The sequence below is a fragment of the Callospermophilus lateralis genome, chromosome 7 (genome assembly GCF_048772815.1).
Source record: "Callospermophilus lateralis isolate mCalLat2 chromosome 7, mCalLat2.hap1, whole genome shotgun sequence".
Classification (NCBI taxonomy): domain Eukaryota; kingdom Metazoa; phylum Chordata; class Mammalia; order Rodentia; family Sciuridae; genus Callospermophilus; species Callospermophilus lateralis.
In genome coordinates, this window is record NC_135311.1 from 98,236,928 (window position 1) to 98,381,106 (window position 144,179).

A 144,179-nucleotide genomic window follows, 5' to 3' on the forward strand; every position below is an offset into this window, starting at 1 on the left:
TTTTAGTGCCAAAAGCAATACACTTCATATTCTCTGTTGCCCTCACCCCAAATTTATGCTCCTAAAATATTATGCTAGTTCAAAATTTTAACTTTCATTTGTGTTCACATTTTGATACCAATGGGCGGACAATAAGTCTACTGAGATGGCTCAAAAATCCTGAAAACCCTGAGAAAGTAAATTCTCACATTGAGGACATGAATAAATTCTTAGAGTCTACTTATATTTTGTTATATCCCAAGGCCTCCTTCATCCTTTCCAGCCTTTGCTTTCTTTTAATAACACCTCCTACCGACTGAACTGTTGAACTGCAAGGTAGGAAGGACCCCAAAGACCAGCCAGCTAGTCCAGTGTTCATATGATGTTACCTTTTGGAACTCTCCATCAAGGGTGTGCTGAACAATCCTTAATACTCCTCCAATCACTGTCCTCAACATCACAACCCCAGGAAGGCACCACTCTCAGCTGGGCTGAGTTCTTGCTTTGTGAGCATATACTACCACCAAATTATGTGCAGAGAGAAAAACAGAGCAAGCAAGACGTTGTCCTTACTTTTTTCTTATGGAAAATTTGTGCTACACAAAATTGCTTCTCCAATATAGTCAAGACATTTCAGTGTCTAACTTAGATAGAAAATGTCTCCAATACTCAGCCAAAAAAGCACATTGCATCAGACCAGGCTGCTCTGACCATGGGCTTCGTTCTCAATCTGCTCCTGTTGCAGTCTTCCGTATCTCAGCAAACAGCACCTGCATCCTCGAGTTGCCCAAGCCAAAAACCTAAGAGTTATTCTTGTTGCCTCCCTCTTCCTCACCCCCACAGCCAATCTGTCACCAAATCCTGTTGATTATACCTCCAAAATATATTTCTATTTCATCTACTTTGCTCCAATACCCATTAACCATATTCAAACACTATCATATCCCATCTGGACTCCTTCTCTCCCCACTTTCACAACAGTTCCACTAAATCACAGACACACACACACACACACACACACACACACACACACACACTCTCCACAATCTATTAACCATCCAATACTCAGAGTAATCAAAAAGTATACCAGATCATGTCACCGTCTTACTTAAAACCCACAGATGGCTCTCCAGTGCTGGCCGAAGAGCCTAAAAATCCTCTCTAATGTTTGCAAGGGCTCTGTGATTTGGCCTCAGCCTACCTCTTGGCTTTAATCTCTACCTCATTCATTATATCTCAGCCTCAGTGGACAGCTTCCTGTTCTTGCCCACCTTGCGGCTTCCATCATCCACCATTCTAGAATATTCCCCCTGTACTGCCTCTCCTCCTCCTCATCTTATTTCACCAGTTTCTATTAATAATTAAAGAAATATCACTTAAATATACCTAAATATCACTTCCTCAGAGAGGTCTTCTATGACTTCCAAGTCGACCGTAGCTTCCTGAGGAAGCTAGGGTTCTTCTCTTTCATGTGTCAGAAACCCAGATCCACTTGATTTCATTAAGTAGCCTTTTCATTGAATAAGCAAAAGGAAATTTATTGAATCCCCAAACTGAAAAGTCTAGAATTAGCCTTGCTTCTGGCACAGTGGGTCCAGCCCTCAACTGATGTCATCAGAGCTGAGTTTGGCTCCATATCATCATTGAATCTTACATTCAACAAATATTTATTATCTATTACAAACCAAGAAAAGCACAAAGCACTGTTCTGGGTACTGGAGATATTCAGTGAAGAAAAAAAAATACTTGGCTGGGGGGGGGCTGTCATTCTAACAAGAAAAGATACACAGACACGAACTCACACACGAATCAGTAAAGGTAGTCAAGTATGCTATATACAGTTGATTCTCCATATTTACAGGTTCTACATCCACAGATGCAACCAATCATGATTAAAAAAGTATTTGGGATAAAAAGGTTGCATCTTAATATGTGTAGGTGCTGTGTTCTGGACACCATTCCCTACACAATACAGAATGACAACTAATTAAAGAACACAGGAGAATATTTGTAGATACAAATAATGTCTGTAAATACAAATAGTGTACACCATTTTACATAAAGGACTTGATCATCCACAGATTTTAGTACTCCCCATGGTTACTGGGGGATGACTACATTAGAAGATGTACCTGACATGAAAATAAAATAAACTGAGTTAGATTGGGAGAGCTGAAGGTGAGGGGTTAGGCTGGCAATTTTAAATAGGGCAGCTAGGGTAGACCTCTATGAGAAAGTGATATTTAAGCCAAGGAAGTAAGGAAGTAAGGTTAATGAGAACAACAAATATCTGAGATGGAAAAATCTTTCAGGTTGATGAGGTGGCAAGTCAAAAAATGTGTTTGTCATCCTAAGGACCAACAAGGGAGCAAGTGTGACTGACTCCAGTGAGGGAGAGGTGAGGGAAGGAAGGCCAAACCCCAGAGGACCTCATAGGCCATTGGAGGGCTTTGAGCAGAGGAGGAAAAAAATCTGGCTTACATTCCAGAAGAACCATTCTACAAGGTGTGTTAAGCAAAGATTTCAAGAGCAATAGTAGAAGCAGCGAAGCCAGTTAAGTGGCCATTGCAGTCATCCAGAGAAGAGTGACAGTGGTGCTAATGATCAAGAAAGGAGCAAGGGTGGTGAGAAGGGGCTGGTTTCTGGATATGTTTGGGCAGATTGGATGTGGGATGTGGCAGAATGTCCACAATAAAGACTTCCTGGTCTTCCCTGAAGTTCAGTCATCTAATTTTAAATTTGGGCTCATGGAACATAAGCAGAAAGAGGTGGGCAGCTATTCAAAGGGAAGAGGCATGCCCCTCTCTTTCCCTCTCACCTCTGTTTTGCAGGCTGATGCCAGGCTCTAACTCTGGCAGTCATTTGAATCATATAGGAGGGCAACACTTAAGGGAGCCACCAAGTGGTCCATGGAGGAACTGTCACACCAGCCCTGGTTTGCTAATGCATGGCTTGTTAAAATGAGAAAGTCGCATCTACCATATTGAGGACACGTTTCCTTAGGTCTTTGTAAAAGAAGTTGAATGTACATCAGACATAAAATAGTGGTTGCCTGCTGTTCTTCATCTCAGTAGTTTCAACAGGATTTTATCATGCGATTTAACAATTTGAGTCAACCCAACCAGGACATTTTGACAGCAAAAATTAAGCCATTCAGAGGTTACCTGAAGAGTCAAAAGTGTTAATAGCTTACTTTTCATAATATGACATTTTTTTCACAGAATTTTTACCTGCAATATTTTACTCAATTATTGAAACAACGAAACAACATTGTGAGCTAAGTACATACAGTTCTCTACTCTTCTCTAACCATCCTGTGGGGGGGGGGGCCATATTTTAACCATCCTTGTATCCACATCTCTGTATCTCTCATTCAGGGCCTGGCATCCAAAGTCTGATTTGATTAGTAAATGAATTAGTAAATATTTGGATAAGTGAAAAATATGGTTCTTCACAAAAAGTTTCAAAGGAATTAAATATCTTGATCCAGTTAACAAAGTTACCAGATTACACAGTTATCCTCTGGATTGACACTTTGCTTTAGGGTTTTCCAAGAGTGAGCGGAGGAAGGAAAAAGATGAAAGATAAGGAGAGAGAACCAATGGGAATTAAAGTGAAGAACAGCAATAAAATATAGCAATCCTACCACTTTTCCAGTGTATATTTGTCATAGGAGAAGGAAATATGTGTACAGAGTCTCCTCACCTCCTAGTCCTTGGGGTGGAGCATGTTCAACACTATGCAGCAGGTCTTAGAAGCTCCCACCCTACTCCATGGGCCAGCACCCAGCAAAAAGCAGACATCTGAACCACAGGTCAGCAGTTAAAAGATGTTTAAAAACATTAAGTGAACAATTTATAAGTTTTAAATTACATATAGTTCTGAGTAGCATGGTGAGATCTCCAGCCTTTATGCTGTATCCCTCTTGGAGGAAATGTGCCTTTGTTCAGCGTATCCATGCTGTATATGGTACTCACCCAATAGTCACACTTAGTAGCTATCTTGATTATCAGGTCAACTATGGCGGTATTATAGTACTTGTGTTCAATAACCTTTATTTTACCTAGTGACAACCCCCAAAGTCCAAGAACAGTGATGCTGGCAATTCAGATATAGTGAACAAAAGCTGTCAAGTGCTTCCTTTAAAGAAAAGATAGAACATGATCATAGGTATACTATATCATAGATATAGATATAGAAAAAAATACTTTATGTATAGTGTTCAGTGCTATCCACGGTACTAGGCATCCACTGGGGATCTTGTAACATATTCCTTGCTGATAGGGGAGTACTACTATACTTCCAAAGACAACCAATAGTAAAATGGCACAGCCAGATTCCAGACCGTTCACTCCCACGCCACCACCACTCACTATTCACTCCAGCAAACATCACCTTTTCCATTCTGAGAATCTGCCTAAATTCTAAAGTTAGAACAAGCCCTGGGTAGACAAAACTGAAATGAAGATGAAATTCCTATAGCAGAGTATGAGGAGGTGGTGTGTGCCTCACAGCCTCTCCTAGGAGGCATCTGAGATGACTCTGTGCTGTTCCCATGGCTCAGGCAGCCTTGGCCCCAGGCCAGGATGGGAAGACACAGAGACCCAAGGGGAAGGAAGAGGGGGCCCCTACTCTGGGGATAATGAGGTATAACCACTGCACTCCAGGCACTGGAGTCTTGCATGTCTTTGGATTCTTTTATGCTAAGTTCAGACTAAGTCTGAAATTTCCTAGTGGTCATAGTATATTTTCAAAGGCTTAGTCGGATCAGTAAGAAGAATGCCCCGGAATCTTCACAAATGCAGTGTAGGCTGTTTCCAAGACATGGGGCTTAGAAGCCAAGAATCTTACCAAATATCATCTGGCTACTAAGCAGAGGAAAATCACAGCAAGTTCAAGGTGCCGGTGACTCTGATATAAATGGGCTTCAGTGAGCATGAAATTAAATCAATAAAGGCATGCAAAACTTTGAAAACTCTCTTCCCACCCGAAATGAATTCCACAGAAAATGTTTGCAAATAATTCCTCGATGTCCAGTGATTTTCTTCCATAGTAAATCTTTTCAAAGGATTAGAACAATGAGGGACATCTTGTGATCTTCCAAACACACCCTCTCATGTAAATAATTAATATAAAATCTATACTTTCAAAATTATCTTTACTACCACATTTACCTAAACAACGATTTTTTTAAAGGAGTCCTTTTCTTACATATGTGATAAAATACAAACCATGGCATGGAGACAAATATATACAAAATATATTGTGAAAAATCTTCCACACTTTGAGTTTTCAAGGTGGTATAAACAAAAATGGTAATGTGAGATATTTTTATATTATAATTCCATGTATTTAGATCTGCAAACCTTGAGAAAATGTAAAAAAGTGCTACATGGTAATAAACAGAAGTTGTAGCAACAGGAATAGTTAACAAATGAGCTAGTATAAGTGTATATGGTCAGCGTCCGTCTGAGGTAGGCATCATTATCCTCATTTATAACTAAGAAAATTGGGGCTCAAAAGAAGTAATTTCCTACAATCAATCACACATCTAGTTAGTGGTAGAGCGAGTATCCAATCTCTGTTCTATCAGACTGCAAAGTTCATAACCATCTGCTATACCTTCCTCCCTTGTGCTCACTCAGAGGAGTTCTAGATTTTTTAAAACTGTGATGCTAATCAGGAGCAATTTTAAGTATTAGCAGTTCATTCCTCTTCATTCTATTTCCAAACATGAATTCCTCATTTGAAACATCTCTCCCATGGGACTCCAACACATTCTCTGGGGCAGGTGTTACCCATCACACACACCCTGCCATTCAGCTCGCTTCCTCAGTTATGACACCCAGTCAAGGTTGTGGTCTTCTTCCTCAAAGCCCATGTCCTCTTCATCCGGCCTAGGGTCAAGTCTCTCTGGATCCAAAACGACAGAATTGGAACCTCCATCAACACTGTCAGATACTTCTGTTTCGCCAGACAGGGAGCCTTTCAAAAATCGTCTATATATCATGCATGTTTGAAATGCTGAGCTGAGATCAGCAGTGTTAAGGATGTTCAATAGGGTGTCAGGGGTCTCTGAGTCACTGCTTACAGGTACTATTTTCACTATATTATAGAACCACCTCCATCATCCTCTGCAGTTAAACTGGAGGTGAGTATGGGTGCATTTTCCAAAGCTCTTGGAGTTGTACTGGGTACATTTTTCTCCCACTGCTGCCTCTGAGGACTTGGTTGAACTGGCTTTCATGGAAGGACTGACCGATTACCTGACTCTTTTTTCCTCTGGTTACTCTCCTCAATGCACTTTCATGCAGGTTTGTATTAGTACCTTCTAAATTGGGGTGGTTACATCTTTTTTTTTCTCCCTCTTGCATCATGCTTGTTTCGTTTCCCAGAGCAATCGTGATTCTCCCGGGGTTGGTTTTTCTTGGTGTATTATGCTTACACATTTTGGTTTCATCTAATATTTGTTCTCCATATGCTGTGATGACCTCAGGGAGTAAGCAGTTCTGGACTAGCCGAGAGCTAAACTGCCTCTGGAGAGCAGAGTAGTAGCTGAAGGGCACTGTGAAGGATTCCTTTTGAACATCTGCATGACAAGGTAGTAAAACTCATAGGAATAATGAGATGGCAGTGGGTGGATGGACCCTTGACATATTCTGAGAATAAGACTTTTCCAACTGTTTGCCTGAAATGAATGCTTAAGGGTACAGAGTTTATATAGAATGCATCCCAAGGACCAGAGGTCACTTTTTATTTTAAGGCAGGTTTTCCCAAATCTCTGGAGGCACATAATAAGGTGTTCCCACATATGTATAAGCAAATGCCATGGGATTGGAGAGAAAACATGCAGATCCAAAATCTTCCATTTTTACTTTTCCGTTTTGGGTGAGGAAGACATCCTCTAATTGATATTTCTGTGTAGCTCACATTTCTTGTGAATGTGGTTCACTCCAAAGCACATTTGTGTAAACCAATTAAGTATTATAGCTACAGAAAATAATTTTCCTCTTTGCTTTTTAATCTTTTGCAGTAGATCTCCTCCATCACAATATTCTATCACATACAGATGTCCTTCAGCCTCAAAGAATTCTTTAAAGGCAACAATATTGGGTGTTTCATTTTGGCTAACAGAACAGCCTCTTTCCTAGAATTCTGTCTATCAGAGGGAGACTTAGAAGCCTTTTTTTCTAAATGGAAAACATCTGATTGTTGCTTTCTTGCTAAACCGAAAGAGCTCTGCTGAAGAAGCCCTCCCTGATCACTCTCAGGATGGTGTAGTCATCCATGCTGGGCATCCACAGCTGGGCTCCACTCATGTAGTCACAAAGGGCTCTCCTCTATGGCCTCCCAGGTGACCAAGTTGGTTTCTCCAACCAGGTGACTAGTGCGCTTCATAGAGGGCGGTCATGAGAGATTTTTGTTCATGCTATTAATAGGTGTATTTCCTTATACTGCACAGGGTTCTGAGATGGGTGATAAAATATTTTCCTATGAAATGGCCTATCTGAGGTAAGATATTAAGAGTTATGTCAAAGTGGGTAAAGATAGGGACCTTTTCAGTGTAATTCAACAAATATTTGAACACTTGTGAACCATACTTATATCCAAAATTGTACCAAGTATTAGAAAGAGTCAAAGTTGGACAGATTAGATTTCTATCCTACAGAATCCATTCAGGTGGGGAAAATGAAATAGTAGGCATCAGCTTTAAGTCACATATTTTCTCAAATCTCTGAAATCAGGATGCATCTTGCAACTGACACTGTGTGAAAATGTAATCAACATTGCTTTTTTCTTTTTTAGAGGCACATAAATAATAGGGTAGTTTAATATCCATTACCAGGATGAAATATGGTGTTACATAAAATATAATAAAATAAAAAGTTTCCAATTCCCCTCTCAAACCTAAAAGCATCACCCCTCCTGAGAAGAGTATTTGTAGTTGAAGAATTTAAGTCCCAATGGGCAAATTAAGTAGTAAAGTAAGGAATGATTTCACAAAAGCACTTATAATATTTTTTGTTCATAATGATGAAAATGTACTGCTATCTTTCATCATTTTAATGGATAATAATAGGTGTCATAAATTTCATTTCCATTTTCTTATCTTGAAGTTTTTCAGAATCTCCCTCTTTCAGTCATAATAAGATGATCATGCACTCATCATACTCTTCTGAAGATAATATGTACACTAGCAGTAGTTTTGTTCTCCAGTATGTGATCTTTCACCAGAATATTTCATTTTGTCTTGATTTCAGGGTCTCAAATTATGGTTCAGTCCACAGGCCACTGATTTCCCAGAGGAGGAGAACAATACAGAAGCCTGAGATGAAAAACAAGCAAAACTTTGGGTGAACATTTTCTCAACGTTCTCAGGTCAGTGTATTTGGTAGATCTTTCCCAATCAACACACCTTCCAGTAATTCCCTCTTCCTCATGCATTCCACTTGCCCATGCTTCAGCAACAGCTGATTACTGACAAGCCATAAACATGTCTGTGCAGTTCATGCCTCCTGAATTTGCTCATGCTTTCCCCTTTGCCTCAAATGCTTTTCCTCTGTATCTCCTTGTGGAAAACTCATGTTTAATCTCTTAGCTTGGGCTTCCCTAGGGGAGCAGAGCCTGAGACAGAAGTTAAGATAGTAATTTATTTGGGAAATGAACACAAGGATTAGGATGGAGGACTGGAAAGTGTGAAATAGTGAAGGACAAAATGTCGATGCAAGAGGGAATTATTGCAGGACTCTTTTCTGTGGGCAACTGGGCCTCATCCTTCAGAGACCATTTGAGGATCTAATGGAATGAATTTCAGAATTTGTTACCTATAGGATTATGATTTATTCATTACCTCCTGCTCCCTATAGGTCATAAGATGCCTCATGGGATGTTAACACTCTTGCTTTTCCAGGTTGTGCATGAGTCAAGGATGTCCTAGTACAGAAAGTGAAAGATACATAGTGCTGTCAGGTTATGCTTCTGCAAAGTGGTTGTTATGGCAATAGTTACAGTAAGAGGTAAACTGTGAGGATGAGAGGCAGTACCCAAGAGGTTACTTTCCCACCGAGTGTCATGGCTCAGGCCTATAATCCCAGCAATTTAGAAGGCTGAGGCAGGAGGATTGCAAATTAAAAGCCAGCCTCAGCAATGGTGAGATGCTGAGTAACTCAGTGAGACCCTGTCTCTAAATAAAATACAAAATAGGGCTGGGGATGGGGCTCAGTGGTTGAGTGCCCCTGGGTTCAATCCCCAGTACCCACAAAAAAAGGTTAGACTTTCCTATCATGCAGAGTCAACCTTGCCCCATCATACTTCCATGGAGGCAGGCACAGCGCTCTGCACATGGCATTTGTCCTGTTGTTGTGGAATGATTATTGAACTATATGAATATAATATATTATATGAGTATGAACTTCTTAGCAGTGGTGACAAGATCTTGCTCACCTCAGTGACTACTGCATCCAGCACAGTAGTCTTAGGACCTCTGGATGAAATGAAAACACAAATTTTAAACTAATGGATAACTTTATAGCAGTCACTGTATTTCTCAAGGAGTTAATTAACTATTCAAGGGAAACCTTTTGATGGGAAGAAATGCAGAATGAAAACCAAAGTTGAAAACAAAGTTGACCCAAAAATGTGCTCATTCACCATCAAGGGGCAAGTTCTCATTTTAACATTATCAGTTATACTTGGTGGGATTTTTTTTTCCCAAAGAAACCTACAAGAAATAAACATTGTGTGTATTATACCATGACCCACTCAGTATCAAGTGATTAAGTGATTATAAAAGAAGTTTTCTTTTGCAATTCTAAAAAATCCTAGCCACACTTCGTGTGATAAAAGAGAAGTAAGTAGGCCAAAAGTCACCAACTGTGGGGGACATACAACCTACATAAATGTTCATTTGATTTAATTATTTTTTATTTTTTCAATCTTGAATTGGCTTTTACAAATTAATCTTAATTTCTGGCTTCCCTGAAAAGAAAAATCAGAAACTCTAGCAACTTTGAACCAAAGTTCCAGCCTGGCAATAGTAGGTCAGAGCTGAGTCAGAATTTACTGCCCTTTTAGAGGTAGAGCTTCTGAGAATGTGGATATGGTTTGGGATTGGGAGAAAGGTATGGACTTCAGGTAGAAGAAATACTTCAATTATGGTCCATACTTTAATTTATAAATATATACAAACCCACGTAGACTCCAACATTCTCCTAGCCTTTTGTATCCATAGCAATCAATAAGTATATAGGTCTTTTAGCCACCAACATTTAACCCTACAAATGAAGAAACAGGAGTCTATAGGGGTTGAGTAATACTAGTATGGGTCTGTGGTGGTTAACAGACCGGACCAAAGTTTTGGGGCAACAGAGGGAAATTACAGCATAGTGGGCACCTGTTGTTCTGTCAGCCCCAAATTCTTTTTCTGCTCTTTGAAAAATAAATTATATTTTGCTTGGAGAGCCCCCATTCCTCTTTATTCCATATGATCCTGATGACACAAAGTCCTCCTGGCTTCAAGGTTGGCATGGGACCCAGACCTGGCCATGCCCATCCACCTGGAACTGTTAGAAAGAAAGTAAAATTGGGGTTTGCTGATAAGAAAAGATTTAAGTCTGAATGATGATATCTATACCTAATTTGAAGCAGAATGATGTAATAATAAGATGATAAGCTACATTTCTTTGGTAAGTTACTTAGCTATTCTGAGCCTCAGTTGCCACATCTGCAAACAGAAACAGCATTTCCTACTTCAAAGATCTGTTGTCTGGCTGTAAATAAATAATGTATGCAAAATGCCTGACACACAGTAGGAGCTCATTAATGCTGGCACCTTTTCTTTTTCCTTCCAAAAAATGTCAGATGGATGTAGCATTACTGTAATTAAAATGTAAGAAGTGCATTGGCAGACTTTCTTTACAACATATTGAGAACAGCTTTTTCAGTAGCTACCTTATGTGATTTCAGGGAATGGGAGAGGAAAAAGAAAATAAAATGCAGCTTGATTTCCTGGAACAATTCAAGCTATATCCCATGCCTGCCAAGTGTAGCCCATAAGTCTATGTCTGCATTCATCTATTATCTCACCTCTGTATAGATAGAGTGGTTTTCCTTCCCTCTCACTAGCTATTGTATTTTTAAAATGGGAACTCTTTTGAATCCCCGGCAATCATTTAGCTGACGGTTCAGCTAGTAAGGTAATAATAATATCAGGAGCAGCTGCATGACACTTCCTGCTTTTAAAGCATTTACAAATCTGAGCTAATTAACAAGAAGGATAACATGCCAGATTTTTATGGATTAATATCACAATTATACTTTGCTTGTTCAATAAAAATGCAATGAAATGTGGAAAAACAAGAACTAAATAAGCTGTCTCCTCAATGCATTCAAAAGCCATGTAGTTGAAATATAAAATAAAGTGAAAGATATACAGTGCTGTCAGGTGATGCTTCTGCAAAGTGGCTGAATGTTCCTTTAACAACATCCACAAGGATTTAGAAGGAGGTATGATACCTCCTTCTAACTTTGTTTTAGGATTAACAAAGTGTATAGACGGTATTGATGGTTAGATGAAAACAATTTGTAAACCCACAACAAGGTTCTAACCCTTCAAATATACTTTCTATTTATCTCTAGACTTAAATACCTCAAAGAAACAAGAAAATCTTCTACTTCCGATTTATTCTTAAACCAAACATGAAAAAAACCAGCTTACATTGTATAGCAAAATACCCCATTATTTCTATTATAATATTGTGTTGGTCAGCTTTCCATCACTGTGACATAAGAAAATACATAAGAAAAACAACTTAGAGGAAGAAAATTTATTTTGGCTTATGATTTCAGAGATTTCTGTCCAAGGTCGGCTGGCTCCATTGTTTCCGAGCCTGTGGTGTAGCCGGACATTATGACAGAAGGGAATGAAGGAACAAAGCTGTTCAACTCATGGTAGCCAGGAAATTGAGAAAGAGAGGAAGGTACTGGGGATGAGACATAAGCTTCCAGGGCACATTCTCAGGAACCCACCCACTTCGCCTATGTTCACCTCCTACAGTTTCTACCATCTTCCAGTAGTCTGTTAGCTATGAATCCATTAGTGAATTATTCCATTGAAAAGATTAAAACCCTCATGACCTAATCACCTCCAAAAGGCCCCATTTCTGAACATTGCTGCATTGGGGAACATGCGTTCAATACGTGAGCCATTGGGGGACATTTCAAATCCAAACTGTAACTAATATGGAAGTATATTTGAGGGCTGGGATTGTGGCTCAGTGGTAGCGTGCTTGCCTTGCATGTGTGGGGCACTGGATTCCATCCTAAGCACACATGAATAAATAAAATAAAGGTATTGTGTCCTACAACTTAAAAAAAAAAAGAAAGTATACTTGAGTCAGTACAGAGTCAGAAAGACTTCGGTTGGAATTTCAGCTCTGATATTCACTAGCTATGTAGTCATCACTCTCTGAATCTTAAGTTACCTGATCTGGGGATGATAATACTTTCTTGGCAGGAATCCTAGGAGGGTCAAAGAAGACCCTGCCTTACATGATATTTGGGATAGGCAGGTGTTCATATTGGCTTGATACATCCTCTCTATCCATAATTCATCTTTCTCCCCCTACAGTCTAAAATTACCCCAATATTCATTCAGTTTGCAGGAAAACAGAGAATCAGAACGAATAAAAATGTTCTTTTCTATATAAGCATTATGCATTTTTAAATATATAATGACATTTTAAGAGGATTAAGAGTAAAAATAAAAGTTAATTTCAAAAATAAAAATCTAAATATATGATCCCCCTTAAGACTTTAATTTTAACATTGTTTAAAGGAAGTAAATTGTTAATTGCAGAGACAACTAGCTTGAATTTAACCATTTTGCCCTCTGATTTTTTTTGTAAATAAACAAGAAAAAAATAGTAAAAGTGATGTGACAAGGTCAGATAGTGGAGGGATGTGTGGACACACATGCTTGAAGAGCCTGCAGACTGGCTTGTCCTCTCCATGAGCAAAGAGGCCAGACCCCAGTGACTCGTACTACTTGAAAGGCTCACAAGACTGATTGGCCTACCAGCCTGCCAAGTTGTTCTTTGGATCAAGAATTGTAATTGGCACCTGTCTGTAAAGCTCCCATCAGTATGATCTGTCCATTCTCTTGCTTTGTGAAAAGATAAGTCATAATATATGTTGGTTTATTACTTTCTGAATCTGGAGTTAGAACAAGAAGACTCAGCTATGTATCCTATGTAATGGTTTCATACAGGGGCAAAACCCCCCACTCCTGCTTTTCAGAGACTCCAAATGTGTATACATTGGGGGAACTTGAATTTGCCTTACAAATCAGTGATTCTCTATGCATTTTTAATTTTTAAAAAATTCCTCTGTGTGTTCATTTTGGTTGGTCTTTTTTTTTGATCATTTATTCAACAAATATTTATTGAATGCTTGCTATGAAACTAATACTGATGTAGTCCATAGGAATAAAGCAATAAAAAGAAAAAAAATCATCCTCCTACCATAGAAGTTATCAGAGCATACATGATTAGGCCAATGAGACAGAAAATATTAGAATCTTCCTCCATATTAGAACCAGCAATCTATAACACTCCAGCTTCCTTTTTCTTCAACATTGCTTGGAAAGGAACTGGCAGCATCTATCACTGTGAACTTAGATGTGCACATTCATTCAGGCCTAAATGTCCTTCCATTTCTTTACATTTACTTGACCATCTCTACACTGATGGGGTGGTCTTCCTACTTAATTCTGAAGATATACATATGTGTACACACACACACACACACACACACACACACGAAAGACAGTCTGGGGTAGGAAAAATAATATCTTTGTCCCTTTGAATTCCTGCTCCATTACTTCCTAGATCTATGTCCCTTAGCAAGTTAATAATCACCCCCTTTTATTACTTAAAAAGTTGCAAGTAAGTTATTAATGTATTTTTCAATTTTTAACATTCTAACATGGTCTTGTTGTTTTAGGAATTGTTCAAGGGTTTATACTATAATCTCTAATGCATATTCAAGGGCTATTATGCCACTTCTTGTATGGTGTAAGAACCTTACAATATTGTGCTTGCACGTCTTTCTTCCTAGATTTTACATTGTTGTCACACATTTTATTTGCATATATGTTATGAATCTCACAGTATATTGGTATTATTTTTAAATGGCTAATATTCTTTTAAAGAGATTTAAGTGCTAAGAAAAAATCTTGCATATGTACCTATGTAGTTGTTATCCCTGATCTCCATTCTTCCATGTAGATCCATATTTCCATCTTACGTATTTTCCTTCTGCCTGATTAGATGTCCTCTAATATTTCTTGTTCTTTCAGATTTTGTATATCATATAAAAGTCTTTAGGTTGCCTTCATCTCCTGAAAAGTATTTTTACTAGGTATAGAATTTTAAGTTAGGTGATTTGCTACCCTCCCCCCTTCTCTACTTTAAAGATGTTGCTTTTAGGTTTTCTTGCTTTTGTTGTTCTCAACAAGATATCTGATGTTATTCTTTGTCCCTACGTAGGTAACATGCCTTTTTTTTCCTTTGTCAAAATTTCCTCTTTATCATTGGTTTTGAGTAATTTGATCATAATGGATCCTAGTATATTTTTTATTTATTCTGCTTGGAGTTTCTTCAGTTTCTAGGATCTATGAGATTATAGTTTTCTTCTAATTTGGACATTCTTTTCAGGCATTATTTTTTCATATATTTTCTATGATCCCTTACCCCTGCTTTTTGGAGACTCCTATTGCATACATACTGAGATGCTTGAAGTTCCCTTATGGATTCTCTGTTCATTTTTAATTTTTTTATTTCTCTGTGTGTTCCTTTTTTTTTTTTTTTTTGGTCTTTTTTTGTTATGTATCCAAGTTTGCTGAGCCTTTCTTCATCAAAGTATAACATGTCATCAATCTTGATAGTGTATTTTTCATCTCACACATTGTAGTTTTCATCCCCAGAAGTTGAATTTTATCCTTTTTGTATTTTCCGTGCCTCTATTAACTTATTGAACTTACACGATACAGTTATGAAGAATGTTTTATAATGTTCTGGAGTGGTGAGTGTAACAGCCATGTCAGTACTGGATGGATTTCAATTGATATTTTTTCCTAACTAAGGACTCCATCGAGGGAGGCATTGAGATGACTTGGAGTGTGTCTGAATTCTATGCCCAGCTTTCCTTCCTTCCATCTATATTTCAAAGCCTACCATTGTAGGGTCCTGGACTAGCAAAGCCTTCAGGAGACACTGTTCACATAGTATTGTGTATCATGCTTTATCTAATTTGATACAACAAATTTCCACTGTTGCCAGGGTCCTCATCCAGACCTGGTGTGTAAATGTCAGTAAAAGGCACATCCCTCCTCCTCCTCCTCCTCCTCCTCCTCCCCCTCCTCCCCCTCCTCCTCCTTCTCCTCCTTCCACCAGGGATTCAACCTAGGGGCGCTGAACCACTGAGCAACATCATTTACAGGCTTTTTAAATATTTTATTTAGAAACGGGGTCTTGCTAAGTTGCTGAGGCTGGATTTGAACTTGCAATCCTTCCTCTCCTCCCAAGCTGCTGCGATTACAGGCATGCACTACTGCACTCAGCTCTATTTTACATTTTTTTTTTTTTTTTTTTTTACTATCTAGTCCATGTATAACAAATCCTAAATCTGCTCTAAATTAAATTCAACAGACACTTTAAAATACCTACTCTGTGCAGACATGGTGTTATCATGGGAGCTGGTCACTGGATAAGAGCACTACTACACTCTTGATACCATGCTGAATGTTGGTAGTTTAAGGACTATCAGACAGTTTTTATCCTTCAAGTATTCATAACAGGGCGGGGTGGGGGGGATGAAGACAAATGAGTCAATGGGAATCCTTGGTGAAGTAATGTGTAAGGGCAATGTCTAAGTTCTTGAAAAGCCATCAATTTTTGGCAGAAATGGTGTTTATCCTCAAGAGCTCCTAACAATGGTGATTTATATGCAGTGAACACTTAGGGAAGAGTCAAAAAGGTCTGAATTCCTTGGGCTGTCCTTGAGCAATCATGTTAATTTTCTGAGCTTCAGTTTTTTTATCTGTGAAGTGTAACTGATGATATGGCCTTGCTTGCCTTACTGGGTTATTATAAGGATTAACAGTCATGAGAGTGATTTTTAAATTGTAAAGATCGCCATAAAAAACACAACCATAAGTTATATTAATATATTTTTGTTGCATTTTGAAATGTCTTTCTGCACTTCACACAAGTCAAGTTTTCCAGAGAGAGAGACAGAGAGATATTTAACCAGCCCAAAAGTGTCCTTCACGTTTGCCTCCTGAGTTCACAAAGTAGGTCCGATTTGACTTTTTCATCTGACTAGAAAGATACTTGCTGGTATCCCCATTGCACACATGAGAGAAGTGAGGCGTCAAAGAATCTGTCCTGGAACACAAGCTCCTTGAAGTCCTGCCTGGGTGACTTTCCTAGATCTCTTTACACGTCAAAACATTTAAAACCTTTGGAGCCCCAGTTCCTCTCATAGCCCCGCCTCCCTAGCTCGGGGCGAGGTTTCAACTCCGCCCCGTGACGCAACGACCTCGGCCCCCGCCCCCCGCGCGCCACCTCTCGCGGTATCTCTCGGGAAGACTGACGGGGTCAGGTGCCATCATGGCTGCGGAAGAAGCAGATGTGGATATCGAAGGGGATGTGGTGGCTGCGGCGACGGCGGCACCGCCAGGGTGAGGCGCAGAGACGGGGTCTCCCCGGGATGGGGGCGGGCACAGATGCGAGGGGAGGACCGTGGATCCTTGGCTGCGGGTCCGGCAAGGGACAGGGAAACCGAAGATGGTGTGTTGGGCCAAGTCTCCTCTGGTCCCGGAAGTCGAAGCGCGGGTTCCGCCCGCTAGCTTGTCCTGAGCCCAGCTGAATGGTACTTGAGCTCAGGTACTCAAGTATCCGCATGGCTCTTTAACTTTTTTACAGAGATGCTGTGAGGGAGCAGATTTCTCTTAGCTTATTGCACTTGCTCCAACAATTCGTATGCCTTCTTGCATTCCCTTTGCCTCAGAATCTGCCCGTCAGTAACTAGAATGAGGGCACCTAGTAGACCGGACCTGAGCTCAGGGACTCATCTTCCATCGCTTGCTATCCGTGCGACCTTGGACGAGTCGTTTCGTTCCTTTTTCTACATAGGGGTAGTTGGCGAAAAACTTCCTAAGAGGCAGCATGAGTTAAAGGAAAGGGGTCAGATTTTAGAGTTCTGGACAGTTCTGGACTTTCCTTCTGCTTTTGCTGGTTCTACTAGTAACTAGCCTTGTGACCTTGGGCAAGACGCTTAACTTGTCTGAGCCTCAGACTGCTTATATGTAAGTTGGGGGTCATGATGTATACCTCATAAGGTCGTTGTGAAGATCAAATGAGTCCTCATCCTCGGGGATGGTTTCCTTTAGTACCTATTCCTGCAGAACAGGATGCTATGGTTTGAAACAACCTCCTTTGCGCCTTTGCTTTCAAAGTAAGAAATGTGCCTCCTTTCAGTAATGGCCCAACACACCATCTTCGGTTTCCCTGTCCCTTTCAAGTCTATACAAAATAGGAATCAGATCTATGTTCTAATTGCATCGAGTTACCTTACATAGGCCATTTTTGACATGTGTAGTGGCAATTTCATGTGATTCCTCTTGATATCAGGGCTCATAAGGAGAAAAGTACCCACCTTGACCATGAGGCACTCAGATAGGGAGTTTCAAGTGTGAATTCTAAAGAACTATAAAAATGTGAGGAATATGGATCTTTACACAGAGCAGTCGGAAGCTATACAGATAAGTAGGTCTTTCATAACAATTGTTCACATTTATGTAGGCTTTAAATTTTAAGTATTTTTGAATGCTTGATTTAATTTATGTTTCATAACAAGTCAATGAAGTAAGTGGACAGGGATACTTAATCTGCAGTCTATAAAGAAATGAGTTTGCCTTGGAAGATCATCTGAAGATTTTGGCTCTATGCCTCTTTCATGATTTTATCTTAATTTTTCTTATTGTGTTTAATTTTTCTCCCTTTTCTCATTTACTTCCTTCCTGTTTTTTCAGCCTTAGGTGTAGTGGTGGCTCTTCAATCTGTCTCATACAAGCAGAACTACAAAGATTATTGGCTCCTGATGGTCAGATTCATTGCTTTATGTGATTCCAAGGAGCCTTATTGACATTATGTTCTTGTAAATGGGGCTACAGTCATCTGGAATTTAGTATAACTGGTGCCCCCTGAAATGTGTAATTACAGCTGATAATAGCATTTGTGGAACTCTTGAAGATAAATTTAAAGCATACTGCTTTTAACCATTTTCTAAGTGCTAGGTACCAAAATTAAAAGATGGCGTTATAGTTTTCCTTCTGTTCTTATCATTCTTTCTTGTCTTCCTTTTCTTCTGCTTGTTCTTTAAATGATGATATTAAAAAGGGATTTGTCATAGGTCTTCTGCTTCTTCATAGTCACGTAATTTTTGTTAGATGCTCCATATGAAATTTTACCAGTATTCTTCCATGGAAGTTCCCTAAGTTGAACCTAATACATGCTAATATCTCCCAAATCTGTCAGTAACCCAAATCTTTCTCCTGAGCTTCAGAGTAATTTACTCAACTCTCTGAATCTATCAGCACTTGGATGTCCCACAAGTACTTAAATCTCAACTTACAAACTTTCTCCACCAGACCTGCCTCTCTGATGTTCCCTAGTTTACTGAGTGGCACCGGCTGCCATCTATCCGGTCATATAAGACACAGATCTAAAACTTAATCCTTTTTTCTTAACTCTTTCTACTTTCCCATTCTATTAGTTGTTAAGGAACTGTTCATTCTGTTTACATATCCTTTCAAATGTATTTACTTCTGGTCACATTATTTGTTCCTTAGGTATAAGTTGCTGCCACTTTTTTTTTTTTTTTTTTTTTTTGGTATTTTTATAATCATTTCTTTACTAGTCTTTGTCTCCTTGACCCCCTTTATTCTTTACTAAAGATAGTCTTTCTTACCAAATGTGAATATTATTCCCTTCAGTCTCCAATTGGCTTTGTGATAAATCTTGAATTCCCTACTAGAGACCTGTGTGATTTGTGACCCACCTACTTTGTTCACTCAATCAAGTGTGAATTGAGCACCATGTACACGCCAGGCCTAGGTATATAGCTGTTGTAAAAATCAAGTCCCTCCTCATACAGAACTAATATTCCTGTTGGATAAGATAGACAGTAAACATTTTATAGTGACAGATGGAAAAAAGTGAAGAAAAGATGAAAGATGAATAGCTTGTCGGCTTTATCTCTTATACTTAGGCAGGAAAGCTGTAAGGTCTGAAACTATGTGATCTCAAACTAAGTGTGAATACAGTGGAAAGACTAGATTTGGAAAAGGGAGAAACAATAGAATTGTCAAGCAGACTGAATAAGGATTGTGAAGAAAGAACGGCAGATTTTGACTTTTGGTTTGGATAACCAGGGAGGTGATGGTGCAATTAACTGGGGTAAAGAACAATGGAAGGGTAACAGATTTGGGAGAAAAAGTGATTTTAGACTTACACATGTTGATTTGTGGTATGTATGAGATTTGGGCAGTGTTCATATGCATACACCAGAGTATAGATATTGCTAATCCTTCCTATTAGAGAGTACTATGTGAAGGGATTTGTGCAATGAACTTGAAATGATAATAGTCCCAACTCCCACACACTTGGTAGACCTAGTTATTTGAGCAAAGATTTCCTTTTGCTGATACAAGAGACAGAATCCTTTATTTAGCCTCTTTCAGATCAGAGTTGGTCCTTGAATTTAAACCTGGGGAAAAGTTTGGCCAGGGAAAAGTCATTACTAGAAAACTTGTAACTTCAAGTGTACAAAAGCAAAATATTAAATTTAATTATATCACAGTTTGTGGTCCTGAAAACTTAACGAGCCAGCCTTTTTACTTATTTAGTGTACTTTGTAACTTGTTAGTACAATGAAAGGAGTGAGAAAATTAATAAAGTTTGATTCCCCGATGGACATAGAAGTTCTCCAAATAACCCAAATTAATTTTTAAAAATTATATGAGTAGAACTAGGTGTGGTGGTACATTACTGTAATCCCATCGACTTGGGACTCTGAGGCAGGAGGATCATCGCAAGTTTGAGGCCAGCCTCAGCAATTTAGTGAGACCCTGTCTAAGAAAATAAAAAGGACTGGGCATGTAGCTCATGGTGAGGTATCTCTTGGTACAATCCCCATTACAAAAAAGAAAAGTATATGGGATGTCATTAAAACTTCATTTAGTAATTTCTATTTTGATTTTTCCATCTAGTTTTGATTTTTTTCTTCATTTTGAGGTTGATGCTATAGATGGAAGTTTTTATGGTTTAGATATAGTTAAAAGGTTTAATTACAAAGTTGAGTTCTTTTACACATATGGGTACATGAGTCAAAACTGAAGTGGTACTTCAAGGCCACAGAGTATGTTGTGGTTGTTGCCTGGCAGTATTTTTTTCCTTATAGGCCAAGGAGGTACAGTAGCATTTTTGCTATATTAAATCTTTTTAAGGGGAGAAAGAAATCTACACCAGAGTCCCTGAGTATGAGCTATAGCCATTAACCAATACTTATTTCTTATAGCCATTTTCTTAATTATTACAGAAATGATGAAAATAAAGCATCACTTTTACAAGATCACTATCTGGACTCATCATGGAGAAATGAGAATGGCCTTATTGTAAGTATTGTATGAAACTGTTATCATTGCCCAGAGTGCCTCTTTCTTATTTTTAACAGAGGGCTAGTTTTCAGAAATAACATAGATAATACATAAGGACTTTTTTCTTACTTTCATAATGAAAGAAACCTCATTTTTCTTTCAATTTTGAAAAATGTCCTATTGAGAAACAACTTTGGAGCCAGTTGGATTTAGGTACAAATTCTGACTCTGCCACTTCTCAGGTTTGTGAACCTTTGTTTCTTCAAGTAAACAGTGGGGATTAACCCTACTTTCGTTTCTTTATTTATCAGTTGTTTATTAAATATCTATTATATGCCAGACACTAGGCCAGGTTTGGGAATACAGCTATAATCAAGATAGATGTGGTCCTACTTTCAAGGAGTTTGTATTCAATAGGAGAGAGAGGTGATAAGTAGGCAAACCATTTGTAAATTATGAAGGAAATAAAGTGCTGATGAGAATACCAGGGTGGGGAGCCTCCTTGAGATAAATTGTCAATGAGGGAAACGGGAGGTGATATTTAAGCTGAAAATAATAGGAAGAATGGGGAGATATGTGAAGAATTGAGAAAAGAATTCTAGGTAAAAGGAATAACAGTTGCAAAAGCTCTGGTTAAAGGAAGGAGCCCTATACCATGTCTAGAATATAGTGTGAAAGAGAGGTTTGAAAGCAGGTAAGAACTCTTGTCATTTAGGGCTTGTGAGTTAAATTATGCTAAAGGGCTTACATTTTATTTTAAGAGAACTGAATCATCATTGAAACACTTTACATAGATTTTTATACAGGTGGGTAAGTTCATTTTGATACAGTTAATTAGGGTATAGATTCTATTCAAATGTGTAAGTTCATTTTGATACAATTAATTTGGGATGCTAGGGTAAAGATTAGATTGGAGGGGAAGCAAGAATGGAATCAAAGGGACCAGTTAGAAAACATTTGGAGTAATCTAAGTAAGGTTTAATGATGGTGCTTGTCCCTATTGGTAGCAAAAGAGAGAGACATTAACAGATTTGAATTATATTTTGGAGGTAGAGCTGGTTGGCAGATTGAATATGGAGATTGGGGAAAAGAAAGAATCCACAACAATTACTGGGTTTTTAGATGGAGGAACTTAGTGACTAGTAATGCCTTTTACGATGTTGGAAAAGCAACAGAAGAAGCAGTTGGAGATATGTGATGGTAAGTTTCATATTGAATATGTTAAATTTGAGAAGCCAATTATATCCAAGATGAAATCTTGAGTGAACAGTTGGATGTAAGCTTGGAGAACATATATGAGCTGATAATTTATAACTTTGGAGTTGAAAATATGCATGATAATCCACAGAGAGATTGTGGCTGAGGGAAAAAAAGAATTGTAAGTTTTGGAAATTTGTTAAGTGTCTAGTAAGATATCTGATGCCCAATAACTCCTCATATATAATAGCCATTATTATCTCATTGTGGGGAGGAACATGAGCCTTGGAATTTGACAGTGCTGGTTTAAGGACTCTTTCTTCCACCTAAAATGCTGCAGTTCTATTGGTGAGCACGAAGTTTTATCTCATAGTTTTTGTGAGAATCAAAGATGTCTGCACTCAATACATAGTAGCTGTTATTATTTGTAATTATAATATTATATATTTTTGTTTACTAAAACATGAAAAATATTTCCAAAACATAATAAAAATATGTGTTCTCCTTTTTTTTTTTTTTTTTTAATAGCCTTGGACTCTTGATAGCACCATCAGTGAAGAGAACAGAGCTGTCATTGAGAAAATGTTGTTGGAAGAAGAGTATCCTTTAGTGATTATAGGGGCATTTATGGTTTCGGTTTTAAAAAAAAAAAATCAATGTAAAAATGATGAGAGAGGCTACTCTAGTTCCTAGATGGGTATTACTTGGTTACAGACAGCTATCATGTAATATAATATTTTCTATCTATGAGAAAGCATTTATTTTATTCTTCAAGTTCTGTTTTATTGCTTAGTCTTGAGATCCAACTTAATATTTTTTAGAATTTTGTTGTCAGCCAACACTTCGTGATATGTGAGTACTGAATTGGAACTATAGAATGTTTAAGTCAGTCAGAACCTTAAAGCCAATTTCCATTTTCAGGGTTAAAACTTAAAAGAGGTTCATTTTTCTAAGGATTCAAAATTATAATATATAAAAGTTCTTTTCACTTTTTACTCTATAATTTACAGGTGTTTTGTGGGAGGAATCTTAAGTACAAAACATAAAGCAAATACTGTAGAATGAATATTTTATCCCCAAAATTGTGGCTGCTTATCTATGTTTCAGCCTCAGCCACTAGTCTCTTGTCCTCATTTTTTAAAAATTTTAATTTGTTATATATGACAGCAGAATGCATTACAATTCATATTACACATAAAGAGCACAATTTTTCATATCTCTGCTTGTATGCAAAGTAGAGTCACACCATTCATGTCTTCATACATGTACTTAGGGTAATGATGTTCACCTCATTCCACCTGCTTTCCTATCCCCTACCTCCTCCCTTCTCCTCCCTCCGCTTTGTCCTAATCCTCCCATGCCCACCTCCCAACCACATTATGAATCAGCATCCTTAAATCAGAGAAAACATTCGGCTTTTGATTTTTTTGGATAGGTTAACTTCACTTAGCATTATATTCTCCAACTCTATCCATTTACTATAAATGCCATGATTTTATTCTCTTTTAAGATGAATAATATTTCATTGTGTATATACGTCACATTTTCATTATCCATTCATTTATTGAAGGGCATCTAGATTGGTCCCACAGTTTAGCTATTGTGAATTGTGCTGCAATAATCATTGATGTGGCTGTGTCCCTACAGTATGCTGTTTTTTAAGTCCTTTGGGTATAGACTGAATGAGATAGCTGGGTCAAATGGTAGTTCCATTCCCAGTTTTCCAAGGTTTCTCCATACTGTTGTCCATATTGGCTGCACCAATTTGCAGTCCCACTAGCAATGTATGAGTGTGCCTTTTTCCCCACATCCTCACCAACCCTTAACGGTTGTTTGTATTTTTAATAGCTGCCATTCTGACTGGAGTGAGATGAAATCTTAGAGTAGTTTTGTTTTGCATTTCTCTAATTGCTAGAGATGTTGAACATTTTTTTATATATTTGTTGATTAATTTTATATCCTCTTCTGAGAAGTGTCTATTCAGTTCCTTAGCCCCTTTATTGATTGGGTTTTTTGGGGGGTTTTTTTGGTGTTGAGATTTTTGAGTTTTTTATATATCCTAGAGATTAGTGCTCTATCTGATGTGCATGTGGTAAAGATTTGTTCCCAAATGTAGGCACTCTGTTTGCCTCACTGATTGTTTCTTTGCTGAGAAGAACCTTTTAATTTGAATCCATCCCACTTATGGATTCTTGATTTTAATTCTTATGCTATTGGAGTCTTATTAAGGAAGTCTGAGCCTAATCCATCATGATGGAGATTTGGGCCTACCTTTTCTTCTAATAGATGCAGTGTCTCTGGTTTAATTCCTAGGTCTTTGATACACTTTAAGTTGAGTTTTGTGCATGGTGAGAGATAGGGGTTTAATTTCATTTTGTTACATATGGATTTCCAGTTTTCCCAGCACCATTTGTTGAAGAGGCTACTTTTTCTCCAATGAATGTTTTTGCACCTTTTTCTGATATAAGATAACAGTAATTATATGGGTTAGTTTCTGTGTCCTCTAATCTGTACCATTGGTCTACAAGTCTGTTTTGGTGCTAATACCATGCTGTTTTTGTTACTGTTGCTCTGTAGTATAGGTTAAGGTCTGGTATAATGATGCCACCTGCTTCACTCTTCTTGTTAAGGATTGATTTAGCTTTTCTGGGGCTCTTATTTTTCCAGATGAACTTCATGACTATTTTTTCTATTTCTATGAAGAATGACATTGGGATTTTGATTTAATTGCATTAAATATGTATAGTACTTTTGGTAGTATGGTCAGTTTGACAGTATTAATTTTTCCTATCTAAGAGCAAAAGAAAATCTTTCCATCTTATAAGGTCTTCTTTAATTTCTTTCTTTAGCATTCTGTAATTTTCATTGTAGAGTTCTTTCATTAAGTTGATTCCCAAGTGAGTGTGTGTGTGTGTGTGTGTGTGTGTGTGTGTGTATTTTTTTGAGGCTATTGTAAATGGGGTAGTTTTCCTCATTTCCCTTTCAGAGGATTTGTCACTGATACACAGAAATGCCTTTGATTTATTGTCCTCATTTTTTCGTGTGTGTGTGTGATATTGGTTATTTAACTTCTTTGAGACTCAGTTTCTTATATGTTAAATGGAAAGGTTGAACAAAATGATTTCTGATATGACTTATGAAGATTATTAATAGTCTAATAAATTATGATTTATTTTTAAATCATAATTGCTGTGTTGATTTTAATTATCAAAGGTTAGCTTCTTATAGGCTTTCTTATTTTCTAACATTTCCCAAACATTGCAGTTATAGCCTAAATAATTGCTATTCAATGAGGGGCACATATAATTTAATATTTCCTAGTTATTTAAAACTAAAACAGAAAATTATTTTGATAATAAATCATTTATATATATAATTCTAATAATATATCATTTAAAATATTTTTTGTGAACATTATTAATGAAATGTTTTACATTCTTTGTTTCATACTCAATCTTTGGAACCCTGTGTTTTCTATCCTTAGAAAACATTTCAGTTCGTGCCAGTTATGGAATTTAAGTGCTCAAGAGTCACATATGGCTAGTAGCCACTATATTAAACAGTAGAATTCTAGGTTAATGAACACTGAAGTAGTTACTTAAGAAATGGTAATAGAAATCATAATGAGAGGAGAATTATATGTAAGCATTTAGAAGACAGGGATAATGTCTGCTTATATTTTTTGTCCTCAACTCGTAGTACCTAACATAGTACCTGGTGCAGTGTATAGTCAATAAATATTTGTTAAGTAAATAATAGTTTAGATTAATGATATATTGCAATAGGCTAGTTTCAAGAACTTGAGAGAGGGAGATCCTTTGTAGATTTGATCTCAGTGTTCTTTTCATTAGGGTAGAGAGGAATTCTGAACTATTCTCTGTTATCTTTAGAAATATGGAAACAATATTCTCAAATTATCTTAGACAACCAATCTGATTCATCTATTATACTCCCCGTATATTTTAGAAAAAAAGTTTTAAACAGTAGTAAGGCTATTTCTTCTCACTTCTAATAGAGAGAGAAATTAGCATTTACGTAGCACATTTTGTGCAGGCATTGTGTGATATTACATATAATTTAAACATGTAACAACACTGAGGTATGATATTTTTACCATAATTTTTGCGGACCTAGAAGAGGCTTTCAGAATTGGTTTTGCCAATTCCAAGTTTTCCAAGTCAAACAAAGTATGACTTTCATGAGTCTATAAATGCCAATTTTATGTGTCACACAAAAGGTTTATGAGATTAATCTTGTTTTAAAAGTGTCCTTAATAATCATACAGGTATTATTTATCTAAAAAATCACTTCCAGGTAAATTCTGGCTTGATAAAAAGGAAGATAATAAAAAACAAATGAACAGGTAAAATCAATTTAAACTGTTAAACATATAAATGCATTTTTAGAAATTTCTTCTCAAGCTTCCTTATTTTTTTTTTCATGTGGTGCAGTCTGCAGAAAACAGCAAAAATCATGTATGTACTTCCGTTTTATATTTTTAAAACCTTTCTGATCATTTAAAATTATGGAATATTTTTCAAAAATTATAGTTATCTTGAGGAAAAGCCCTCTTGATTAAAAAACAAAATAAATATAAAAACAGAGTTTCTAGTACAGATGTAAGAATGCCATAAGTATTTGATATTTATTAGCTAGAATTTCTTTTGTGACCCATAGAGGCAGTTCATCAAATTATGGGAAAGGTAGATTCATAGAGATTTTATGGGGAAATTTTAAGAAACCTATTACCTAATACATTGTATATTAACTTGAATTCTATTGCTGTGTTAACTAATTTTCAGCAGAAATCTAATTTGGATTTATGGCTTTCAAGCATTATCTAGAAACTTTATTTTAGAAATATCTTTTCCCAATAATTGGAAAATATTGATTTAACATTTATAAACTTGTAAGTAAAAAAATTATTTAGCATTATAAACTTGTAAGTATATAGTTGGTTAAAATATGGATTGATTATTAGGCCCAGTAGCACAGGCCTGTAATTCTACACAACTTGGGAGGCTGAGGTAAGAGGAGTGAAAGTTCAAGGCCAGTCTCAGCAATTTGGTGAGACCCTCAGCTTAGTGAGACCCTATCTCAAAATTTAAACAAACAAATAAATAAAGGACTCGTAATGCAGCTCAGTGGTAAAGTACCCCTGTATTCAATCCCCAGTATAAAAAAAAAATGGATTTATATAATTTACATAGTGGTAATTGTGCAAGAACTTGACCACTGAGCAGCCTTTGATGTTTGTATTTTGTGGAATGAACAATAACAATGTGAAATTAATAGAAAGATCAATGACTTGAGTGAATTAGCTTCATCAATATTTTATTTTTAATTTACTAAAATGGTTTTAAAAGCAGTAAGTGTAATGCCATGGTTTTGCAACTTCTTTTCTGGCTCAGTATTTATATGGATTTACCCAGTAATTAAACCAGAGATATTTCTGGAATCATTGTAAATTCTTAGATACCTTTAGGATTGGGGAATGTATTAACACCTACTGCTTTGTATTCATTCTAAGAGGGCTGTTTTGTTGGTTATTACATTGACTTCCTTTGATGTCTTTAGTTTTATCCTCACTCAAACCCAGGGATTATATCTTTTGGGGTTCCTATCATCTATAGAGAGATACATGGCAGGGTAAATCTCTCCCCCTAGGTAGAGACTATAGCCTTCTTTTTTTGTTTTATTTTTTAATTCTTTGATTCATTTTAGCCCATGGCTATCTATAATCTTTAGTGCATACATAAGGAATGTTCCATTTCAGAAATTTTTTTGCAATTCCTCTTTTTCCCCTCAGGGTACACTCTCCTACAAAACCAGCCAGTTACTCAGTAAAGTGGACGATAGAAGAAAAAGAGCTGTTTGAACAAGGGCTGGTAAATAGAGCAATTTTTAATTTATAGTAAAAATGATTCTAAAAGCAAATACTGATAGAGTTATAAGATTAATTTGTAGAGACCAGAGCTTTTAATTAAATTTATTTAACAACTTGAGTTTTTCTGTAGTTAGAGTAATGGTGTTTATAGTGTAGTACAAGAGAATTCCTTTTAACTAAGGTACGAAAATAGATTTGAATCAGTATTTTGATATAAACATTTTTGGGGAATTAGTAAAATCCAAGAAATTGTGCTGTTATCTGTATACATGACACCAACTCTCTGGATTAAAAGGTAAAATATTTAGTTGTCTAAAACTTTGTGTTAAGCTGGGTGATCAGCTGAGTTGTTCTTTAATAAACTGTTTGGCATTATGTTCACAGGCAAATGTTTTATGCATAGATATGAAGACCAGAATAATGTCATACAAAATAAATTCATACAAAACATTCTTTTGTATGAATGTTTCACTGAAATCTATTTAAAAATGCACAGATTATATAATGGGGAAAAATGTATGCTCAGTTCTGAAAATATTCCTTAGTATGAAGAAATTTTTAACAAAAATGTTCAGGAAATTTGTCTTTAAGATACTTGTTACTCTATATTAGATAAATTACTTTAGAAATTATATATATATATATATAATATTTGTGTAATTATTTAAGATTTGTAAATGCAATTTGAAATATTTACCTTTCTATAGATGATGAGAAATAAAATGTTTTTGCTTTTCTAGTTAAAACCATGGTATCTATAAATTCTGTGAATACTAAACGATATTGAGGGTTTTTTCCCCTGTACTGGTGATTTTTCCTGTATTGGTATTTCAGTCTGTTGCATCATAGTCTAATTTTAATTAACCAGTAATTTATTTTAGACTGCTGACAGCTTTTATGTTTTGTCCCTTATAAAGATCAGATATACATATGTGTGAAATGGTTTGTTTTCAACCATTTTTTGGTTGTTAATTGTTGACATTGTTGGTAGTTATGGGACTGCATTTGTGTGCTCAAAAGTCAAAAGTAATCCAGTTATAGGGTGTCAAGTCTCCCTCTCATTTCTGAAGTAATCAGTGTCATCATCTTTGTATATCCTTCCTAAGATATTTTGTCTATTTATAAGCAAATATGTATTTACTTATATAGAAATATGTAGAAATCTACCTATCTACATTAAGAGCTATTTGAATTAGAATGTTTTCATAAACAAAAAACAGAATTTGCATATATACTGAATTCTCTCAGGCATAAGAGAAGGGAATTATGTGATACTGAACAAGGAACTAAGGAAGGTTTTTTCCTTATTTTCCTTTGGCAGTGGACTGTCCCTTTATTTTGAAATTGGTGCATGTTTTCCTTGCTACTCTCATTAGTATCTTTTCTCCAGTGTTCTTCTTGTCCAAATTTCTGATGTCCCCAGTGATATACTTTTATCTAGATCTCTAGATCTACTATTCTGTGCTATCAAGTTATTTAACTGCTTTTACTACCCACTCACTCACACAAAAAAAAGAAAACTAATTCTTCGGTAAGTTAGTCTCAACTAGGTGCTGATCTCTTTTTCTTTTATTGTACTGGGGATTGAACCCAGGGGCACTTTACCACCTTAGCCCGTTTTAGGTTTTTATTTTAAGACAGGATCTCACTTGGTTGCTTTAGGGCCTTGCTAAATTGTTAAGGCTGACCTAGAACTTGTGCTTCTCCTGCTTCATCCTGAGTTGCTGTGATTACAGGCTTATGCCAGTGCTCCTTGTTAAGTGCTGATCTTTAGTAATTAATTCATACTTACTAACAATTTTCTCAGAAGTACTTTCAGTTTTAAGAAATTGTCCATGTCAGATTTTCTAATGAATATCAGAAATAAGTGTATAAATTAAGGTTTGTCATTCAGGTCAGATCTTTGGAGATGATTTGTTACTGTTTGATACTGATAATACGTGACTGTTTGACCTGTGGATCTGCCTCTAGGGTCTACCTCCCTGAGTTTTGGGTGGTTTTTCTTTTTTTTGTTTGTTTGTTCTTATAAGAATTCTTAAAAAAATTGAAATGGTTAAGATACTTTGAGAAGTAGAAAATATTCTATGTGGTGATATTATAAAGAGGATTTACATATTAAATGAGAATTATACTTGATACCTAAAAATCCCTTTTGTATAAAATTATATGTGTTCCTTTCTGTACTTCAAAACATGGGAGCTCCCTCCGGTTCCCAGTTTTTTCTTCCCACAGCTTCAGTGTTAGCAGGTGCACAGCCTTGACACTAAGAGGGAGGCATTAGATACAGGTCTACTTCATTCGTGATTCAAACTTGTAAGTCATTGCACTGATACTTATATAGAGTAAAAGTGTCTGTGTGGGGCACAATGGATGTTCTGAAAATTTTGTGATTAGTGCAAAACATGTTCTGTTGATCCTTTAAATGTCCAATGTTCACCTACCTCCTTTTTGAGCACTTACTTATTTTTAAAAGATATCTTAGATTTTGGAACATCGTAATGTGCAGTATGAATGTATACAGTTAGGTAACACAAGTGGTGGATCTTCATATATATTATTATTTTCTATGATTTTTAGAATCATTTTGGATTGTTTTCAGAAGTCCAGGTTCAAGGGAGAGCTTTTTGATTTGAAAAAGCATAGACTATTGATTTGATTTGAAAGAGCATAGACTATAGGGAGGATTTCATTGTTTGGTTTAGTCTATAGATAAAGATAATTTTAATTGTTTTTCAAATTTGCCATTGCTTAAAATGTTAATAAGTAAGCTAATCAAAAGCAATTTTTTCCATTTTGATAACGCAGGCTAAATTTGGTCGAAGGTGGACCAAAATTGCAAAGCTGATTGGAAGTCGCAGTGTTTTACAAGTGAAGAGTTATGCCAGACAATACTTTAAAAATAAGGTAAGCAGAACAAAATTAGTACCCAGAAATATATAATGTAAGTATTAGTGTCTTATTGTTTAAAGTTTTATATTAAAAAAGTATTTTAACCTCATAAAACACTATGCATGTTTGACTTTTAAACACATTAGAGCGTATCTTTAGTTTTTTAACTGTTGCTATTAAATAGCATTTATATACTATACTACCTAATTTTCTATAGTTTAAGGGTAAATATTAACTACCCCCAAACATTCTAGAAGGCAAGGATTATTCTTAAGAGAAAAGCTTAGAGGTCTTGTGTTCCTCTAAACAATATCTCTTCTTTTTTAAGTATTTGCATTATAAAAACTTTTATCTATTATTACAGCTTAGGGGACATAAATGCTAACATGATTCTGGAATCTATTTAATAGTAATGAGGTTTTTATAAATTTTGTGGAGAATTTTCTGAAAACTTTAATAAATAATATTCAGAAAGACATAGTTATATAATTCCTTAATCTTTCAAGTAATTTGTGCTATATTCAGCTGTGTAATGTTGATATTTAGAACTTTTTAACATATTTTTCTTGAGCTCTAAATATGCAAGTAAATAAAATTTGGAAATGTCCTGAGTGAAATTTGGTGTTTTAATGTAACTAATGTGTTCTAACTTGTATACAATATTTGTCTTGGTGTTAGCTGGGAATAGGTGGTAAGTAATGGAAGGTATTCATTGTATAGTAATTCGCTGCTACCTCTTTCTACCTAACAAAAGCAACTTGAAGTATTTTATCAAGGTTGAGGTTATAAGGAACAGAATAACAGCTTCACCTGATTATTCTTATACCATGCTTCTTACACTAGAATATGTGGTATATGTTGGAGTATCAGTTGTACTTATAAATGTGGGGTGGAAGGATACATTTATATTATAACAGACATTAGAATTTTATGAACTCTAATGCAAAATTTCAGAATTTTGAGATTAAAAACAGGAGGCTGAGGGCTGGGAATCTAGCTCATTCAGTAAAGTTCTTCCTAGCATGCATGAGGCCCCATGTTTGATTCCCAGAATTGCAAAACAAACAGAAAACCTTAAAATGTAATAGGTTGCAAATAAATAAGAAGATTTTTAATGGTATTTGAGGCTATATGTCCAAATCTCCTCCTCCCCCTGCTACCCTTTTGTTCTTTACATGATCCTGGGATTCTTTTGTGACAATGGAGCTATTATCTCTTACTTAGAGCTATCATATCTCTTGGATGTGTCAGTCATTTACAGGATTTTCCAAAAATATTATATATAAAAATTTTCATTTCAATTCATTTTTATCATTGACTTTCATCTTTTTCTTACATTATCAGGTATTATCAGGTGTGGAAGATAATACCATGGCTTAACATTATAAACTCTGTAATATTGAAGCTGCATTAAGTTAACCTGCAAAAAAATAGTTTCTATAGTTAAATGAAAGATGGATTGAACTTACTGAATGTAAATATGTGACATAAATTCCTAAGTATAGGATTATTTTAGCATCATAAGAAATGATCAGCTGTGGTTGTCAGACATTTTGAAAAATAGACTTTTATAAATATTTTTAATATCTTATAAAACACCTTAACGTGAAAGTTGTTGGTTTAGTCTCTGGTTAGTTCAAGCCTATTTTAAACTTAATACTGAAAACAAATACATGGTAGTTCTATATAGATCATTATTATTTTAAAAGTACCAAATCATGAGTCATATATGGGAATTTAAAATGTTGATCTTTTACATTTAAAAAGCAGTTTTAAACACATTAAGGAGAAGCACAGTGAAGGTCGAATGTACCATTATATCTTATTTATTGTCAGTTGATTAAATTTTAAAACCTTAATATTATGGGTGTCTTATTCTGATTTTTAATAAGGTAAAATGGAGTCCAGAGAAAGAAACACCAAATCAGAAGAGCAGCAGTGATCATCAGGTTAAAAATGAAGATAAAGAGACAAAGGCATGGACACCATCATGTTTAAGGGGACGTGCTGATCCCAACCTGAATGCTGTAAAAATTGAAAAGTTGTCTGATGATGAAGAAGTAGACATCACAGATGAGGTGGATGAGTGGGCTTCTCAGACATCACATAAGAATTGTAGCAGTGGTCTCTTGTTAGACATTCCTAATAGTAAAACACATGAATCCAGTCAAGAAATCAGAAGCCAGGAAATTCTTTTTTGCAGATCTTCCAGAGAATATCTTCAGAACATAAAACAAGATGAGATGAAAACACTTTCAAGCTCAGAAATTACATCATGGACCAAAAAACAGAGCAACAATGAAAATGACTCAGCTGAAGTAAATGATCAGAAATGCAATAAACTGATTAAAAATGGTGACAAGCAAGGTGGAAATGGAATAGATGACTCCAGGCAGTGTCCTTCTCCAGAGCCTTGTGAAATTCAGAAAGATTTTAGTGATAAAGAAATGCTTTTTCATTCTTCCTGCCAAATGGTGGAGGAAAGCCATGAGGAAGAAGAGCTTAAGCCACCAGAACAAGAAGTAGAAATAGATAGAAATATTATTCAGGAAGAAGAAAAACAAGCAATTCCTGAGTTTTTTGAGGGACGCCAAGCTAAAACACCAGAGCGCTATTTGAAAATTAGAAATTACATTTTGGATCAGTGGTAAGAATTACATTTTGGATGCTGCTTTGAAAACCTGATATTCTGTGGAGTATTTTAACTAGACCTATGTAGAATTTAAAATTTTGCTAGTGATCCAAAGAGCTTTCACATGTATTATCATTTCAGGAGGAAAGATTAAACATTTCTCATAGTGATCTTTTTTTTAAAAGCATTGCTAAACACTGTAACCTATGGCTCTCATAATCCATCTGTTCACCAGAGTGTTGGAGCCTGGAAAGAAAGGGTCTGATGATTCCTTTAAGAAGCAACTTCTTGGGACAATGTTGGGAAGATGTACACAGAGAATTTCTTTTCAGAAATTTTATGTACCTTAAGTATAAAGAAGGAAAACTTAGGTGACAGAGGAATACACTGTCGTTAAATGTAGCTAGATTGCATAAATAGTTTTCCTAAATAGCTGTCTTAAATGTTTTCAGCTTGAACTTGTTGCATAATAATGTATTTCTTAGCATCTACCTTCATCAGGATACAGGAATTTTCTAATGTATGGAGTTACCTTCTAAATTGTCAGTGTATTTTAATTAATGTGAAATAGGAAACAAGACAAAATACTTCTCATCTTATTAGCCTAAATACTCAAAAATATTTTGAATTTTTGTTTGTAGCTTATCAATTAAGTCATCACTAAATATTCAATTTGCTGTTAATTGTTTCAAGAATATTGAATTGTATATGGCCAACTTTACAGAATGCTTCCAGGTGATGGGCCCTTGGGTGAGGATTCAAAGTGTCCCTTGTTTTTCTCTTCCACTTTATCAGGTCTTTCTATCCTGTTTCAGTAACTTTCTGCTATATCTTGGGGATGTTATCAAAGGAAACAAATAATTTGTTGAATCAGATATCTTCATTTTATACAGACAGTATTACATTATTTGGCTTGCAAAGACAGCCATATTCCAACAGGAGGATTTCTTTTTGTTCTTGCCTCGTGATCATTTCAATTGGTTAAAGTGCTAAAAGTACAACTTCTGGCTAATGTTGCTATCATAGTAAAGAATACTGAGGAGGAACAACTCCTAGCATTTACATGGTGTTTTGCAGTTTACAGAAAGCTTTCCTTTATTTCATTTGACTTGTCATAGTAATACTGTGAAACAGACAGATGGTATAATCTTACTTGATAAAGAATAATTCTGAGATCAGGTGACCATTAGAGGCCTGTCTTTGATTACACAACCAGCCAGTGACTATGAAAGATGTTAGTCCAAGTCTTTTTGTTATTCTACATTACCTAATTGACACTATTTTTTAAAAGTATATTTACTTATTTGATGATTTATTTCCTTCCTTCCTTTCCTTTTCCTTTCCTTTCCTTTCCTCCCCTCCCCTCCCCTTCCCTCCCCTCCCCTCCCCTCCCCTCCCCTCCCCAGGGCCTTACGCATGCTAGGCAAACACTCTACCAACTGAGCTACATTCCCAGCCCTTGTTGATTTATTTTTGTAGTGCTAGGGATTGTGCCCCAAAGCTTTGTACATGCCAAGCAAACTTTCTATCACTGAGCTACATTTCTGCCCTTATGTTTTAAAAGACCAATGGAATGAGATTTCTATTGGTCTTTACTTTTATTTTTGGAAATAAGAAGATGGGTAGCCAAAATTGAAGGACTTCAGAACAATAACTACTTCTGAAATGTCTATATGAGCCAGGCCTGGTGGCACACCCCTGTAATCCCAGTGGCTCAGGAGGCTGAGGCAGGATAATTGCAAGTTCAAAGCCAGCCTCAGCAACAGCGATGCTCTGTCTCCAAATAAAATACAAAATAAGGCTGGGCATGTGGCTCAGTAGTTGGGTGTCTCTCCCTGAGTTCATTCCCCTGTACCAAAAAATAAATAAATAAAATGTTTATAAGAAGATCATCAATATATACTTAATATTTGTTTAATCAAATTGTTGCTTTGCATTATTCTCCATATGAGGCAGAATAATTTACATAGATATATAAATGATATGGCAGTAGTTTACTAAGTCATTTATCTTAGTTCTTGAAACCAATTTGGTTTTTCCGTTTAAATATGATAATTTAACAGAACAGTGTGAAAGCAAAAAGGAATGTTTTCAACAGAACTGAAATTTTGGTTAGGGACTGGAGGTGGTACTAAAAAATAAAAGAAGAAAGGAAGACTTAAAGTTTTCAAAATAAAAAGAAGTCTGCCAAATTTGTTTTTAGATAAATCCTTTCCATAAAAGTAGATGTAACTGACTCCCTGGTTAGAGGAATGTTTTTATTAAAACAGTAATCTATACAGTTAACTGAATTTCTACCAAATGTCAGGCATTATATTTAAGCTATCCGCAATCCTCTTGACAATTTTGTCCTCGTTTTGCAGATGAGAAAAGTTAAGTTCACAGAGGATAAGGAACTTGTTCTAGATCCCACTAGGTGAAGATGATTTCAGAGTCTGGAGTCTTGACTCACTGTTCCTACAGTTCTAACTCAGGGCCTTGTCCACTCTGTCTTAGATCTTGCTTTCCTCCAGATCTTGGAGAGCCTTGCTTTCTCATCTCAATTCATGTCCGCGTAGGAAAATGAGAGGCTTCTGACCACCCAAATATATCTTCTTATTCTTCATTCTTTTATCTTGTGTTTTATTTACTTTATAGAGCTTATTCAAATAAATACACATTTAAAATCTATGAAGTTCAGGAAAGGGAGTTTGGAGTTTGGGGAGTGTCTTGATTCTTTGGAATCCCCTATAATATCTATTTCTGTTTCCACTGAGAGTAAGAACTTAAAATATTAGATTTATTATTAAAATGAATATAAAAATGTAAATATTTGTAAGATAGCTAATAGTTAAGAGACATCTGACTTAAGTAATATGTTTAAAAATTGGAAAAGTGTGGGTGAAGATAGAACTCAGGGGTAGAATGTTTGCCTATCCTGTGTGGAGGCCTTCGGTTCATTCTCTGGCATTGAAAAAAAAATTGAAAAGTTTAATGCTAAATCTTTTTAATATATTGTCAAAGTGCTCTTTTTTTCAAAGATTTATACTTGAATTTGGATCAATACATAAATAATCTTCTAACTTAAAGGTCCTGGGATAACTGGAATATTGACTTTTTTATTGGTAAAAGAATAGTACTTGTAAAACACAGTACAGGTACCTGTAAGTTATTGCATCACTTAAAGATGTTTAAAGATTTTAGAAAAAAGTCCACTTGGGTTTTGTATTATATTTGCTATACACTTTATATAGTGAAATGGGTAAAATTTTAAAATATTTCATATAATATAAGTTTTCCCCAGAAATCTTTTTTTATGTTTTTATTTATCCAAAATAATTGTACTTCCATCTCTTAATTAGGGAGATATGCAAACCGAAATACTTAAATAAGACCTCAGTACGTCCTGGCCTGAAGAACTGTGGGGATGTTAATTGTATTGGACGGATTCATACATACCTCGAGTTGATAGGAGCAATCAATTTTGGATGTGGTAAAAATAAAAACCCAACAACATCTTTTACTCAATATTTTGTATCCTTACAGCACCCATTTATTTCTATTATGATTAGAAGTTAAGTAGATTTAAGTATATAGAATTCAAGGAGGTAACCAGTATGGAATAAATGTATAATTACGATTTTGCTGTAAATCAAATTTTTGTTGATTAAACTGTGTTTCTTTTTGATCTACAATGAAAACTGAAGGCATAATTTTTAAAGGAAAAATAATCTAATAGAAATAGTATAGTTCTTTGTCAGGCAAAAGTAAATAATTTTATGAAAAACTCTATTAATGGCCCATTAAATTTATGCATACAGATTGAGGCCAACATGGTGCTTAAAAAGTTAAAGACACTGGAGCATTTCCATGCAAATATTCCAAAATCTAAAAAAAGTATGAAATCTGAAGTACTTCTGGCTTTGAGCATTTAGGGTAAGGGTTACTCTACCATTTACTGTATTTATGATAGAAATGCTATCTAGTAATGATTAAATAAAGGAAATAATTTAAGAGCCTCCACACTTAAATGTATCAAAAGTACCAAAATATTTTAATGGAAGAAAGTTCTTTCACCCATTTTTCCCCATATTTAAATTTGAGGAATAGGCATATTTCAAAATGTATTCCATCCTTTCATTGAATTGACATGACAAAAACTTTTTGAAGAAAACTAATAGCCATAGTTGCATCGTCATAAGGTAACTAGAATCTTAGAGCCCATGGTTTATTTAAGAGGAGTACATTCTGTTTTTTTTCTGTGAAAGTGAAACAACTAACTAGAAAACTCACAGCACCTTATTTTATTTTATGTGCACAGAGAATTTACAGTCTGCTTTGGAGCCTTTTTCATTTCAGTGGCCTGGTTTGCCCAACGCCCTATATTTGGAAATTAGCTTTTCAGGAAAATTAAAACATTTTAGCTTCCTTAGCTACAAAAGAAAAATGATCTGTATTTAACTGCCAAAGTGAGCCAAGGGAGCTCTGTAGTCAAAAATTAAATTACTGATTTCCTATATCTGTTTTACTGAAATTTCCTTTTAACAATAGCATTACTTTTATCTGGGAACTATAATATCAGTATATTAAATATATAATTATGGAATAAGAATCATTGATGCTCAGCTAAAGTCTTTGTAAATGTGTCTTCCTCTTTAACAAGGGAACTTCACAAAATAATAGATTGTTTTATCTTTCCTGAACTCCAATAGAACAGGCTGTATATAATAGACCACAACCAGTTGATAAAGTTCGAATCAGAGACAGAAAAGATGCAGTAGAAGCATACCAGCTTGCCCAGCGTCTGCAGTCTATGGTAAACAGCCATTTTTCTAAGTGATTCCTCTACATTGCTTCTTACCAGTTTAGTAAAGTATGCCTACTTCTCTTTATCTGCTTAACAAATGGCCATTTAGTGGAAGAAAATGTTTTCTATTGCACTTCACCTTAGCCATTTTTTTTCTAGCTTCTGTTCAATTTCATACTGGTTTATGAAGCAAAACCAACTATAAAATCCTCAAAATTCATTGACAAACATGCAAAGCCATAATGTTTTGTTAAAGTGGTTTGGGGCTGTTTAGTTTTGATTTAGAAATGTGTCTTTTAAAACTTTACAGTTCAGGGGGCTAGTGATAAGGCTCAGTGGTAGAGACTTGCCTAGGTTAGGAGACTCTGGGCTCAATTCCTAGCACCACTGAAGACAAAAACAAACAAAACTATACAGTTCAGGTCTATGTTTTTCTTTTCATTTCTGTTGTTTTTGTGTCTTTAAAAATTCTCTCCATAAAAATCAGTTTTTTGGAGTAACATTTACCTTTAATTCTTAGAATTAGTGAATTTTGTATTTTAAAATTTAAAAGGTAATCTTGTGCATGCAAGTTAAGTGGGTTATAGGTTAAATGTATGAGAGGAAAAAAAGTATTATCCAGTAGTTATTTTTCTCATTGTTGAGGCTTCAAACAACTTCTACCTAGGTTTACTCTATTAAGAAAGGATGTTTTTTCTTTCTGGAAATAATACGGGTCATACTGCCCTTTCATAGCTGATCCATTTTAAAGGTCTCAGTATTGAGGTTTGTAAAACTGAATATTAGTAATATCAACATTCTGTTTTTCACTACTTGAATTAAATTCATAGTCTTCTTTCTAAAGTTGACATATAAAGGAAGCCATTTCCTTGGTGGTTCTTTCTGGTCTTAAAAATAATTTTGTCCTAGGTTTTTAGCTTCCAAATGGTAAACAGAAGTGAAAATTAAATGCAAGTAAAGGACAGAAGATCGCAAATTTTTTTCTTTTTAAAGAATGTCTCTGCCTCAACACCTGGCCTACTCTTCTCACCTGCTGCCAGTGCTTTTACCCATAGCTCACAATTACTGATGTATTTCTGATTACTAACTGTTGAACATAAATTAATAAAGTTTAGTGAGTCATTGATGATCAGAGATGATAATATTTAAATAAATAAATTAACTAAATTTGATATAGTTATTATTTTGGTTTTGTGTATTAATGTGCTATCATTTCTCTAAGTTAATCTTGTTACCTTTTGCTTTATTTTATTTTCATCATAGCGTACAAGGAGACGAAGGGTTCGAGATCCATGGGGAAACTGGTGTGATGCGAAGGACTTAGAAGGACAAACGTTTGAGGTAATTTTGACCTTTTACATGGCTTATCCATGAAAACTTTTTTCGTCACTATACATCTGTCTATCTTAATGTCATAATATTATAGTTGTTTCATGTGTTTACACATACACATCTTTAGTCCCCTGTTAATTTGTTCATCTAGATGTTTTAGTAAGCCACAAAATGGAAAGCTTTGTTTCTACAGCTAATTAGGAGTCTGACTTATTTTCAGCACTTCAGTTCTCTCTCTGTACATCTTATCTCTAGTTCAAGAATATATGCCAAGTCAAAAAGTTGGTATGCCTATTTAATTTCATTAAATACTTATTGAATGATGTTTTCTAGACATTAGACATTGATATACAAATATTGAAATGTTTTTCTACTAATTCCTAAAAAGTAACTGTGTTTGTGCTGTGTATATACACATGCACGCCCTGTTCTAAATATACAATTTGTTCTAAATAGCCAGTACAGTAGAATGAAAAGAATACATTAATGTGGTTTTAATGGCCTTTTTACCTTGAGCAACTGCTTAACCTCACTGAATCGTGTGTTTTTTAAATTTATGAATCATGAATAATAATACTTCCACAAAAGGATTTTTATAAGAAGTAAATGAGATGAAGTATATAAAGGTCTTAGTATTAAGTACTCACTAAGCCAACATGTGTAATGTACTAGATAAGTGTTGGCTCTCTCTCTTCAATCCCCATTTCCTGCCCCAACTTTAACACCTGAACACTCTTCTAGGCATAATGATAAGTAATACATGGTTTCTTACCATAAGGAACTTATATTTCTGTTAGGAAAGACAAAACCTATGCCAAGTTATATAAGGTTGGTCCATGAATTATAAGGCCCTCTCAAAGACTACGATCAGGGTGGGTTTCCACAGAAGAGGTGGTGTTTGATCCAAAGTATCAACAGAAGAATCATCTTGAAAGGTGGATTAAAACATTCCTGTGTGAGGAAGTGGATAAGGTGCAGACATGGAAAATGCTATGTATATTCTGGAAAAGGTGCATTAGCTTATCTCAACTAAGATGTAAGGTTGGTAGTAAAGATGAAATTAGTGAAATATGAACATTAACTCACTTAACTTCATAGTAACACCATGATATTATTATTACTCTTAATCTTCCCAGTTTTAAAGATGAGTAAACTGAGGCATGAAATCAACTTTTGTGATAATAAAGAGCAGAGCCAAACATTCTGGCTCTAGAATCCATCTGGAGTTTGCCCCCAACCCCCAAGTGCTGGGATTGAACCAGGGCATCATGCTTGTTAAATAAACATTTTACCACTGAGCTACACCCTCAGCCCTTAGAATCTGAATTGTTTTTGTTTTTGTTTTGAGGTTTTTTGTTTGTTTGTTTTTGGTACCATGGATTGAACCCAGGGGCACTTTAACTGCTGAGCAATATTTCCAGCCCTCCTGTTTATTATGTTTTTTTTTTTGTTTGTTTTGTTTTTTGAGACAAGAATCGTGCTAAGTTGCTTAGTGCCTTGTAAGTTGCCAAGGCTGGCTTTGAATTTGCAGTCCTCCTGCCTCAGCCTCCTGAGCTGATTACAGGTGTGTGCCACCACACCCTACAAAATATGTGTTCTTAATCTTAACACTGTCCTGTCCTAGTTGTGAAAGAAAATTCAGCACAGTAGAACTTAGTAACTAGAAAGGGAGACTAAAAGACTCAGGTGATTCCAGATTCTTTAACCTGTGTGATTGAAACCATTGATTCAAATGTGCATATCCAGAGGACTACATTTTCAATTTGATATGACTGTTTTATTTAAAACAATTTTAAAACAATATTCTCCAATAAGAGACCCATTTAAGTCAATTTAGTCTATCTTATTCTCACATGCCCTTAAATTTGATTTTAAAAGACTGTTTTTATTACTTTTCCCTCTGTGTAGTTGATGGACTCTTTGATAACAATTGTTGTTTTGTTTTAGCATCTGTCTGCTGAGGAGTTGGCAAAAAGAAGAGAAGAGGAAAGGGGCAAACCTATTAAACCTTCAAAAGTGTCAAGACCAACAAAAAGGTACAGTGTTATGTTATATAAATTTAATTGTTTTAACTTACCAGACAGAAAATTTATAGACAAATGACCATTGGCTACATTATGCTATTATTCACTAAGATGGATCAGTTAAAAATTTTTTTAATTAAAAATAATTATAAAATTTTGGGATTTTTTTTTTTTTTTTTTTTTTTTGCTATAATCAAATGTTTTAAACTTCAGGTGAGTGAACATGGGATCCAATATATGTTTCAAAAGGACCTTGTTTATGACAGGAGATCATTCAGCTCCAGACATGAACAAGTAAGCTCAGGAAGTGACTAGGTCTTTCAAAATATATATGAATTAGTTTGGTTCAGTAGTACACACTTGTAATCCCAGTGACTCAGGAGGCTGAGGCAGGAAGATCACAAGTTCAAACCCAGCCTCAGCAGCTTAGCAAGGCTATAAGCAATTCTGTGAGACCCTGTCTTAATAAAAAATAAAAAGGTCTGGGGATGTGGTTAAGTGGCCCCGGGTTCAATCTCTAATACCCTTCCCCACCAAAAATGTGTGTGTGTGTGTGTGTGTGTGTGTAATTTGCAAAATATAAGGGTTGCCAAGTAAGTCAAATGCCTTGAATTTTTCTAGAAGACCTCTCACTGTCTACAGATACCTATCCCACTGATTAGACCATAGTTTTGTCACCATTCCCTTTTAAAACAAAATACTCAGGAATGCCACTAGATCATTTTTTTGCAAGTTGTGTGACCTTGGATAGACCTCCTGTTCTTGTTTATGAAATAATAAGTAAAGTAGCTAACACAGTTTACTGTGTTTTAAGCAGTTCACATATTAAATCATTTAATCCTCATAAAAACCTTCTGTAATAGTTGATGTTATCACTCTCATTTTACAGATGAAAACTGAGGGGCAAAGGGCAATTTAGTAACTTGCTGATGCTTAGTGTTGGAGCTGTGATTTAAGCCCAGACAATAAGGCTTAAGAATCCATATTTCTGGTAATATATAATTTACTACATTATATATTGCTTCTGTGAAGTAGAAATTAAAACTAATACTGTTATTGTGAAAATATGTTAGACTATGAGCCAAGCCTCTTCATTCAGTATTCAAACATTTGATTTTCTGAATCTGTGAGACTTATACTTTATATTTTTATTTTCAAATCGGTTCAGGACCTTTTCAAATTCAGATCTATTTTTCACATTTTAGCCTTTGTGCCACTGAATTATCAACATTTCAATAAGTTTGCCTTTTCTTCTGTTAATTGCCCCATAAAATGTTTAACTGGAATAAATACAAATATCAGACATAGTCAGATAACGTCTATTACCAGAATTAACCCATATTTCTTGTTATTCAGAAAAGTAATGCTTAAATTTGGATAAAATAATTTGACTCTTCATGTAGACTTCTGGTTTCTAGCCAGTTATTCCCATCAGACATATCTATGGAAAGATCTCTTTATTATGACTTAAATTTTCCTAAACCCATTAGTTTACCCCTCCACTTAGTAAAGGCTCACAAATCAGCTGTTTAAAAATCTTTTCAAGAGTTTTCCTGGTAATCAGCATTTAATTCTTGTTTCTGATGTCTGCTTTTCCCTGGGCCCCCGGTTCAATAATTGCCAATCCACAGTCCTCTAACCCTCAAGAAGCATTGACAGAGGTTCTACATTCAAGGTTCTTAAGTGTTCTGAGATGTTCTTCCACTGTTGTTTTTATTTTTCTCATCTGTCTTGGCCTTTAGTTCTTTTTTATTTGGTAATTTAAAGTTCTTAATTCAACAAATATTTTTTGAATGCCTACTGTGATTCAGGCACTGTCCTAGGCTTTGGGATACAGTATTAAATAATACACAATGTCCTTTTGGCACCGGTTGTTTCATTCGTACAATGGACACATAGTAGTCTTATTTTTTTCCAGTCTTAACATCATGAACATATTCTTGCTTGTTTTTCTTTCTGTGAGCATAGCCTAAAATAACCTTGTAGCGTAATATTTTTCCCAAACTCAATTTTTATACTGGTCAAAGCATTTTTTGACTGTCTTTCAAGTTTACACATGGCCTTTTTTATTTAGATTTGCTTAGGTTCCCCCTTTTCATCTCTTTATATTATAAAATAAGAGTTTACCAGAGAACTTCTTCTGTACATTAATTTTTAAAATATTCGTTTATTTTAAAAGTATTCATTGATTCTACTCTGTAGTGGGTACTTTGTACTGAGAGAAGTTTTTTTGAGAAACATTCATGAACTTTGGTATCTCATGTCAGGGAACTTCTTCTTACTTTACTGGAACTTCTAAAAATCTGCTTTCAGCATAGGAAACATGGCTAATCATTTATCCTGTTTTCTTTGGGTATTAGGAAATTAAGTTGCTTATGGTTTCTTTCAAAAAGGTTGTATGAATGTACTAAGTAATTTTTCTAATTTTATATTTTTCTCAGAATTTGAGTTTAGATTATTGATGTACATTTTCAAATTTGTAAATAACTTTATAATAATTATCCTAATCTTGTTGAGGTTATATTTAAAATAAGTATTTTTTTTCCCTTTCAGCTCATTTGATCCCTTCCAACTGATACCTTGTAATTTTTTCAGTGAAGAAAAGCAGGTACTATTTATATATCAATGACAAACCATATGTAATGTCACTGTCTGACAAGAAATGCTTTTCCTTATTCTGTATATGCAAGAAATATGTATATGAAAAGATCAGACAAGGTGAGATATATTAAGGGTCAATTGATTGGTACAGATGGAAAATGAGAGGGAATTATTTCCTGCTAGAGTTTTGAAGGGTAAATTTCTTTTTAAAAAAGTCTGATTTGTATTGAACTTTGATTAGTGGTGAGAATTTGAAAGAGGCAAACGAGAAAAGGGTGGACATTTGAGTTGGGGAGAACACAATCTCTATTTTTATGTGCCCCCCCACTCTTTTTTTTGTATTTCAGGAGCCATTTCAGGTGAAAGTGGCTTCAGAAGCACTTTTAATAATGGATTTGGTAAGGATAATCTATTGTGTGGACTTACTCTGATTTCTATTCTTGTTGTATTTTTATTGCAGGCATAAAAGAGAGTATGGAAGACATTTATTTTGGATCTTTATTATCCTCTTTTAAGACAAGGAATCTAAAAATAAGTCTTTTCTTTTGAAGAAAAGCCATACAATTGCATGTTTCCATATTTTAGAGAAAATAAATTAATGTGAGTTTTGCAGACTGTTTGCCATCATTAACCCTATTTTCATTTCCTAATGTCTCATGTCTGCTGCCTTTTTAGATTACTGAAACAAAGCACAACTTGTAATTTGGAGGTTCCTTGTTTGCCCTAAACTACCAATACCTCTAACAGTTGTGTAAGTTTGTGGTGTTTTCTATAGAAGGAACCAGAGTAATTTTTACTTTTGTGTCCTTGTAATGCTTTTCTTGAATAGGGAGAACAAATAATGTCTTCATTTTTAAATGAAAAAGTGCTCTTGAGGTATTAAAGTGTTTGCTTCAAAACTTCCATGCCAGCAGTGAAGAAAGGTGAAATTTGTGCTCAAACTCACATCTAGTTAACTTATGTGACCTTATTTAGAATAGCATAGGAAGTGACTCTCCTATAATAGTGAGTTTAATTCTGATTTTTGTTAGATGGTTTGTGCATTTGAGCTAAATATATCTTGTATTTTTTCTAGCATGCTCACGTCTCAATGGCAGAAGTAATTGGTCTGTTAGGAGGAAGATACTCAGAAGTTGATAAGATAGTTGAAGTAAGTTCTTTCTTTTAAAAAAAATATTTTAATTACTATCTAATCCTGCTGCCATACTAAATATTTTTATGGAATATTTATATTAAAATAGACTTTACTTATTGTATTTGTGAGAACATGCAAATTATTCCCAGAAGTGACTTACATTTCATATACTGAACATCTATTTCTTTTTCTCATCAAGAAAGAGAGAATACTGCCAAGCCTTGGCTTCTCACTACCTTTATCAATAAAGAGCTATAACTCCTAAGATGCCAAAAATATGTATTAATACTTATAGTTGAAAGTTGATATGCATTATTCTGTGGATATCAATTTGAAATTATTGCCATAAATAACAGGAATTGTTGAACACCTTAGCATTTGTATTATATAGTGTAATTTGGAAAACTAGCCATTGGTATGACCTTATTAAAATAGAAAAATGCATGCTAAGTTCTTAGCATACAATCACACTTTGGGAGTATAATTTGTTTGCAAGTGATAGAATTAAGAGGATTTCAGAGTAATCATAAGAGGCTCAATCCTTCATAGGTCTGTGCAGCAGAACCATGTAACAGTCTGAGTACAGGACTACAGTGTGAGATGGATCCTGTATCACAAACACAGGCCTCAGAAACCTTGGCTGTTAGAGGTTATAGTGTTATTGGATGGTATCATTCTCATCCTGCATTTGATCCTAATCCTTCCTTAAGAGATATTGACACACAAGCGAAATACCAGGTATGTATATAGGTATTGTATGTGTGCCTGCTGTACATGATTACACATCCTGCTGTGGTTTTTTTTCTTTAATAAGCATAGTGTTTTGATATTTTTTCATCTGGGATTTTTAATTAACTTGGATTCTTTTCTCTGATTGTAATAATAATATATGTTTGTATAAGCATTTGGAAACTCAGCAATTTTGTTTAGTACAGACAAGCTACAAAAGTAACACTGATATTCTCAGAGCCTTCTAAAAATGATAGGAAAAATTAGGACAGGGAATAGTTAAAATAATTGGAAACATTCATGTAATTTACCCATTTGAAGAAAACAAATTTTTTTTTTCCTGCAATTTTATGTTTGATATATGAGTGTTTTAGCTATGGGCAGCTATTATAGATTATAGTTGAAAAATAGCCATTATAATTAGTAAACATATTCATAGCAAATGCAGATTTTTGCAGGCTTTGTTATATTTTTTAAGGGTCATTTTATATTTGGTTTGACACATTTTAATTAAATAATTAAAAATTTAACAGTGTGAAATGAATACATGCAGTATTTCATTTTGTTGATGTTTGGATATGAAGTTCATAATATTCCTTTTTGTTCCCTTTACCCCCATTAGATGTTAGTGTGGTTAAATACTGACCTTTGAATTTATGTAGTTGAAACTAATTTTACTTTTTTTATAGAGTTACTTTTCCAGAGGAGGTGCAAAGTTCATTGGGATGATTGTTAGTCCCTATAATCGAAACAATCCTTTACCATATTCCCAGATTACCTGCCTGGTTATAAGTGAGGAAATTAGCCCAGATGGCTCGTATCGTAAGTTTTCAACAATAACAACTAATTACTATTTCTTATCTTATAAATCAAAGAATTTACAGCTATGCAAAACTATTTAATGGAAAAGTTTATCCATCAACTAGAGAATCACTATTTTTGTGCTATTTAGTGCTACCACCTTCTTCTTTTACATAATAGCCCCTGTGTTACCATGACAACTGGGCAAAAGGATGAAAATGTGGAGAAAAGTTATAGGCAAGCAGTGTATGTGCTAGGAGAACTGCTGTGTATGCTGGAGAAACTGCAGTAAATATGCATAGTCCCTGATCTCATGAAAGTGTGCTTATAAATGCAGACTGGCTTTCTCTGCAGTGGAAATGGAAAAGGGGAAAAACAAACAAACCAAAAAAAACCCTGGCTCTCTATCATCTCCTAGTGATATTGGGTTTACCAATGACTAACTCTTTTAATCCCCATTCTGTCTCATGAAATAATTTGGTTGGCTTATCCCATCAGACATTGTGTTTTCTCTGGAATTTATGTTTATTGTGATCTAATATCACCTAATATGTTTATTGTGATCTAATCAACTCTAGCTGGATAGGGAATATGTATACCAAATTAAAAAAGGAAGGGGGATGTAGATGGAAATGAAATGGTTGGAGGAAACAGTTGGCTCTACTAGGATGTAGATGGAAATGAAATGGTTGGAGGAAACAGTTGGCTCTACTAGGATGTTTATTCTCTTTTTGTTCTTACTACCACTGCAGAAGTTCAGATTTCCTCTGAATTAAATCATGAGTTCATTATGGATATGTACTCATTTTTCTATCCCGTTACTAGTATAAGACTTGGCGTTTAAACTAAATGAATGTTGGTTTAATTTCTTTTCATTTCTAATCATCTCACTCGGATGTCCTGTATTTATTAGACTTCCCAGCTCTACGGCCATGTCATTTACCATTAGATACTCTCTGTTTTGCAAGTCTTGTTAAAATTGCATTTTCTTTAAAGAGCAGGAATTATGTCTTAATTATCTTTGCATCCCCAGGAGCACCTAATCAGTTGTCTTGCATCTAGGAGGTGGTCAACACTGTTGGTTTTATTGAATGGATAACATTGGCATTAGATTTAGTCTAAAATGCCTGTTTGAGCATAGCACAGGGTATATATCATTCTTTGGCTAAGCATAGTTTTACAAAGAGTTATAAAAGAAAGAAACACCATCAACTTGTTCTCAATTTAAATTACTTCGTATCTCATTATTGGCCAGATCTTGGTCAAGAGTCTTTATTCTGATGCCATCTAATACAATAAATATAGGATACATATGACTTAAATTCAGTAGAGTTAAATGAAGTTTAAAATTCACTTCATGCAATTCTGCTTGTAACCAAAATGAAGTAGTTCAGACCTGTCTGAAACAACCAAAACAGTAGACAAATATATCAAACAATGGTATTTAGGACACAACTTGAGGCACCAAAGAAAGATGATTCCTAGAGACAGGTAACAAAGTAATTGAGCTCTAAATTACTGTTATTTACTGACATAAAAGAGTTTCCAGGGGCTGGGACTTTAGCTCAGTGGTAGAGGGCTTGCCTAGCCCATGTGGGGCACTGGATTCCATCCTTAGCACCACATAAAAATAAGCAAATAAAATAAAGGCATTCTGTCCACCTAAGTTTCCAGGTATGGCACGGGAGGAGAAAGCCACCAGAGTTGAGGTGATGGAAGTAAGGAGGACAAACAGAAAGCCAGATAATAGAGTGAATTTTGAAGATTTGTAGAAGGAACCCTCAGATATTCAGCAAAGTATAGACCAGTGTGTTTGAAGGAACTAGCTCAGGCCCGGGAGGGATTACTTGAAAGGATAAGCTTTCATTGGACAGCACACAGATTCAGCACTCTACATTATGGAAAGTTCTGTTGAGTAGAGCTGCCTGGTTAATGACTTGTCAATTGTTATAACTGCATGCAAGATTCTAATCTTAGGTCCTTTGCTTTGCTTCTCTTGGAAATCCTTTTGTATAAGAATTAGGGTTTTACAGAAGTCACAAGATACTTTGTGCTACAGTGCTTTTAACTCTGTTCCTGTCTTTAAAATGTCTAATGGTTAAGTGTTTTCTATACTTGTATCAGTCAGGAAATATAGTCAGTGATTAGTTTTTTTTCTAATATTTCAGTGTATAAAAATATTCTATACAAAAGGAAATTTTTACTTTAGTGCCTTTAACTTAGAAAAAATTTCTAAATGATGCCAAGCATATCTTTCTGTAGTTTTTGTATGTTTATGTTTTTCCATCAGCTCTGATTGAAAATGCATTCTTTACCTCTCTTTATTCCCATTTTCAGTTTTCATTAGGAATAGAAGTCATTCAACTATATTCAGATCCCACCTCTTTACATTTACTAGTTATTTTACCTTAGGCCCTCTCATTCGCTTTTGTTAATTCTGTAAAGTGAGAAAAAAATATTATCTTGCTTACAGGGTAAGAAATTCTGGTAATGTATGTGAAGTATTTATTAAATAATAGGGAGTGGGGGAGAATTGAGAAGTGAAAAAAAAAATTAGTCATCAGTAGACTTGCTATCCCTTTCTTTCTTTCCAAACACTTGGGGCTGGGGTGGCCTTTTTTAGAGCATGTTTTGTTTGATTATGAAGAATACCATGTCCGCACTCCCACCCTCCACCCCGTTTTCTTGCTTTCTGACTTGCTGGATTTTTATTAACTTGAAAAGCCTTGTTATAGCAAAAAAAAACCTTGATTGAGAGGCAATGGAGTGCAAAAGTTAAAAAACATACATTATAAGGCTGGGGTTGTGGCTCAAGTGGTAAGAGTGCTCACTTAGCACGCATGAGACAGTAGGTTCAATGCTCAGCACCACATAAAAATAAAATAAAAGATATTGTGTCCACCTAAAACTAAAAAATAAATATTTTTATTATCAAGCCTGACGGCCTGGGGGTTCAAGTCCTTTTTATACACAACCTTTTCCTGGCTCTGTGTCCTCATTGAAATATGGGAAATGGGGACAATAATAGTAACTACTTCATTTAAATGACTTCACATCTTAAAGCACCTGATGCCTGGCACATAGTACACCTTTGGTAATGAATCACTTGAGCTGTTCTTTTAATATACTGTAGATTTACATGGCAGTGTTGAAGGCTATGTGACAGATTGCTAAGATGGCTCACTGTGTGGTGATGTCTACCCTTTGGGCTCTTTTCCTCCAGTTTGGTATGGCAGCTATGACAAGTACAGTTGGTGCCTCTCTAAGGTTGATCCCATTCCATGTCTAGTCTTAGACTAGCACCTATAGGGAGGTGATGTGAAATCTAAGCTCCAACTTTGCTAACTTGAACATTGTATTTAACATACCTTAACTTGAATTTTCTCCTCTGAAAAATAGGAATAATGCTGCTTGATATTACTTGTCTTAAAAAAAAAAAACTTATCACTAGGATGGCCATATGTCTTGTCTTGACTACTACTATCCCAGTTTAAGCCTGTAGTTTAGGCATAGTTATTAATTTTGTCTCCTTTCATTATAAAAGTCTTTTGGTTTGGATAACATGTGCTCACCCCACCTCTCATAGTGCCTGTGTAGAATTGTCACGAAAGTGTCACTTTTACTCTTCTTCATTATTATTAATAGCTTGGCATTAATATGCTTGGTGGACCAAGTATAGTCAGGCAATAAATATTTAATGACTGCCCTCTATGTTTAAAGTGCTGTCCAGCTGGTCTGCCTGCTGTGGTTGTTAAAACACTGAAGGGAATTTTAAGTAATTAAAAGAAGACTGGAGATTAAGAAATAGTTGAAAATACGCTTCTTTATGGTTTTCTAGGTTTACCTTACAAATTTGAAGTACAACAGATGTTAGAAGAACCTCGGTGGGGATTAGTATTTGAAAAGACAAGATGGATAATAGAAAAATACAGGCTCTCCCCTAGGTATGTGTTGTGGTTTGAGATGGTTGCACATCTGCAGTGTTTCTCATTAAATTATGTTTTAGAGAAAACCCAAGTTAAATATAAAACTGTGATGTATGGCATCAGTGATAGTTTATTACACAACTGATTATCTTATAGTATTTGTTTCATCAGTTTGTTTTCATATTTCTTCCTACAGCAGTGTCCCCATGGATAAAATCTTTCGACGGGATTCTGACCTGACTTGTTTGCAGAAAGTAAGCTGCCTTCATTTTAATTGATTCTGTTGTTCACAGATTCCATAGCTATTCATCTAGATGTGTTTTCCCTTGATGCCTAATGCTTTGTGGATACATTTTCTATATAGTTTCTTTATTGCTTTTTCCTTTCTAAAGTTAATTTCTAGAAGATAATTAGTAATGTGTTTTTGTTGCCCAAACTTGCACAGAGAAATAATATTATTTTAGAATAAATTTGTCAAGTGTTGACTGATAAATTTCTTAGCAGATTATTATTGTGCACAATGGAGAACATTTTTCTCATTTTATTAAATTCAAAAGCACCATGTTTTCCCTCTAGCCTTAACAATTGATCATTTTTAAGAATGATAGTGTAAATCTAACAATTAAATTTAAATGGTCTTTTTATTTAAATTTCTAGTAGGAAATAAGAACTTTGAATTATTTTATCTCACTTCTCATTTTGCTTCTATAATGAGTAGATTGGCAACATTTGTCTTGGGATTTTTTTGGTAGCAATTTGGGAATAGAAAATTTTTAAACATTAATTTTCAGTATCTTTTACTTCTTAATTTTATAACCACATTTTTCCATATGCTATTGAAAGACTAATATACACATTTCTCAGAAAGTAGATTCTAACATTCTAATTTTTGAACAGTAGAGACTTATGTTTTTATCTACATGTTTTGTTTTTTTTTACTTGGATTTGTTTTGTTTCTTTGTGGTGCTGGAGGTTGACCCCAGAACCTTGCACATTAACCCATTAAGTTTCAAGTTTTCAATATTGCAAATAGTTCAATGAAATTGGTATATAAGCATTAAGATAAATTGAAATTCATAATCTAGAGCTTATATTTCCTCTTTGTTTATATGTATGAAAATATATTTTTTCAAACACTACTCATTCACCTATTTTATCAAAAGAATAGAACCTAAAAACATAATAATTTAAAAGTTATCTTAGTTTATTTGTTGCTCAACTTAAGTTTTTTTAGGTGTTCTACATCTGAGACAAAAATGAATTAATAGGCATTTTACTACATCACTAGCTACATAGCTTTTCTTTTAAAAATCCTAATATTGTTTTACTTTGTGAGTGCAGCAACCAAAAACATGGAGCAAAAGTCACAAATTTGTCCAAAGTAGAGACCATCACATACACAATCATTGATTTGTCTTCTTACATAAAGTTGTAAAGGAACCAAGCTAAGCATTCCTCACTGGTTTCCAATACTTCCGCAGGCAGTTGAAAATAAGTCAGCCTTTAGCCATTCTTAGGAGAGTTCCTCATTTGATCATTAAGAAATGTGAGGTTTGGAAAGAGACAAAATGGTGATGTTTAAGTAGTTCCTCTTCTTATACTTTTTATGTATTTATGTATAAATTTTTTCTTTTTAACTAGCTTTTGGAGTGTCTGAGAAAAACTCTGAGCAAAGTAACTAATTGCTTCATTGCTGAGGAATTCTTGACGCAAATAGAAAATTTGTTCCTTTCCAATTACAAAAGCAAGAAAGAAAATGAAGTGGCTGAAGATACTTCGAAGCAATTATTAATGTAATTATTAAAGTAAGACATTTTAATCTATAGAATAGATCCCACTTTTAAAGTTATAACCTTGAAATGATTGTAATTTAACTGTGGCATGACTTTGCGAATAATTTTTCTCTAGTGAACAAAAATCTACGCTTTTCCACATAAATTTATGGAAAGGAGGAGATATGGACTTGTTTTCATATAGTGGTTATCAGAGTGTTGTGTAAACCAGGGCCCATCACACTGTTCCTGTCCTTTATCACGCAGTGCAGTAGACTATGAAAACTTATGCAGGTGGTCTGCTTTATTGTTACATTCAGATTGATAAGTGGATTATCCTTAATTTTTGCTTTTTCCCTGAACTAGTCACTATTTTTCATTTTGGCATCTCACATCTCATTAGAAGCACTTCTATTATTTGCATATGTTCTGGTGAGATTTGTGTATTTGTTATTCAGGATTGCAAATGAGATATGGATGGGTGGTCACTGAGATAATTAACATAGTGGAGAACTACTAATTAATAAATAACAACATGCTGTAGGGGGCCATGAGAGGCATGAGGAGAATATTTTAAAAACCAACAGAAGAAACCAGAGGAAGAGAATTAAATTACCAGGGTTTGGTTTTGGTGAGTTTTTTTTTGTTCCCCCTTCTTTTGGTGCTAGGGATCAAAGCCAGGGCTTCATATATGTTAGGCCAGTGCCCTGCCACTGTGGTGTATACTCAGTCCTGAATTGCCTGTTTGCTTCCATTATGTTTTTAAAAAGCCAACAATACTTTAGAATATGCTATTTTCTCAGCTGTCTGAAATGTTTATGAATTTCACATGCATAAATAATTAGCTCCAATTATATGTTCACTTTCCATTAGTCTGTGATAAAACATCATTTAACTGGATCTGGTAATTGTAACCCTCAAACAAGATTTTTTTTTTTCTCCACTGTGTACTATCAGAAGAAAGGCAAATTGCAGTAAAGTCTAAATAAATTAGAGGTTTAACTTTTAGAAGCAGAACAAGCAAAAAAGCCTTCATGTATTTTTACATATTCATACCCAGTTTCATGTACTTTCTGAATGGAGGCCAGCAAACTTTTCTCTTTTTTATGAGTATATAAGCAAAGCTTTAATTGGGCAAAGAAAAGAGGGAGAAGGTCTTTACCTCAAGGTGAAAGGGATAGCCCTGACTCAGAGAACTGTCAAAATCCAGCAAACTTTTATAATGTAAAGGTCCAGTTAGTATATAGTTTCAGCCTTTTGGCCATGTGTGGTCTCTGTCAGAAATTCTTCAATTTTTTAAATAACATTTTAAAAATGAAAAAATCATTCTTAGGTCATTCCTTTCACAAAATATAGGCTGCTGATCTAAAGAACTGCAAACAGTCTAATTTGGTATTAGATTCCTGAGTCTAAGACACCATTTCATAATAAAAACAACAAAACTCAGAATTTTGATCCACACTTAGTAGATTATCAAATGAAAACATGCATTATGCTGCCTCATTCATTAAAATTTAACAAAATTAATTTTAGTTAATTTCTATTAAGCAGAGAATTGATTTATACCTATTCTCCAGGTATAGTAATAACAGTTATTATATCTAGACTGGATGTGATTCCATGTTTTTGCTTTATTTGGTTATAATCAGTAGCCAAGGAAGAATAAGGCAGTATTGAAAGAAGCAGCTTTCCAGTTTTAGATTATCTGAGTCTCAACCTTGTGATTTGGGGGAGGTATAGTTTATCTTCCCTGACCTAACTTATTTTCTGTAGCCAGGGTCCACTTTAACTTCCTAGTATCTTTTTGGATCTAAAATTCTATGATTTATTTGTTGGTCTACTTCTTTGCAATTTTATGTTTTGAAATTCTTCAGTTTTCAGATTAACATTTTGAAAAGAAAACTGGTAGTTTTTCCATTTCTCTGTGTGGATTAAAAAAAAACAACCTTGAGGGTTACAAATATAAGAGTCCTAGACTAAAAATCAAGAAATCTGATTCTTGTAAAAGCTTTTCTGTGGGACTTAAATCACATAATCTTTCTGAACCCCAGGCTCCTTGGTTGTAAATTAAGTGTATGAATTTTAAATGACTGTGGTGATCCCTTCAAGCACAAGAAGTATATGATTCTGTGAAAGGCAATAATTGATTCGTTTGTGCTCGTCTTTTGATCTGTTTCCTCATTGCACATGGAGGAACTGACACTAGGAAGTGGTAATTTTTAGCTCCCCGGATTGATATATATCCCTATAATCCTGATGAATTTGGATGATAGAAAATGTTAAAAGTACTGTTCTCAACTCTGGGCTTCTAAATATCAATGCTTAACCATATTTACTAACCAGTCCAGTACTATAAGGAACTCAAGGATGGTAATTGTCATAGTGTAGGGCCTTGAGAGAACAATTTAAAAAATAACTTTAAAACAATATTTATTGTATTAGTATTTACATTAAGTATTTTTATCTTATAAAATATTTTTTGAATACAGAAAATTTACTGTTTTCCTCTTCTCTTTTCCTAGTTATTCTACTTGCTTCCTTTATTTTCTTCTCATATTCTAAACATACCACCAACTTAGACAGTTGCAGCCAGGGCTTTGGAGAAGCAAAGAGGAAGTCTAGAATTGAGAGAACTTGTAATATAGGAAATTCAGGAGGCAGACTCCAAAAGAAAAACCCACCTCTAATAATGTTTCCAGAAGTAGAAAAAGAACTCAGAAATATCCAGGTCTCTTCATCCTGAGTCTGTTATTTAATATTATTGCACATGATTATAAGATAATGAGCTTAACTTTGTTTCTTGTTCTGGCTTGGCTGACGAAGATTGATATAAGTACTTCTTCAATATTAAACAGTTTTCTTTAAAATTCAAATTCCAAAGAAATATTCAAAAGAAGAAAAATCAGTGAAACAAGACCAGTAATATCAGACTCTCTTTCTGTTCTTTCTCCATTATTTTAACCTTGAATCATTTTCTTTGAGAGAACAATCTTTTTAATTACAGATTGTAATCCTTTTAAATGATCTTTAGTTTCTACAGTTGGTTAGAGGTATCTGATGAATTTTCTCTGCTCCAGGTACTTTGCCTTCTTGGGGGGTGGGGATGTACCAGAGATTGAACTCAGGGGCACTCAACCACTGAGCCACATCCCAAGCCCAATTTTATATTTTATTTAGAGACAGGGTCTCACTGAGTTGCTTAGTGCCTCAGCCTCCCCAGTACTTTGCTTTCTTACACCCGTTCTTCTGTACAAATTTTAAAACTGTATTTTAAAATTATGTTTGTATAAAATGAATTTGTTTAGATTTAAACATTTTTGTGGGCCTTTCAGAATATTGTGAACCCGAGGCACTGATAATTGGATAGGTTGGCCCTGTCTGTGTTCTGAAGGGTATCATTGGGTAGAGTAGTCATTGCCACCCCACTCAAGAGCATTGCAGTTCCCACTTTTATGGATTGTTAGACTTAAATTTCATATGAATGAAGTTGGGTTAGGACGAATCCCAGCCTAACCAAAACTCAGCAGTACTGCTTAGGAACACTCATCTTCAAAAAAAGAAGGCAAATAGTTAATTTTAGTCATTAGATAGGTGGTTTTAATTTGGTCCTTAATCTAGTTTTAAACCTGTGCCACACCTCATAGAAGAACAGCCTACTGCCTTTCTTTTCTCCCTACTTCCCCTAAGTCCTTTCCTTTATCCTTGCTGCTTTTACTAATTAGCTGTTTTACATACAAGATCTTTTATCATTTATTGAAATCTGTGCCTATAGAATAAAGATAAATAGACCTATTCATATTTCCCTGAAACTGTTTAGTGTGCTGCCTCAGCCTACTCTCCAGAATGTTCTTCCTTCCCCAACCACAGGAGTGGTCTGTGTAATATGCTCTTTAAGCACCATCAGAACCCCTGCTGCTCTTTGGGCAGCAGAGGAGATTATGGCCTCACCATACCAACCTGAGTCAGCCTCCTGCTCTTACTTTAACTTCTTCCCATTTACTTTGCTGGGTCCTAACAAGGGAGCTGGAGGATAAGCTACTACAGTCATAAGGCCTAGAATTGGTGCTCTTTTTGGCCAAAGAAGAGCCATGTTCATCTGGCCACTTGATTTGTAGCTACCTATCTACAAGTCACCAACAGGTACCCAGCTGATGGATTTCTCAGTGGGAATTGAGTCAGTGTACCCACATTTTGTTTTTCACCAGCATTCTCCTCTTCCATGTGACTAATCTAGTGTTACATAGTATGGCAGTAAGAAAAACTTCTTTTAGTGAAGCACAAAAACAGCACACAATATTTTGATAATCATGTGCTCCATCAATATTAACAAAATTGAACACAGAAATTTGATCCACATCTCCAGTTCACCAGTAATTTGTTTTCTCAAAAATTTTTCAGAAAGTCACTGTGAGAAAATAAGGTAACAATTTTTTGGTTATTATTTCCTGACCTTTTCTTAAATATTTTTATGAGTGCTATTCCCCAAACTCTGTTTTCTTTTTGTTTATCCTATTATTGTACTTTTTGGTATTTCTGAATCTATCCTTCCGGAACAGGGGAGGTAATAAATATATTCCCACAAAATCAGGAGAAAAGGAAAATTCCCAGAGAAGCTGTGGTTATGATTAGAGTTCTATATGGAACTAAATTTGAATAGGTAAAATTGGTTCATAAAACCTGAGTTGTTTCTATTTTCCTCTGTTAATGTTTATGAATATACTCCTAAGAACTTTTAACTTCAGGAGAAAATGCCTGATTTGCTGTCATTGAGATTTCCTAGGATAGTCTCTTAGGAATTATGAAGTCTATTCAAATGCTTTCAGTTTGTATACCTATTTTATAGGTTACCACAAAGCACTTGTTTCAGTCTATGAATTATACAGTTGTATTTGGATTCTAGCATGTTTTAAGTCAATCATATGCCTTTAAATTTATGGATTTGACATGTGTCATTGCGTGTAAGTTTAATAGACGTATTGCATGACTTTTGACAAATCTCTTGCTATTGTTTTTCCCAAATGTTACCAGTATTATTGGATTCTTTTTATTAGTTTGAATTTTGGAATGTTCTGTAACAAAATTAATGATTTAAACTATTTCATAAATTTAAATATGATGCCATATTGTACATATCTATATTAAAGATTATTGTAAATATTAGTGTTTGTAGAATTACAAAAGGCTTTCTCAAAAATGATTAAACTGTTCCTTCCATACTCATTTGTGACATACTATAAAATATCTGATTTTAAGTTTTGGAATTTTATCTTCTGGTAAAATTATTAAAGGAAAATACTGAGTATTCAGTGTAAATAAAATTTTGAAAACAATTAGTCATTTGGTCTCTAAATTATTAGCAATATTATGCATATGGAATTCCAAAAAGAAAAACATTAATTCAGTAACCACTTGTTGAACATCTGTTATGTTGAACATAGTAGGGGACACAAAGATGAGTAAATCTTGATTTCTTCCCTAAAGAAGCCTATTACCTAAGAAGGGAGAGAACACATAAAAGAACACCAATAGCTAAATGCTCAGATACAAGCTGGAATTGATTATAAATGCCTGTGAGAAACTTTAAGGATAAAGGGTGGTTAGACAAGAGAGTGCTCTGTAATTTAAGCAATGAGATCAGTCTCTTGGAAGAGGTCCCTGGCAGGATTTGGTTAAATGACGTTCGAGGGACAATGTTACAGAGAGACTTGACCTTATCTTAGTGTAGGTGTGCATGTATTAGAACAATGAGAATATTTTGATCAAAGTAGGATATATGAAAGCAGCACACAGTCAACCAACTAAATTAAGCTATAGAAAGTATAAAATACAGATCTCACCTTAAAATCAATATTAACTCTGATTTTTAACTTTTCAGTCTTTATTTCTGGCATAAAGAAATGTATAAAAAAACAAGATCCCATCTTTAATGTCAGTATTTCTCTCCTCAGGAACATCTTTCCATATCCACACAGATTATTCATTCTTTGCAGTAGTTACATAGCATTCTACAGTACAAATTTGTCATAATTGACTTGATCAGTTTACAAAAGAACTTAAGGTTGTTCCATTTTTCTATGGAAAAAAAAATGGTTTTGCCCTCTAACAGTACTTTCAAAATGGATTCCTAGAAGCTTAGTTGCTAGATAAGAGCTTTGTACCCTTTGTTAGTGTCAGAGAAAAATTTAATTCCTATAAGCTGATTTTTTCTCATAGTAGTATAGACATTTCATCTTACTTACAGAACCAATTTAAACTCAGGTACCTAACTAAAAATAATAAGTTAGTTTGTAAAGTACAATGAAATCCTGAGAGTTTTAACTCCATGAGGCATTTATTTCATTAGAAGTTCATTCCTCTGTAGAGTTATTATGGATTCTTGCTAATTAAGCACTTGTAATTTTCTGATTGTGGACAGCATTTTATTCAGCCTGTGGCTTTAGAGGCCAGCATTGGCCTGAGTCAGCGCCACCTTGTGGACAAAAGGCAAATGTACTCCCTAGACCTTAACTCATGACCTATTACCCATTAAAAGTATAGTCTGTGTTCTTCCGCCTACCTCACTGTCCCAGAGTTTTGTCAACCACAGAAACTAGGGCATCAGAAAAGCTAGGACGCCTTTGCAGTAACGCCTACAAAATAAGCTACATGGGAGAATGAGACTGCTAAGGATCACTACAAAAGACAAACTAACTCCTGGTTCCTTAACCTGTCAGTCATTAAAAACATGAACTACCCCCACCCACGTGCCTTCAGTATCTACAAAAGCCCAACCTTACCATAAGGCCAAGACGTTTGTGCAAGCTGCAACACCAACAGAAGAAACAGCAGTTCCTGGAATAAAATGACTGCCCATTCCTCTTGGTCAGGATGTTTGACCAGGGAAAAAATTCTAATTCTAGCTCACTTAGGCAACCCCCTACACATGAATAAAACTTGTCCCCTTTCTCTGTTTTTTGAGCAACCTGATCTCTATCAGTGCTGTCTGTCTCTCCTTGAGGCAAAGCTGCTAATTAAAACTTTGTGTGTTCGTGCTTTGGGGTTTCATTTCTATAACTGGGTCAGATGTTCCCATCTCCCAGTATCAGTCCCGCAGTCCTGTTTGTACTATAATGTTTTTTCTGACTCTTGTTTATATTTGTCTACTTCACTGATTCTCAAGAAAATCTTTCCATAGAATGTTATTTATGTTAATTTAGTGTCTTCCATTTTCAGAAAGATGTAACTAAATAAAATGCTCATTTTTGTCCTCCATATTTTCATATTTTTCCTATTGTAAAAACAAGACATCAGTTATCTACTGTCTGTTACTGGGTGTAACCAATTATTCTCCCATACACCCGCCCCCCCCCCCCCATTAACAATATCACCCCCAGATGCAGAAGAATGGAAAGTGTCAGAAAGCAAGTTAACTCCTTAGCTCTTGTTACCTGGATTGGTGATTGTTGAAATTTCTTCTGTTCTAACACACATGGTATAATCAGCAAGAGTTGTGCCTTCTATACTCACTGGTAACTAGGTAGAAAGAGAGTACACATCAGACTTCCTTTGTGTAACTGTTGTGGTTTGGATCTAAAAATGTCTCCCCAAAACCTTGTGTTTTTAAATTATGATTCCCCGGTGCAGAAAGAAGGTGGGGCTTGTAGGCAATGACAAGAACTGTAACCTCATCAGTGGATGAATAAATTATTGGGTGGTTCAGATGGGGCGTGATAAAGGAAGTATCTTTGGAGGTTGCCCATGGGGATGATATCTTGCCTTTGGCCCCTTCCTCTCTGCTTCCCATCTGCCATGAACTGAGCAGTTTCCCTTTACCCCATACTTTGGCCATAATGTTCTGCCTCACCTGAGGCCCAGAGCAATGGAGTCAATAGACCAGGGACTGAACCTCTGAAACCATGAGTCCAAAACATATAATAAATTTTTCCTTCTCTAAGTTCTTATCATGCATTTTGGTCACAATAATGCAAAGCTAATAACAAAAAAAAAAAATAAATCGTTTCAATAGAATAAAGCTATTTTCCTAATCATAGAATAAAGACCAGACTAATCTTTTTCTATTTTGATTTTTTTCCCAGTTCTCCCTCACTTTTCTCATTCTCAGAATTTGTTTTAATGCAATCAGTTGGAGAGATGAGTTTGCTTTAATGCAGTGCCTCAAATTGGTTTCCAGCATCATGAAGTTGGACAGTGTATCAGGACATTTTAAACTAGCTGCTATAACAAACCACCCCCAATGTTTGGGGCCATTACTCACACAAAATCCAGTGCAGGTGCTCCTTATTGGGTGGCTCTCATGGGTGGCTCATCTCTGATAGGTAATTCAAGCCCTCTTGTGACCCCAAGTAACACAAGTGTTCCATTAGAGGAAAGAAGAAGAACAGAGAATCACACACCTGATTCTTTACTTCAGCTTAGAAATACACACTTTTTGCTTACATTCCTTTGGCCCAAACTACTAAAACACTTCCACCCAGATGCAAAGGGAACAGCTAAATGCAGCCCTGATTGGACAGCTGTTTTTCCACAAAGTTCTACACAATGGGAGAGTAACATGAATCTTTTTTAGTGACTAGCCATCTCTACTCCAGATGGCCTTTGTTGATTTTATAAAATGTTAAAAACACTTCTCTAAATGGCATTAAATTACTATAATTGGGACTGCAAGTTCAAAAAGGAAAACTGAGATCAACTTTCTTTGAAGTCTGATCCTTATATTAAAGCAGAATTAACATTCCTCTCAAATCAAAGAAATACTAAAGCTAGGAAAGACCTTGGAGATGTTTGGGTTTAGAGTTCTATATTTTAATGTGAGAAGGTTGAGGTCCATGGAAATGAAGCCACTTGGCCAAAGTCATACAGTCAACTTGGTTGCAGGGTTACCTCTGGAAAGACCCTAGTCCTTCTGTTTAACACAAGTGCTATTGCATGGTCTTTTGGGTGATTTCTTACTCTTAAGATTATTTTCAATTTAATGGCATAAAGAACTACCCTAAAGATTTTATGTGCAATTCAAGTGTTCAGAATAATTTATGTTTTAATTTAAAATGTAATTTTCTCTTTTAGAACTGCAGTATTTTTCTTATAAATGCCAAGAACATGTCTTTTTATGGAAAAGTTGACTAAGGAATGACTCTTAGGAGGGAGGTAATTAATGAGACTTTACTATCTTTCTCTAAGATTAGCTTTATTAGCTTTACCTAAGATTAAAGAGCCCCCAAATCCCCCTGTTTGTCTATCTGTATGTCCACAAAGCCACACTTGTTCAATCATTTTAATGAAAATGTCAATGTCTACATTTAGCCACTAGAAGGCGCCCCATCACAGTGTTAGCATGGTAGTCTCATGCCCTTTATGTTGGTTGGTCTGAGGCAGAAAGGATTTCACATGTGGTTGAATTTCTCTAATTCCTTGTTGTCCTGTGATCTAGGACTGCATTTCCTTGTTCCCTAGTCTCTTTAGTTATCCAGCTTCACTTTAGAAGTTTATTTATAATAATAGCCACACATTTATACATTGATACTGTGCTAAGAGCTTTATGTACAGTATCGTATGTAATTCCCACAGCAACCTTGCAAGAATAGTTTTCTTATCACCATTTTACACTTATCCTTAGAGGACTTAAGTAACTGATCCAGATCATGCAGCCAGAAGACAGAGGCAGAATCCAAACTGAGAGCCACATGATTCTAAAACCAGTTGACAAAACTCATATTACTGATTTTAGAGCTGGAAGGCACCCAAGGAATGATTTAGTTCCTCGGTTTTTTTGTTTGTTTGTTTGTTTTTTGTTTGTTGTTGTTGTTTGTGTTTTTTGTTTTGTTTTTTTGATGGAAGAAATGATACCCAGAGATGAGAAGTAACTCATCCAAACCACAGACCCAGTCAAGTCCAGGTTGTAAAGTTGGGGTCTCCACATTCCCTATTCAGGGCTCCTGGGTTCCACCTCATAGCAATCCCTGCCTTCCCCGAACAACCAAAGAAATCCTGTGATTATAAATCCTGTGCCATGTTTTACCCCAATGTAAGCTGAAACTATGGGATGATTTGTCTCTTATGTTGACAATAGAAGAAATTCATCGGTGGATGAAAATTTTGCTCCAAATGGTTTGTTATCTTGTCTATTATGACCAAGCCTAGGGGAAGTGGATTCAGACAAGGAGAACATCTTCCATTTTCAAAAATAATTCATCTCCTGACCTCCATGTCATCTACACTGCAGCCAAGGTGGATTTTTTTTTTTTTTTAATGAAGCACAGATCTGTGTCAGCTTCTCTGCTTAAAATGTGGCTTGCTGAGTTTTCTGTATCACATGCAACATGGAAGTATAGAAGACCCTTACATGTGCCCTTTCCTCCCTCTAGTCTCAGCTCTTGCCACGCCCCCTCTGCCTTCCAAAGCACACATACCTTGGGCTCTTAGCTCCAGTCATTTCTGAGCCATTTGCCAACCCAAATGTGCAGTTCCCGCAGGCTTTCCAGCTCCTCTCCCCAGACTCAAAACATCTCCCTGGTCACACCATTTTTATCTTTCTATGCAATTTCCAAAATTCAACTCAAATGTCATTTCCACAAAAAGCCTTCCTGTTCTCTTACTCTTATTCCCCGTGAGGCGTCTTTGGGCTGGGCTCCTCTAATACCCAGTGCTTACCTCTCTAGTGGCCTAAGTCATATTTTGGTTTTTAATTTGTCTCTTTACTTTTCTGCTGCCTCACTCAACTGAACCAAACCTTTTTAAACTTTGTAACTCCAGATCCTAAAATAACATCTACCATAAATTTAGAAGGCACTTGATAGCAGTTTGATGAATAAATAAATAATTGGGAGAAATAAAAGAAGAATGGAAGGCAGATCCTTCCTTTTGATGGGGAATGGGTTCTGTAACATTCAGATATCAGATTTTCTTGTTTTCTCTCTTAGCTGCAGTTTCTCTTTCTGTGATCCAAAAATATTAAGTAGAAATTTCCACAATTAATTCCTGTTTAAATAACTTTTATTATAGTAAATCATTATAACAGTTTTGTTTTATTATTTTTTATTTGTTATTAATTACTATTAATCTCTGTGCCTTTTTTATAAACTTTATCATAGGTATGTATATATAAATAAAAACAGCATATATAGGGTTCAGTACTATACTTATTTTCAGGAATTCAGCAGGATCTTGGAACATGGTTGAGAAGGTACTACTATATAAGGAGAAGATAAGAATTGAGGCAGACCATTTGTTCTGAAAAATGAGGCCCAGAGTCTGGGTGGGAGTTGAACACCTACTATCATTTGGATCTTGAATGTCCCCCAAAGACCATGTGTTAAAGGCTTGGTCACCAGCCCATGGCATTATTTGGAGGTGGTGGGATCGTTAAGAGGTTGGACCTGGTGGAAGGAAGTTCAGTCCCTGGGGCCATGATCCAGAAGGGGATATTGGGACCTCGGCCCCTTGTTATTACTTATTTTGCTTCCTGACTGCCATTTGGTGAACACCTCACTTTACCATGTGCTCCCACAATGAATGTTCTGCCTCACTACAGACTCAAAGCTGCAGGGCCATGTGATCATGGATTGGAACCTCTGGAACTGTGAGAGCCAAAATAAATTCTTCCTCTTGTTGATTATCTCAGGTATTTCGTCACAGTGACAGAAAGCTAGCTAACAAGCCCCTCCAAGAAGCAGCCTGTCTTCATTTGTTCAAGAGCAATGACAACTCAGGAGGCTTGCATCAACTGATTAGCAAGGGCAGCTTGCACCAGAAGACCTATTCTCTTACAATTTCCTCAAAAACACAAAGGCAGGTGAGATTATAAACTGTATACATAATTGTATTTGCTAATCAGAAGTGCAACATAATATGGGTAATTATGAGGCTTCGTTTGCTTTACAACATGGTACAGCCTGAGTATTTTTATCACTGCAGATGAGATTACAGGGAGAGCTGCTCAAGCATTTCCATCATCATCTTGTGTTCTGTTCCACAGCATCTGTAGATGGAGAAAATGATTCAAAATGAAAAAAAAAAAAAAAAAAAACAGGCAGTGAGATAGTATCCCTTTTAATGTAGCACAGGTGCGTAGGTGACTTGATTTGGGACAAATATAAAGTGGGCTCTATGTTGCTGGGGCAGGTAGTGTTTATCAGGGGCAAATGAGGATTAGAAAGAGCATCAGACCTGGTTGAGCAGGGCAAGGAGAGAAGCCCAGCCCTATGAACTGCACTTTCTTTTCACCCAGGGCTTCTCTACCTTCAGCAAGGGGGAATCGGCCATCCAAGGACCCAGAAGGGAGTTTCCCTTCCTCCTTAGGAGAGAGAACAATAAAATAACAACATAAAAACAAGCCTTTGAAAGAATGGGGGCCTTTTTTATTGCTGCATAAGGAAAAGAAAAGAAATCTGCCATGACTCTGATTTAGGAATACAGCAGCCCCACCTCCTGATCTGTGCACACGGAGTCCATCTGGGAGTCTTGCCTGGAGCATGCACTTTCTTTTGGTCTTGCAGACAGGCAGGACATATACTGGGAGCCCTGGATTTTTAGAAAAAAATGGAATCTCAATAAAAATGGATAACAGGATTTGGACAAGCAGAGGGGGGGAAAGAAAGCATACTAGGCCAAAGGTCCAGCAGAGCAGGGGTAGTGCCAAGAAATAAAGATTTCTGTGAGGTGGTACGTACTGTGTGTAACTTAATCGGGAGCCACAGAAGTGGGGTAAGATCCTCGAGGGAGTCAAATGCCATTTTAGAGATGGGTACATTTGTGTTTCTTGCGAAAAGAGATTCAGGCAATCAACAGCTATCATCAAATCCCAAAATGGAAGAGAGTCCTCTAAAGCAGAACTGCTTAGACAGTAATTTAACCAGACATCCCTAGTTAAATTAAAGAAAATCATGCATAAGTAAAAAAGCATATATCACCACCCAATTGGCTATCAACTGATAAATGGATAAATAAATTAACTAAAGCACAGTGTATCCATACAATGGAATACTGTTCAGCCACAAAAAGCAGTGAAATCCTGACTCACGTGACAAAACAGATAAAGTTGAAGGCACAGTGCTCAGTGAAGAAGCCAGAAGTGAAAGGCCCATAAGGTATGATTTTGTTTACATGAAATATCCACAGTAGGCAAATCCACAGAAATAGAAAGTAGATTAATGGTAGCCAGGACCTGGGGCAGGAAGATGGAGTGAGGGTGTGGCTAATGGATATGGAGTTTCCTTTTGAGGTGATGAAAATGTTCTGGAATTAGGTGGTGGTGATGGTGATGGTTGTACAACCCTGCAAATACACTGAAAACCACTGAGCACACTAAAAAACATACTTTAATATGGTGACTTTGATGGTGTTGGATTATATCTTAGAAAAAAGGAAAGAAACAGAGAAAGGGGAGGAAGGGAAAGAGGGAGTGTAGCAGGAAGGCACCGTCAGGTGCTTGACCCCCACAGCTGGCTCTGATTGTCTCTGAAACCTCCCAATGTCCCACCTACAAGTAGGGCTGGTTTCTGGATCCCTGGGTAGCCTGAGTCTCCAGAGTGACCAAGCTGGTATGCAGTGACACTACAGGCCTAGCCTAATACCCCAGGTATCCCTGGCCTTGAAAGCTGGAGCCATATGACACCTCCTGCTGTCCTCCCTCCCCAGGTTCTTCCCTTTCCTATAATTTGGGGAACAGTTTTGAGTTTATTGGGGAAGGAGGAAGACATAGGACATATCAGCCTCTGGAAGGTTTAGCATTGTCGGCCCAGTCCCAGATTCCTCTCTGATTCGCACCCCAACCCTCATAATCATCCCATGGATAATGCACCATTTCTGCTCTTGCCTCCTCAGACACTGCTAAGTCCACCTGTTGTCCTCTGTCCCTGGTCCCTCCACTAGGGACTGAAATCCCAGCCAGAATCCCAAACTCCCTATTGCTGCTGCCAGTTCCTTCTGATAGGCCCTTTTGAGTTTCTCTGGATACCACCCACCCAGAACCAAAGCCCTGCTTTACCCAGAACACTGGTGATCAACAGAGTCAGTTAAGATAGTCAATAGTGTCTCCCCACACCCTGAAGATATGTGGTGATAACTCAGGAGCAAGAGAATGAAACATCATTCTCCTTAGACAACTATTCCAGATTCACCCAAGATTAAGCCTAGGTCTTGCCTTTCTGAAATCTTTCTAGAACACTTAAAGCCTGATGATTTATTGCTAATGTCAATAGACAAATTTTCCTGTTGCCCAATTTAGACTTGACATAGGGAAGGCCCTACCTAGAGCTTGCTGACCAGGTTTTGCAGTACATATGGAGAAGAGATTGAGTGTGAATCATAATAATGGGATTGTCCATTTTATGGTCAGATCTGACTAGTTCTTTATGAGTAGCTAATAAAGTATTTTTAGAATGCCAAACATAGTGAGGGGCTGTGAACTCCTGGGTCTGGTGGGAGAAACACAGGAGATAGCGAAGAAAGACATCTTCCTAGACATTGTTATTCTGTGGTATATATGTCTGTATGGCCCAAGTTTAATCCACCCCCATTACTGCCTAGGTGTGACCTTGGGAAAACTTTCTGTGTCTCAGTTTCTTCATGTGGAAATGAAGTTACTAGTCATAACTAACTTGAAGGTTGTGTAAGGACTAAGCTTGCAAAAACATTTAGAATAGTGCCTAGGACAGAACACTCAGTAAATGCTAGTTGTCACTATTACTACTTTTATCATTGTTACTATCTTTATTAATGATGTTAGTATTCTTATTTAGATATCCTATCATAAAGTTTCCACGTCGGAAACAAAATCCACTATAGGTATTTCATGTAGGAAGGGATTGATACAGAAAATTAGACACAAAAACATTGGGAATACAAAAAGGTCTTGATTCTGATTGAGGTTGTCAAGAATGATCAGCAGGTTATTCTTAATGACCATCCAGAGAGACAAGAACCTCTGAGCTCACCATTAACGCCTGCTGGAATTAAGGATTTACCCCTATTGCAATGAATACTACTCCTTTTGATTCCTCTAAACCTTGGGAAGCTGTGGCTGTGACCATCCAGAGATCAGGAAGCATCCCTCATTACCCATGAATGGACTCTGGGAGTTAGTAATACGGAACACACAGTTTCACAGTCCCACTTGCCAGCAAAAAACTTCCCAAGAGAGAGAGAAAGAAGGCTTCCTCTCATTCCCACCTAACAGATATCCTGAAGGAACATCTAAGGAATAGAACCTAATTAGCATGTGGAATTTATAGTATGAAAAGCAAAATTGTTAGTTTTCCACCATTCCAATTAGAAGGAGCAACTGGAGTACAGGTTGAAATAATGGAGGCACACTGCATTGTAGGCAGGTATGTACGAAGGTCTACTAAGCAGAAGGCTCATTCTCTATAAAAAGTAAGCCATCTAAAGGGAAAAGTCATTCATGATTTCAGTACCCTGGGAAGGGACTAGTGTCTTAGATCACATGAAAATAGTGATGGTCTGAACAAAGAGCGCTTACCATGAAGTTGAGCCTGATGTTGCAAGTGAATATTAAAACATTCATTCTTTTAAAGATTGCTTTTAAGCAAGGCACAAACATCAGAAGTTGCAAGAAAAAAAATTGACACATTTACCATTATAAAGCTAAAATTTCATAAAGCAAAATAAAAATACAAGCAATGGGTTGAGAGAAAATATTTGCAAGTCAAATGAACAATTTGCGAAGAGCTCTTTTAAGACAATAAGTTTAAAACATTCAACTGTTGCGGGTCATCTAAGTGCCTTTTGGTAGAGTGACCTATCATACACACAGTATCCTCTGTCAAAAGAGCCTTTCTCCCCTGGCTGACCTGAAAAGCCCCTATTTTAAGATGCTTTGTAATCTGTCTTCTCCTTAAAGCATTGCCTAGTTCTCTTTCTGTGGTGGATACGTGCAGGGTCAGATTACCCTTCAGGATGGAAGCTCCAATCTCCCCCAGGGGGCTTAAGTTTTACACTGGAATTTGCCCTCTGCACAAAGAAGTTGCCTTGCCAACGTTATGCCACTTTCCTGGGGGCAGCCTGTGCCCACTGACTGCTAAAATAAGAGATCCAAGTGGCTTTAGCCCTTATCTCAAGAAGGACAACTCAGCAGATCCACATCAGCCCAGAGAGGCTCATGAGACGGGCTGTGGCCTCTGTTGAGCTTTTCTTGTGTCCTGTCAATCCTGTCTTCCTCAGCCCTCAAACATATTGTTCCTTTGAGCTCTTCATGCCAATCTCAGAGTATCTGGGGAACCTGAGCTATAACACTCTCCTATTAATGATTTATTATTTTTTCATAGTGATATGTGTCAGTTGTTTGGTTCATCCATCTGAATAGCATACTGTCGTATAAACATTGCACAATTAGTTTTTATTCTCCTTTAAGGGGCATAGAGGCCATTTCCAATGTTTTTGATGTTATAAGCAGTGCTGCTATTTATATTTTCTAATATCTCTCTGTGAACACATGTGAGTTTCTTTGAGACGTATCCCTGGAGGTGGAACTACTCTGAGTTAAAGGTTATGCAATTCCAAGTTTATAGAGATTACAAAATTTTTCTTCAGAGTTGTACTATCCATCAAGCCTCGTGTGAGTGCCAGTTGGTATTGTCAGGCTTTTATATATTTGCCAGTGCAAAGACAGGGAAATGGTATTTCAGTGTTTGAGATGCAAATACTTTGGTGACTATAAGCTTGAGCAAATTTTTATATTTGTGGAGGGTAGAGGCATAGGCCTCACCTGGGAATTGCTTATTCATTTATCTTGCCTTTTTTTGGTGTGCATGTGTGTGTGTGGTACTGGAAATTGAGCCCACAGCTTTATGCATGCTGAGCAAATGCTCTACAACTGAGTCACATCCTGAGCCCTCTTGCCTATTTTTATAATAGGGCTTTGGTTTTTCTTACTGATTTGCAGGAGTTCTTTATCTTCAAGATGGAGACCTTGGGTTGGTCACATGCATTGCAAAATTATCTGCCTCTGGATTGTTTCTCTGTTAATTTACTTAAACTTTTACATATTTAAAAGCTGAGCATTCCTAATCCAAAATTCAGAAATCAGAAATGCTCCCAAATCTGAAACTTTTTGAGACCCAACACCATGTCACAAGTGGGAAATTTCAGACCTGACCTTAAAAATGAGAGGTCACAGTCAAAACATAGACACACTAAAAATATTATATAAAATTATGTTCAGGTTTTGTGTACCAGGTGTATAAGAAGCATAAATACACATTTCGTGTCTAGATGTGGGTCCCAACTCCAAGACATTATATTATACGTTCAAAAATATTCCAAAATCCTCCTCAAAAAATAAAAAATCTGAAATACTTCTGGTCCTAAACATTTCAGATAAGGGATGCTCAACCTATATAAATTTTAATTCTTTAGATCATTGAAAATATTTTTATTATTATTTTATAACTTATGGTTTTTAGATAGGAAGATCCTATTTCCTACCATAAGAACATAAAATATATTCTAATGTTTATGACGAAGTTATTTTCATGTAGATATTTTCCTCATACCTAATTGTCCCATCCCATTTATTTAATGCCCACCATTTTCCCACTGGTTTCTAATGCCACCTCTATTGTGTATCAGCCCATCTATGCTTGGCCATTTGGGACTCACCATTCTGTTCCATTAACCCAACTATTCCTTACAACGTTACTTTCTAAAGCTTCATATTAAGTCCGTTAGATGATACAGCAAGTCCTTCTTCCCCACTCCCCACCCCCAAATTATCTTTGCTAAGTGTGGGCTCTAATACACCAAGTTATTTTAGAATCAGTTTGACAAATTTTACCAAAACAACAACCAACATCAGCTTTGTGGAATTTGATTGAATCTACGAACATTTTTTTTGAGAGAAAATTCATATCTTTAGAATAGTGTCTTCTTACTCTTGAACACTGCATATGTCCCTATCTTTATTATATCAATTTTTGTATCAACTTTGTTAATATCTTACAATTAGACTTTATACTTTTATCCATAAGAATTTTATACTTGTTAGATGTATTCTTTACTTCAAATTTTGACCTTCTTTTAAAAATTATCATCAAATGAAGTCAGTATAGAGATACAGTTGACATTAATATATGGATCTTGTAATATTAACGTTAATCAGTTCTCCTTTTAATTCCAATAATTTGTAGATTTTCTTGAGTTTGAGAAAATCATACCTTCAAAGAGACACTTTATCTTTTATTTCTTACTTCTTTTTCTTTTTTAATGGTTTTATGAGAGCATTATAGTTATACATAATAATGTGATTCATTTTGACATAATCATATATGTTTGGAATATAATTTTTTTCCATTTCAGGCCTAAGTTCTCTCTCTTTCCCTCCCCTCCTCCCTTACCCCGTTCTCTTTCCTCTACTCTGTTGGTCTTTCTTTTACCTATTTACCATTTTAAAAATTTTCTTTATCTGTTCATCTGTTAACAGGCACCTGGACTGGTTCCATCACTTGGTCATGGTGAATTGCACTCACTATGAGATACTGATTTTAGTTCCTTTGGATAAAGACCAAGGAGTGGGATGGCTAGGTCAATATGGTAGTTCTATTTTCTAGTCTTGAGAAATCTCCATGCTGCTTTTTTTTATAGTACCATCCTGACTAGGGCTTTTAATAAAATATGGGGTGAAAAAAAATAAGTGATGATAAATGACCTTGTTTTCACAAAGATTGGTTTTAACTTCTCACTATATAGTGTGGTGTTTATTGTAGGGGTTTATTAGTAGATACTTTTATTAAGTTAAGAAAGTTTCCTTCTATTTCTGGTTCTGTAAGACTCTTTTTAAAATCAGGAATAGTTATTGAATTTTCTTAATTACTTGTTTTTCCATAGCATTGAAATGTTCCTCGGCCTTTAGTCTCAATCATCAGGACAACAGGGATTTATGGGAAGTACACCAGAAGGCTGTCCCTTTTCCTGTGAATTGCTGGAGATGGGATCAAGGAAAGTCATTTTATGAATCCATCACAACCTTCTTGATGGTGGTAAGTAGGGAGAAATTTAGATTAGTTCTTGTTAACAAGTTGAGTGGTAAACAACTGATATTAGAATTAAGTAGTTTCTTTTAAAACTTTCGTTAAGAAAGTCTCTTCTTCAGGCTAATCATAAGGAATTAATTCTTCCAAAGACTAGGGATAGCTGTTTTCAAAACTGAGATTATTAGCGTGGGCATAGTAGAAGGCACTTGTGGTACCAGTTGCTAAGCACGCTGAGGCAGGAGGATAACTTGAGCCCAACAGTTCAGGGCTAGCCTCAGCAACTTAGAGAGACTGTTGCTTTTAAAAAATAGAGTAAACATTGAGGTTACTGGCATTCTGGCACAGTGAGCACTGATTAAGCATGCAAGACCCAGGAAATGAACCTGAGTGCCCCTGGAACCAAAGGTGGTTGATGCCTACTCTTTACAAAACCCTCTAGCCTAAGTTTAATCAGATACAGGCCCAACTTCTTTCCATTTATTAATACTGGTCAAGAAATGACAAGAGGAGTACACCACAGCTTGCCTCCATAAAAGAAAGTACACTTTATAAAACTGGGACCCACCAGGTTAGAGTGAAGGAGCACAGCACCCATGCCATGTAAGGGAAGAGAGACCACACTGGTGCTCAGATTTCTGGAGGCAAAAGGGGGGAAGGAGGGTTGAAGAAATCCATGAAACGAGGTGACCACCCATGAAAGGATTCTCAGGTAAAATCATCCACGTGCTTCTAAGGAAAACGGGGCTGACAGAGCAGAGGGCAGAACATCCTTCCAAGCATAGGGTGAGAAGCCATCCTTCCAGCCCACTTGGAGCATGGAGGAAAGTAGAGAGTGGGAGTGGGCTGGCAATCCTAGGAGCCCAGACTCCCCAGGGTCATGTCTTAGGACTTGTTCATAACCTTATGAGCCTTGTCTAGCACAAAGGGGACAAGACAGCTCAGTGGAGGTGTAGGAAAATGACAATGAAGCCCAGATGCAAAACAAGCAAGAGGTACACGTGTCTAGGCTCATTTGAACCTTCAGGGAACCTGGGGAAATATCACTGCCCAGTTGTATGCAGCTTCACATATGAGTTTCTCTCTAAGGGAAGAAATTGGGGACAGGAACTTGGTTTCCAAGTTGTGCAGGATAAGAGATACTATTGATTCCTATTATTCATAGTACTCATATTCCATATGAGTCTCTGTGAATACTGAATTAGGGAATATGGGATATTGCTCCTAGGAGAAATACAGGTTCCTGTGAGCCTCTGGTCACATCATTTCCAATGATACATATAATGTCTTCTTATGTGTGTTTCTGTTTAAAGACACCGTGTTTAATCTATATGGATGATTTATTAACAAAGAACTCACAGCGAATATGCCTTCACGAAACTTTCTTAACATGCCTGTTTTCTCCATACAACACATCCGCTGTTGCACTCGGAAATAACAGGGAGTACTCCAACACTGTTTTGGGAGTGACTTTAAACAACAAAACCAACATAAAGCAAGAAAACGAAAAACATGTGGCACTTGAGACTTCATCTCTACCCACGTGTTTTGGGAGCTGCCTGGACTTTCATTCCTTCTCTTTCCTCCTGACAGGGTCAGTATGAACCGCAACACATTTCCACAGACTTCCTTCCCAGCACAGGACTAACTCCTGCCACACACTGGACTTAATGCCAGGGTCACCGGTTAAATATGGAATTGCTGTTTTCTGTCTTTTCCACTAGGGGGCGAGTTTCTTGACTGAAGTGGCTCATCTGTATCTCTAGGATCTAGGTCAGCATCTGTCACATAGTAAGTCGCAATAAATATGGAATGGTGGTTGATTGGATAGATGGATGGTTGGATAAATGACCTGTTCAAAATGGCATAGCCGACAGATGGAATGACTCAAAAACAAGCCTACTTCCTGGATTCTTAATTTTGTCTCACCAAGCTTTAAAATCTGTTCTCCAACCTCCTTGGTTTCCCAAATGACACCTACTATTGAAGGTTGCTACAGATGATGATGACATGCCCTGAGAGCTCCAGTTGCTCAGATGAAAGGCTCTGTCCATTGAGTACAGGAGATAATTTGTCCAGTGGGTTTTTTTTTGTATCCTGGACTGAATGTTGCAGAACCAGCTAATGAAATCTACATTGTAATTAGGGAAAATATTCCAGCAGCAGGTTGGCGAGATAGTCATTGTCTAATTATATTTTCCTCAGTATTTTAACCCAATGGTCTAGAAAAATAATTTAGAGTTGTGATTTTTGTAATTACTTTTTTGTAGCAGCCTGTTCCGAATTATAATAATCATTTAAGAGTTTTGAGAGCTTATGGGTTAGCTTCTATTTTAAAGCTTTAGAATAGAGTAGCACAGGAAGTGTCCAATATGCAAAAACAACACTCAAGACTCTAAAAGTGCTCCTCCCTGGGCATTGCCCTTGGCCAGAGGGAGCTGTGACCAGCACTGGAAGCCTCCTAGCATCTCCTTCACTTATTCTGAAATCCCTGCAAAGTAGGTCTGATGATTTGCCTTATTTTATGGATGAAGAAACTGAGGCTAAGATGAGTTAAGACACTTGTCCAAAGCAATACCCAGAAATGGGGTTGACTTCCTCACTCCATCTTCAGTGATGACACACTCCATCTGTGCCAAGGGGCACATAGGACCAAGGGGCTTGGTCCTATCCCCTTCTCTGATCTGCCTTCACAGTTCCCAGAGACATTGATTCAATTCTTTAAACAATGTTTTTTGTTTATTTTTTTTAAGCACTGAGGATTGAACTCAGGGCCTGGCACATGCTACATACACACTCTATCACTGAGCTATGTCCCCAGCCCCTTTTATTTGTTTATTTTAAAATTTTGAGTTAGGGTCTCCCTAAGTTGCCCAGGCTGCCTCACATTTATGATCCTCCTGCCTCAGCCTTCCAAGTAGCTGGGAAAACAGGCAAGTGCTACCACCCCCTACTCTAACAGTGTTTTATTTTTAATTATTGTCAAACCTGGTTTAGCTGCTAAAGAGAACAAAGCAAAGTCCCTGTTTCCATAGAGCACATATTCTGGAGACAGAAGAAGACAGATAATGAGTAAACACATAAATATTTTTAGGGATTGGTAAGTGCTATGCACAAAGGTGGGAAAGAGCACTATATAAAAAACATATGGAACAGAATTCCAGAACAGTACTGTCTTAGATTGGGTTCCCTGGGGACACACTCTGAACGTGAAAGTGCACCTAGAAAGTTTACTGGAAAGCACTGTCTGGGGCAAGGACAGCAGGATTGGGCAGAAAAAGAAGCCCAACAATAATATGATTGTAACTAGCTCTCAGCCAATCCCAGAGTGAGCTCTGCAGTTGAGAGGACCCTTTAGAGTCGCTCATATCAAAGTAGACAGGAACAGGGGATTTATCCCTGTCCCTGAATCCACCTGGCACAGGCCCTGGTTATTGCTAGGAGTGATAGAGGCACTCCCTGTGGCCAAGGGCACTGCCCAGTGAGGAGCATTTTTTGGAGGCTTGAGTGTCCTATCTGCATAGTGGAAAATCCCTATCAATCCTGTCTGGTAGGGTTATTGGCAAATACCAAAGCATTATCTGACTAAGCGTCCATTCTCTGTCTTTACAAGCTAGAATAGTAATCACTTTACCAAAAATGTTGCTATGAGGATCAAAATGCTAAAATGCTGATAAATGACCATGTAGAAATATGCAAGAGATTAAATGAAAGAAGGCAATTTATACTGTGGGAAAGTACAGATTGTGTATAGGGGGAAATTGTATTGAACAATCGGAACTGATACGGAGAGACAAAACATATGAGGAAAAGAACAAGGAATTCAAGATGCATCCTATGATGCCATTTGCTTTTGGAAAAGATTTGTTTGTATCTCTATAGAAAGATGGATGGAAGGACATATTCTGGAGCATTAAGTGTGGATGCAGGAACAGATGCGGGGCTGGGACTAGTCTTGCTCAGATATGAGAAGATGAGCATAGAAAGGGATTGCAGATAGAAGAGGGGGATTGTATAGCAGTGCAGAAAACAAATTTGGGACTTCAGATTTACTCTAAAATTATAGCATATATAATATATATAATAAATATAAATATAATATTTATATATTATATAGTAAACATAAATATCTAAACAGTATATTTGCACATACTATATAAATGTAAATATATAGTATATTTACCATAAACATAAATATCTATTATTTTACTATACATTTATAGTATATATAAACATATTTATAATTTACTATAATTATATTATAATTCATAATTTACTATTCAGACTTGCTTTTTCTGGTGTTAGCAGCCTTGAGTTCAAATCATTGCTCTATCACTTACTAGTTCCAGTTAGTGGAACAACTTGCGCAGGTATTGTCTCTGAACCTGTTTCTTCATCTGTAAAATGGGGCTAATAGTACTCATCTGGAAGAGTTATTGTGAGATTGGACAGGAGCTTCAGACACACATTCGCATGTGTCACTGTCTGGGCAGGTACTTGACATTCCTTCCCTCTCTCCAGAAGGAGCAAGGAGTCAGAAGAACAGTTTCCCCGGCCCTAAATGCACACTCTAGCATCAGACAGCTCTCCACACAGGCTGGTGGCAGTCAATTCACCTAAAACTCTTGTAAATCAGTGGCTCACTTAGTTTTGAAACTTTTCCATCAAACTAATACATGCACATAGTTTTTGAAAGGAAAAAAAAAGTACCAGGAGGCTTATAATGAAACACAGCTGTCTATCTCCATTCCTTGATTGCAAATGCAGCTTCAGTTAAATAGTCACCTACGTGTTTCTAAACACTATGCTCATTTTACTATTTCCTATTTTATTAGCTACACATAATCTGTTGTCTTTCTATGGTGATCCAAGCATTTAGTATTCTTACAGCACCCTTTTCTCCCTCCACCGACCCTATATCATTATTCCTATTTAATTGGAAATTAGGGTTTATAGTATAACAACTGCATAAGTGGAATTCTTTGACTCTTCATCACATGCCATCTACCTGTCCTTTCATTATTCTTTTCTAATACTCTTCTTTATTTATCTCATCATCTCCTCTTAGTTTCCACCTGGGACGCCTCCAGGAATATGGCTTCCTTCTCTGAATGCCTGCCATATGGGGATTGTCTTTGTTCTCCTGGGTAGAATAGTCTATGGCTTAGATTTGCCCCCTAGTTTTGCTGTTGGAACCTATTCTTTAAAAAGGCACTTGAGATGTGTGTGTATAAGTTTTCTTTTTATATTATCCCCTGGATTTCATATGAGTCTGCAATTAGTCAATAGCAAGATCAGCTATGAACTTCACACCTCTGAAGTTAAACAGGTACAACCAAAAGGTTACATATTAATTTATTTACAACTGTGGACTGGAACAAAGGCCCTGTTCAAGGATATGAAATAAATAAGGCAGGTTTACTATATTCAAGATTTTTTGTTATTGTTGGGGGGAAAATAGGTAAAGAGGCAATGATGTGATGTGGCCAACATTTCTAAAGAAACAAAGAGCACTAAAAGAAGAAAAAAAGAAGAAGAAGACATAACACAGCTTAGGGAGCTCTTAGAGGACTTCCTAGAATTGGGACTACCTAACTTGAGCCTAAAATGAGACGACACGCTTATTTATTTACATATTATATTGCTACAAAATGGATCTAAGATATATCACAAAATTTTAATAGCTATTTTATATTAACATCTTTTGGGGCTCACCAACTCTGCTTGGATCCTCTTAGCCTTCTGCATTTCAAAACTTTCCCCATTAAAAGTGTTTGACCAATACTCAGCTGGTTCTTCATATGTGGTTACTGGACAGATGAATGTCAGATATAGCAAAAAAAAAGCGGGGGGGGGGGAACCTTTAATAAATGGTCTTAGGACAGCTTCCTATAAACACACACACACACACACACACACACACACACACATAAATAAATAAAATTAATTCCTTGCTTCACCTCATTTGCAAGATAAATTTCAGATAGACTAAAAAAAGATCTTTAAAAATTTTTGAAGACAGTACAAGATTATATCTTTATGACATCAAAGTATGGAAAGATTATTTAAATAAGTCATACTACATAAATCATAACACAGATTGAGAAAATGGACACTATCAAATGTAAAATTTCTGTTCCACAAAAGACAACAAAGACACAGAGAATTGCCAAAAATCTTGCCCACTGGACTTTGAAGTCACGTTAATTGATTTGACGGACTTTGATTCTTAATGTCCAGTGCGGTGATGCATACCTGTAATCTCAGCTATGAGGGAGACTGAGGCAATCACAAGTTCAAGTCCAAGCTGGGGAATTTAGCAAGACCCTGTCTCAAAATAAAAACAAAAATTTAAAAGGTCTGGAGATGTAGCTCAGTGGTAGAGCACCTCAGGTACAATCCCCAGTAGTACAAAACTAAATAAATAAAGTAATGTAACTTCTCTGAGTATAAGTTTCCTCTTCTATAAAAAGAAGATAGTATACTTTTGGCCTATTGAGTCATATGGAGATTGTAAAGCTCTTAGCAGAGTGCATAGTTCGTTGAGGTGCCTAGTATGCTAAGTGTTGGGGTGTTCAGGATTGATGAGCTGACCTGTTCAGCTTTACGTTGGAATCTGATCCTTGGAGGATCAGACTAATACAACCACTTTATAAGAATAAGGGACCAGCCAGCAAGTGGCTTGTCTTCAATTATGTGGGCATTTGTTAGGTGGCAGAGAAGCTGGGCTGCCACAGTGCCTGACCTACTCTTCTACAATGAATGTTTACTATTATTTTCTTCTTACTTGAGAGAGAAAATTTTCACTCTAAACATGGAAATAATATAAAAGAGAAATTAAAATTTAAAAATGAACTCTGGTCCCATCCTCCATCCTTCAACATCTTATAGTCAAATGAACAATGAACAAAGACTTAACTATAGGGTGATGAGTGCTATCACGGTTTTCTCTACCCTGACCTCTTATAGATCCAGAAGTAATGCCTCACGGCCAGAACTGCCATCTTCCAGTAATTCACCAAGATGATAAACACAAAGGCAAAGAGGAGAGGCCTTTTAGAAAACATGGAGTTGTTCCTTTGGCCACTTAGATGCGAATCTACAAGAAGGGGGATATTGTAGACATTAAGGGAATGGGTACTGCTCCGAAAGGAATGCCCCACACACGTTATCATGGCAAAACCGGGAGAGTCTAAAACGTTACCCAGCATGCAGTTGGCATTGTGGTGAATAAGCAAGTTAAGGGCAAGATTCTTGCCAAGAGAATTAATGTGTGTGTTGAGCACATGAAGCACTCTAAGAGCCGAGACAGCTTCCTGAAATGTGTGAAGGAAAATGATCAGAAAAAGAAGGAAGCCAAAGAGAAGGCTCCCTGGGTTCAGCTGAAGTGCCAGCCAGCTCCACCCAGAAAACCACATTGTGTGAGAACAAATGGAAAGGATCCTGAGCTGCTGGAACCTATTCTCTATGAGTTCATGGCATAATAAATGTAAATAAATAAATAAATGTCTGTGGACTATAAAACCAATATTCTTAATTGAAAGAAAAAAAAAGAGAGAAAAAGTAATGACAGATCCAGGTGTGGTGGTACACACCTGTATTCCCAGCTACTTGGAGGCTGAGGCAAGAGGATCACAAGTTGGAGACCAGCCTGGGCAACTCGGTGAAACCCTGTCTCTAAGTAATGTAAAAGGCTGGGATGTAGCTCAATGGTAGAGCATTTGCCTAGCAGGCACAAGACCCTGGGTTCAATCTGTAGCACTACAAAAAAAAAAAAAAAAAAAAAAAAAAAGTGGGGGTATGGGGAGAAAGGAAGAAGAAGAAAATCAACAGCACCCAGGTGAGTGTTGGCCTTCTATGTTGGTCCCACTCCTCAGAATTCTATCACAGCTCCCCTATTATTGATACGCCATCTCTTCCCGAGGGACCTCACCACGTCTATGGCTATGAGTGCCATGTCTATGCTGAAAATTCAAAAAAGGTTTATCTCTAGCCAAGTTCTTACACATCTACCTGAATGTTTAAATACTCTTTCAAACTTAATAAGATAGAAACTAACCCATCAATCTTTCTATATCCCTAAATAAATCTCTTCTCCACATTGACCCAGTTCAAAATGGCTCTCAACTCATTTGGGTTTTCTGATTACTAACAACTGAAACCCAGGATGATTTTTCATACTTCCCTCCCTATTCCTCAACAAATATTTATACTCTCATCAAAATACTTCTTAAATCTATCCAGTTCCTGCTAGCTCCTCCATAACCACGCCAGTCTAAATCATCGCCATCTCTCACTTTGACTTCCACTACAATCACCTTCAGAGGTCCCCTGAATCCCCCTTCGCCCCTCTTCCTTTCATGACTCTTCATCCACATCATTTTAAAATGCAAATCTGATTGAAATTTTCCTGCAGGAAATCCTTGATTGGCTTTCCACTGTACTTAAAAGTCTCAATCTCTTACCGTGGTCCTCAGGCCCTGGATCCTCTGGTCTCCCCCATCATAATGGCCTTGTCTCATCCTCTTTGCTCAGCTGTCTCCAGTGCCATAGGGCTCCTCTTGTCTTCCAAAAGACAGCAAGTTCTTCTGACTGTAGCTATGGCCACGTACTTGTCTCTCTGCCAACGCCTATGCCCAGTCGGCCAGTGTCACCCTTTCGGCCTTCTTTTTCAATGTCATTTTCCCTATTGCCCCTATCCAAATCAGATCATTACTGGCCTCTTTTTCTCCTTCCCCATACTTAACAATTTTTAAATATTTGTTTATTTTTCTGATCCTTGTGCATACTCATCTCACCTGAGAGAGTAAAGCTTCCATAAGGGTAAAAACTATGTCCATTTCATTCCCTGTTATTTCATTCCTTGCTATTATTCTTATATCCAACATAATTTAGTAAGCATGGCAAGGGCTTAGTTAACACCCTGGCTGCACTGGAGACTTTTTTAGTGTTTTATAAATACATAGATTTTAAGGCTTTGACACCTATTAATTGGAATCTTTTGGAGGTGGAGACTGAAACCTGCTTTTTTTTTTTTTCTTTTTTTAAAAAATACTCCACAAGTGATGCATTCCTATGTAGTTGGCCCAGTTCTGATGTTTGGAGAAAAGTGTCCAAGAATATAACCCAAAAGAGATGGGTTCCAATTCTTCTCTGTACATTTCTAAGGATGAGAGGGAGTTGGGAAAGTCATTTATTATCTTTATCCTTAGTTTCTTTTCCTGTAAATTTGGAGCAATAAAAATATCTTCTTCAAAGAGTAGCTGTGAGGTTCCAGCACACAATATATTTTAAAACACTTCATAAGCTACATATTGGAAAAACATGAGAATTTTTCACTTGTTAAAGATTACTCTTTAGCTGGGTGTGGTGGTGCATACTTGTCATTGAAGGGATAACAAATAAACAAGAAGCTGAGGTAGGAGAACCCCAAGTTTGAGGCCAGCCTCAGCAATTTAGTGAGACCCTGTTTCAGAAATTAAAAAAAATAAAAATGGATGAAGATGTAGTTCATGTAGTAACGTGCCCCTGAGTTCAGTCTCTAGTACCAGGAAGGAAGAAAGGAGGTGGGGAGGGAGGGAGAAAGGGAAGACCTCTCCTGTGTAGGGTTTACCTCATCATCTCTTGACAATCTAGTTGGAGCAGCCCTTTCTTCTCCAGTGAGATAGGATCCCTTATCCCTTTCTTTGCACTTCTAAAGAAGGACTAATGATAATAATTCACTGAGCTTTTCGGTTTTCCAAAGTTCAGGGCCATCATTACTTAGATACCATCATAACACACCCAGAGCCTCACCAGCCCATTTCCTGCTGGGGAGAAACTGAGCCCAGGCAGGAGCAACAATGCCCGTGGGAGGAAGAAATTTTCCTACAAGAGATCCTTATTGGCTTTCCTCCCTTCCGCTGCATGACACAGGCTGAGTCTGTGGAAAGTAACGAGGAAAGGCCACAATCAGGAACCGGGGGACCTCTGGGAAGTTTCTTCTGCTCTTCCCGTGCTAAATCGTTTGAAAACATCCTCAATTATTTTGAGCTAGGACAATATCAAGAGAGCCGGTTTCCCTAGCAGAGACATAATGAAAATAAAAATAAACTCTCAAACTGAAACAATGTGCTCTGTAATCTGTGAAAATCCTTTCGTCTCCCTGACTCTCAGGTACTGTGCATGTGGAACAGGTGGTGGGACCAGATGAAGGTATAAACAGGCACATGAAAGAACCCACCTGCCTGCAAGACAGCTACTGGGGGACACCTGGTTTGGGTTTTGGTGTGTAGAACCAACAATCACCCAGTCTCTCGTGCAGATACCTTGACTTGAGGCTTCCTCCCAGGTCATATCTTTCCTCCCTTCTCCATTCCTCCTAGACTGACCTAGTGAATCACATGAGTTCTCCAGGGAAATGGAACCAGTAGGATGTGTAGGTAGATGATAGATAGATAGATAGATAGACAGATGAAGAGGGATTTAGGGAATTAACTGACTCACATGATTATGTGGCAAGTCCCAAATCTGCAGGGTGGGTCACATGCTGGGACCCAGAGAAGAGCTGCTATTCAAGTCCTAAAGGTGTCTGCTGGTGGAAGTCCCTCTTGCTTGGGGGAGGTCAGGTTCATTCTCTTCAGGTTTTCCATTGATTGGATGAGGACTACTCCAGTAATAGAGGTCATCTGCTTTCCTCAAAGTCTACTGACGTAAATCTCATTAAAAATCCTCTCTCAGAAATATCCAGAATAATATGTGACCAAATCTCTGGGCACTCTGGCCCAGCTGAGTTGACGCAGAAAAATTAACCATCACACCTACTTCAGCCTCTCTTTATTCTCACCTGGACTATTTCCCCAGCTTCTAACAGGTCTGCCTGCTTTCTTTTGTGAATTTATTCCTCTATTTGTTCACTCGTCTGAGAATCAGCTAATGAAGTACCTTCTACGTGCCATGCATTGTTCTAGTGACTGGGGATGTGGCTATGACTAAGACTATATCTCTGCATTATTTGTGAAACGTACGTTGCTCCCTTTTCCATCCCTCCTAGACTGACCTAGTGCGTGAATTCATTTATTATCCAGTGTTTCAGAAGACTAAAACACTGGATAATAAATGAATGTCACATATAATTTGAGGTACTGGAAATATTAAGAGAAATAAAATTGGGTAAAGACACACAGAGTGGTATAGGGGAAATCTCTGTTTTATTTAGGGGAGTCAGGCAAGAGCCCTCTGATGAGGAATTTTTTAGTAGAAAGAAGTGAGGGTAGGGCCATGTGAACATTGGGTAGAATATCATTCTAACCAAGAGGAAATCATACATGCAAAGGTCTGGGGTGTACAGAAGCTTGGGGTATTGTAGGAATAGCAAAAGAAGACAGATGCGACTGCAATGGTCAGAGCAAGGGGGCGGGTGGGTGAAAACAGAAGGTGAGTTTAAAGAGCAGGTCTGAGCCAAGATCATGTAAGAAAAAAGAGGTTTTAAGGTTGGTCACGCAGCTTTTGGCTTGAGCAATAAAAAGGAAAAACAATGGTAATGCTTCCTGGTTGGGGACACAGGAAGAACAGGGACAAGGTGTAGAATTTCAAGAGTTCTGTTTCCACCAATTTTGATGGGCTGACCAGATAACCAAGGGCAGATATCAAGTAAGATACTAGATAAGTAACTCTGAAGCTGGAGAGAGGAATTTGGTGTTATCAGAAGTTATTTAAAGCTGTGGGGATGGATAGGTATGTGGGTCCATTTTTCTGGTGCTACTAACACAATAACATAGACTGAGTGAGTTATAGAGAAAATAGATTTGCTATTTTGGTTCATGGTTCTGAACGTGAATGGTCCAGGGGCCACAGGTGGTGATGGTCTCCTTGCTGGCAGAGTCCCAAGGTGGTGTAGGGCATCCCACAGAAGACATTGTGTGTGTGTGTGTGTGTGTGTGTGTGTGTGTGTGTGTGTCCTTGCTCCCTCTTCTTATAAAGTTACCAGGATTCATTCATAAGGGACCCACCCCAAAGATCTTATCTAGTCTAATTACGTCCCAAAGATCCCACATCTAGACCATAGTCAGATGAAGTTTACACCCTCTTGATGTCTCATGATGGGGATTAAATTTCAACACGATGCAAGACACACTCAAACCACATCCAAACCATACAGAGGGTAAAGATGAGATGGGGCAAGACGTGAGCAGATTGAGCCCTCCTTAGAGAACTGGCAGGGGGAGGGATCCAGAGCAGACTGAGAAGTGGGAACTGGGGAGATGAGAGGAAACCCGGGGAGGCGGGGCAGAGCCAGAAAGAAAGCCTCCTGAGAAAGTGAGATGTTCACTGTGGTGTACTGTGTCTTTCAGTAGGGGACTTAAATCTGTGAGTTTTCTGGTGAATACTGAAGTATTTGGACTTCTGTTTTATATCTTATTTTGTATTTCTATTTCCCATGCTCTGGTTTTTTTTTTTTTTTTTTTTTTTTGGCTTCTTTATTTCCCTACTGGTATAAATTCAATTTGTAACTGGCTTATAGGGAAATCTCAAATAGTTGAGTTTAAACATGATATGGTTTTATTGTTTCTAAGAGCTGCTTCTAAGCTACGCTGTGTTGATGCCCTTCTGCTGAGTAGTGGGTCCCTTAATGGCATCTGGCAGGATTACTTAATTTTCAACAACTTTTCGCTAATAGTACAGTTTAATTGTTCCTTAAAACTCAATTTTCTTTCATTATTTTTCCGAAAGACTTATTTTTCATTTTAAAGGTAATTTAATGGAAATTTTCAAACATGCACAAAACCATAAAAAAAATCCTACTTAATTTTAACTTTGATCTTGTACCAGGTGCAAAGCTCTCCACCTCTAAAGGCTGGATAAGGATGAGCAGGGGTCCTTTTGTTACCACCAGATGTGAAGATTGAACACCCAGGAAATGTGAAAACAAGTTTTATTTAAAGAAATTTAACACAAACTTCTCTGCAGAGAAAGAGGCCCAGAGATGGGTGTCCATGGGATGGGGGTGAACCTGTCCTTTTTATAATTTCCAGGTTTCTTACATTTCATGTCCCCTCCCTTTATCCCACCCATATGGTAAAAAGGCGAGAAAGGGACAATTCTGGGGGAGCCACCCAGGCAATACTCAATAATTCGCTGCTAAGAGGGATAATCTCCCCCCTCCCCCCCCCCCGCCCCCAGGCAGGTGACTTTTTGTTGTGGGTTAGGGGAGGGAAAAATGTCTGGAAGGTATTAACATTCAAAAATCCCTGAAGCAGGTGACTTTGGCCGAGGGATGGGGGGGATGTGTCCTGAAGGTATTAGCATTCCATTTCCCTCAGAACCAGCGTCCACCTTCCCAACTCCATTCACCTTCCATCTTCCCAACCCACGCAGATTCATCTCTGTACACTAACTGCCTGATCTTTTTTCTTGCTTCACTATCATGCCCTGTGGTCAAGGGGTCATTAAGAGATGCCTCTTGGGGGCACTCCTGTCCCCTTTGGAGATTAAGTCAAGTCTCCAGCCCCACCCCACATTGGCATGTCATGATCTCTTCTGATGCCTGTTCATCCTCCCCTCCTCTTTCCTCTGCTTGGAAAGGTCTCAGCCCATTCCTGTCAATATTATCCCTGAAAGCACCTTCCTTGCCTCTTAGGCACTGCCAGGAGGGGCCAGGGCCTCCATCAGTCCAGACTGGCAGCACCCACTCCCATCTCTTTCTAGTTTCCTTTCTTTGCTTCCCTCCCCCATCCCATATCCTATTTCTAATTGCATTATATCCTGTTTATTTATTCATTTACCCCTCTATTTATTTAGTGGATAAACAGATGAGTGCCTACTATGGATCAGACACAGGCAAAAAGTGGTCAGCAGGCAGGTGTGCTTTCTGCGTTTCTGCTCACAGTCTAGCAGGAAAGAGACATTGCGCACCTAAGGATGCTGAACAGTGATGTTGCACTATACGTTTTTGCAGACATATGTACTCATCTTTTATATTCAGTTTAATCTCACCGCCAGGCAGTCTGTCTACCTTCTCCAGGTTGAGCTAAGTGACTTCCTGTGTGCTCTATTAACATGCCACAGTCTCTCCCATAGTCCTTTGCACATTATAGTCTGTTTGTATGCCTGTGTGAACCACAGGCATTGAAAACACCTGAGCAGCAGGTGTTGTCTCAATTCTATCTCATGCTCCAGCTCAGTTCTTGGTACATAGTGGATCGCAATGAAAACTAAATAGAAGACCAGCTAAAATGATCACTTTCCTTATAGGGCCCTTCCAAGCATAATTTCTAAAAAATAATGCTTCTAAACAATTTGAGAAATAGGTCCAAAGTAAAGACACAAGCCAAAAGTCACCTTGACTACTAAGAGATACCATGTTGGAAGATGCAGCTTAGTTTGAGGCTGAATGAGTCTGCAGGGAACCATAGCATTAGGCAGATGCCCACCCAGGGGAGGGGAGAATCACCCAGGGAAGAAGAACAGTGGATCCTATATTCTTTGTGGGCAGGCTTGCTTTCAAGAGGAAGATGGGGAGAGCTGAACAGAGCATGCCCAGTTATTCCCCCTATGTTACCTAAGAGAAATTACCCCACCTTTTCAAAGGCCAGAGTCAGGGGAGGGACGCCCTGAGTGCAACACTAATTTGGTTCCTTCACAGGAAGGAAACACCAGGCATTGGCAAGAAATGTTCCCCCATTATCGACTCCATTGTGCCCAGCATGTGCTAGACCCTTTTCCCTGTGTCAGGCTATTTCATCTTTACACCGAAGCAGAGAGAAGGAGGGTCATGCGAATTTTATGGAAAAGGAAGCCAAGGTTCGTAATGGCTAAGTCACTTATCCAAGATTACAAACTGAGGAAGTGGTAGAGTCTGAATTCAGTTGTATTATTAATAATTATAGTTGAGATTTAGTTAGGTGCTTATTATATGGTAGACATGGGGATAAGCACATTAATCCCCACAACAATCTTATGGAGTAGGTTGTGGGTTTTATTCTTTTTTATAGGCTGATCTCACATAGCTCTCACCTGGGATTTAACCCAGGGATTTGTCCCTTGAAACCTTATCTTTCAACCATTTGCCCCTTGCCTCCAGACTCTATCATTCCTGCCTCAGGTAAAATATGTAAAAAATGCACAAACACTGCCACACCACAGGGAGCAGGTTTGTATCCTCCAGCAAAAGGATTTCTAGGACACAGATAGCATCTCCAAGGTCTGGGTTTGAATCTTGTCACTTGTCAGCTGTAGGATTCTGACAAGTGGGTCTGCCTTTGTCACCTGCCAAGGGGAAATCATAATAACTCCATCAGGGAAAAAAATGACTGACAGGAGACAAGCAGACCTGCTTCCTCACTGGCAGAACAAGACAGAAAGATTCCATGAGGTAACCTCTCAAGGGTCTCAGGAAAGAAGCGGAAGGAGGTTTATCTTGTGCCTTTGAAGGGCTGGTTCCTCTCTGGGTGTTTGTTTTGGCCCAGTGAGGCTGCTCTCCAGTGCCTGACCCCAGGCTAAGACTGGAAGGGACACTAGGGTCCCTTAGGGGTGACACTTGGGTGCCATGATGGTAGAGAACACAGAGCAACCCTGAGCTGGGGTAGGGCGGGGTTTCTGAGGGTTACTGGGGAAGAGGCCTAATTGCTTCTGAGAACAGGGGAGAGCCACTACCCCCCTCAACAAACCTGAAAGGCGAGTATGATCTTGCATTTCAGAGAAGTGAAGATAAAGGAACCAAGCAAACAAAACAGGCAATGGGAGGAAGTGAGTAGGATCTGGGCAGTGAAGGAGTGGAGAGGAAGGGTGAGGGAATCCTTTCCCCCCTTGCAGGTGGCCCATTCCACCTCAGATGGGTCTGGGTGGGAGGAGAGAGGTGAATTTTGGATGTTGGCAGCCTGGGTCCAAAGCTGGTACTGTCATGCCCAAGGTAAAGGCTGCGTGAGTCCCAGAGCTGACTGGGAGGAGGGGAGTCTGGGATTCAGGCCCATCTGGCCTCTGCTCCAGTGGGGTCTCTTTCCCCCCATTTGTTGTCACTGGCAAAAGCAACTTCAGCATCACCAAGATTTTTGCTGACAATGAGGAATTTCAGCACCTCATCTCACTCCTGACCCCTGGCCAAGCTAAAATCTGCATTTTAGCAAGACCCCCCCCTTAGGGTTTCTTCCACAAGAATCCCACCTTTGGGAAAATTAGCTGGGGGCATGACACTTAGCTCTGCGCTTCCCTGAGCCTCGGTTTCCTTCTCAGGAAAATGAAGATACTCTGCTCAATCAGTTGTGTATAAACTGCGATCCTAAGAGTTCTGGGAGTATTACTCAGAATCTGCACCAAGTCAGGTTCAGGTAGGAAAGAGAAATAGGTCCAAACAGAGCAGCTGAGTTTTCATCCATTTTGCATAGTAGCCTTCTTCATGAGACTTTCTCCAAGCGTGTGGGGGGTGAGAGAGAGAGAATTTTGAAAGCTCTATTGCTGAGTATTCTCTGAGGTCTCATCCAGGGAGCAGAGACTGACTCCAGGCTTGATTCTCATGACTTGGGATTTATTAAGTGGGGCACTAAGCACATATTTGAATGCCATGGTGCCATTTCTGAGAGACATGCCCTGATATCTGCTTGTAATATCCATTTTGTCCACTGCAGGGAAACAGACAGTAATGAGTTTGTCCATGGCAGAAAGCCCCAAGTCCATTCAATTCCTTTATGCAGTGGCAGAGCTGTGGGTTTAGCTGGACTCCTGACTGCCCAGAACAAGGTCACGTATCCCAGCCTCCCTGGCAGCCAAGTGAGGCTGTCTGCCTAAATACTGACCAAGACAGATAAATGGAACTTTTGGGCACCATCGGTGGGTCAGACAGTTAAGAAGTGTTCCCTCCCCTTCTCCAGATCTTCCTTCCCACTGGACAGAGCACAGACAAGGTGATGAGCAATCTGGGTCATGTGAGCAAGGGAAATACCCCAAGGAGGGTGGGGACACAATAGCAGGGAGTCTGACACACAAGCCCTGGATTGCTTCCACACAGGTTGCCACATAAGTGAAAAATAAATCCTGGTCTCGTTTAAGCCACTTTTTATATGGGTTAGAATAACTGAAAACATGTACACACACACACACACACACACACACACACACACAAACACAGAGGCACACAGGGAGTAAAAGTGGGAGTAGAAAGCCCAGCAAGGAGCTCTTGACATAGTCCAGGCAAAGACATAGTGGTTTGGAAGCAGGTGGCAGCTGTGGAATCAGGGTGAAAATCAGGTAATGAAGATATTGCAAAAACACAAGTGATGGAATTTGCTGCTGGAGTGAATGTGAGCTAGGAGAAAGGGAGAAAGTCATGGGTGATTCTAAGACTTGAAAAACTATCTGGAGAAGATGAAGGGAGGAGCTTGGAGGGAATCGGAAATCAGGAATCCTTTTTGGAAATGTTGATTTAAGATGCCAAGTGGACACCCACGTCTTGCTTGGGCACTTGGGTTCAAGCATGGATTTCAGGGGAGAAGGAATTAAGTACCAAGAAACAAAACAACACCAACAAAATTTTAAAAGCCATGAAATGAAATTCTTCTCCCAAGGCCATTTGGGCAAAGGTGTAGGGAACTTAAAATAGAATTTCGTAGTGAAAATATGACCAACCTGCTGTCTTGTCATTTTCCAAAATTGCAATCTGACCTTTAATTAGCTGGCTCTACAGAGAACAGGCACTGGGAAACCCATGGACAAATTACTGCTCTGCACACTTTGGAAAATGAGTCCAAACAGTTCAGAGTTCTTGAGGTATATAATTACCTTCTGAGAAAGCTTTCCAAAAGGGCAAATTGCATTTGGGTAAATTGGGAAGTTGAGGAACTGGATTTTCAATTCAAAAGGCAAAATGGAAAGAGGGTTAGAAGATCTGGCTTGGAGTCCTGGATTCTCTATACAAGAACCTGATGATACGAGACAAGTCATCTAATATTCATCTATCCACCATAGGAACAGAGCATCTACAGTGTAGTTTCCTTCCTCTTAAATCTCCAGCATCCCCATATCATGTGGTTATGTCATAATGCCTATTGCCCAAGAAAGAAAAGTGGAGAACATAGAAAGCTATAAAATGCAAATAAAAGGGAAGATAAGAAATAAAGGGACATCTTTACAGGCAGAAAAAAAAAAAAGAAATCTCTTTTGCCACTAGGATTTGAGGCAGTGGAGACAAAAACGTACAGAGTCCAAGCAAAGGGTGTCATCTTTGAAGCAGGAGCTATTCTGTGAGCAAGGATTGGGGACAACAGTGCAAAACAGTCTGCTTTTTGCTTCTCAGGGGCCCAGCTCTAGAAAATTCCAAATTCTAGATTCAGCACGGCACCATATTCACAACAACATGAAAGTGCTTGAAGGTTATGTCAGAGAAGCTGCACACCAACTTGGGGTACAGAAACAACATTTCTAGAAGGTCCAGGGTTGGGGAAATAGAAGGACAGAATAGGGACCTCACAATTAGAGGGTAAAACAGGGATGAAGTCTTCAGGATCAGGGGCCACAGATGGCTGGAGGATATCAAGAGGATTTCAGGAATTATGAACTCCTCAATAGACATCCACTCAGGGTACCAAAGGACCAAGCCAACCCTTGCTAACCCTTTGGAGTACACTGAGAACTAAGCAAACTCAGACTTGAGTTCCTCCCCCATCTGAACTCTCCTTTCTACCATTCCCATGACCATGGGAAAGCAGAAACTCACTCCTGCTTCCTGATATCATCTTGGGAAAGAAGGAAAGGAAAAGGCTTTAAAATGAGGAGAGAAACTGTATTGATACAAGGCTCAAGTCTGAATCAAACCAAAACCTCAATATAATTGAATTAGATAGAATCCAGAACAAACTACATTGCCTTTAAGCGGAAAGTTGAAGGATTATTTCCTACTATTAGTAGGAATGAGGATGTAAGAACAGTCGGTCAGTTATTGCCAAAGAAATTTAAGGTATTTTCCACATTAGAGTTGTGTGCAAATTTTACATTGTTATAAAGCTTTTGCATATTCATTCCTCCATTCATTTCACAATCATTTCCTGGGCACTTATTTTCTGCTAGGCACTGAGAGATAGATAAATTATTTCTGTTCTCAAGAATCCTAGAAGTTGAGGTAGGAGGCTTTTCCTGCCATCCCAGTGCAAGGTAAGAGGTGATATAGTAGAGACAAGCCCAGGTGACTGCGAGAGGCCAGAAGAAAAGCAAAGGGCCCCCAACCCTGCCAGGGTGGACAGGCCTGAGGGACTTACTAGAGGGGTTGATGCCCCTGAGTCTCTAGAATGAGTAGGAGTCAGTCAGATGGAATAGGAGTGACTGTCAGGAATGGTGGTATTCATTCCTGTGTTCAAGTATTTATTTAACTATTACTGAAGGATACTTATTAAGTACAGCAACTGGTCCAAGCAGTGGAGACACAGCCGTGAACAACACAGCTGAGATCTCTGCCTTTGTGGCATTTATATTCCAGCAATAAAGAAGTGACAGAATAAACATGTAATACAATATCAGGGGAAAATTCAATGATAAAAAAAATAAAGTTGAGTAAGAAGACAAAGGGAGACAATAGGAGGAGGTGAGAAAGAGGCCAGGGCCTCTCTTGCACAGAATGCAAAACTGGAAGTGAAGATCATTAGAAATAACAGCCCTAAGCCCTGGGACCACCTGGAGAACAGGATTCAAGATAAAGGAAACAGCAAGTGCAAAAGTGCTAAGTCTAGAATTTCCTTCAAGTTCAAGAAACAGCCAAGAGGTTGGAGCACAGAGGATGCTGAGGGTAGTGAAGATACTCTGTGATACCATATGGTAGACATGGGCCATTACACATTTGTCCAGACCCTTAGGACACGCAACACCAAGAGGGAACTCTAATTTCAATTATGGACTTTGGGTAATAATGACGGGTCAATGTAGATTCATCATTTGTAACAAATGTACAATTTGGTGGGCAATGTTCACAATGGGGGAGGTGATGCATGTGTAGGTCAGGAGAGTATTTGGGAAATCCCTGCACCTTCTTCTCCATTTTGCTGTGAACCCAAAACTTCTCTAAAATAGTCTTCAAAAAGAAAGGGAAATAAAAGAGAAAAGGCACATTCAGGAGACCAATGGCTAACGTGGAACCGCGGGAAGAAAGAGAGGTGGGAAATGAGGTTGGAGTGTTGTCTGAGCCAGTTCAGACAGAGACATGCTTAGGAGTCTGGATTTTTCCTCTGCATGCAAGGCATCCTTGAAGCCAATGAGGTAGCAGGGCCTGAGAGAGTAAGGGGGACCAGAGGACTTGCAAATAGTTTGGTATGACTGGACTGTGAAATGCACAGTAGAGATCATGTTGGAATGGGCCAGATCATGTTTGAATGAAGCTGTAAGGCTTCATTCAAAAGACCTGGGTAAGGAAGAGCTCAACTTGGCTGATAAAGCTGGAATTTATCCTGAGTGCAGTGGAAGCAAATGAAGAACTTCAAGGAGGTTAAATATTAAATTGGTGTAATCAGATTAAGTTTTTGGAAAAATGATTTTTGGGCATTTTGGGGGATGGATTAGAAGTACAGAGGAGTATTATAGGATAGAGGAAGGAAGAAAAGAGGATGGAAACCAATCTGAGAGACTCATGTCATCATCCAGGGAGAACTGATGATAACTGAGCAGGCGCAGTGAAACTGGGTATGAAGAAGAGGGCTGGGAAGACATGGAGGTAGAACCAAAGCTTGCCCAAGGGAGGAGGTCTCTGATTCTATTCTCTCTCCAATGATGATGGCCATTCCCATGGACTTAAACACTCTGTCTCATCTCTGAGCTCTCATGTCCAGCTGCCTCTTTGGCTTCCCCACCACCTCATGGATATCCCAGGCTTAGGGATATCCTTTTCTGGTCTTCCTCAGCATAGGACAGCACCATCCACACAGCTGAGTATACCAGACCTAAGGAGTCAACATACCTTTCCTCTGTCCCCATAGCCACTTCACTCAACTCCTAAAATTCTAAAATGCATTTTGAATCTGTTCATATCTTACTAGATCCACTGTCACCACCTTAACCACTACCAGTTGCTATCCTCTCTTCTCCAAACTGTAAGTCCAAGAAGGAAATGAAGATGATCAATGGAAAAAAATCAATGTTTCAATTACATTTATTATATCACATCATTTGTAATTTGTTTGTGTTTTTTCATGATGTATATTATATATATATGGCATTATTGATAATTGACACAGTGGGCACCCACTATCAACCAGGCACTATTCTAAGCACTATTCATTCATTGACTCATGGAATTGTCCCAATAACTTGATGAAATTGCTAGTGTTGTTATATTTATTTTGCAAGATAGAAAACAGAAGCACAGAAAGTTCAAATGCCACAAAGTCATTCAGCTAATAGCAGCTATGGAAGAAATGGGCTACATTCATGGTCCTTCAAGAAGGGATCTCTTGTCCTGTGGTGAGGAGGTGGAAGCTGTGTGTTCTCTGGTAAACCTTAGCTCCTTCCAGTTCAGCCCCAGCCATATGGTGGGACAGATGGTGGAAGGAAGGCTGAGGTACTTCCACCCAGAATGGGACTCCTCTGGTGGCTTGTTCCTAGGCTGACAGACTTTGCTTTATCTGCTGTGTAGTCTCTCCTTTTTCTGCCCAATCCTGCTTTTTCCCTCTTCTTTTTACAAGTTCACTCCTTGTAATGTCTTGGTCCTAACTATGATTCTGTGTCTTCTTTCCAGTAGGTCCAGATAATGGTGGCAGAGCCAGGAACCCAAACCTGGGCACTTTAGATGACTCTTCTGTGCATCCTAGCATACCCTGTCCCTCCTTCTGTCTTTGCAGTTGTTAGACTGTGTTGACATTTTAGTAAGGTGTGTGTGTGTGTGTGTGTAGAACAGAATCTGCCAATTTAATAAAGCATGCAATTTTAAAACACAAAATTCAGTGGTATTAATTGCATTCAAACTGTCATCCCCTTCTATTTCCAAAACTTTTTCATTACCACAAACTATAGCAACCGTCTCCACCATTTATTACCTGAACTGTTTCATTATCTCAAACAGAAACTTTATAACCAATAAGCAATGACCTGAATCTGTTTTTCAGACACCACAAGTAAACTGAGCTCTCTCGGGGCAGCAATTCCAGCTTAACTTCTTTCTATTCATGGCATCTTAGTAGTATGTGGCATTTACTAGGCACCCAAGAGATTGCTTATTAATCTGAAGCATTACAAGAAAATTTCTACTGGGATAAGTTGGAAAGACTTCTTGGAAGAGGTGACATTTCATTAGAATTTTAAAAGTTGAATAAGATCTCAGTAATGGTGAGGAGGAAGGGGTGTTCTAGGCCCAGAAACAGTAGGGAAAGGACAGATGCTGCTGTCAACCCAAAGTCAAGGTTTTCCTACCAGAACTATAGTTTCTGTTTAAAGTACACAGTGCATTAATAAAACACCCACACCTAGCTTCACATTCAGATCAAGGCAACAATTTGACATTTGTGATTAATGAAATGTAAGCAAAAGTCTAATGGGGATTCTAGGGCGGGCTCACATATCTGATGTAAGTGCGGCCACTTACTCTTTTTTTCCCTTTTATCACTTGTCTGGAATGTAGATGTTGTGACTGGAGTGACACTACAACCATGAAGCAGGTGCCAAAAAAAATGGTGGAGTCCTTGGCCCTGATGTTTTTGAGTCATGGACCTAGCAACTATAAACTTCTGTGTGAGTGTGTGTGTAATTTCTAATTGTAAAGTATAGCTGGATTGCTTTGTTACTAGCAGTTAATCCAGTCCAAACTGATGCAAGGGTACAAGGGTGTGAAGGTTCATATATGAAACTAAGATGTGAGAGACAGATTGAACAAAATAATATCCTAACAGAGTAAACAGACGGAGTACTTCCTGAGCACCTAGGCACCCAGGAGAGTGCTTATTAGTTTGCTTATCCAGGAATTTCCAGCCTGGATGTTCTGAGCGCTATGGCTGTTGTAGACATAGAATGAAGAAAATCCCATTTAGGGTAACTTGGATAAATCTCCTAAAGAGATAAATAAAAGAATAAAGACAACTGGGGTCTTAGGGCCTGGTCAGATATTTTCTTGCCCTCCATGGGAAAAGAGAATCTGCTTCTATAGTCAGAAAATTTAGAGGTGGAAATTGTCAAGAATAGTCTGAACTCAGGTTGGAAGTCAGAGATGTACCAATGAAGAGGAAAGAGATAAATTTATGAGTAATATGGTATAGTAAACGTTGAAATGAAATATAAAAATGAAACAACAATAACATGTAGAATAGAAATACATGATAATGATAGCATATATGTGATGGGACAATAGGAGAAAAACCTTCTGATGTCCAACGCCTACTTGCTTCCAGTTACATTGTGACAAAACTGCAGAAATGGAGAAGTCTTAAAAGAAGCCTTTGGATGATTAGGGGAAGTTCTCCTTCATTGAAGAATCCTAGATAACAAGTGCAGACAGAAGGGTTGAAAAGAAAATTATCATTTTGCAACTCCCTAATGAAATAATGCATCTAGTTAACAAGCATCAGTGACATTGAAAAATAAAATCAGATGAGAACTTGATGGATGCTGAGAGCTGTTGCCAAGTAGGAATGACACATGGCAATTTCTTTGTCAGCCTACCCATTGTTGCTTAGAGGAAGGACTCTTCATATTGGACCCAGGTCATTTGCAGTGACATTGCATGTAAGGTGACCTTGCTCAAGGACCAGGGCGGATCCGGGTTTAGGGCTCTCCTTGGGTTTAGGGCGGTTCCAGGTTTAAGGTGTACCCTGCTGGGAATAGGGCGTATCCTGCTGCCTCAGGTGTGCCCACTCCTAGAGTTCCCGTTGAGTTCTCATAGGATTCAGAGAGTATTTGGGATCCAGAACGTGGAATTTGGCCAAGAACGTGGATTTTGCCCAGAATGTGTTTGTAGAGTGCCGGTGTGAGTTCGGGAATAAAGAATTGCTGTTTGAATCTATAAGGCTGTGAGTGGCTCATGATTTTGTGCCCAGCCAGACTGCGGCAGATGGAGAACTTGATGATGGATCAGTAAGGCTGAAACACCTGAACCCACAGATCAACCTTAATACCACTAAAAGTCAAACCACCAGACAGCATCTGACTCCTAATGAGATGCTCTAGGAAATACATCGAGGTCACTTAGAAACCATCCTGTCTTCCTCCCATTCCCTTGCCCCAAAGAGATACTAAAATCCTAATCTCAGGAAGCCTCTAGGTCCTACTACCAACTGACAGGAAGTATGGAGGAGAGGGAAATGAGACAATTGGCCCAGTCCAGAATGCAGGAAAATTCTACAAGAAAAATGATCTCATACATTCCTGGGAGTCCCAGCAGGAAACAGATGGCACAATTCAAATTAGGTTAATTTGGTTAACGAAAGGACTGTTTTCAAAAAAATTTGGGTGGAATGTAGGGGAGCCACCAGAGGAAAAAGAGTTGCAGAGAACCCGGGAGCCAATTATAGCTCAAGAGACATTCTCTCTCTGTGGACAAAGGGAGGTGGAAAGGAAACCTCTACTGTAATGAGGGTACACAGGGAGAAAGGCAGGGTGAGGAAGGAAGGGAGACAAGGAGAAGGAAGACTATGTGGAGAGGATCTCATTACAGGGCTGCAATCATCCACTGAAGGACAACAAGGTCATTCAGGGTCACTGTGTGCATACTGTCACAGTATTTGGAATAAAATAGAGAGAAACAAAAGTTTAATTTATATACCAAAAAATTAAGAATGTCTTTGTTTTAACTAAAAGTATTTCAGCATGAAATTGAGTACGGTTATCTGATGTATTTAAATCCAGGACTAACACTATAGGTACCACCTGCTGTTCCTGTGTCCCATCTTGGCTTTTCATCTACTCTCCACCTATTAGGCACCGTGTTTGAAAATGATGGATCTGGTCCTGGGGTTAACCTGATTGAAACCTTTCAGTTGCCCTTTCAGTAGAGATTTCCAGGCTGACTCATAAGGCTCTCCATAATCCAGCCCTTTCTTGCCTAGCCAGTTCTTCTTGCTTAGAGTGGCACTACCCTTGTCACGATGGACATCCTTGGATTGCTACCAGTTTTTTTCCTAGTGGACATTCACCTGTTGTCTGTAAGTTGTCAGTTGCAGAAATCAAAATCCACTCTTACTTATATTAAGCAGAAAGGGATTTATTTCTTACAACATATTAAATGGCTTCAGAGCTGCAGACAGTTCTAACCACCCATGTCATCTTTACAGAAAAAAAGGAAGAGGGGCTGGGATTGTGGCTCAGTGGTAGAGCACTTGCCTAGTATGTGTGAGGCATTGGGTTTGATTTCAACACCACATAAAAATAAATAAATAAAATAAAGATATTGTGTTCATCTACAACTGAAAAAAAAAGGGAGAGTAAAACACAGTGACCCTGAATGTCCTTATGTGTTCCCTAAAACCTAGCCAAAGTAAGGGAATGATGAGCGTAAGCCTGGTCCAAAATGTCCAGATACCTGTTTTATTTTTTTGTCTACATTTTTATTGGTGCATTATAGTTGTACATATGGTGGGATTAATCACCTTTCATACATTCATACAATATAAGAATAAAACTTGGCCAATATCATTCCCCAGTATTTCCCATTTTTCTACCCTCCTCCCTTGCCCTGGCCTGTTTCCTTATCTCCCTTCAATTTTCATGAGATCCCTCCAACTTTATTTCCCTTTTTCTTCTCTAGCTTTCACATATGAGAGAGACACACAATTCCTGACCTTCTGAGTTTGGCTTATTTTGCTTAACATAATGTTCTCAAGTTCTATTCTTTTTCCTGCAAATGACATTATTGCATTCTTCTTTATGGCTGAGTAAAATTCCACTGTGTATATATACCACATTTTCTTTATCCATTCATCCATTGATGGACACCTAGACAAGTTCCAGAGTCTGGTTATTGTGAATTGTGCTGTTATACACATGGGTATGCCTATATCGCTATAGTACAATGACTTTAATTTATTAGAATAAACACCAAAGAGTGGGTCATATGGTGGCTCCATTCCTAGTCTTTTGAGAACACTCCATACTGATTTCCATAATGGTTGTGCTAATTTACAATCCCACCAACAGTGTAAAAGTGTTTGCTTTTTTCCACATCCTCTCCAGTGTTTATTATTATATGTATTCTTGATGGCTGCCATTCTGACTGGTATGGGATGGCATCTCATTGTAGTTTTGATTTACATTTCCCTAATTGCTAGTGATGTTGAACATTTTTTTCCTTTTGGGAGGAGGGCATTTGTATTTCTTCTTTTGAGAAGTATCTGTTGAATCATTTGTCCATTTATTAATTGGATTATTTGGTTTTTGTTTTTTTGGTGTTATGTTTTTTTTTAGTTCCTTATATAGTCAAGATATTAATCCTCTGTCAAAAGAGAGCTATCCAAGATTTTCTCCCAATAGGTTTTGTCTTCACATTCTGAATTGTTTTCTTTGCCGTGAAGAAGCTTTTTAATTTGATACCAACCCATTTATTAACTCTTGCTATTATTTTCTAAATTTTAGGGGCCCTATTGAGAAAGTCATTGCCTGTGTCTATAATAATGAGAGTTGACCCTTCATTTTTTTCTAGGAGTTGCATAATTTCTGGTCTAATTCCTAGGTCTTTGGTCCATTTTGAGTTGATTTTTGTGCAGGGTGAGAGATGAAGTTCTGGTTTCATTCTTTTACATATGGATAACCAGTTTCCCCAGAACCATTTTGTTAAATAGGCTGTCTTTTCTCCAATGTATATTTTTGGCACCTTTGTCAAGGATCAGATGACTACAGATACATATTATCTTGAAGGACACTGACTTTCTTGAATGCTTACTAAGAACTAGGGCAAATGTTATTGTTTAGATGTGAAATGACCCCCAAAAGCTCATGTATGAGACAATGCAAGAGGTTTAGAAGTGAAATGTTTGGGTTATAAGAGTCTTAACCCAATCAGTGAATTAATTCCCTGATAGTAATTAACTGAGTGGTTAACCATAGGCAGGCAGTAAGGTATGGTTGGAGGAAGTAGGTTCTGGGGGGGGGGGTGTCTTTGGGGTTTATATTTTATCTTTGCTGAGCAGAGATCTCTCTCTCTGCTTCCTGATACAATGTTCCAGATGCTTTCCTCTGCCCCATTCTTCTGTCATGATGCTCTGTCTCACCTAGGGCCCCAAGGAATGGAGCTGGCTATCTATGGACCGAGAGTTCTGAAACCATGAGCCCCCAAATAAACTTTTCCTGCTTAAAATTGTTTTTTGTCAGGTCTTTGGGTCACAGCAATGAAAAAGCTGACTAAAACCGGAAGTTGGTGTTATCTGTAGAAAGCTTCTTTCTTACATGTCCACCAGGACAGTTGCTCTTTGGGATGCTGGTCTTACAAGAAAGCAAGTTAATGTGCTGATGTCACTGCTTCTGCAGCCCAACATATAAAATCCCTTTTTCAGAGGCCACTGGCACAGAACTGAGGAAAGAATATGTGTCACTCATCCAGCCAGCTGATACTGAACAAAATACTGTGAGGCAGAGGAGGCACTGCCTGGTGAAGCACCATGAGGGATGGAGGTGCTACCGTTCAGCCTGTTGCTGTCATCACGGAACTCTTCTTGGAGGAGTCTCTGATCTCTTGTAAGCTTTCCCCCATATGTCATGTCTTGCACACCATTCTGGACACTTTTTTTTTTTGGTTGTTCAGCAACCTGCCCCACTTCCCTGATACAATTAGACTGTGAATGTGACGTAACCAGAGGGGCTTTTGCCTTTTCTGCTACCATGGAGCTGACAGCCAGAGTGGGAAGCTGCTACAATTGCTGTCTGACAGGATCAGGAAATTACCCAAATCAGCAACAACCACAACATAGAGGCTATAATGACCAGGAATCTACCACAACCAAGAGGAGCCTCAGGAAGGCCAGACCTCCACCCATGCAGTGCTCCTTGGCCAGCAAAAGCCACAGAAGGAGGAGGTAAGGCCACTTGGTCACTCCCATCTTCCAAATCCTGCTGGAGTGCACCTGATGGGTGGAGGTCACTCACCAGAGTTTGTACTACAAACTAGCTTTCCAGGCTAGACAACCTTGAAGTAGGCTGGAATAGATATCAGTGCCTATAGACCACACCTGCCATAGCCTGAAACACTGCTCTTCCTCTTCTCTTGGCCGGGTAGTGCTCATCCTTAGGTCTTGGGTTAGATTTCTCTTGCTGAAGAAGGTATTCCCTGACCTTCATTCTGCTCAGAGTGCCACATCATCCCCAGTCCTAGCTGAGAACACCCACCATATCACTCTATGATTTCCATTATAATAGACTCACCTTTCTCCAAGACCTTGGTCCTTCTTCCCTGCTAAGCTCCATGAGGGCAGGGACTATATCTATCTTGTATCTTCAATTCCCTGAGTGGTGCCTGGAACATTGGGTTCTCTTTATGTGGAATGAATGTGTTGAATGAATACATTAATGCACAAATGAGAGAATGGAGACGAGTATCTTGGGAACAGCATGAAATAAGGCAATATAGATAATCAGTTGGAGGAAAGCTCCTCTGACATGGGAGATGATTGCAATCTTCATTATTTATTTTGCAGAATAGCTACCCAACATTGCTGACAGATCTTGACATAATCTGGAAGAGTCCATCACATTCTAAGAAGTGAATGAAAAAGTGAAAAGAAGACTTTCCTCAGTAGGATGATAGGAAATTCACTTTTTAGCAGAACAGAGTTTCCACTCATTGCTCCCTGTCTCCAATCAGGAGCAACACTCCAGGAGTACTTGACCCTAGGAGTTGAGGAATTACCACATCCCAGCACGCTCAGAGCAGACTGAATACAGAGAAGTTTTCTTCAGATTCTGAACAGCTCTTGAAAGGGTCTGATTTGAATACAAATTCAATTCTCCAAGGATTTCACCTGAGAACCTGTTTGTGAGGGTGGGATTTGAGGAGAAGCTGAGCCAGAACACTAAAATCTTTTACCTCTCCAAAGAAAGAGCCTAACTAGCATACATATGTCTGGCACCATAATGCTTAGACACAGGCACAAAACCGGGCTGACGGAAACTCCTTTTCTCTAAATGGAAGGAGTGGTGACACAGGAGAGACCTTGAACCAAGGTCTTGTCTCAAATGAACTTATTCTGGGGCTGCAGCCTCTCTACTCCTTTCCACAGTCAACTGACTTCACAATTAAAGTGTCAGCATACTGAGTTCAGAGTCAGCTAAGAGGGGACAAAACCAGAGGGAGAAGCTATGTTAATCACAGAAAAAAAAAAAATATCTGCTGTGGGGCTTGGTTGTAAGACCTGCTGTCTAGGGTCACACTTAACCCCCAAATATATTACCACAGTCAATAAAACTAAAGTATGCAAGGCCACATAGAAATGATATAGACATCCACAGTAAGTATGTGTGTATATGTTTGTGTTTATGCATATATATGAAAATGGAATATATTGATTTATTAAACCTCAGTGATGTTCTTGGGCATACAAGATGTGAGGGTCTACTTGTGCCTCATGATGGATCCATTCGTCCCAAATCCGCCTCATCTATCAGTTGTCTTCTTTTCCTAACAAATCTAAGAGATCTTTAATTTTCCCTCTTGGCGTTCCATCTTTCTTTGTTCCTATTTTCTTGGTTTAGAATAGCCACGAAGAAGCAGAGCTCTGAGGTCAGACTTTTTCGGTTTAAATCCTAATCCCACCACTCAATGCCATGTGACCCAGGAAAATAAACTTCAGTTTTCCTTGTCTCAGCTTCTACTCTATGAAATCAAGATTAAAATATCTGTAATCGCATGGAAGTATTGTGGGAATTAAATGGGGTAATCCATATAGCACTTAAAGCAATGTGTGGTATATTATAACTCCTCAATGATAGCTGTTATTCTTCTTGTAATTATTGTTATTAATATTCATTTGTAGCACACTTACTATTCAGAAGCATTGATTGCATGGGTTTTATGTAGTAAGTCAAATTTATGGTTTAAATGACAACCAGATCAAAATTACTTCTTTCCTGCTTTGCATTCTAGAGTTTTAGCTACAGCAAGCGAGCATAGGTTGTTTTCAGGATAAGCAAGAAAGAAATTGAATTCACCAATGTCCAATTTTTCAGAAAAAGGAAATACGACATTAAGTAGGTTATCCTGAGCAACAAGCAAAACTCCCACACACACTAGCTTAAGTTAAGAGCAAACAGTTCACATAGCAGCTGTCCAACAGCAGGGCAGTCTGCAGGACTGACTTATTCGGTGATTCCTCTATGTCTTTGTGGCCCTAGGTTCTTTCCATCTCTCCCCTGTGCCCTCAGTAGCACCAGCCTCTTCCTAAGACTGGGTTCCCTGGTGTTCAGCAGATAATTGCCAATGGCAATTGGGACACACGTGTCTTCTTTCACAGCCATTGAAGGAGAGAAAGAGGTTAGAAAGAGCTTTACTGGAATCTTGGGGAGCCTCTCCTCCTGCCTCATGGGCACATATTGCCTCAAGCTTCCCCAGATCTACCTGGCACAACCTCTGGAAAGGAGAAGCAATCAGAGGGAGTAAAATAGGAGTTGGAGACTCAGCTTTGATGGTCTCTCTGGGATCACATGCCAAGGCTTCTGAATGGAGCAGAGGCTTTCCAGCTTTGATGTTCCTTGAGTGTCAACAAATGGGGCTGTTCATTTATTTTCTGATACACAGCAAACAACAAATGTGGCTTGCAGATGCCACTATTTCACTCTATGTAACAATTCATGGATTGTGAAGTCATGCAGGGCTCTGCTGGGAGATACTTCAGCTGGGGTTACACGGTAGTGTTCCGCTGACAGCGAGGCTGGTCTGTTATCCTATCATTGAGGATCCTGTCCTGTGATCACTTACATGCTTGGCACCCTGGTGGAAACAGCAAAGTCTGAATTCAGCTGGACAACTGTCCCTCTCCATGGACCTCTCCAGCAGGGTAGTCGGACTTACCACATAATGGCTATCTGCCACCCACCTGTAAGCAACAGAGAAGTTGCAAAATAAAAGACAATGTCAAATGATTTGAAATGTCAGTGCATGTAATTAGCATGAAGCCAGAGGAGTACAGTTTTTAATAATAATTTGTTTTTCTCCATGCCCACTAAATAGAGATGTCCATAATTTTTGAAAAACTAGTCTGAAGAGGAACAGCTTTGTCCAAGCATCCAGGATGCCAATGCCACTGGCTAAGAGTAAGTTGTGGGGCTCTTTCCCTCTCCTCACCCTGCTGGGTCTGGGCACTATAACTTCTCTTCAGTAGCCTTCCAATCTGATCTGCCTGCCTCTAGTCTCACCTCTTTCCATTTACCTTCCATGTTGTTTTCCCGTGGCTGGAATGTTACCTTATCCATTCCCCACGTTCGTCTCCCCATTAATGGTGTAAGACTTTTCTAAAACACAAATCTACTCAGACATACCTTTATCTAAAGTCAATATTGGTTCTCTCTTGCTAGTCTGTTAAAAGTCCATACTCTTCAATATGGCCCCCAAGTTTCTTCACAAGTTGTTCCTGTCCTGGGTCAAATCCCCCAATCGTCACTGAAACTTTAAGCTCCAAGAGGACAGTGATCATATGTCCCTTGAATATTGCTTTATTGCTTTATCTCTAGCACCAAAACTGGGTCTGGTACACAGTAGATACAGGTATTTGTGGAAGGAAAGGAAGGAAGGAGGAAGTGTGTGTCACAAAGGGAAAGAAGATAGTTTTTTTTTTTTTTTCCCTTTTGGTACTAAGGATTGAACCTAGAGCCTTATACATACTAGGCAAGCTTTCTCCAGAGAGCTACACCCTGGGTCCTTTTTATTATATTTTGAGACAGGGAATGCTAAATTGTTAAGGCTGGCCTCAAACTTGCAATTCTCCTACCTCAGCCTCCTGAGTAGGTGAGAATACAGGTATGCACCACCATGCTAGGCTAGGAAGTTTGCTTTTATGTTTCACCCATCAACAGTGTTCATTTCCAGTTTAATGTCTAAGACCTAAAGGGTTAACAAACATACCATGTCCACTTCTCCTAGCACAAGTGCTTGACATAAAGTCAGTGCTGGAAATAGATCAGTAAAACAAATGAGTTCATTAATAACAGCACGATATGTGCTGAAGCCACAAACGTAAGAGGGGTGAAAGCTTGAAGGGAAAGCCAGCTGTCCCTCTGGAGACAGGGGTTAGAAATGGGAAGTGGGCAGGACATGAGCAAGTCCTTGGAGGATGATGGCTCATGGCTTCTCTGAATCCAAGGATGAAATGCCTTGCTCAGTCCTTATATCCCTTTCGTGTATCTTAGTTCTCTTATTTGGCACAAGTAACAACTATGCTAGTATTTTTCCAAGAGAGCAAATTCTCTGAAGCGGTTGCATTGCCTCAGCCTCCTGGAATGTGACCTCATTCCTTCCCCACGTTGGTCCCCTCATTAATCAGCCTGCCCAGTCCTGCTCCATCAGGCAGCCTGCCAGGTGTGTACCTGCCGTGGGGACTCCTAGTTCAGGGGCTGAGGCAGTGTTTGTTGGTTAAATGCACAGACTTGGAGATGAACACACCAAGGTTTGGACCCTAAATTCATCTCTTACCAGAAATATAATCTCGTTTATACTTACCTGTTACTTATGCTGTTAGTTACTTACCTGTCCGAGACTTGACCTCATCATCTGTAAAGTGGAGACAATAATGGCACCTAATTCATAGTGTATTTGTGAGGATTACATTAGATAATCTGTAACCTACTCCACAGAGTTCAATAAATGTTGAGTATTATTTTTCTATTCGAGGACTTTTCTTGCCCTTGGCAGGTTATGGATTTCCCTGGGATGGAGCAGGGATGGAGGGAGAGAAAGCGAGAGGACTCTAGCATGGACTGGATATATGTATGGATCAGACACTGTCCGGCCTGTCCACGAGAGTCATGTCCCCTAACCTCTGCAACACCCCTCAGCGGTTGTGTGTAACATTAGCCCCATTTTCAGTGGAAGAAATGCAGATGGTAGGACAGACAAACCTGAATTGGAATCCAAGCTCTGAAACTCTTGCTGTCTGACTTTGGGAAGGCCTTTCCCTGCCTAAGCCTGTTTCCATTAGGTGAGGCAGCACCTACTGACAACACTGTGGACTGCATGACCTAATACCATGTAAAAGGGCTTCGTCAGGTAATGCTCAGAAAATGTGAATTTATTCATTCCCAAGTGGACAGCTGGTTGAAAGCAGGAACTGAATGGAGAGGGGGAGAAAATGGGGGTATACAGGAGAAGCATTCCTGAGCATCAGGATGCTACAAGGGACACTTTTTCTTTTTTACACTTGCCACCAAGGACCTCCCCTTTAGGCTGGCAGAAAGACTCAGGTGACTGACTGCCTCCCTCTCTGACCTTTCTGGGCCCAGGATATGGGAGGGGATGGTGATGATACAGCAGGAAAGGGTCCAGACAGCAGTTCTAAAGGTCAGCACACCTGGGTTTTAGTTCTGGACCTACCATTTACCATTCATGTGACTTTAGACAAGTCCTCCTGATCTTCATAAGCCTCATTTCCCCATCGAAAATGGTGATAATGCCATGTGTCTCTGGTTGTCTGCTCTTGCATAATCAACCACACCACATCTTAATGGCTTGCAGCAAAAATTATGACCTCCTAGTGTTTTGTGTTCAAAACACAAATGGGGTTCAGCTGGGTGGCTCTTGCTTGGGGTCTCATGCAATTGCAGTCAGATGGTGGCTAGGACTAAAGTCATCTGAAGGTATGATGGGACTAGATATCCAAGTGACATTTTCAGCTCACATGCCTGGCACCTGGGCTGGGTGGAATGAAATAGAGGTTGGTTGAGCACCTCCTGGCCATGGGTCTCTCCACTTAGCTAGCTGAGATTTCTTCAGAGCACAGTGGTCGTGGGGTAGTGAGACTTCTCATGTGACAGCTGGCTTCCCGTAGAGCAAGAATGCCAGGAGATCAAGGCAGAAACAAGACCAAGCCTTGGCAGTCCCTCTGTGTCACTTCTGCTGCATCCTATTGATAATGGGTGGGACATGGGGCCAGGTGGTTTCAAGTGAAAGAAATGGGAGAATGACAAATATGTGCCACCAAGTCTAATCCGCCACACCACATATTCCATGTATCTCACAGGGTCATTGTAAAGATGAGGAAAGCTGGCCTGTGTGAAGGCCCTTAGTATAAGTCACTAAAGGGACATCCTCTCCTCTCTGCCCTAAATTAGACACAGGTCCTTTCTTTCTTGCACAGAGCAGTCTCTCTGCCTCCTGTATCTCCCCATCAGCTATGTCCTTCACGAATGCCACTCTGTGTCTGTTCCCTAGTGGAAAACTTCTATAGCTCCCAAGACCCTTCATGACATGACTCTCACTGACTTGTGCAGGATGGACTGCCTGCATATTCCTGACCCCAGGCAGGGGATTCCATTCCACCCTCAAGGCCTTTGTCCACACTGTTCTTTTTGCCCAGAGCTGTTCTCTCTTTTCACCTCTGGTTAATTGCCTTCATATTTTAAGATTCCCTGCAAACACATCTTCTCCAGGTAGCCTGTCTCAATTCTTGCACTCCACTATCACCACCCCACACACATCTGTTGGATTCAAGTTCCTCTCCTATGGGCTCCCAGAAATCCTATACTTACTGGCCTTCTTGCCATTCCTCAAACAGGACAGGCACAGCCCTGACTCAGGGCCTCTGCCCATGTGGTTCCTGCTGCCTGTGGGGCTCATCTAATGAATATTCATGAAATAGTTGGCTTCCTCACTTCAGGTCTCTGTTCAGACCTCACCTCCTCAGAAAGGCCGTTTGGCTGTCAATCTACAGCAGCACACCCTCCCTCATTCTCTTCTCTTAATCCACTCATTTCCCCTCAAAGCTTACCATCTGTCACAGTGCCTACACAGTGCTGTGCTGCAAGAGCCAATAGTGTGAACCCCTCCCAAATAGAAAACCGATACCATGTTGTTACCTTGAAACTGGCCACATGGAGAATATTTATACAAAGTCACCCAAAGGTTCTCTCTCTCTTTCTCATATATAAACAACTGTCTGAACAGGACTGTGTCTATGTTTTTTTTTTTAAACTACTTATCTCCTCCCCAGGTTATAATTTCCATAAAGGCACAGACTTTATTGATGCTGTATTTCTGGGCATCTAGTGCAGTTCTTCACACCAAGTATATGCTCAATGGTATATGCTCAATGAGCAAGAAGAGACAGAGGAGGTTATGTGATTTACTGAGGTCATTTCCTTGAATTAATGAACAAATGCACAAACCAACAAGTGAGTAACAATGATTGTAACTGAATTGTAAGTTGAGCTCCTTGAAGGCAGACCTTGGTTCCTTCTTCATCTTTCACATCCAGCACAGAACTGGTAATGTTGATAAACAAGCAAATATACTCAGCAAGGGCTATATCCAAGGCAATCCAGCTGCATCTGATGACAATAAACCCTGGACTGGACAACTCCTGGGGTATTTCCAATATGTGGCAAAGACAGAAACCTGAACAACTGCAGGCAGGGAATAGGCACTGGCCTGGAAGGCAGAAGCTTGCATTTCTAGTCCCAGTGTGACTGTGATCGATATAGGACCTTGGGCAAATCACTTCTCCAACCTGGGTCTTAGTTTTCCCACTTGTAATATGAGGCAATTGGATCAATGATGGTTGAGTTTGTGTCTGGGGCTGCCCGACAGAGTTTGTGTCTGAAGTGGGTAGGTGTGGGCAGGAGGAAGCTGACCTGGCCTCCTCCAGGTGCAAGAGGCAGGACATTCTCAGCACCCCACAGATGAAAGATAGCAGGGTGCTCCAGAGCCTGCAACACTGGTTGTATGGGATAGGTCCCTTTCTCCTCCCATCTCTCTCTTCTGCCCAGAAACTAAGGCCTGTGATCCCCTTCCAACTCTTCCCCCACCTTGACTTGCCACCTGCTTGAGGCTTCTCTGAAAATAATTAGAGCTTAGCCTGCTTTACCCTCCTCAAGCTGGACATGGATGGGAAGGCCCTGAACAGGGCGAGGCAGGGAGGTACTGTATACCTCAGTAATCCTTGCTTATTATTTAACAAACAGGTTGGCTAAGTTGTTTGACATACACCTTGCTTCCTGTTGTTATTTATACTTCAGGGATCATAAGCATTTCATAGCAGTCAAAAGAGCCCTAGTTTGCATAACAGAAATTAGTATTTATTGAGCACTTACTGTGTGCTGCTCTAAGCTAAAGGTTGGCAAATTATAGACCATTGGCTAAATTCTGTTTTTATATGGAACATGGGCTAATAATGGGTTTTCATGTTGTTAAATAATCATATATATATAGTCTTTATCCAACAAAGCCTAAACTATTTAGCCTTTTACAAAAACATCTGGTAATCCTTGTTCTAAGTGTTTAACGTGGACTAGCTCCTCATCCTTCAATGACCCTATGAAGTAAGTTACTGTTATTAAAATTTTACAAATGAGCAAGAAGAGGCAGGGGAGGTTATGTGATTTACTGAGGTCAGATAACTAGTAAATGGTAAAAACTGGATATAAGGAACTCAAAAGCCAACTGCTTTTTTTAAGGGGATAGGTATGTTAATTACCCTGATTTGATCCCTGCACTACGTACACATGAGGTTAAATCACACTGTTTTCCACAGATTCATACAATTATCATATGTCAATCCCAAAATTAAAATCAGTCAGATGTGGTAGCGAATGCCTTAAATCCCAGTGACTTGGGAGGCTGAGGCAGGAAGATCATAAGTTTGAGGCCAGCCTCAGCAACTTAGCGAGAATCCCAGAAACTTAGTGAGAGACCCTGTCTCAAAATAAAAAAGGGCTGTGGATGTGGCTCAGTGGTTAAGCACCCCTGGGTTCAATCCCTGGTACCAAAATAAAATTAAAATTTTAAATTTAAAAAAGTATTTTTCCATAAACATAAAACATAATATAAATCCTCTATTTTAAGTTTAATGCTATAATGCAGGCTTCTTATCTGTTGTACATTGATATCAATTTGTCTGAAATGCTGTGTTCAATATTATTTGAAGCAAGAGACCGGACGACCAAGAGACCATCCAAGTCCTATTTAACCTAGAGGGTGAGACCATCCAAATCCCCTTTCCTTCTTTTCTCCTTGTGCTTTCATTTCAGTCCTGCACCTCTGAGTAGATGAATAAAGAACCTGTGAATAAAGAACTCCGTTTCTAGATTCCCCCCAAAACTGCAGTTTTTTACCTACTTTAGAAAGCCCTCTGGTCAACCTCAGGATGCTGCACTGTCTTGTTTTTTCCTTTTTCACTTTAGCTCCAGAGAACCTATTTAATGGGCATCATTCTCAAAATATTACAAACTCCTTAAGAAACACCTAAGTGTCCTGGGACCTGGCACTATGTCTGGCACAAAGTAGTTAACTCCTAAAATGTGGGGTGAAGGCATGGGTCATAGTCAAAATAAGAAAAATGGCAAGAAGGAGTTAGAAGCGTTTGGAGGTATCACTACTTTAGTTCAGTAGTGCCCCCCCCCATTCATGTTTGCCCAGAATCTCAGAAGGTGACTTATTTGAAAATAGGGTCTTTATAGATATAATTAGTTAAGGATTTTGAGGTGGAAATAATCCTGGATGTAGGTTTTACCCTAAAGCCAATGATTGACATCTGTTAGGGAAAATAGAAAGTGAAGACAGAAGACAAAGGGAAGATTGCTGTGAGAAGATGGAGGGAGAGATTGGAGTCATGTGGCCAGAAACCAAGGACACCGAAAACCATCGGAAACTGGAAGAATTAAGAAACGATGCTCTTCCAGAGTCTGGGGAGGGTGCGTGGCCCTGCGGACACCTTGGCTGGACTTCTGGTCTCCAAAACTATGAGAAGAATTTCTGTTTCATTAAGTCATGTACTTTGTGGCAATTTGTTAGGGCAGTCTAGGAAACTAATGCGTCACCATTTGGATGGCAGCTGTGATTTTAGGTGATTACAAAAAGACAACAAACTCCTCTTCTAGATTCCCAAAGAACTACGAAAAAGAATGTATTGGACTAAGTTTGTGTATAATGTCCCACACAAAGTGATACACATAATTTTATATATATACATATACATATATCATTGCTAAAATCATTTCCCCATTTGACAAATGAAGACATTGGGGTTGAGAGACTTTAAATAACTCGTGTCAATGAAATATGTAATAGGGCCAAGTATGATGGTGTATGCCTGTAATCCCAGCTACTTGGGAGGCCAAGGCAGGAGGAGTGTAAGTTTAAGGCCAGCCTGGGAAACTTAGGAATACCCTGTCTCAAAATAAAATGAAAAGGGCTGGGGGATGTAGTTCAGTGGTTGCACACTCCTGTATTCAGTCCTCAATTCTGAGTATTAAGACCAAACTGCCTTGTGTTTTCGCCAACAGGCTGGCTATGTGACCTTGAATGAGTTATTTCACTGATCCTATTAAATGAGGTGAAGTGATAAACTCCATCAGAGATTCTAAATTGAGGGAGAAGGGGTTCTTCAAATGAATAAACTTCAGGGGCTCTGTGACTCTCCAACTGGAAACTGTACAAAAAATAGTGTGTTTGGGCAAAATCACATTAATTTTGGAAATCATCCATCACCTTCCTTGGAAATAGACCCTGTGACTCCTACAGATTAGCTCTGTGGGGCTTGCTTTCTTGGGAGGTCCTTTCCAGCATCAGCATTCATCAGTTTTCTACTTGCGTTTTTGTCCTCAAATATTCTCTCTTTAGGTTGTCTTTTCTACTCAAATATTACATACTTCAGTTGCCTTTTGAAAATGTAGTATTATCTGTCAGGTTGGGTTTTCCCTTACTCCCAAACCTCTATAACTAGTCATCACTGGAAACATATGAGAAAAAAACAAATAAGCTTAAGAGCAAGTAAGGTTTCTTTTTTTTTTTTTCTTTTCTTTTTCCCCCCCACCACTGGGGATTAAATTCAGAGGCTCTCCACCACTGAGACACATCCCCAGCCCTTTTTACATTTTTCTTCTGCGACAGGGTCTCCCCAAATTGTCCAGGCTGGCCTTAAACTTGTGATCCTCCTGCTTCAGAATCCCTAGAGGCTGGGATACAGGATGCGTCACCATGCCCGGGTCAAATTAGGTTTCTCTATTGTTGCATTTTGCAACTCCAAGTAAATATTGTATTAGCGGGGATGGGAACTATGGTTTATAATCCTTATTGTAATTATTTCGATGTTCCTATGTCAATAAATATATATTAAGACTCCCCGCCCCTAGATGGTCCTTGCTGAATGGACTGTGAGCTGCTCAGAGTCAGGGGTTAGGTGTGATTTTCCTTGTGTCCTTCAGTGCAGCACAGGCGGGGCACATGGTAGGATCTGATAAGGATGGCTGGGCAGCAGCCTGGATGAATGGGTGGTTCAATGGATGGTTCAATGGATGGTTCAATGGATGGCTGTAGAATCAGGACAGTAAGAGGGGAAAGGCGGTCCAGGGCGTAAGGACTTCAGTCCTGCTGGCTTCTGGTGGCCTTCCAGTTGGCAGCCTCCCTGGCCTCACAGAAGCTTTTGAGAGCAGCCTCTTGTTTCTGCCAGTCATGGTCTTGAAGTTCACAGCTGAGGCTCAGCTGCAGAGCCAGGACTTCTCATAAGAATCCAAAAACATGAATCCAATTTCTGACATCCCACTTAGGCCAGGGGAACAATGGAGACTTTCTTGCCCTTTCTTGTTTGGGGTACATACATCCCAGAATTATTGAACAATGAAGTCTCCTCTTTCACGCCTGGACTTCTGAACTTTTCCTCTCTCCCACTCTTCCTCGCCTCCACTTCCATCTCCAGTGTGTCTGGTGACTCATGAGCACTGACAGTAAGAGTGCAGGCCAACTCCTCACCTCACTCAGCCCTGGACTGATGTGACCAGAGACATCTCAAGGTGAATAGCAGCAGAGGCAGGGAGAAGCCGAGTGACATTCAGGACAGTGGCACCGGCTAAGGTTGGGCATCTATACCCATGAGAAGGGCAGCACAGGGCTAAGGAAAATGTGTTCTACGAGGGGACTGGAAAGACCTGTCCTGCTCTCCTGCTTTGGACAAACCACTCTCCTGTGCCAGTCTGCACGTTGTTTATTTGCCCAGTGCTAGTCATGCCCTCCTGCCTTCCCAAAGGACAAGGCTCAACCAAGATGGCAGACAGCAAAACTGAAAGGTGTCGGATAGAACCAGAACCCTCTGATTACTTTGCTTCAGTTGAGTGACTTTTGTCCCCTCCTCTGCTGTCCTCTGTTTTGGCAAAAGTAGAAGAAAGAGGTTGGGGGAACAGTTGCAGATTTTACACCAGTGTACTGGAGTTTTAAATAGTTGGGTCCAGGAAATTCATGTGGTGTGGCAGCAGGTCGCAGAAAAGGCAGAACCTCAGACCCAGACACAGTGAACATGGATCCCAGCTCTGCCGTCTCCTATCTGCAAATACGTGTATATTTTATTATCCACATAGTCTGGTGCTCTGGTGCCTGGGCTTCCTTGATTATGAAGAGAGAACAAAACCTGCCTTCTTTAGGAGTGGTAAAGCTGGAGGCAGCACATTTTGAGCTGCCTGCCCTTCACAGGCTCTCTATCAATGAAGTGTAAGTATTTCCCAGACCCCAGCTGTTCCTGGGGAAACAGGAAACACGGAGATAGGTAAGGGGGCAGTTAGGTTTACTCCTACCTCCCTGGGCAGAGAAGGAGTGAGAGGAGACAGCAGGAGTGAATCTCCTTCACAGCTTCCCCAGGATCCTCGGCTGGCTGGCGTCTCCCCAGACTGCCTGGTTAAGTGACATCATTTGCTGGATTGGGCCACTGGTGGGAAACCACCCATCGCAACCCAGGGTGTTGACACAGGAGGAAGGATAGAGAAATAGGGATGTTTTCTCTACACAGAGTGAAGGGAAGAAGTAGAGAGAAGGCAGGAGAGGGGAAGGAGCTGAGGACAGGAGACCTGCCTTCCGTGCCCTAGGAAACAGTGAATACAGGACCAAGAAAACACTTATTCTTTGCTACCCTGTGAGTAGAGATTTGGATCAGTTTGTGAAAATTACAGAGCACAGGAGCTCCCTGAATACCACAGTGAAATTTCTCATAAAGTCACTTGGGATGGGACAGGCTGTCTTTTGAGAAAAGAGGTAGTTTCACCATTGCAGGTGGCACAAAAGCACCTGTGCAGGATTTGGAACGGGGATTCCTTCTCTGGTGGGGCGACATGTCCCCTCAGTCCTGTTCAACAATCTTTTTTTTTATTTCTATTTCAATCTTTTTTTTTATTAGTTGTTCAAAACATTACATAGCTCTTGACATATCATATTTCATACATTTGATTCAAGTGGGTTATGAACTGTTCAACAATCTTAAGGGCCAGCACAGCCCAGAAAAGCAGGCAGTTGAGGGTGGAAGTAGCACATTGAGAGTCTTTGTCACCTGCCTACCTCTAGAACACAGGAAGTGCTTAGAAGCAGCAAGCACCTGCAGGCCCTCTCAATGGGCTTCACACATCACCTGGCTGGCCCTGGGAAAGCAAGCACAGGTGACTCATCTCTGTGGGTACAGCAACGTGGCTGCCTCATGAACCCAAGATTTCCCAATTCTTCTTCATTTGTTGCCAGATCTCTCCAGAAACTGCCGGCCCTGTCAGATTCACAACAAAAGAAGTAAAAAGTTATTGGGTGTTTTACTGGCTTTTGCCCCACCGGAAATCCCTTAGAAAAGACTCCAGCTACCCCTGGAGGGAACCAGATGGGAGCCAGGCAGGGTTCACAGCTCATAACAAGGGAATCACGAAGAGAAGAGCACAGACAGGAGATGCCGAGATGAAACCATGACACACTCTCAGATGGGATCACAGTCATTTCCAATCCAGATGAACTACAAACAGCCACCAGGATCACAGACTTCTCAGCCAGCCCCCCCAAGAAATGGAGTAAGACCCCACCCAAATGAACAAGTACAAACAAAAATGTGCTGTCTTCTCGGAAAAGTGAAAAGATCAAATGTCCCCTGAGCCCAGCCAGCTTATCATCCTAACATCTTTGGTCTACTCTCCTCATTCATAACCCTTCAGCAAGAAATGAAACTGTGTCATGGAAAAAAATGTCTATCACCAGACCAGGCTTCCAATCCTTTCTTGATTGATTCCTAGCTCTGTGATTTTAAGCCTCAGCTTCCTGCTCAGGTAGGAAGAATAACTGTTCTGTAGTTGCTGGGGGAATATAAGAAATTTGTAACATGATGATTAATAAATGGTAGTTTACATAGCAACAGAAACTATGGAAATGAAGAAAACTTCAAGTGGAAGCAAAAACAGAAAACTTACTTACCCCCAAATACTTCATCCAAAAATTTATAGGATTGACTTAATGTGAATTTTTTTTTATGATGAACATTTTTTTTCTTTTTTATTTCTCCACTGTGCAGCCCTCTTCAGCCTATAGGCAGAGTCCAAGCAATGGTTCAGGGCCACAGTTTGCTCTGGCATGGGACACTCTGAGAGACCCAGGGGGGACGGGCCTGCCATATGATAAACATTTTAAGAAAAAAAAAAAAAGATCCAGACTATGTCTAAACCCTGAATATTTCCAATAATAATACTTCATAGTACTGGAGTTACATTTTAAAGGAAACGAAACACTGAGGCTACAGTTGGGTCTTGTCTACTACGTTTCCTACAACCCCACTCCCAGGTCCTGGGCTGACTTCCTCTTATGTGTTCTGTTTCTTGGGGCCTCCTTCCTCCATCCTCAGCCAACAGTCACCACAGCAGATTCCTCTCTCTGTAATTCCTGCATCCTGGCTAAAGAATCCCTTGCTTTCTCTAGAGCTCCAAGAGCACTCTGAAGAGGAAAGAAGGCCCTGCCTGGTCTTCCAGCGTGGCTACTGTCTCAAAAGATGCTCTTTACACAGGCTCAAGGGGACCATGGTCAGGCCAGAAAGAAGAGTGAGGAATCTTCCCAAGATGCCACCAGGCAGACACTATGCCTGTGGTGCCTCATGACATCTCTAAGAGGGCATCAATATCTCTACTTTGGGAAAAAGGAAGCCAAGGGAAAAGACCTACAGAGAGTCCATGGCTAATACACGGCATTACTGAATTCAAATGCAGATTATTTCTTTAAGGCAGAACAGAGGCAACAGGACCACTTCCACTCCAGAGTATATGAGGAAGTGGTGGTCAATGGCTCAAGTCCTGAGGTTTTCAGGTGTGGGCCTACGTGAATAGCTATTTGGTCATTCTTTATAAAACCAGAACTCACTAAAAATATTTGTACAAAGAAGGAAAAAAAATATTTTAAAAGCCTAGTAACATAAGATAAGACCTTAATCTCTTTCATCCCTTTGTTAGTTCTATCTTTGTTAATTCTACATACAGTTGCAGTCAGGGGACCTGGATTCTAGATGTGGCCTTACCACTTAAAAGCATGTGACTATGGGAGGTTTTTCCCTTCCCCTCCCAAGGCCTCTGTTTCCACATCTGTAAGATAGGGATAATAATACCTTCTCTGCCTACTCCCCTGGGGGTATTGTAGGCTCTTCTGCAAACAATGGGAGAAATTATACCAAAGTTCCATTTGCACCTGGATATTCTATGTATACCTGTGTCCTGGTGGGGCTCTTTGCAACTCTCTTCCCTAGCACCCAGCTACTTGCTCTTGATATTCAGCAGTCTCCAGAATCACCAGTCTTGTGTAGAATACTTTAATGATCTCCAAAGATTCTCACATTCCTGAGACAGCAGGTAACAAGAGCTAAGATTATTCTATTATTACATGCCAAACACTATATTGAATCATTAAAATAATTCTGGATGGTGTTAGTTTTTAAATTAGTAAAACACAGTTCTATATTTGTGTCTTGATATATGATATATAAATATATCATAGCTTTCAATATAAAACCCACATGTTGGTGTTAGTTTTAACCCAGAGAGCACTGGATAATCACTAAGAGTTTATAAAACAGAGCACAAGAACAACTGAAGTGTCAAGTTTAGGGAGAGGAAATTGTACTCTTAATAGCAAAGAACTTTGTGGGAAATCATCCTTTTCATAGACATTGCAGAAATGTAGGCATTACTACCCCCATTTGGCAATTAAGAAACTGTAGGTCAGAATGGCAAAATAACTTGCTCAAAGTCTCAGCCAATGAGTGCTATGATGCCAGAATTTAAACCTAAGTATAACTGGATCCAAAGTCCATTTTCTTTCAATCACACTATATGCCTTGCCTACAGAATCATTCTGGCCTTCTCTGATCACATCCCTCCTCCATCCAAGCACAAGGCCAATTAAAGTTTGGAGTCATGCATAAAAGCAAAAGTAATACTCATGGCATCATTATCTAGTCTTCCTTGAAATTGAGTGAGTGGAGTGTGAGTTAGGGTAGGGATGGAGAACTGTGGTTAAGCTAGAAGTCTTGAAATGGTCCACATAAAGACTGCTGAAGGAGGATGTTAATACTGTAACATTCTAGGCCAAAGCAACATGAATTCATATAATACACATTGTTTAGTGTCTTCTGTAGGCTGGTGCTGGAGCTGGAGTGCTCAGATGGGGTTCTTGCCCACCTACAAACACTCAAAAATACTGAGTTGATGGAATGTTTTATGTTAAATGTTTAAAAATAAATTTTAAAAAATACCACAAGATAAAGCTTGTTTAAAAAAAATGCTATTTTTAAGAAATAAACAAGAAATGGACAAAGAAACTATCAGAGCTGGGACTGTTTATGAACCCATCCTGGTGTTTGTGTGCCTGTTGTGGAAAGCTGCATGAATTACAGAAGTGAAGGAAGGGAGCTGGGGACATATGGAGGTTATCTTTGGTCTACCAGCTTCTCACAGAGGATAGAGAGGCTGGGCCCCTTCTATTCCTGTCTTCCCAGAATAGATAGAACATAACTGGAAAAGGCAGAGGATTAGAGGTCTCAGAGCACTAGCCCCAATAATGTACTGCCACTTGAGGCTGTCTTAGCTAAGAAGGCAACACATCATCACAAACATCCCTCAGTCCTGAGAACCCTCTCCCATCAGCTTTCCTCTCTTCAGTCTGGGACCCAGTGGAATGATTACCAGATGGCTCTGCCAGTTGCAGAGATTTGTAGCAACCTAGTCCATCTCTGAAGAAATAAGAAGATAGGAAAGATATTTTTTTAAATGGAAATGTAATCTAACTTCTTTTTAACAGACGATTGGAGTTTACAAAGCCTTTGCATCTACTCTTTCATCTATTTAGATTTGATTCTCAGAATAATCTATGAAGTAGAGACTGTATTATACCCATTTTACAGATGAGGGGAAAATAAGCCCAGAAAAGGTAGTATATGCTAACTATATGCTAATTAGTTGATGGAATGAGTTGATGGAATGCTTTATGTTATCTCCTATATAAGATAGGAGAGCACAGAGAAGATGAACACTTCTGAGTGCAATAGGGAGGACCTGTAGGGAAGGATTCCTGGAGGTGACTCAAGAACTGAGTAGGAATACACAATTATGCACTATGTAGACCAAGAAGGGGAAACTCCAAGTAGATGACGTTGCCAGGGCTTGAAACCATGAGGAATGCTGAAGAAGTTTCAAAAGTAAGATGAATGATGATGATGACAATGATGGTGAAGATGGCAATGATAGTAGTTCACACCTATCCATTGCTTACCATATGCAGATGCTACGGAAACAGATATTATTCTCAGTAGTTTCTCTACCTTAGTCCTCATACCTATCATGTAAGGTGTTTTTATTACCCCCATTTTCCAGATGAAGAAACTAAAACACAGAGAAGATATGGTAATACAGAAAGGATACTATGTGCTAACTTAAGAAGTAGGAATTTTATCCTAAGAGCCACATATCCTAAGAGAAGGCCTGAAGCACTCTTTGTAGAAAGAAGGTGGCACAGATTTGTGATTTAGAAAGTCTCTCCGAAGCAGGGTGCGCTGGGGTTGAAGAGGGAAAACAAAGTGGGAACCTGGCTAGGTTATTTGTACAAAGAACTGAACAGAGACAGTGGGGATAGAAAGCAGAGGCCGATTTCAACAACTTCTGGTGTTGGTAGGTAGACAATTGTCCTTCACCTATTCACTTCCTCTACCTGTAAAGGCAGAATAATATGTTTCCAGCTACCTGCTTCAGGAATTGCTTGAAAATTAATGAGGCAGAGTCCTGACTGCCTTTCATGTGTTAAACAACACCTCTGTGCTACTGGCGGTGCATATTAACTGCTGAATATATAAAACGTGCTTTGATGGAGGACCCAGGAATAATTATAGCTTTCTAATTATTGTTAATTTTACCACAGCTTTGGAACTCTGAACTTTCTCAATGATTCAAAAAGAGATTGCAACTCCTCCATCCCATTAAAGGAGCCACACAGTGGCAGGTTAGCAATTTCTCACCGGCTCCATTCTTTCATTATGTGCAGGGGTTCAGAGAGGTACCTGAAAAAGAAAACTTTGCTCTTCTAGAATCAAGTTATACAAAGAACTCCTTATAGTCTTGCTGGTTATTTAACATGTTTTTCCCTTTTCATCTCCTAATATTGAATACAGACATAATGTACCAAGCATGTGAAGGAACTTTTAATAATTGGACACTGGGACACCGAGGTTTTACCAGGGCTTTTCTTTAGATTCTGCACCGTTTCTTTTCCACATTTATTTAAGATCCCACAACAGCTAGGCAGGGTACCAAAGGTCCTTCCCAGGAATCTGAGGAAACTGTTGGCTGGAAGACCTTAGTCTCTAAGCCTCACCTGTATCACCTATATAGTGGGTATGGTAGGTCGTCGTGCCTGCCTGGGCTGGCGTGAGGATGAGATAATGCTTGTGAACACTAAACTATATAAATGTATGCTACTGGAACTTGGGGAGGAAGAGAGGGAGCGAAAGAACTTGAAGGAAAGTGCTGGGGAAAGGGAGAGAGAAAGGAAGGGAGTGTGGGGACAGGGTGGGGAGGCCAGCGGCAGCCCTGAGCTTCACTTCCCCCTTGAAACTCCTGGGAATCCCTGCCCCGGAGACCCGCAGGGACGCCCAAGGTCGGGAGCTAGAAGCCTTGCAGAGGGCGGATCCCTCCCAGGGTGGGGCCAGGAGGGCGGGGCCCGGGGCCCGCAGCCGCAGGTGAGTATCGGTTTCCCTCTTCCCGGCTTTCGGTCGGAGGAGGCGGGAGCAGCTTCTCCTGCCCCGATCCTATCGCGGGCGGCGCAGGGCAGTCTGGGCCCTCCGTGGGATGAGGAGTGGGGGTGATGTGTCACCCAAATACCAGCCGCTGAGTAGTCGCCGAACCAGCCGGGCAGGTCCGGCGGAGTATAAGAGCGGAAAGGAGCGGCCAGGAGGCAGACGCCTGCAGACTGTCCTGGTAGCCGGAGTCAGAGCCAGCGGAGCCCCTGCGCCTAATCCTCCAGTGTCCCGAACGCGCTCTTCCGCCCCACTATGGCCAGGGGCCCCGGCCTCGCGCCGCCTCCGCTGCTGGCACTGCTGGTGCTGGCGGCGGTGTCTGGCTACGCTGTCGCGCAGTACAACTGCACATGCCCCACCAACAAGATGACCGTGTGCTCCCAGGATGGCCCTGGGGGCCGCTGCCAATGCCGCGCGCTCGGCTCGGGCGTGGTGGTCGACTGCTCCAAGCTGACCTCCAAGTGCCTGCTGCTCAAGGCCCGCATGAGCGTCCCTAAGAGCGGTCGTCGACTGGTGCGGCCGAACGAGCACGCGATCCTGGACAATGATGGCCTCTACGACCCCGAATGTGACCACGAGGGCCGCTTCAAGGCGCGCCAGTGCAACCAGACGTCGGTGTGCTGGTGCGTGAACTCGGTGGGTGTGCGCCGTACGGACAAGGGCGACCAGAGCCTGCGCTGCGATGAGGTGGTGCGTACCCACCACATCCTCATTGACTTGCGCCACCGCGCGACCGACCGCGCCTTCAACCACTCTGACCTGGACACCGAGCTGCGGCGGCTCTTCCGCGAGCGCTATCAGCTGCACCCCAGGTTCCTGACGGCTGTGCACTATGAGGAACCCACCATTCAGATCGAGCTGCGGCAGAACGCCTCGCAGAAAGTCCCAGGCGACGTGGACATCGCTGACGCCGCCTACTACTTTGAGAGAGATATCAAGGGCGAGTCGCTATTCGCGGGCCCAGGAGGCCTGGACATGCAGGTGCGCGGTGAGCCCCTGCACGTGGAGCGGACGCTGATCTATTACCTGGACGAGAAGCCTCCCCAATTCTCCATGAAGCGCCTCACCGCCGGCCTCATCGCGGTCATCGTGGTGGTCGTAGTAGCCTTGGTCGCTGGCCTGGTTGTCCTGGTGATCACCAACCGGAGAAAGGCCGGGAAGTATAAGAAGGTGGAGATCAAAGAACTGGGGGAGTTGAGAAATGAACCCAGCTTGTAGGTACACTGAGGGAAAGGGAGAGGGGTGGGTATCAGATTATCTCAGACCAAACTGAGTCACAATTCTTGATTCTCGGCCCAAAGGAGACATTTCTCTTCCCAAATCCTTACTGCCCCCTCCCTCCTCCACACACACACCGAGTTTGATAAATTTGATATTTCCTGGTATCAGGGGACAGCTCTTCCTGACTTCTGTCTTGAAGGAAGCAATTCTAAAATTTCTTCCCTTTGGTCCAAGGAAAACTAACTCTGGGAATTAAGGGAAGGATGGCACTGAGCCATGTGTAAGAAGCAAGTGTCTTACAACCCAGCCTCTTTGCAAGTGATCAGATCGATCTGGAAGCTGTAAATGAGTTTAGAAGGCAAACAGCTCTTTCACTATCTTGAGTTTGTTATTTGATGAGCTCCCCAGTTATCATGGCCCTCCTTATTAATTGGGCCTGTGTAGTATCCTCATTTACCATCGTTTGTATTACCGACCACACAGCTTGTCACTAGGAAAGAAGCCTATTTCTACTGCCTGCCTGAACACATTTTAGATGTCTTAGTTTGAGGGCAGAGACTGCCCCCAGCTTCGATTCTCAGCTCTCCCTTATTACAGCTGATATCAGTAATGTTTTCTTTTGTAAAATGTTTGTATATATGTTGTCTTTGATAATACTGTTGTGATTTTTTAAAAAACATGCATTTAATAAAATATGGGAAAGGCACAGATGAAAAGATGGAGTTTGTGAATACTCCCTCCGGATTTATACCACTTTGGCCTCTTCTCTCTGATTTCTCATGACTGGGGTATTTTTATTTCAACTCCTAACACTTCTTTTTTGCAGAGCGGTCATTTTATATTGCCACTGTGGTATTTTCTTAGCCACCCTAACTGGCCAATTTAAATGCTGGTGGGTTTGAGGCAGGAGGCAAAAACTGGCCACGCTGGCTAAGAGAGGAGCCAGCCTTCTTTGACTACCTCTAAGCAAGCCTTGGCATCAGTAGAGAGGGAACGGTCTAATTTGTTTCACAGCCCTACTCTGAAATAGGAGGTACTGTTCTCATTTAGTCCTTGGGAAAATTTATTAAGCTCAACATGTTGAAGTTCTCCTAGAGGTTAAGAAACTCTCCCGTGAAATTAAAGCCAATCTGTGGTCAGCCCTATGAGCTGGCTGTACACATGGCTGTTTTCTCTAAGATTTTACTATTAATGTGCTGTAAAGATTTTTTTTCCCTTAGTAAGGGAAAAACCAGGCACTGGCTCTTTCATTCATTCTCCTCCTCCTCACTCATTTGCATTTATTTATGTGAAGCCAAGCATGGTGCTGAGGGGCAGCCTAAATGTAAACAAGTGACAGTAATAACCAGGAAGCTGAGGGTACATTGGGCAACTGTAAAGGAGGGAGTGGTTGGCATATCAAATATTCTGTAACTAATACGCTACATCCAGGACTTCAGTTTCTCGCCCAGGAATCCATCTCGTGCCCCTTTCCCCTCCACAGTCTATGCTAACCCTTGGAGACTGAAACATGGCTGAGAATGGGGGGAGACTGCTCTCAGCCACCGTCTTTGCAGCTTGTGCTGTGGGTGTCTGGTGCTGGAGAAGTTAATACTTCAGGATCACCACAGATCTCAGAGTCTGCTGCCACCCCAGCTGGGGAGGAACTGCTCTTCAAGCCTCAAAAATCTTCTTAGTCTCATATAAGATGTGACTTCACAGAGGGGTGGGGGAAGGATGTGGTCTGACTCCCCATCCTAGGACAGTGCCCAAAGTAAGAATGATAGCAATGAGAGTGAGACTCCATTCTCAGGCTCCCTGGGTGCTTTCCACTTCTGTGAGTCACTCACATGTCTTAGCATAAAGGACCTTGGTAATGGCCTCTGACCTAACCCTTCATTTCTTTTCTTTTCTTTCTTTCTTTCTTTCTTTCTTTCTTTCTTTTTTTTTTTTTTTTTTTTTTTTTTAAGAGCAAGTGCCTTCTCTAGATTAATGTTTCTGTGGCACAGCTGGAACTAGAAAGCCTCATTGTTTCAAGAGTCTCTTCAAAAAAACTATCACTTGACTGCCTAAAAAATAAACAGATTGCGTGGACAGTTAAACAAGGGAGCTCCCCACAAAAGCCATTCTGTCTTTGGAATGTCACTTCTGTATAATATCTATAAGTTTCTGCATTCATTCCAGATGATGACTCCCTGCACTTTATAGCACTCACTGTACAAAAAAGTACTTTTCACATGTATAATCTTCGAGACATTGACTTACTGGAAATAACTGAAATATTGACAAATCTGCGTTCAAAGCCTGCTCCGTTAAGCTGGGAAGTCACTTAACTCCCGTTTTCTCATTTGTTAAATGAAACTACAAATATCTTATTATTGTGAAGATGAAATGAGATGACTGGTATAAGTACTTAGAACAACTTGGGCACTTGGCAAGAGCTTAAAAAAAATCTTAAAAAAATATTAAAAAATTTTAAAAATTTACTTTAAAAATTCTTAAAAAAATTCTTTAAAAAATTTAAAAAAAATTTTAAAAATTCTCTTTTCTAAATGATATGCATGGCACACATCAGAAAACCGAGGTTCTACAGAAGTCGAGTACTCTCATGAATACACATCCTCCACATGCCAAAGCTGGGGTGTGAAATCTTGGCTCTGGCTTCCCACCCCAGGTTGTTGTCCTATGCACCCAGCAGGTAAAATGCTTTACCTGGTCCTTTCCTCCAAGCCCCTCATGCTTCTGTGAAACTCAGCTTACCTCTGCTGGGTTCAGGACTCTTGAACCAGTAGCCTTCAGGGGTCTAGCCTCGACCCCCAGAAAACTCCCTCCCTTCCTAATTCACCTTTTACTGTTTGGACTCAGACCTGCAGTTGCCCCAGGAAGGAATGTGAGAAACAGGTGTGACTCACCTAGCAGGTTGTGGCTTGTCTTCTGAGACTGGAGGAGGCTCAACTGATTTCCCTGTGTAGGTCACCAAAGATCTCTCTATTCTAGTTATTTCCTTAATTAGAACATTTTTTTAAAAATTACCCATTCCCCTTTCCTCCACCTAACATATTTAATTCAATAGCCCATTCTGCAGATGAGGAAACGGAAATACAGACAGGAGAATGGCTTGCCCAACCCAATAGAGGGTGGCAGAGCTACTAGAGCCCCCAAACGTCACTCTGCCCATCTAATGTTTGTCCCACTTGCCTCCCTGGTTAGTCTCCTGATTATTTATGTTTCCTTGATTATTTCTGTTCTTAGGCTGTGGTTAATCTTTAGCTTTTGAATATCACTTAAAAAGGAGAGATCCTTTGATTAAATGTAAAACGGATGAGCTTGAAGTTACCTGCAGCTGTTTTTCTATTTGTAAAATAGGTCTAGTTTTAACTAACATGCTAGATTTTTAAGATTAGACATGTGAAAAGATGGAATATGCACTCAGTGAGTGATCACTGTTGTGTGAACAACAACAAAAAATGTTGCCCTAAGATCATGGGGAATAAATTACCAGTAATGGTTAAGTTATTTCAGAGGAATGTGAGCAGAACTTCCACCCCACTTTCTTAAGAGGACATCTCCATTCTTAGACTTCAACCTTGGAAGCCATATGTTTATAGAAGCAGAGCAATCACTCACCTGGTTTGTATAAAACAGTTGTGCCCAATACTCCAACATGAATTTTGCACAGGCCATGATGTTATCAATAGGACCCCTACAGCTGAGCAAATAATGTTAAAAGTTTATAAATGGGATGATATCAAGTTAACAAAAGCTTATTCACAGCAAAGGAAACAATTAAGAATGTGAAGAGAGAACCTACACAATGGGAGAAAATCTTTGCTAATTACTCTTCTTACAGAGGATTAATATCCAGAATATATAAAACCCTTAACTACAAAACCACAAAAAAATCCAGTTAACAAATGGGCAAATGAACTAAACAGACACTTTTTAAAAGAAGAAATACAAATGATAAATATGTGAAAAAATGTTCAACATGTTAGCAATTAGGGAAATGCAAATTGAAACTACACTGAGATTTCATTTCACACCAGTCAGAATAGTAGCTATCAACAATACAAACACTAATAAATGCTGGAGAGGATGTGGAGAAAATGAAACACTTTTAACACTGTTGGTGGGATAGTAAATTAGTACAACCACTATAGAAATCATTATGGAGGTTCCTATAAGACCAGGCATGGAACTACCATATGACCCAGCTATACCACACCTTCATATTTCTTTTTCCAAAAGAAAAGTCAGCATACTATTGTGAAACACGCCTACTTATGTTTATAGCAGCACAATTCACAATAGCCAAACTATGGAACCAGTGTAGGTGTTTGTCAATGAATGAAAGGATAAAGAAAATGTGGTAGATGTACACAATGGAGTTTTATTCAGCCATAAAGAATGTAATTGTCATTTGCAGGAAAGTGGATGGAACTCAAGAACATTACGAGAAAGGAAAAAAAAGGTTGGGGGGCGGCTCATGAAAATCAAGAAACATCAGTTAAATAAAAGGGATCAGGCAGAAGGAGGAGGAGAGGGAAAGGGGAAATACTGGGGAATGATATTGGCTAAATTATACTGTTATATGTTTTGCACATATGAATATGTAACAACAAATCCCACCATTATGCACAGCTATAATGAGCCAATACAAATATGGAAAAAAAGCTCAGCTATGCCCATCCAGGTGGCACACTGATCTTCAACTAGGATGTGAGAGATAAATAAATGCCTCACTTGTTAAACTACATGTTGAGTATCCCTAATCTGAACGTCTGAAATCCTAAATGCTCTAAAATCTAGAACTTTTTGAACACTGACCTGGTACCACAAGTGGAAAATTCCATACCTGAGCTCCTGTGAGGAGTCATAGTCAAAACACAGGTTCACTAAAAATGTACAAAGTCATCTTCAGGCTATATGTATAAGGTGTATATGAAACATAAATGAATTTTGTAAGTTTAGAATTGTGTCCCATCCCCCAAGATATCCCATTATGTATATGTAAATATTCCAAAATCCGAGAAAAAGCCAAAATTGGAAATAATTCTGGTCCTAAGCATTTTGGATAAGGGATACACTCTCCATGTTATCAGATCTCCCTAATAGTCTTTTGTTTTTATTTTAGCTTTTTCTTTTACCCTAATTGGCATAAGTGGCTGTATCATTCCTATAACAAAGGAGAAAAACTAGGAGACAGAGAATGGCCCTTATGGAAGACAACCCAGAGAGTCCAATGTCCCTTCTACCACATGAGGATGCAGCAAAAATATGCTGTCTCTGAGCCAGGAAGCAGACCCTCTCCAGACACTGAATCTGCTGGCCCCTTGATCCTAGACTCCCCAGCCTCCAGGACTGTGATAAATAAGTTTATTTATAGGCCACTCAGTCTATGGTGTATTGCTAGAGCCATCCAGATGAACACGGTTTAAAAGAGAGAGCTCTATCTCTACAATCCTCTTCTTGATTTCCCTTTTAAACAAAGTATTTTCCAAGGAGGAGAATGAACTCCTGGCAGAATTATTTCTATATCCCACATAGTGTCTTAGGGGAAGCATAACATATAATGAGCACCCAGGAAACGTGTTGAATTGAACTGGTGGGTTGCCAATTATTGAACACATAGACTGGGCCAATATTTTTATTCAAGCTCTAACCTCCCAATGTATATCACAGCAACCCGTGAATATGAAGTATGTTATGTCATTACTGTTTTACCAAGGAGGAAACAAACCAGGGTCTTAAACAAGAGGTCACATAGCTGGTAAGGAGCAAGGTAAAGTTCAAATGTGGGCTTGCCTTCTTCCAGAGACTGTGCTCTTACCACTGCAGCCTAGAGCACCACAGGAGAAGAACCCTGTCCCACAGCAAGCAGTGATGGTGCAATAGCGAGATTTATTCTCAGAGACTTAGATGGTCTCCCTCAAAGGACCATTCAGGAACTTAACAGATGTCTTTTACAATCAAGCATGTCCTGGTGGCCAGGACATTTCACACAGCAGTGTCAGACAGCAAGGGAGTTCAGAGTGTGACTGAGACGTGCAGTGTAGGGGCCACGAGGTCATATGCCTTCTCATGGGTTCCGCTGATCTAGTCACGGTCCCTTTCCTCCCAAGGAGACGAGATGCCTGGGAAGTTGAAATGCCTGTTTTCTGCTGGCTAATGTGTTGACTCTTACTCTAGATCATTTCCCGACCCCCTACCCAGCTCAGCTGGACCTCCTTGTGCAGCATAGAACTGAGATTTTACACTGAAATAGGAGAAAGGCTTGCTATGGTATCAGGGGCACAGATCTTCTGCCTTTAGGGTTATTCCCTAACAGCGAACAATTTTAGCCCCATAATTTATCCACCCTGCCCTTCCAATCATCCTTTTCTTGAGCTTACTATGAGAGGCAATCATGAAACCTCGGGTGATATTTACCAGCATCTGAGAATGTTTCCCGAAGGGAAATGGCAACTGGAAGGTGTCCACCAGGACATGCTTGATTGTAAAAGACATCTGTTAAGTTCCCAAATGGTCCTTTGAGGGAGTGCATCTAAGTCTCTGAGAATAAATCTCGCTACTACACTCTCACTGCTTGCTGAGGGACAGGGTTCTTCATCCTGTGGTGCTCTAGGCTGCAGCGGTGGTCATTTCCTGTCTGGAAACATTCTCAGAGGCTGGTAAATGTCACCCGAGGTTTCATGATTGTGTCTCATGGTAAGCTCAAGAAAAGGATTATTGGAAGGGCAGGGTGGATAGATTACAGGGCTAGCACTGTTCACTGTTAGTGAATTACCCTAAAGACAGGAGATCTGTGCCCCTGGTACCAGGGCAAGCCCTTCTCCTATTTCAACGTAAAAGCTCAGTTCTATGTGCACAAGGAGGTCCAACTGAGCTGGGTAAGGGGAAGGGAATGATCCAGAGTAAGAGTCAACACATTAGCCAGCAGAAAACAGGCATTTCAACTTCCCAAGGCCTCTCATCTCCTTGGGAGGAAAGGGACCGTGACTAGATCAGCGGAACCCATGAGGAGACGTATGACCTTGTGGCCCCTACACTGGATGTCTCAGTCACACTCTGAACTCTCTTGTTGTCTGACACTCTTGTATGAAATTTCCTGGCCACCCTATGAGGTTTTTTTTTTGTTTGTTTGTTTGCTTTTTTAGTTATTTTTTTGGTTGCGGGGGGGGGGGTCTGGAGGGTACTGGGGATTGAACCCAGGGGGGCTCAGCCACTGAGCCACATTTCCAGCCCTTTTTATATTTTATTTCAAGACAGGTTCTCACAAAGTTACTTAGGGCCTCACTAAGTTGTTGAAGCTGGCCTCAAACTTGCCATCCTCCTACCTCAGCCTCTCAAGTCACTAGGATTACAGATATGTGCCACTGCACCCAGCTACCCTAGTGTTTTGATGTAAATGCACATTATCGTATGCTACTGAACAATGTGCTACAGAAGGTGGGGAGAAGTACTTGTTTTAGTCAGTTTTTTCATCTCTGTGACCAAATGCCTGACAAGAACAATGAGAGGAGGAAAATTTTATGTGGAAGCTCAGGGTTTCAGAGGTCTCAGTCCATAGATGACCTGCTCCATTGCTCTGTGCCGGAGGTGAGGCAGAACATCATGGTGGAGGGGTACAGAAGAGGGAAGCAGCTCAAGACATGGCACCAGAAAGCAAAACAGAGAGAGAGAGAGAGAGAGAGAGAGAGAGAGAGAGAGAGAGCGCTTCTCTTAACAAGGACAAAATATATTTCCCAAATGCACACCCCTAATGATATATCTCTTCCAGTCACATCCTACCTGTCTATGGTTACCATCCAGTCAACTGGATCAATTTACTGATTAGGTTAAGGTTCTAAAAATCCAATCATTTCACCTCTCAACTTCTTTGCACTGTCTCACACATGAACTTCTGGGGGAACCTCATATCTAAATCATAACAGCATTCATTAATCCAGCAGATGAGACTTCAAGTCCTGATTGTTGCATTCTAAATGTGTGACTTTGAATACAGCAGTTCATCTTCCTGAATCTCACTCTTGAGTCATAAAATGAATCTAGTAAAGTCCACTCACTCTAGTTCATAGAGCTCTTATCTTCTTATCTTGCCTCAGTGGGACTGAGGTAAGCTTAGCCCAGTTTGACCTGGGCTGGTTATTGCTGGAGTGCAGAGGCTGCTTGCAATTGTGGTGGTCACTCTGGAGCAGTCACAAGTTGGGCCTCCTGTGTTTTTTAAGATGCAGAGCATTCCCAGCAGCTCAGGAGGCAGGAGAATCATGAGTTCAAAGCCAGCCTCAGCAAAAATGAGGCTCTAAGCTATACAGTGAGACCCTGTCTCAAAGAAAATACAAAATAGGGCTGGGGATATGGCTCAGTAGTCGAGTGCCCCTGAGTTCAATCCCTGGTACCCACCCCACCCCCAAAAAGATGCATTGATCATTCATCCATTCCTTCAAATACTTTTTGTTGTATTTTATGCATATATGGTACTCATTTGGGAATAGAGGATGAAATGAACAGATGAAGTTTCTTTGGTGCTTATTTTACATTTTTTTTTTCTTATCAGGAACCCCCACAACCTTCTCAATGGGAGAAACACCCCTATTTGTTGAGTCTTGGTGGGAGGCCAGATGGTTTGGCAGGTGGGACATGGGCATGTGACCCGGCTCAGCGAATTGAACACTCCTGCCTAGAACATTGTTCTAAAGGACACAAAGTCATGATTCAGGCCAACTGAGAAATCACTCACAGCAAATTGACTTTGCCAAGAAGCACAGCTATGCTAGAGAAGGACCAATTGTCCACCAGTGGAGAAATACTTCTGTTGCCTCATAGCTTGACCTTGGCCATGTTCCCTGCTTCACAGCCCAACTTTAGTACTTGGTAATTTTCTGCATCTGATTTCTGCCTTCCCATTGATTCTGCAAACTTCCCCCAAATCCTCCAATAAATTCCTTTTATGTTTAAGTGCAGCCAGAATCAGTTTCTGTTATTTACAATCAAGAATCTTGACTCCCAGAGTCTCTACCCTTATGGAACTTAAAGTCAGTTATTAACCACATAATCACATAAGTAAGGGCAACAATTAAAGAATGAGACAAGAAAAAGAGCAACTATGGATTATGGGGAGTCACTTCCTTAAAGAATTAATGCTTGATCTGAGTTGCAAGATAGAAAATGTTATTTATGCACGAAGAAAAGCATTTTAGTTAGGGAAAAAGCACATGCAAGGAACCTGAGGCAGGAGGGTGTGGTTCATCTGATGACCTGATAGTAGATCAGCAAGCATGGAACATGGATAGCACTATGAACTGGTGCTGCATGAGGTTGGGAAAGGAGGCTGGGACAGACTATGGAAGATCATCTAAGCCTATGAAATGTTCTGAACTTTGTGCAAATGACAAAACCATGCCCTTCTTGCAGACAGATTAGAAAAAAGCATTCTATATAGTTGCACTTAGGTTGCAGCATAGGACATGAAAAATGCACCCATCACCCACTATAACTTAGCTTTAGCCGCTCCTCTGTCAAGAGCATAGAGATATCATTTAAAAAAATTATTTTAGGAAGTAACATAATCCGATTTGGGTTTTAAAAAGACCACTCTGGCTGGAATATGGAGACTAGGCTGAAAAGGAGCAAGAATGGAGATAAGGAAACAATACAAGTCCAGCTGTAGGAGCATTTTAGGTGATTGAGACAGCATGGACTAGGGATGGAGCATAGTGGTACTGATGGGGGGCGGGTGTAGGGGTACTGGAGGGATAGTTAGGATATAAAATCAGTGGAACTTGGGCATGGTGTCTATATGGGGAAAAGGAGAGGCTGGATTAAGTGGCCAAAACTTGCCTAGGTACAACTTTGCAAGTAGCCAAGCTATTTGCCAGTGTGTGATCTTGGATCAAGTTACTTAACCTTGGGCCTCTGTTTCCTCACTTGCAACATGAGAACAATGGTCTATCTACCCCTCCCCATAGGAGTGGTGAGAGAAATAAAAACCTTAGGTGTATATATACCTCTCTGACTAGCGCCTGGCATACCTTGAGCACTCATAAATCTTAGCAATTGGTGAGGTTTTCTGAAACTGGAATGCACAGTGCCTTTGCAAGCTCCTTGAAAGGGTGCTGCTCCTTTTATTCTCCTCATATTTCAGTGTGTGGAACAGTGCCTGGGGCATAGTCAATGCTCAATTATTAATGCTGATTGAATGGATGGATGGATAAGATGGGTGTAGATATCTCCCAGAAGGAGTCCTGGACTGTGAGTTTAGACAGGGCCAAATGTGTCCCTTTGACTGTGGGATCAACGGTTCAAGGGGTTAGATTTCATAGAGTTCTATTTATATCTCACCACTGAAAATTATATTCAGAAATAAAAGGAAGAAAAAAAAAAAGCTACTTTGGATTCCATGAAGGTTTCTTAAGAAAAGCAACATGGAAGGCAATTAGGTAATTTATGAGTAGAATAAATACAAGACAAGCAAGGAAAACAGTCAGCCCAATATAGTATGTAAAAAGTTAATAGCTTTAGTATATACAGCTATTAACTTTTTAGTATATAAAGCCATTAACTTTTTAATTAATTAAAAAAAAACAGTTATCTAGTTCAGGCCTCAGCTATGTACCTTTGTGTAAATTAGAAAGGGCGCCCCCCTCTGGGCAGACAAATTAGAAAAAGGCATTCCATCTCCTTGAAGTGCTCTTGCAGGGCAGGACTGAGTATGGGGACAACAGTGCTCTTGTAAGAAGAAACAAGGTGCTCCCTCCTGAGTTGAGGGTACACAGGTTGGTGACTGGAATCAGGCTTGATTTTGGCCCTTTGCACCCCCTTGGCCTTTGTGCAGCACATAACACAAAACAAACCCCTGAGATGACCCTGAGTTTGGTAAAAGATGATCCAAGGTCATGAGTAGATAATTCCAGAAAAGGAGATTGAAATGGCAATTATTTAAATCTTTGAGTTTAAAGAACAGTGGATAAAAAAACTTTCTTGCAAAATTAATAAAATGGATTTTGCTCAGTGCCGGTGAGGGGGGTGTTAATTGGTATGCCCTTTCTGGAAAACATGTAAACAATATCCACCAAATATACAGTGGACAATATCCATTGAATTGAGATGTTTTGGGTGTTCATTTACTTTGACATCCTAATTCCATATCATGGATTTTATCTTAAGAAAAAATGATGAAAACAAAGATTTACATAAAAGACATATTCCCTGCAGCAGTTCTAATAAGTAAAAAGGTGAAAATAATCTAAACATCCAACAGAGGGATGGTTATACAGGTCTACAACTCCTTGAGATCTGGTACATTTCAGAATCAGAAGGTTTTCAGATCACATCAAAACTTGGTGCATATATTATTTAATGTCCTCAGCGGTGATGGCATCCTTTAGTCATTACATCCAGATTTCTGTCTCGAATCTTATAAATAGTCCCACTAAATTATATAAATAGGCCATAACATCAATAGGTCACTTCAGGTCAGTTTTACTGACACAGGAATTTGCACCAAACTTGCAAAACAGCTTCTGGTTTTCACAGCATCTTGGATTTGTAGATAAGGAATTGTGATTTTGTACAAATTATGGTATAGTCCTTGATGACTTTTTAATATGGAAAAAAATATATTCAGCATTATTGTTTGGATGTGAGGTATACTCAAAAGCTCACGTGTGAAACAATACAAGAAGGTTTGGAGGAGAAATGATTGGGTCACAGCCTTAACTTAATCAATGAATTGGTTCTTGATGGGATTAACTGAGTGGTGATTGGAGGCAGGTGAGGTGTCTCTGGAGGAAGTGGTTCATTGGAGGCGTGGCTATGGGGTATATATTTTGTATCTGGAGAGTGGAGTCTCTCTCTTGCTTCCTGATCATGTGAGCTGTTTCCCTCTGCCACACTCCTCCACCATGATGCTCAGCCTCACCTTGAGCCCTGAGGAATAGAATCTGCTATCTGTGGATTGCCATGATCCCTCTAATCAACTTTTCCTCCTCTATGATTGTTCTGTTCAGATCTTTTAGTCACAACAGTGGAAAAGCTGACTAAAACACTCAGTATACTGTGGAGCTAAGTGAGGAGGGGAAATGTAACAAAATTACACAATGATTCCACTCCATTAAAAAAAGATGGGAACAAATTAAATCTGAAGTGACCGTAACTGCTTTCCTCTCACTCCACATCCCCCACACCCTGACATTCCTCTTTTTTAAAAACATATCTTTGAGTAGAATGGTATAAGTGGTTTTCTTTAATATCTTTATTTTACTTATTTATTTTTATGTGGTACTGAGGATCGAACCTAGTGCCTTGCATGTGCTAGGCAATCGCTGTACCACTGAGCCCCAGCCCCAGCCCCTAGAATGGTATACATTTTCTCAGTCCGGAAATCCACCATTTTCTTTTAGTCTGTTTTACTTCAGCCTTGAAGAACCTATAAGGGCAGAAGCAAAGGAAACCTCCCTGTGTGGCCACCTCCTGTTTGCCGAGAAAGAGTAGGAGCCTTTGCGCATACCGAGGGAGGCCCTGTGCCCAAGGGAGAGGCTAAAGAACACAACTAGGAAAGATGTTTTGGACTTCACTGAGGAGCGGTGGGGTAGAAGATCACTTGTCAGGAGACAGGATCGTGTGTTAGTTTCCTGGGGATGCCATTCGAAGTACCACAAACTGGATGCCTTAAAATGGCGGACATTAAGTTCACATAGTTCAGGAGGAGATGTCAGCGGGACTGTGTTTTCTCTGAAGGTTCTGTGAAAAAGTCCTACTGTGCAACTTCGGAAGCTGGAAGTTGCTGACAATCCTTGGTGCTCCTGGGCCTGGGACAGTGTACCTGGAAACTCAACTCCCTTGCCATGCTGTCTCCTTTTGTGTGTCTCTGTGTCCAGATTTTCACCTTCTTATGAGGACAGCAGCCACTGAATTGGGGCTCCCTCTAATCCAGCATGACTTCATCTTAACTTGACGACATCTGCAGAGCCCCTATTGCCAAATAAGATTACATTCCTGGGTTCCAGGTAGACATGAGATTTTTGTTATTTATTTGTTTATTTATTTATTATTATTATTTTTTTGTGGGAGGGTACTCTTGGATCCAGTTCAGACACCTAGTGACTGAGGATCGAACCCAGCGCCTTGCATGTGCTAGGCAATCGCTGTACCACTGAGCCCCAGCCCCAACCCCTAGAATGGTATACATTTTCTCAGTCGGGAAATCCACACTCAAGTGGAGCAGAAGGTACAGACATTCTTCTGCACCTCTTGCCCCCACACATGTATAGCCTCCTCCACTATCAACATTCTCCATCAGAGTGGTACATTTCTTATAACCAATAAACCTGCATCAACACATTATTATCATCCAGAGTGCATAGTTTAAATTAGGGCTTTCTCCTGGTATCATGCATCTTATGGATTTGGACAAATGTATAATATCATGTATCTACTACCATAATGTTTTGACTACTGTAAAAATCTTCTATGCTCTACTATTCATTCCTGCATCCCTCCAACCTCTGATGTTCTTACCATGTTCATAGTTTAACTTTTTACAGAATGTTATATAGTTGGAGAAATACAGTCTGTAGCCTTCCCAGACTGGCTTCTTTAACTTAGTAACATGTGTTTAAGTTTCTTCCTTGTCTTTCACGGATCAATAGCTCATTTCTTTTTAGTGCTGAGTGACATTCCATTGTGTGGATATACTACATTTATCCTTAGCCTACTGAGGAACATTGTGATTACTTCTAAACTTGGCAATTATGAAAAAAAAAACTGTTGTAACTATGTATGAAGCATTTTTTTGACACTTTTTTCCCCCCAACACCTTGGGTTAAAAGTGAAGGAGCATGTTGCTATATTGTTTGGTAAGAATATGTTTGGGGGGCTGGGGTTGTGGCTCAGCTTTAGAGTGTTTGCCTAGCACGTGCGAGGCGCTGGGTTTGATCCTCAGCATCACATAAAAATAAATAAATAAATAAAGTAAATGTATTGTGTTCAACTACAACTAAAGAATATTAAAAAAAAAAAAAAAAGAATATGTTTGGTTTTGTAAGAAAATGCCAAACTGTATTCTGAAGTAGTTGTACCTTTTTGCAGTCTCACAAGCAATGAATGAGAATTTATGTTGTTACACATACTCTCAAAAATTTGTTTACTCTCAGTGTTTTGAATTTTGACCTTTTTGCCAGGTATAAAGTGGGGGCTCACTGTTGTTTTAATTTACATTTCCTTGATGACATATGATATGGGACTTTTTCATATGCTAATTTCTTTTTTCATGAAATGTCTCTTAACATCTTTGGCTGAGTTTTTAATCAAATGTTTGTTTTCTTACCATTGAATTTTAATTGTACATTTGAGATAACAATCCTTTATTTGACACCCTTTTGCAAATATTTTCTTCTGGTTTATGTTTTTTCTTTTAACTCTTTTGACAGTGTCTTTTGCAGATTAGAAAATTTCAATCTTAGTGAAGTCAGTTCATCAATTCCTTCTTGCATGGATTGATGCTTTGTTGCATTTAAAAAGTCATTGCCAAATCCAAGGTCATCCAGACTTTCTCCTATGTTCTTTTTCTCATTTGGTATTGTGTTAGTTAGGTTTTTGTTGCTGTGACCAAAATACCTGAGCAGTTCAAATTAGAAGAGAAATTTATTTTTAACTCATATTTTCAGATTTTAGTCCACAGTGGATGACTCTATTGCTTTGGGCCCAAGGTGAGGAGGAGCATCATGGCAGAGGGCATGTTGGAAGAAAGCTGCTCACCTCAAGGTAGCCTGGAAGGAGGGAGGGAAAGGAGAAGGGAGAGGAAGAGAGGGAGAGAACGAGAATGCAGGGGGCGTTAAGGCAAAATATACAATCTCTAAGGCACACGGCCAGTGATCCGCTTCCTCCTATCGGACCCCACCTGCCTATAGTTACTACCCAGTAATCTATTTAAATTATTAATCCATCAAATAAGTCTAAAAAGTGGATTAATTCATGATTAGAATATGGCTCTCATAATCTAATTCTTTAATTCTTGTATTAACAGAGGCACTTTTAGGGGGAAACTTTATATCTAATCCATAACAGTTATTTTACATTTACACCTGTGACTCCTTTTGAGTTACTTTTTTTGTGACAAATGCAAAGAGGTCTGTTCTTTATTCACATTTTGTATTGAGGATGTCCTCTTATTTCAGAACTATTTGTTGAAAAGGCTACCTTTTCTCCATTGTATCTTCTGTTCCATTGTAAAAGATCTATGGACTCTATTATGTGGTCAATTTCTAGATCCTCAATTCTGCTGCATAGGTCAATTTTTTAAAAAAATTCTTTTGGCAGCACCACTGTGTTGGTTACAGTAGTTTTGTGGCAAGTCTTGATGTTGAGTATTGTCAGACCTCTGATTTCATCCTCTTTCAATATTGTATTGGTGATTCTGGGTTCTTTGTGTTTCCATGTAAATTTTGGAATCAATTTATCAATATTCATAAAATAACTTGTCAGAATTTTGATTTAAATTGTATTGAATCTATAGATCAAGTTTTGAAGAATTAATAGTTTGACAATATTGAGACTTCCTATCCAGGTACATGCAACATCTCTTCATTTAGTTGGTTGTTTGATTTCTTTCATTAGAGTATTGCACATTGGCTTAGGGGTCTCAGCCTAAGATTTGGAGCTGGGTCTCTGCACTTGTATTTACAATCTCAGTAGAAGCCATATGAGCTCCAGCTGTTCATAAGAAGGTAAATGACCAGCTCTGGCCTAGATACATGCCAGATTGCCAGAGTTGGTGATTTTTGTCTTGTTTTGAATAGTGAATTAAGCAGGTGACGGTAGAAAAGACATTTGTAGCAGGTGCCACTGGTGTTCGATTACATTTCCCTTCATTTTGGAGACCAGCACAAATTTCTGCACGTGTTAGTTCAACTTGCAACTGCCAACAGCTGAAGCTCTTTGCTTGAGGCTTTCTCTTGTCAACAGAAGCCCTCTTTGCTTATACAGATAGGAGATTGGAAGTGCCAGAGGATTAATCACCTCCGGGACAAACTTCAACAAATGACTAGCAAAGATGGTAGATAAATAGCCCAGCTCCTCATCCCTCAGTTGGAAAAACTCTGAAGCATTTTTTTTTACAGTGTTCCAGTCACACTCCATCTGTTCTCATTTGCAACTTGGGTGTCAACACATCCTTTATTGGTGCTATTGCTTGGATGTTGAATGTTGGACAAAGCCCTGAGTGATAAAGGCTTTATCTGCAGGACAGTATTGAAAGGTAATGGAAACTGGAAAGCCTGTGAGAGACCCATAGGTCTCTCATTGGGAATGTGCCCTTAAGGAGTTTCTGAGACTCATCTGCTTCCTCTTTCTCTGTTGTCTCCTGGCCTTGAGGTGGGCATTGTTTGCTCTGCCACATACTCATGTCCTGAGGTGCTGCCTTGGTACAGGAACAAAACAATAACCAATGGATCATGGGACTGAGCCAATAGACCGTTTCTCCTATGAGTTGATTACATCAGGCATTTTTTAGAATCATGCATATCTGCCTAACACAATTGGCTTCCTTTCCTTCCTTATCTCACTTCTCTACTCCCCAAATGGTGTCTCCTGGGATCACTTTCCCTGTCCCCAAATCACTTGCATTTGAATCCTTGTCCTAGAGCCTCCTTCTGGGGGAACCCTCATTAGGCAGCATTTCACACAGAAAGAGTGACATATACAAGAGCATGGGAGTAAAAGCATGGAGATCTCAAAGCAAATTTAAGAGGCTGTCCATCTTATTTGGGAATCTGCTGCTTGGCCTAGTGATTTAATGTATGAAATAATCACCTGCAACTTTTTAATACATGGGCACCATGATGTAATGATCCATATTTTATTCTGGGGACTGTGCAAATTGAGACAAGGCATTGAGGACGGCTAATTTCCCCCAAAGACCAGTTCTACACCATCTCTGGCACATAGCATATATTCCATAGTGTTATTAATCAATAGATTTGCCTATTGTATTAAAATCAGTGTATTAAAAATGCCCGAATAGGGGTTGGGGTTGTGGCTCAGTGGTAGAGTGCTTGCCTAGCACTGGTGAGGCTGTAGGTTTGATCCTCGGTACCACATAAAAATAAATAAATAAAATTAAAGGCATTGTGTTCATATACAACTAAAAAAAGTATTTAAAAAATTTTCCCCAATATAGACTATGGGCTCTGGATGATAATGATATATCAATTTTAACAAATATACACTGTGGGTAGTGAAGGAGACTGTATTTATGTGGGAACAGGATGTATATGAAAACCTTCCATGCTTTTCACTCCATCTAAAACTTCTCTAAAAACTAAAACTTGTCAGTTAAAAAATTATAGTATGTATTGTGTACTAGGATTCCTAATGCATGCTCAGAAAATTAAGATTTGTCGAACAAAATGAAGGACCTTGGGAAACCAAAGGAGTGGTTTTCCAAGGAATGTCTATGTTTTAACTGAGCCACCTGCTGGTGATTTTTGATAAGGGACCTCTACAGACAGTGATTGTGTGCTCTAGAATTTTGGGGACTTTGACTTTAGAATTCAAACTTGTGAGCAGAGTTGTTCATAACAGCAAAAGAATACAAATGACTAAACGTTTATTAATAGAGGAATATGGAGTTAATGATGCCATATTGTTATGATTTTGATCTGTAATGTCACCCAAATGCTCCTGTGTTGAATACTTGGTCTCAATGCAGCAGTTTTAGGAAGTGATTGGATCATAAGAGCTCTAACTTCACCAGTGGATTAATCCAATGATGGATTCATAATTTGATGGCATTATTGAGAGATGGTAACAACTTTAGGAGGTTGGAACTAATTAGGGAAAATAGGTCAATTGGGGTTTGTCCTTCAAGGATACATCATATCCCTAGCTCTCTCTCTCTCTCTCTCTCTCTCTCTCTCTCTCCGTCCCACTCTCTCATTCTTGGCTTCCTGATTTCCATAAGATGAGCCACTCTACTCAACTACATGCTTCCTGCCATGATAATCTGCCTCACAACAAACCCACACCAGTGGGGCCAAGTGATTATGGACTGAAACCTTTGAAACCATGAGCCAAGATAAATCTTTCTTCTTTGTTTTTTCTCAGGTATGTTGTTATAGCAATGAGAAGCTGACTTACACACATATCCTTTGCACAGACACCATGCAATGAGTAAAATGGATTTAGTTGATCTGTATATATTGATATTCAAATTCTCCTTTATGTTATTCAAGTAATAAACTGGAAATCACAGAAAATATATGTAGTTTGATTTTATCATGTTTCAAAAACACCAAAATATACCCTAGATATTTGGTTGTATAAGATGGAAACTCAACAAGAGATGGGATAGGGGTGATGAGGTGATTTTTGAGACCCTTCTAGCTTTCAGATTTAGTAATCCTAAGAAATAAAAATTTATATTCCTTTAAAAAATACTGCATTGACCCATATAAGAAAACTGTAAAATGTTATAGAGAGACATAAAAGGAGACCTAGATAAAAGGAGATGCATACCAGTTTCCTGGATTGATAGTCAGCATGCCAAGCTATAAAGTTCCTTAAAGTAATCTAAGATTAGAAACAATGACAAAATCAAAATCCCAGTGCATTTTGGGAAAAGAAAAATAGTTCAAAGTAAAAAGAACCAGACAATATTTGGCAATAAAATGTACATTACAAAGTTACAATAGTTAGAATTATGTACTAGTATATATACCACATTTTCTTTATCCATTCATCTACTGAAGGGCATCTTGGTTGGTTCCACAATTTTGCTATTGTAAATTGTGCTGCTATAAACATTGATGTAGCTGTGTCTCTGAAATATGCTGTTTTGTGGTATCTATACACAATGGAATATTACTCAGCATTAAAAGAGAATAAAATCATGGCATTTGCAGGGAAATGGATGGAGTTGGAGAATATTATGCTAAGTGAAGTAAGCCAATTCCAAAATACCAAATGCCAAATATTTTCTCTGATATAAGGATGCTGATCCATAATGGGAATCTGGGGCGCGGAGCATGGGAGAAATGGAGGAACTTTAGTTAGGGCAAAGAGGAGGGAAGCGAAGGGAGGGGGTATGGGAGTAGGAAAGACAGTGGAATGAGGTGAACATCATTACCCCAAGTACATGTATGAAGACACGAATGGTGTGACTCTACTTTATGTGCAACCAGAGATATAAAAATTTGTGTTCTAATATGTACTATGTATTGAAATGCATTGTTGGTATATATAACAAATTAGAATAAATAAACAAATAAAAGAATTATGTACTAATGCCAGAACAGACAGATTATGAAAAAAAAGAGAAAATCCAGAAACATATGAGAATTTAGTATGCAGCAAAAGTGATACTTCCTCAGGCAAGGCTGGAATATTAGGTCACCTGTAGGGACATCAGTTGGCTTGGTGGTCCTGCCCATGGGGAGGGCAATGCTGTGTCTTTTGGAAAAGCTCTCTTAGCCTAATTATTCAAAAAGAATTTTAGATTCTGTTACTTTCTCCTACCTCATGCTGAAATATATTTCTAGTATATTAAAGCTTCTAAAAGACTTAAGAAAGAACAAAGTCATTAAAGTTCCACTAAGATATTGATAGAAATATAATGTTGGGATTAAGACATAATATAAATGTGATCTCAGAGGCAGAGACCACAATGAAAAAAATGGATAGATTTATTCATATCAGAAAATCGAAAATTAGGTACATTTGTATATGCAAATTAACAAAGTTAAAAGACAACAACCAAGTGGAGAGAATGCTACATAAACCACAGACATACAGAAGTTTTATTAGTCAATACACTTAAAAAAATGAATATTTTATAGAAAGATTGGTTAAGGGAATGAAAAGGCATGCTGAAGTAGAAATTCAAGCAGCACATAAACATGAAAAAGTGTTTACCTCATCAGGAATAAAAAAAATGCTCATTAAAATAGCAGGGATCAATGTTTTAAGTTTTTAAATATGTAAAGTCATTTCATCTTGCTTTTCATAGCAAAATGGTAGCAGTGTTTGTCAAATTTCCAAAACTATTTGCTTCATTTGGATGTAGAGGACTGACAAGAATAATTTCCTTTGGATAAGCCCTCAGGAAAAAGTGCTCCATTTTGAGCATTGCTTGATGGGGTGTGAGCATTTTTTGTAGGTGTTCCTTACTGATCAGGCATGGTAGTGGAGCTGCTAAATGGGTTCTACAGAGGCATTTGTCCTGCGACACCAGTGCTGCAGCGGGACCTTTACTTAGTAGAAACTGCACTGCACGCCAGATCCCATTCAAAGAGGCACCATTCCAGCAGCTGCCTGCCTCCTGGGAGATTTCATTTGGCAGAAGATACACCTGTCTCATTCAAGAATATGTCCTCTCTCCAGGGACAGCACTGTTCAACAACTAGTTGATTGGGGGTACAAAGCCTGGGACTCTGTATTTCAATGGAGGATAACCCTGCAGAACTCTTTCTGGGAGTAGCTGAAAAACTCCACATCTCCCTCTACCCAGTGTTCTTTTCCTTGCTTTCTTATAGGTGTTGTTCCTGAGGACTCTCTCCAGTAACCTTGCAAAGAAGGATTTATCACAATCTGCTTCTAGGAGATACAACCTAAGACAACTCAGCTTTCTCCAGTGGAAAGCCACCTACCTTGATAGAGAGGGACATTTATTGATAACTCCTATAAGAAGTGTTGGAAATTGAATACTGAGTTACAGGTGATAGAAATGCTGAAGAATTATGATGCATGACTTGCTCTTTGACAGGTTCAGACAAAAGCTCAACACAACAATTGGACCTTTGCTGATCCAAATGCACACTGTGAACCAGTTGAAATGGCCCTGGAATTTGATGAGAGGGTCCCATTATCTGGTGGGCTGCAATGCTTGGACAGCACCTTGACTAAAGTGGCCTCTTATTCTACTTAAATATGTGTCAACTGTTCAACATGGTGGAAGTGGATGGCGGTAAATTTGAAATCACTTCAACCTGTAGGATTTGCACATCACCATTTACGTGCTCTATTCCAATAAAAATTAATTTGGCATTTCCTTCATCCAATGTGACTCCCTTTAGTTTCTTGTCATCCAGATTGTTCTTCCCACATAACACAAGCAGATCTTCCAATTAAAACATTTGTCTTCTGCTCTAAAAGAATGGTCACACTGGGGCCCAGTATATTATATTTATAAATTGTTATTTAGATTATTATTATACCAGCTTCCTAACTGGTCTTCCTGCCTCTAGCTTCTCTCATTTTGTCTAATTTGCAACTACTAGGATCCAATTCCTGAAGTTAAATGTCAGAATGATACAACATGGCCCAGCAGGCTCTAGGTAAAGCCAAAGGGGAAGGCCTAAGCTCAAACCCATCCTTGCTTATTCCCCAGAGATTTTTTTTTTCTTTAGAAATTCTAGTGGAACACTTTTCTAAGTGTTGGTGCAAGCAATTTTTTGTTATACAAGCAAAATATTAATACCACAGAAAAGCAAAATAAAAAAAGAAAATTATCCTTACTTACCCCTACTATAGTCACCACTACCATTTTGATATGTAACCCTCTTGAAATGCCAGCTGGGCTGTGGGGGGCATAGTTGACTGACAGTCTGTGCCTCTGATATTGTGGGTTCTTCCCCATATTGAAAACAAGCTCATGCTCACCACAGGCTGCTCTAAACCAATGACTGGGCATAATGTGAGTTTTAGTAGGTACCCATTTTGGGGAGGTATGAAACTCCTCTAATAAACAAAAGGAGAGAGAGATTAAGGATGGCTAGGATCCCACAATCCCTTCTGAGGCACACCCCAGTGACCTAAGGAGCTCACACAATGTCCCACCATAGTAAGTGGGAATCTGATGGAAAGAGTCACAAAGCCCTAGAGATGTTTCAATGCTTAGCCAAGGCAGATCTGAGCCCTGGTTGGGAAAACCTGAAGTATGCAATGGGACATCTGGATAGAATCCTTGAGGATGCTGACTCTGTAGACTCTTATAGCTTGTGGATGTGGCCAACTCCTCCATAGTAAGAGTGACACTTAACCTAAATGGCAAGGTCAAACCGAGGTTCTAACCACAAGGCAATAGGTGCTCATTCAGGGACTGCTCCCCATCTCCTCTTTGTTATCAGGAAGGGGAATAACCAGGGTTCAATCCCAGCATCACTCAGTTAGAGATGTATTGGGCCTGTTACAGAGGAGAGAGATTGCATAATGAAGCGGCTGCAAGAATTAGTAAGCATGTACCAGCAGGAGCTGACAGAAATTTTGGATTAAATTTGACTTTTTAAGGGTGCTTGATCAAGATAGGCAAGAACATAAGCCAGGCTAAATAAAAATTCATTGACTTTGGGACATGGGATCCTGGTAAGACTCTAGAAGATAGGGTAAACTCAATACTAGGTGATTCATAGCACCCAGAAGAAAGTCATGATTCAAGGCAGCAATGTCTGAATTGCCCTAAGACATGGTAGAGAAGGAAAGAAAGAGCTGTGGGAAGTGGGCTTGCTGGGATGAATTTATTGTGTGAAGGCAGAAAACCAGTCAGAGGGCTGTTTCTGGCAACACACACATACACAAATAATGAATGGGGTGCACACAGATGAGAGGGGAACTGGCATCACTAGGAAATTCAGAGGAGTCTGTCTTCTGTAGGCCAGGAATGAAGGAAAAATCAGTCATCATAAGGCTGGCCTAGATAATATCCAGGGGATAAGAGGATCCCAGAGTAATAGAAACTTGGTGGTAGCTTGAAGCATCAGAAGCCTGCAGGCTGTGATTACTATTAACAGCTGTAAGCAAGCCCCGCCCTCCCTCTCTGTGCTTCCTATTTTGAGCTAATGATGCTAGATTCTATATGTGCTTCTGCTATGATGTGATGCCATCCATGGACCTCACCAGAGGCCAAACAAATGGGGCTGCTTGATATTGCACTCTGAGCCTCCAAAACTGTGAGCTAGCTAGACTTCTTCCTTCCTAAAGTAGCATGCCTCAGATATATCTTATGGAATACCAAACTAATATAAGATGTTTAAACTTCAGTTAAAGTATTGGAGAAGATCAGATGGAAGCTGGTGAAGCTGCTCCTTTCCCCAAGTCCAGATAATAAATAAAAACTAATATTTCCCCCAAGGAGGATGATGGTAGAGACAAGTGCCATCATGAAATATTTAAAGGATACAGGATTGGTTGTCCCTGTCATATTTTCATTTAATTTGCCAGTGTAGCTTCTTTAGAAATCAGTTGGACCCAGAAGGAGGGCTTAAGACTACTACAGACTTAACCAAAGAGTCCTGATCGCAGCTGTTTGTCAGATCTTTCAGATGTAGTCCAAAAGGAGCTGGGATCATCCTTGGAGAAAAGGAGGACAGTAAAACACCATGACCCTAAATGTCTTCTGCATTTCTGACAATTTAACCAAGTTAAGAGAACAATGAGAGCAAGTCAGGACTTTGTATATACTTTCTTTCTGTCTACTTTCTGGAATGTCCAGATAAATATTATCTTGAATGACAGAAGCTTTCTCTCTTGTATGCTGGGAATTAAGGCAAATTGTTATCTGTAGAAAGCTGCTTTCTTGCATGCAAACCAAGTTCCTTGGGATGATGGGACACAGTAAGCTAAGTTGACATCACTGCTTCTGTAGCCTAGATTATAAAACTCCTCTCTCTGTAGTAACTGGTGCAGAGTTGAAGGCACTGTGGAGAGGACTAGCGTCACTCTTCCAGCTGGTCGCAACTGGACAAGATGTTGAGTGGAGTGCAAATGCTATTTTCTGGAGTTGTGAGAGATGGAGGCATTATTTGGTGAAGCACCAAGAGAGATGGAGGTGTTATCTGCCCAACTTGTTGCCACGGGACTGTCCCTGTAAGCACTTAAAAGTAAATCTTGTACCTTACATGCCACCTCCAGGTACTTTCTTTTGGTCTCTCAGCAACCTATCCCACTGCTCTAACACAACTGGGTTGTAGACAGTACAGAGGTGAACCACGTGGACATCCCACAGAATGCCTCCATTTATTACAACAATGACATCATGTTAAATAGGCATGATAAGCAGGCAGATGCCTAGCATTCTGGAACCTTGGTATGGCTTATGTACTTCACAGGTTCAGAAAATAGCCCTAGAGAACTGAGGGAACTACTACTTCAGTTTTTAGGATCCAGGGGTCAGGGGTTTGCCAGGACGTTCCCTTCAAAACAAAAGGCAAATTTTAAAATACATATAAGCAAAATAAAAGGAAAAAATCACTTATAAATCCTCTGAGATACCTAAAATTGTTCATAGCATTTATATCCTTTGAGTTTTTTTTCATTGTGCAGAGTATAAATATGATAAATATAGGATCATACTACTCATCATGCTGATATCTTGTTTATTTATTGATATACTTGTTGACTATCTATTTTCCTCATTGTGATATAAGCTCTATGAGAGTCAGGTCTTTGTCTTGCTCATTACTTAGATAACTGGCACCTAGAATGCA

At 39.0% G+C, this 144,179-nt stretch overlaps 2 protein-coding genes and 1 pseudogene across 7 annotated transcripts; 2 read left to right on the plus strand and 1 right to left on the minus strand.

The window, feature by feature from the left end:
- Window positions 1-5,773: 5,773 nt before the first annotated feature.
- Window positions 5,774-7,268, minus strand: LOC143404459 (serine/threonine-protein kinase Nek3 pseudogene; annotated as a pseudogene).
- Window positions 7,269-16,647: 9,379 nt separating this feature from the next.
- On the plus strand, window positions 16,648-98,865 carry Mysm1 (Myb like, SWIRM and MPN domains 1). 6 transcript variants are annotated; one of them, XR_013091798.1, is made up of 23 exons: window positions 16,648-16,720; window positions 20,641-20,716; window positions 22,424-22,494; window positions 26,181-26,258; window positions 26,347-26,370; window positions 27,705-27,783; window positions 30,588-30,686; window positions 32,564-33,318; window positions 36,645-36,775; window positions 37,995-38,098; window positions 39,353-39,430; window positions 41,369-41,457; window positions 43,999-44,053; window positions 44,394-44,444; window positions 45,122-45,196; window positions 45,731-45,919; window positions 46,600-46,732; window positions 50,550-50,655; window positions 50,834-50,891; window positions 52,279-52,430; window positions 64,027-64,197; window positions 71,247-71,398; window positions 98,809-98,865. XR_013091798.1 is itself a non-coding variant. In XM_076860288.1 (20 exons), the coding sequence occupies exons 1-20, from the start codon at window positions 16,650-16,652 to the stop codon at window positions 52,432-52,434; spliced, it is 2,478 nt and encodes an 825-aa protein (XP_076716403.1). In that variant the 5' UTR covers window positions 16,648-16,649; the 3' UTR covers window positions 52,435-54,354. The 6 variants fall into 6 exon arrangements, 1 of the variants encoding a protein (XP_076716403.1); XR_013091797.1 differs by lacking the exon at window positions 98,809-98,865 and adding an exon at window positions 73,114-73,148; XR_013091799.1 differs by lacking the exon at window positions 98,809-98,865 and adding an exon at window positions 72,983-73,088 and having other exon boundaries at window positions 52,279-52,442.
- Window positions 98,866-118,758: 19,893 nt separating this feature from the next.
- On the plus strand, window positions 118,759-119,721 carry Tacstd2 (tumor associated calcium signal transducer 2). The gene has a single exon (XM_076863473.1). The coding sequence runs from the start codon at window positions 118,759-118,761 to the stop codon at window positions 119,719-119,721; it is 963 nt and encodes a 320-aa protein (XP_076719588.1).
- Window positions 119,722-144,179: the final 24,458 nt, after the last annotated feature.

Bases quoted from the DNA above. Each gene is read 5' to 3' on its own strand.
- Mysm1 (XM_076860288.1), top strand. From the start codon at position 16,650: ATGGCTGCGGAAGAAGCAGATGTGGATATCGAAGGGGATGTGGTGGCT. The intron at 39,431-41,368 runs GTAATTTTGACC...GTTTTGTTTTAG, and splicing joins TAGAAGGACAAACGTTTGAG to CATCTGTCTGCTGAGGAGTT. The intron at 44,054-44,393 runs GTACTATTTATA...TTTGTATTTCAG, and splicing joins TTTTCAGTGAAGAAAAGCAG to GAGCCATTTCAGGTGAAAGT.
- Tacstd2 (XM_076863473.1), top strand. From the start codon at position 118,759: ATGGCCAGGGGCCCCGGCCTCGCGCCGCCTCCGCTGCTGGCACTGCTG.